Here is a 144,179-nt window from a genome sequence, read left to right on the forward strand (position 1 = left end):
GTCACTTCGGGAGGCAAGACTGTCTGCCCGACATGACGGGCACAGAAGGGTTGGGGCAGAGTCAGTGAGGCGAACAGGACTGTCTACCTCAACATGACGGGCACGGAAGGGCTGGGGCAGAGTCAGCGTGGGCTGCAGGACTGTGTGCCCCAACATGACGGGCACAGGAGTGCTGGGGCAGAGTCGGTGCGGGGAGCAGGACTGTCTGCCCGACATGACGGGCACGGAAGGGCTGGGGCGGAGTCAGTGTGGGCAGGGCTGTTTTCCCGACATAACGGAAACGGAAGGGCTGGGGCAGAGTCAGTGGGGGGACCAGGACTGTGGGCCCCAACATTATGGGCATGGGAGGGCTGGGCGTCATCCCTCACATGCCAGTGTTTGCACCTGAGAGGTGAACCGTCTGAGAGACAAACGGAGTTTGATTTTGATAGGTGAGGTGTTAGGGTTGGGGCAGGGTCGGTCACATGTCTCTGAGAAGTGTAGTGGCAAGGGAAAGAGTACATATGTCTTTCCCTCTGAAAGGTAATAGGTCTGGGATGGAGTCAGTCACATGTTATTCTTTGCACCTGAGAAGGGGGTAATTACGGGGCAGAGCTGCCAGGTATCCCAGGTCCACGTGTGACTAGTTGGTCCAGCCCTAATTTTTCTTAGAATTCTGGGACATGTAGTCCTGGTTTTATACTGTGTCAAATAAAACCACAAGTCCCACAATTCTAAGAAAAAAAAAACCTGGCCTTGACTAAGTAGTCACATATGGACCTGTGAAACTTGGCAGCTATGTGCCAGTCTCTGCTTCTGAGAGGTGAAAGGGCTGGGGAAGAGCCATATACTTTCCCTTAGAAAGGTAACAGGCCAAATTGTAGAGTTGATCACCTCCGTGTTTGTACCCTAGAGATGATAGTGCTGGGGCAGAGTCAATCATGTTAGTCTTTGGACCTTACTGGTGACAGGAGTCAGTCAAATTGTATTGTGATTGCATTTATATAGCGCTTACTACCCGATATGAGGCGTCACAGCACTTTTTTGGCGAGTAGCACGCTACACCGGGAACCATAAAGGATTAGTGTTGAATTAGTATAGTGAAACATGAAAGTAATTTTACGTGGTGGATAGGTTAGTCAGTCATTTGGATTCGGAAGGAAAGCAGGAGGATAGAAGAAGAAACAAGCATTTGCAATGCAATAGGTCTAGCAGTTACGCGAGTTTAAGCTATTGGCATTGTAAATAACAATGCCTTTTATTTATGTTTTTAAAAAGTAAACAAAAATAAAAGTCATTGTTATTTGCAATGTCAATAGCTCAAACTCACTTAAATGCGAGACCTATTGCATTGCAAATGCTTGTTCATGGTGTAGTCCAGTGTACACCACTCCAGTCTATGCCCCTCTACTGACACACAGTATAGGAAAAGCCACAGTAGAAGACAACACTCTATTACACTGACTCTATTAAGCAACATTGTAATAACCCTATTGCACTTCTTACCAGTAAACATAAACATACTCTGCTCAACAACACTTCACTCAATAACAAACTACTGAACAACAGTCGACTGAACAACAATTCACTGTACAACAATCTACTGTACTCTACGCCATACCAGTCAACTGAACACTACATGTTTAACTTACCTTACACTTACCTTTTATTATTATTGCAAACAGCATATTATTTTTCGGTGACCTGTAAAAAATATCGCTAATATTAATTATCAAGATCTGTTGGCTGCCAGCAACATAGGAGAACTGTTGCTGGCAGCCATTACAGAACTCTGAGACATAGATAAAAACAATTATTATAAAGGGGCTGGGTAGGGATACCCTGCCCCTCTGGGCCTCAAGTGGGGACCCAGGGGGACCCTCCCAGGGGGCCAAATTTGAAATAAACCTGGCCATTTTTGCTGCAATCCCGCCCGATCCCCACAGGATCAACAAGATAATTGCGGCCCGGGCTGCATTTATTAATTATGGGTAGGGGGAGTTCGTGGCCTTCCTCCTTGGGCCATTTGTGGTCCCAGAGACCCCATCCCTTGGGCCCAATTTATTTAATAATAAATGTAGCCATTTTCAGCCCCGGGGACCACTTCCCCTTGGCCCAAATCATGTATTAAGTGGGGGGCTTGTACCCACCCCAAGCCGCATTCTCCCCAGGGACCGCATCCCCTGGGTCCAAAGCATTTAGTAAGGGGATGGGGCAGTGTTGCTCCCTCCCTGAGCCTTTATCAACCCTAGGGACCCCATCCCCCAGGGCTGGCTCTGTTGTTGTGTCTCAGGAAGCCCACCCCCGGAGTCAGCTGTTCCCCTGCCTGCATGGTCAGGGAAACGTGTGTTTGCTCCTGCCTGGCAAGAGCATTTTTAAAACTCCACCCAAACGGGAGAAAATACAAAGTCCGCTCCAAGCGAGTGGGAGCTTTAAAAATGCTCCCGCTGTCTAGGAGTAGACTTTGGACTGTTTCTCTACCATCACTGATGCAGGCAGGGAAACAGATCAACAGATTGCTCCCACCCAGAGGGAGCAGTAGACAATAGCTGCTCCCTGTGGGTGGGAGCAATGCTGGCTCTTGTGGCTTGAAGGGAGCCAGAAGGGGGACCTGGGGTTCCCCATGGAGCCCCAACATGTTGGGAACACCCCTTTATATTAGTGGGGCACAAGGTTGGCTTCATGCAGAGGGGGTAGGCTGCCTCCAGATGTATTGGCCACTGTTGCCAACCCCCTGGTGTGCATGGCCAAAGGCCTTGTGCAGAGTGGGGTTGGCTGCCTGTTGGGGTTTGCTGCAGGGCCTGTCTTGCAGCCAGTCTGTTTTTGTTTAAAAAATCCTTAGAAATACACTGACAAATCCAAAGGTTAAAGTGATGTTATAGTTAGGTGAATATGTCAGTGACAACATAAAAATGTTGTACTATATATATATATATATATATCAATGGCATTCCTGCACCTTCTTCTCAAAAAGCAGGCACCGGCAACATGGAATGCTGAAAAATATGTTTATTTCATGGCAGAAGCTGACACAGGACAACGCATTTCGGTGGTATCCACCATCTTGTTCACATAGTGCGGTCATCATTTTCATTGTCCTTATATACCTCTTGGGTCATCTTAACTCAGTATAGTCACTGAAAAAATACTATTTCTAAATGGTGCATTTCATCCAATAAATTAGTAACAAATGAAAAATGCTTGATAAAATGAAATGTAAATAAAATAAAGTGCAGAGTGCGACATTGAAATCCATCACATTTCTAAAAATATATATCTGTCTTTGTTGCATGCCTCATCAGGCAGTGTAATATGTACTTTTCATGTTATATCACACATCAAAGAGTGATACACTACCAACAACTAATGAGCGAGACATACTACCTTGCATTCGAATCATCCAAGGTACCACAACCACTCTGTCTCTGTCTAATTTCAAGAGAGCTGTAAATTGGGCAAACCAGGTAAGGTTTCGCACATTTTTCAAATCCACCTCATAGCTTTATGCCATCAATTATTACAAAGTCAATAGTCTACTTGGGCCCCTTTTGTGTATACACATAAATGCATAGTTTTCTATACAACATAGGCAAACGCACATCAGCTAATTTGAGGGAGACTCATTGGAACTACTGGGAATTGTATTCTAGAAAAGTGTCCAGGTCATTCAATCATAATGGAATAACATATTTTGCGGAATAATATAAACCCCCAATTCATATATATATATTACCTACTGTTGGTCGCCAGTAGGTAGTTATAGTTAGGACCAAGTTTCCATAGGAAAAGCATTCTTTGTTTTGCTTATAACTTTGGCGTCGTTTGATGAATCTTCATGAAATTTTCCAAACTAATTCTTTGTTCATATCAGCGCCTATGTTGAAAGTTTGGGGTTGATTCGTCAAGGGGGGGCTGTGAAAAAAGGGGGGTCCCAAAACGTGTTTTCTCCATGTTAATTTCCATAGGAAACTTTAGACTAGGCTACAGGTCGAACGGGTGAACGGAATTACCCCAAATTTGGCAGGGAGAAGGGGCTTGGTCTAGAAAGCACACTTTTGTTTATTTGGTGTAAATCCATTCAGTAGCTTTGGACAAATATAAATATTTACAGATATCGATGTTTGGGAATTCTGCCATCTGATTGGCTGAGGCGTTATGAGCATGAGCTTGCTGCTTATTGGCTGCAAGCGGTGCGAGCGGTTGCAACTAGGAAGTGTTGGCAGCCATTTTGTGATTCTGTTGAAGCGAGAAAGGGGAAAAAGGGCAAAAAAAGGAGGAAAGAGGAGGGTAGGAGCACTGTAACCTCTGTGGGGTGTTTAGGGTGTTCTATACAGGGGTGCGGAGCGACCTACTCATCCCTACCGGCCTGAAAGTGCTGGGCTACGGAAATCAAGTGAGGTATTGCCTAGAGTCTGATGCTTCTAAGGTGAGCTGCTGTAGGACTTGGGGTTTAAAGCGTGAGCCCAAACTGTGTGTCTTATATTGTGAAGTCAGGTGCCCTCTCCGTTGCACCACACCTGTGGAAGTAGTGTCAGCATGTGTTTATACCTACTAGGATGAACTACTGACCCCTACTGGTCTAAAAGTCCTGGGGTACCGAAAATATGTGAGGTATTGTCTAGAGTCTCATGCTGCTAAGCTGAGCTGCTGCCGGACTCGGGATGAAAGCGTGAGCCTAAACTGTGTGTCCTTTGCTGTGAAGTCATGTGCTCTGGGCGCTGTGCCACACCTGTACAAGTAGTGTCTGTAATATTTTATACGTAGTAGGAGGAAGTTATGTTTGGAACACGGTAATTTGTATATGGTGCTTAGGTGGTGTTATACAGGAAGTGCAAAGGTAAATCAATATGGTATTTGTAAAGTGCAAACTACTCAACGCTATGGGTCTGAAGGCCCTGGAGGCCGGCGTGGAAATTATGTGAGTTATTAAGTGAGCTATTGCCCAGAGTCACATGGTGCTGAGCTGAGCTGCTGTCGGCACAGGGGATTAAACCGTGAGCCCTGTGTTCTGAACTCATGTTTTCTGGCCACTGCGTCACACCTGTCTAAGTAGTGTCAGCATGTGTGCATACGTACTAGGAGAAAGTTTTGTTTTAAACAGTGTGACGTCTGTAGGGTGATTGGGTAGTGCTACAGAGTGAGTGTGAAGTTCAATTCTGCCGTTTCCAATCAATCCGGTATTTGTAAAGTGCAAACTACTCACTCGTACGTGTCTGCAGGCGCTGGGGGCCGGCGTGGAAATTAAGTATTGCTATCCTGAGCTGTCGCTAGAGTCAGTGATCAAAGCGAGAGCTCTGTGCTCCAAAGTCAGATGGTCTGGCCGCTGCGCCACAGCTGTGTGGAGAATACATTTTGGCGAGGGTGCCGGAGTTGCCATTACCTGGTCCTAAAATAGCAGGCCTAAGTTGTCAGTTATAAGGCGGCTCTAAAAAGAGCCCTTGTGTTTATTAGTTGGAGCTACATATAAGTGCGGATGCACAGCTTCAGGTTATTCAGAAAAACTTGATTTTCCTGATCTGTGAAGTGTACTCCATCACTTCTGTAGATATCAGCCATATCAAAACGTATGTTGTTGCTGTATATCAACCCCATTCTATGGTCTCTGAGGTATGCAGACACAGCTTTGTTCACATTCTTCCTAGATTTTTCAATCTGAGGACAAAATTGGTTTGACCATTTCCACTTCTGTCTTTGGCATATACTGAAATATACAAAGACAGTTTGAGGCAAAATCAACATCAATTGTCGAAAGGTGTCCTTTATTAGCATTTCCAAACCTACCCCAGTCAATGTGCCTAGGTCGTTCCCACCACAATACACAATCATGAGGTGAGGGTGTTGAAGATGCAAACATGTTTTAACCAAAGGCAACAATTGGTGCACTTCAATCCTCTGTGCAAACCATTTAATGTCCACATTTTGTAAACCTAGGTCTAAGTCAATACGTCTCTGTTCTGCATACCTCTTGCACCAGAAAACATAGCTATGTCCTACGATCCACACTAGCATTTTGAAGGTATGGCTAGGAGGTATGGAAAGAGGTCTGTAGCTCATGCAGTTCCTTCGTAGAGTAAGAGATATGTTTAAAGATGGGGAAAAATCTTTCTTTTTTTGCACAGAAAACGAGAATTGATTGGAAGATAAGAAGCATTGGGTTCCAAAAACTAGGGTGCATATTAGTTGCGTGAAAAAGCATGTTTGTCATTGGTTAATAAAGAGCAGTCTAAACATGGAGTCCATACGATAGGATGAAATGTGCTCAGCTCAACCAGACGTGTTACTTGCATTTGGAAGGTACATTTGGAACTTAAAAGAATGGTGAACTTTTAACTCGCAGGTGCTGTTAAATGTTCGAGAATATGCTGAAAAAAAAAACTGTTACGTTAAAAAAAACATGAACTTTTAACCTGCAGGTGTCGTAGAATGTTCCAGAAAAGTGTGGTGATAAAATAGGTTGAACTTCTGACCTGTGTGTTGTGCGGAATATTAAGTAGCTTTCCATATGGAAAATTCAAAAATAACCAATGGAGATAGGTTTTGGAATGTCGATGAAGGAATGAAGTATTCTGATTTGTTCTTTACATGTATTTATATGTGGAGCCACAGAGAAATTGTGCCATTACTGGTTCCATTCTTGATGAAAGCAGTGCATTACATGTACTGTGTGACAAAGAAAGAATTGCATGTGTGTGTGACATTTGAAATCTGCATACCAACTACAAAGGTGAGGTAGAAATGAACAAGGTGTGTTATGTGTTCTGTAGTAGTGATTAAGTATTTGAGGTGATATCTTTAAGTTTGAAAGTATTTTTTATTTCAAAATAATATACTGTTAGTAAAGTGTGGTGTTTTATATTGGTTATAAAATATGCATAAAGTTTGAACTGTTGTTAAATAAGTACTTTATATATGTTTAGGAATTTTTCGCAAAGAAGAAGTGTAGTTTGTCATCTTTAGAGAACTGTATAGTTTAGAAAATGAAGTACAGGGTTAACTTGGGTTTGCTAATGTATTCAGGCAAGATAAACAAAATGTCGCACATTTGCAAATTAAACTTTTTGTGGAAATAGTGGGGAAGGGGGGTAGGAGATTTATGTGTTATTAAGTTAAAAGCGATAAAACCAAACCCAGAAATGTTATGTGGACAGGTTGTGGTCTCATTTTTGACACTGAGAGGTAGATTTGAATATAAGTTTAGGTAGGTTGTTGTACTGTGAGGTCATCTACAGTGTTTGGAGATTACATGGAGAGGAGATGGAGATAGTAAAAGTGATACGTTCCTTTTATATGTACGCATAGTTTGAATCATTTGATCATAGGTTGAGATATAATATGAACATGGTTTTTGGTTTGCATTTGGGTATAGTTAATAGTTTTAGTACTTTCTGACTAGTGAATAATAAAAAGGTAGATATACTAAAATATATGGTAGTAAATGTATTAATGATTGCCTGTTCTTATGAAATAGAAGTGGTTGGGGAGTGTTTCTTTAGAAGAGATGTTTTATAAATGTGTGAGAGATAAAAAAGAAATTAAAATGTTTGGTATATTTTCTGTATGACTTTCTTGACATTAGTAAACTACATGTGATTATAAGTGATACTAATTGTCAGGCTGTGTCCCTGTGCTGAATATACGTAGGTGTTTAAGTGGTATAGGTTTTACCTGTGCTCAGCTTCACTATCCCTTTTGAGAAACTCGTCAATTTTTTCATTCCATTTAAGGTCCTTAATATACATACAGTAAAGGGACTGTATATCAAAAGTTTGGGAATTAGAACTTTAATTACTCTCCTCATCCTCTGCTTTACACTCTACAGAGTGTTTAAACAACGTTATTAACATACAGATGTCTAGCTAGTAAAGGTGGTGTAGTGCCACTGGGCCCATTTATAAAATGTGCTATAGGATGGTTTATGTTTTACCCCCCAATTTGCATGTTTGAATACTTTTGGTGATAAGCGTTCCGGCAGACTCCTGTTCAAATGAACCCCGTGTATGGGTATAGTGGCGCTACTAGGAATGGTGGGGGTTTCTGTTTGATTTTGTACGGTTAAGCAAGGGTGGGGGTGGGGGTGGCGGAGGTGGGTATGTTGGTGATTAAAACACAGACTTTAGTAACGTGCAGATGTCTAGCTACTAAAGGTGATGTAGTACCACTGGGACCATTTATAAAGCGCCGTATGGGATGGTATATGTTTTACCCGCAGATTTGCATGTTTTAATACGTTTTTGCTGATGAGCGTTTCGGGAGACATCTGTTGAAATTAAGCCTCTGTTTGGCTATAGGGGAGCTTCCAGGTTTGCTGGGGTGCTTTGTTTTATTGCGTAAAGTTAAGCAAGGGCGGGTGTGGAGGTGCTGTAGTGGTACTGGGACTATTTATAAACCGCCTTATGGTATGGTGTATGTTTTAGTTGCAAAATTGCAGGTTTCAATACCTTTTGCTGATGAGCGTTCCGGCAGACATCTGTTGAAATTAAGAGTAAGTATGGCTATAGTGGCGCTAACGGGAGTGCTGGGGCTCGTTGGTTGATTTCGTAAGGTGAAGCAAGGGCAGGGGTGGGGGTGGGAGAGGTGGGTATGTTGCTGATTATAACACGGACATTTGTAACGTGCACATGTGTAGCTAGTAAAGGTGATGTAGTGTCACTGGGTCCATTTGTAAAGCGCTCTATGGCATGGTATATGTTTTATTCGGAAATTTGCATGTTTTAATACCTTTTGTTGCTGAGTGTTCCGCCAGACACTTGTTGAAATTAAGTCCCTGTATTGTTATAGTGGCTCTACCAGGTTTGCTGGGGCTCTTTCTTTGATTTCGTAAGGTTAAGCAAGGATGGGGATGAGGGTGGTGTAGTGGCACTGGCCCCATTTATGAACCGCTTAATGGTATGGTATATGTTTTACTTGCAAATTTGCACGATTTAATACCTTTTGGTGATGAGTGTTCCAGCAGACAGCTACGCAAATCACACAACATTTCTGTGGATAACAAATCTTCGTGCTAATAGACACTCTTACACTGTGGTAGAAGGCTGCTAGCGTTGATGGCAAATTATGAAACTTGTTGGCATTGTAGATTTAAATGGAAGCTTGGACCATTTCCGTGTTACTATGGTGCAGTCAGGGCTTTAAGTGGGCAAAAAATTGGGGGTGCTCTAAAAGGGCGGGGCAAACCTCGTAAAAGGGGTGTGGGCTATGCAAGTAGGGGTGTGGTCTAAATCACGATAACTAGCATTATGTGCTTAAGAAAATCCCCTCCAATTATCGACGTTCTGAAAACACACTCTTTAAAGGATTTCCCTTCCTCCTACAACGTGGCTCACCTAGCATGATGTCTCCAGTTCTCAGTAGTGAGCAAAATGAGCATGCGCACATCGATGTGCATGCTCTCACTGCAGTCCAATAAAAAAAAAAAGAAAACTGACTACCTTTGCGAGGGCCGAAAATAGAGCCCGATAGAGACCCGTTTCGAGGCCTCCTGAAAATAATTGCCGGTGCTCAGACTCGGTCCACTTGAAGCCCTGCATCCATCCATCCTAAGCACTACGCCATCCAACCATCTTTCAATTCATCCATACATTCCTACTTACATACATACATACATCTGTCCCTACACTTATCCTAAGCATCTATCAGCCCACTCGCCTATGGTAAGCACTGTGCCATCCATCCAGTCATACGCCCATATATTCATATATACATCTGTCCCAGAACCAATCCTAAGCATCTATCAGCCCACCCGTCTATCCTAAGTACTGGTCCATGCATCTATCCATCTAGCTATACATTCATCCATCTGGCCATCCATCCACTCGCACTTTATTCAAGTATCCGTCCTTTTTTCCGGTCTCCCTCCGCCCCGATCCTAAATACTGCGTATTATACACATCCACCCAGCCTCTTAAGTGGCCGGAAAGGCTGGCGATAAGCATTGACAGGCAGATGTTTCTGATAAAGAACAAGAAAGCTTTGAGTTGCTGTTTGTGGACCATAGTTCACCACCCTTCTCTGGTGGTGTTTTCAACAAAGGTTGATCTAGCGAAAGAAATGTAAAGCAGCTTTTTAGTGTAAGACGTTAATTTAGAAACATAGGTGCCGATTCCGATCCGTTAAAAAATATTTCCGTACGACTCGAATCCGTATTTTTTTCCGTACGAATCGTACAAGTCACGTCCGACCCGTGAATTACGATTCGTACGGGAAAAAGTACATACGGATCGGCACGCTCCGTACGAATCGTAGCGGGAAAAGTTGTACGAGATGTACCCGGACACTTTTCCATACGATTCGTAAAATGACAGTCCGAGTGTACAAGTACGATCCGGACCGGCCATCCGATTTACGATTCGTACGGAAAACGGCCCGTACACGGGGAATGACTCTACCCGTTACGAAGCGAAGTTTGTACGACTTGTAGCCCGGGAAAAGTTGTTCCCGGGGTACGAGTCATACAGGCCCCCACCACCACCACCGTATGTACTCACCGTACCCCCCGTATGTATGCACCCTACCCCCACCCCACCCACTGTATGTACATACCGTACCCTCACCACCCCCCATATGTACGCACCGTACCCCCACCCCCGTATGTACGCACCGTAACCCCACCCCCTTATGTACGCACCGTACCCCCACCACCCCCGTATGTACGCACCGTACCCCCAGCGCATATGCGATGGGGGTACGGTGCGTACATATGGGGGTGGGGGTACGGTGCGTACATATGGGGGGTGGTGGGGGTCCTGTATGACTCGTACCACTGGGGAATCAGCTTTTACGGCTGTTTTTGGCTCCCGTAAAAAAAGAGCCGTACGGAGTGCCATGGGAACAGATCGTACTTGCTGGGCCGTAAAACGCTGCTTACATACATACGGACGGTGCGTACAGGCTGTTCCGGATCTGATTCGTACGTTTTTTTTACCCATGCGGTCTTTTGTACGATTCGTACGGAAATAGGCTTTCTGTACGAATCGTACTTCCTAGATTGTACAGACAGTTTCCCGGGTACGAGTCTTACGGAGAAAACGCTCCGTACGACGATTCGTAGGGCCTTTTTACCGGATCGGAATCGGCACCATAACGTTTTGACCATTTCTATATAGGAACACTGATTTAAAATGGCCGTGACTGACAGATAATGAATACCTGTAGTTGTTACATTTGAAAGAGTATGCCAGACAGCTAATTTGGGGTGGTTAGAACCTGCACTTCTATATTTCTATGTGAAGCACAGTATAGGAATATAAAGGTAATTCTAAAGCTTCTATCAGAATCAGAATCAGAAAATGCTTTATTCGATTTTAAATACATAATAAAATCATAAAAGCAGAAGGTACAATAAAAACAATTCATTTAAGATAAGCATTAAAAGTGCCATAGTATATACAACTGATCTAGTAATACATAATTTTACGGTATGAAAAACTAACAGGTTATACTTCTCCTTTTCCTCAGTATGCTTTTCAGGAGTCCAGACATAATTTCAATACAGTACACATTATCCAATAATTTTAAAAAAAGGAAAGCCGGGCGACATTGCTTCCATGCTCCTTGCTTTAAAAGAGGCACAATCCATCTGGTTCGTTCCTTAGCATAAAATTTACAAAAGAGGACAGCATGCATTGTTGTCAATGGCAAAGATTCCTGAACCAGTCATTTATAGCAGGGAATGATACCAAACGATGAAAGCAATCAAATCTGAACCTAGTTAATATATATCTATCATAGTCCCCTATGCACCACACTAGGTAAGGTTGAATAAAGTTACTGGCCAAACTCAATTGGTGCTGGATCCCAGTGTTTTTATTTATTTCCACTGCCAGTCTGAGAGTCTCGAAATGATTTAAACATAGCGTTTTAAGCTCTTTTCTAGATAAAGTGCTCATAGTGTCTGGTTTAAAATAAAAATCTGGTCTACACACATCATTCGATAGTTTTCTTATATAGTTTAGCCAGGGGATTTTTTTGGCCTGATCTAATCCCATTGAGTCTTTAATAATCTCACGATTCAACCCTAGGCTAGGAGAAATCCAGATTCTATGCCAGAGTAAAATTGGTTGCATTTTGATCAGATCGGAGATTTGGGGAATCCCCAGTTCACTGTGGCAATTAAAAACAGATGAGCTCTGAGGAACAGCTTGTATAAACCTTAAAAAAGCATTTTCAACCACTTGAATTGACGAAACATCATAAAAACCCCAAATCCCCGCCCCATATGTAGCAATACTTGTGCATTTAGCTTGGTATATTTTTAATAATATTCCCGGGGGCCTTTTTCCCATTTTTTTAAAAAAAAGTCATCACAGCCGCGGTCGATCTTTTAAACAAAAGCGTCCTTCTCTTGACCGCGGGTCCCCAAGAACCCGAATCCTCCAGTAAAATGCCAAGGTAGGAGAACATTTTGGTTGGTTCGATTTTGCCATTCCCAGTAGCTAGACTTCTACATATATTCTTCCCCTTCCCACATGATATCACAAATGTTTTCGTTACATTAATTTTCAGTCCCCTATTGTCCATAAAATCAGAGTAAGTTGTAAGGGCCCTCTGAAGACCAAGCTGGGTTCTGGCCATTAATACCGCGTCATCCGCGTAAAGAAGGGAGACAATCTGCTGGTTATTGATTTTCGGTGAATCTCTCGCCCTGGCCACCAATTCCTCTTCCAAAGCATTGGTATACAGTAAGAAGAGGAATGGGGCCAGTACGCAGCCTTGCCTTACACCCCTCTCCACGCGGAATGACTTAGTGCACTTGCCCTTTAGTCCATACCTCACCTTGGCTGTGGCTCCCATATATAATTGTCTCAGAAATTGCACAAGTGGGGGCTCGACCTTTAGGTCCTCTAAAATGTTCCATAGCCTGTTGTGATCAACACAATCGAAGGCAGCGGTAAGATCTACAAATACCACAAATAATTTCCCTGCCTTCGCTTGGGTATACTTCCCCTGTATCAGGGAGAAGTTTAGAACCTGCTTGATTGTACCCATCCCCTCCCTAAAACCGTATTGGACCTGGCTCAGAATGTGGTTGTCCTCGGCCCACTGTTGAAGTTTATTCAAAGCGACCCTACCTGCGATTTTCATTAGTGAATCTAAAAGAGAAATGGGTTGGTAACAAGGAGGATTTTCCCGGTCCCCTTTTTTAAAGATGGGTATTATCACGAGCTCCGACCAGGATTTAATAAAACCCATAGCACAACAAGCTTCTAGAACTTGAGTTAACAACGGGGACCAAAGCTCTATCATGCTTTTGTACAGGTCAATCGGAATCCCGTCGGGGACTGGGGCCTTGCCTCCTTTACTCTCATTTATAGCTGCCACCACTTCACCATGTGTAAAATAGATTTCAATTGGCGAGAAGTCAATAAGGTCGCCAAGTGAATTTGATTCCAGGGGAATAATAATGTCCTCATTGCTCTTATTTTCATACACCTTGGAGAAAAAGTCGACCCATGATTTCTCGTTAATTGCTAACTCAACCCTTGCTCCCTCGTTTTTAGCAAAAAACGGTGCCTTTACTGCCTGCCAGAAATAGGAACAATCCCTATGTAAGGAAGCCTCGTAAAAGTTATTCCAAGCTTGATTTTTAATTTCTTTTGTGCGTTTATTCCTGGCAAGGTTATAGGCCTTCCTACACGCTGTGATGTCCTCGTAATCTCTCTCTGATCTGTGAAGGGCAGCCTTTAACAGGGAATAAGTCTTAGTACACATATTGTCAAACCAGCCGTTTACTTTATTAGATGGCATCTTACGGGGGCAACACAGCGAATTCTGTATAACTGACGAAATTACAGAGAACGCATTCAGTATGTCTTTATGAGATGTCCCTTCTTGCAGGCACTCGGTAATGGGGGTTAAAGCCTTAGATATAATCTTTCTTCCTGCCCCAACTCAGGGAGTAGCCATTTTGGCAGGCCAACACAATATCTTGGGTCCTGGCCAAACTTTCCACAATGGAAAATATGCTCTTAAAGGGAAGTAAGATGTTAATACTTAATGGTAAGTGATCGCTCAGGCCATTTGGCTGAATACGAAATTGATCAAACCAGTTAGCATAGCGATTTGGGATAACAATGAAGTCTATCAAAGAGTTAAAGCCACGACCAATAAACGTGGGACCAAACTCAACTGGGGGAGAACACAGTGTATTGGCAAAACCAAGATCATAAGTTGCCATCGCTTCATTAAATCTTTCACCCCTATCTGAATGAACAAAGTGGGCTGCATGGGCATTGTTTTCTGTTTCGATGTACCCAAACCCACATCCAGCTTGTCGACAGATACTAGTATTAAAGTCCCCACCCCAAATCGTAAGCACATCCCTACCTTTAGATGTAACCAAATTACTTAGGTCATCGATAAGGTTTTTTAATACGCTGGCAAAATTGTCCTTATCTATGTTATTATAAAAATTAATAACCACAACCTCGAATTGCGAGAATAAATAAAGAGTGACAATTTGGTAATAGGGGGTTAACTTTAGCATTTTTATCTTCTGTACCTTCATCATATTTGAGATATAGATACAAATACCCCCTTTATGTCTTCCGTGTGCTGACCTCAAAGCTGGTGTGTGGAATGTCTTGAAGCCATCAATATGTAGTTCATCCAACAGCCACGTCTCCTGAAGACATAGGATGTCAAAGTTTTTTTTTTTTTTTTTTTGAAACCGTTTATTACAAAGTTCAAAGAATATACAAAGATGGGCCTACAACCTTCAGGCTGGCCGCTAGCAAACAAGAGGAGCATAAGATACACACAGTAGAACACAGGCTGCGGCAAAGGGAAACGTACAGGAGTTAGCCGCGTTGATGGCCACACCATCCGGACCCCACATGACGGTTTCTTTTAAACATAAATAACAACAAACAAGATCAAACCACAAGGCAACCCACGATCGAAAACAGCAGCATGTGCTCCCCTAGAAGGGGGACCCTACCAATCCATAGGAGTATCAAGGGGGGGGGAAGGTCAGAACAGGGACTGGGTGGACTCAGTGCCCGGTACCGGAGAGCTAAACCGGCTAAGGGGACGGGGCAGGCGATGGATCGGGCAATAACGGCGGGGCACAGATTCCCCCACGGTAGGCGTTCCAGGGGCCCCATACTTTCACCCATGTCCCAGGCTTACCTCTCGCTACATACACCACCTTTTCCCGAAACATGCACCAGTCCATATTGTCCTTCCAGGCCGAAACAGTCGGGGGCCTCTGGGAACCCCACAGCTGAGCAATATCGCGCTTAGCCACCATATATCCCAGAGTCACCCACCACGTCTGTGGCGCCGAATAGTCGGTTGGTTCCCACACGTTCAACAGGCATCTCCTCGCTTCGGGCAGCAGCGGCACACGCGTAACCACCCGCAGGACCTCATGCACACCACGCCAGAATCGCTCCACCTCTGGGCATTCCCACAAAATATGAAGAAAGGTCCCCAAAGAACCACACCCACGCTTACACAACCCGTCCACAGCATAGCCCATACGCAATAGCCTTGGCCCCGTTATGTAGACCCTATGGAGTATCTTGAGCTGGACGAAGCGAAGGCGGGCCGGTATGGCCACCTCTTTCGGGGAGGCCACCGCAGAGACCCAGTCCTCGTCGTCCAGCTCCAATCCATCGGCAACCCAAGCCTCGCGAAGATCAAGCAGCAATCCCGCGCGGTCATTGATCAGTTTTTTATAGATTAACGAGATCGTGCTTTCCAGTACATGTCCATCCAGCACTCTATCTTCCAGAGGGGAGTACTCCGGGATGGAGGCGACGTCCGGGAAGACGGAGCATAGTGCATGACGGATCTGCATATACCAAAAGTACTCCCTGTCTTGCAACTGGAATTCCGTCTGCAGCATCTCGAACGTTTTGAATCCCCCCCTCGTCCAGAGATCCCCCACCCTGCTGATGCCTATCATGTCCCACTTCTCGAAGCCCTTCGAGGTCCACAGGGAGCCCAACTGCTCAGATGCGTACAGTGGTGACGCCCGGGTCAAACGATCCTTCCACCCCCGCGTGCCACACACGTACCATGACACGCGTGGGGCCCGTCAGACGTGCGTCGAGCGAGCTGGAGTAGAGCGCTCGATTATAGTCACCACCGGCAGTAGCATCTTATCCATTTCAAAGGCCGGGTTTAGGGCGGGCCCGTATAGGCCGTGATTAATCGCAGCCAGCTGGGAGGCCCAATAATACCGTTTAATATCCGGGAGGGCTATCCCCCCGTCATACCACGGGAGCGTCAGCTTCGCCAGGGCGATACGCGGTCTTCTGTCCCAGAACAGGCGGCGTTGCAAACTCTCCACCTCGCGGAAGTAGCGCGCCGGGACGAGGTCCATTGTATTCTGCAAAGCGTACAGGAAACGCGGCAGCGACATCATCTTAAACAATGCCGCCCGGCCGAGCGGCGAGAGCGGCAAACGCCGCCAACGCGCGACATCCTCCTTCAGGCGCTGGAGGGGGGGCAGCAGGTTTCGATCATACCGGGCCTCCGCGTCTAGGGTGATGAAGATACCCAGGTACCTAAATCCCTGCGGGGCGATCTGGATAGGACAGCCCCGCGGAAGGATAGGAGCCTCCCCAGAGAGAACATACACGCACGATTTAGCCCAGTTGATGACAAGGCCGGAGTTACGACCAAATGATTGCAATACATCAACCAGTACTATCAGTGATTTACGTGGGGAAGCCAGGTACAGGAGAATATCGTCAGCATATAGAGACACGCGGTCCTCATACTCGGGGGTCCAGCGGAGACCACGAATAGAAGGTTCCCACCGCAGCCACTCCGCCAGGGGCTCCAAGGCAAGCGCAAAAAGGAGCGGCGATAACGGGCAGCCCTGCCGCGTGCCCCTGCCCAACTCAAACGGCGCCGACACTCTACCGTTCACAACCACCTGCGCCAGTGGGCCAGAGTACAACAATTTAACCCAGCTGATGAACCCTGGGCCAAACCCAAATTTCGCGAGCGTCGCCCAAATATATGGCCATTCAAGTGTGTCAAACGCCATAGTGGCGTCCAAGGATGCCAAGATGGCCGGCTCCCGTATGAACGGGACACGTGCGAGCACCCCATGCAACCACCGCAGGTTAAGCGCTGTGTTACGATGGGGAATAAAGCCGGGCTGGTCCTGGTGGACCAAGTCACACACCACGCCGACCAGCCGATTGGCCAAAACCTTGGCGAGAATTTTGGGCTCCGCATTCAATAACGAAATGGGTCGATAGGATGTGACCCGGTCCCGTGGCCTCCCCTCCTTGTGGATAACCACGATGGTAGCCAGACGCTGGTCTAGCGGGAGGGAACCCACCGAGTGGGCCGCAAGGAACATAGCACGGAGATGCGGTGCCAGCGTATCCGGTCGCAGCTTATACAACTCGATGGGAAGACCATTAGGACCCATGGCCTTGCCGGAAGCGACCGAGCGTATGGCGAGGGCAATTTCTTCGGAGGTTGGAGCGTCGTCCAACAACACCCTGTCCTCCTCCGAAAGGGAAGGCAGCGCGATATCTCTGAGCAGGGCATGGGAATCCTCTTCAGAGCGGGAAGACACTGGGGAATACACCCCACGGAAATAGTCCGCGAAGCAGGAGACAATTTCCTCCGGTTCAGTGACACACACACCATTCGTTTTCTCAATCAACGGGACAACTCGACTCGCTCTCTCTTTTTTATCCAGCCACGCAATCAATTTACCAGCCTTATCACCCACATCATACAGTCTCCCCTGTTGCTCTCTACTGAGGCCCCTGGCCGCCTCCGTGACGAGGGCCTTATAGGCCGCTTGCTTGAGTTGGAGAACATGTAATTTATCATCCGTCACCCCACATTCTAGATCACCCTCCAACTCGGTTATCTCAGCTTCAACACGGGTCACCTCCTCCCGCTCGCGCCTCCGGGAGTGGGAAATAAGGGACAGGGCCTCTCCTCGGAGTACTGTCTTGAACGCCTCCCACAGTGAGACCGCCGATGACACAGACCCCACATTCTCATCAAAATAGCGCTTAAGGGATTTAATCAGCTCTGCGCGAATGGTGGGGTCACGCAGGTACCAGGGATTGATCGGGGCCACTCTACCCTCTCCCCTCGACAAAATATCAAAGTGCAACAAGAGCGGGGAGTGGTCCGAAATACCCCGTGCCAAATGGCGCACTTCTCCCACCCTCCCCACATAAGCCGCTGGGACCAGGACATAATCTAGCCGTGAGACACTACCATGAGCCCCTGAATGGAAGGTGTACTGTAGCTGCGTGGGATGTTTTAAACACCAACAATCCACCAGCTCCAGGGTATCCAAGAGGCCAGATAACCACGCTTGGGCCCGGGGGAGATCCCTAGGGGGGTGACGATCCACAGCTCCGGAAACTACAGCATTAAAATCCCCCCCCCACCACTAGAATCCCCTCCGGAAGGCCAAGGAGGAGGCGCCCCAGGTCCGCAAAGGTGGTCGTCTGCAGCCCCGGTGGGACATATACTGACACAAAAACGACCACTCTGCCCTCCAGTCTACCCACCAAAACCGTGTAACGTCCCCTATCGTCATGGCGCACCTCATCAATCTCCAACGGGAGCGAGTTTTTAACCATAATGCCCACACCCCTTGAACCAGACGTGAAGCCCGAATGGGCCACAAGGCGGTAGCCCCGTCGATTCATGGCGCAAAAGGAGTTGCCAATGAGGTGCGTCTCCTGCAGAAAAACTATATCGGGCGAGGTTCGCTTCAAGAACTGCAGGACCACACCTCGTTTTATCCTGTCCCCCAGTCCATTGACATTCCAGGACAACAAACTCAGTCCCCTACCCCCCATCATAAACAGAAGTCATCACTCGTCCCCCAGAGAGCACTGTAGAGATAACACAATAATACGTTTGCCTTGTGGTGTAAACGAACAACACCCCACCCCAACCCACCCACTCCAACAAAACTCCCCCCTCCCTGCACCCCTGCATGAGCCCGGACAGCCCCCCCAACTTGCAGTGTGCCTGTCGCCCCTATAGAAAGAAACTAGCTAGACCCCCTAGAGGAGGAAAGAGTACCCCTTCTAGACCCCACACAGCCTCCATGGGAGGGGAATGTACAAAGACAGACGCTTGATCGAAAGTAGCATCGTATTCATCCAGAGTGAGGCCCAATATTGACCCCTCAGTCCCGATCCAGTGGGCCGTCTCCTCCCGCCGCCCCCCCGCCCGCCATCTCGATCGCGATCCCCAGACAGAGTGTCCAGCCAGTCCCCGGCTGCTTCGGGACGATCAAAAAAGTGCGTGCGACCATCCACCTCCACTCGCAGCTTGGCCGGGAAGAGTATGGCGTACTTTAAGTTCAGGTCCCGGAGTCGGCGCTTAACGCCCAGGAAACTCAGTCTTTGCTTCTGGACCGCTTGGGTGAAATCAGGGTAAAAGTTCACTTCCATATTTTCCAGCTTAACCGGCCCATGTAGTCTGGAAGCTTGCAGGATAGCGTCTCTGTCCCGAAAGTTAAAAATCCGGGCAATGAGAGGTCGCGGAGGGGCTCCGACCTTCGGCCTTCCCCCGGGAACCCTGTGGGCCCTCTCCACAGCAAAAAATTTACTCAGTCCCCGAGGCTGGAGATGGGTAGCGATCAGGTCCTCCACAAATAGATCCGCCGCCGCCTCCTCCCGTCCCTCGGGTATTCCGATGATGCGGATGTTATTCCTCCGGGCCCGACTCTCGGAATCCTCGAGGCGCCGATCCATAAGTGCGCTCGCCTGACTTAGCCGGCGTACCTCCAGTTGTAGTGCCGCCACCTCAGTTGTAAGGCCCGATGCGGTGTGGGCCAAAGAATCAACTCGATCGTTGGTCTTGGAAAGATCGGCCCTCACCAGGCCAACGTCCACAAGGACCGCGCCGATCTTCTGTGCCAGGGTGTCGAACCGCTGGCCCACCGAGGCCTTCATCTCGGAAATGGCGCCCATGACGTCGTGGAGAGTCAGATCCGTGGGCAAGTCCGGGGCATCAGATGGGCCCTCAGGGGACTTGTGCGGTCCGCCGGGAGATCCCCTCTGGAGGGTATAGCGGTCCATGCTGTTGGCCGGATGGACGGTGCCACGTCGGGTCGACTTGGTCTTTGACCGATCCCCATCTTGTTTCGTGGCCATCGCCGCTGGTCCCACAATCGCACCAGCAACGCCGTAGAGGGCAGGCAATCAGGGCCACGAGCTCCGGGGGGGCCACCCCAGATCGGCAGGGTGGGCTACAGCAGGCAGGCAGGCAGGGTCCCCCAGCGAGGCCACACCAACACAAAAGGCTCCGCGATCTCACTTGCAAAGACGGCGAGAAAGCGAAAGCGAAAGTGCGGGGTACGCGACTCGCCAGGCCCGGCCCGCCGTTGTTGTTCACTTTGCCACTGGGCCACCCCCCAACGCAAATCCGGGGTTCGGCGAGAAGAAGGCCGCAAACTTCAATCGGTGCTCACTCCGGCACCCGAGGTCCGATTCGAGAACGGAAAACGGGTTCCACCTCAGCTCAGGCTCACCAACACAGTCCCCTCAATCGAGGCAGGATGAATTCAGGATAAATGTAGGAGGTTGCGGAGGTCCTCGGGAGCCTCGCACCTACGCGGCCATCTTGGTTGCGCGCTAGGCTCCTCCTCGATGTCAAAGTTGTTAATGAAATCTATCCACATTGGATTATCCACCTTAGACTGTAGGCCAGAAATATTCCAAAATACTACTCTAACATTTCCTTGAGCAGAGTCAGGTTGAGAGGTGGAATCCTGATCGTTTTTACCCTGACTCTGACTACTCTCTATCAGTGGATCGGCAGCCAGACTACAAGCTAAATCTACAGTAGGTGTTACATCAATGATATCTCCACCGCTTAATAAATCATTTAAAACAGGTTTTAGAATTCCTACTAGGGGTGAATCACCCAAAATTTTCCGTCCCATAGAAATATTATGACTAATGTGATCGTGAGATGTGGGGGGCAAGGTGATTGCTGTACCACCCCCGCACAAATCGTCATTTACACTTACAAGCAATTCCGCAGAGGATACTAGGGGACTTGGCCTGATTAGAGCTTTAGGTGCCCAGTCAGCTGGTGGATAATGATGGTCATTTATGGCCAAAAGTCAATCCACCTCTTCCAGAGATTATAAGGGCCCATACCTGTTTGTTACCTCTAAATTGTATCTTGGGTTACTATTAGGTAAGGTGGTTATATATGAGGTGGTATATTTGTCAGTTGTTCTTGGGCGATAGAAATAGCCCAAGGGGAGAACATGACTCCCCTCAGCCATAAGTTTGTTTACACCAATTCTAGTTAGAATTTCATGGACTAAAAAAGGGGAACCAAAAAATAAAACAACACAATCCCCTTTAAATATTTTCCTACTGGTACCCACCCACGAAACTCGTCTCACCATTTTAAATGCAGTGAACATCTCCTGTGTCAGTCCTATTTTAGCACCCAAACAGTGTATGGCTTTGTTCCTCAACGTGACCCAGGATTCTTTATCGCCCTCAGGTATTGGAGGAACATTTGCCAAGATCACGTTATAGGGGACCGCAGCTGGGGGAAGGTTTAAACTAATAAAATGTGTTAGGAGTTCTTGATTATATAGAACGCGCATACCTTGACTGAGGCAAGTATTAGATTGAGTTAATTCGCCCCTTCTTTCATTATTATGGGTGCTCCCTCCCCCGCTCACCTTGGCAGCCTTATACAATAGACCACTGGGGGCGGACTTCTTCATAATTGTAGAGCTTGCGGGTCCACTAATATCCTCTATCACATTGCTCTGATTACAATATTCAGGGGAGCTAACTGCTAGAACCTTGCTTTTACCTTTACCTTCACCAGATCCATTTCCCTCACCATACTTTGGTGGTGTAATTATCCCATCATTAAGGCACCCTGTTATAGATACCAAGCCTGCCTCAATTCTGTCCAGTCTCTGCGCCATGGAATCAATAGATACTTTAATAGATGTAGATAAGTCTGTTAAAAGGCTCATAATTCCTGACACATTATTACTGGTTTGGCCTTTACCTTTGCTTTTATTTCTGGGACAAGTTGCACGTTCTTTCACTTTAGTAGTAGTTGGTGTACCCATTCCCTGTAAGGACCTTGTTTTGGGTTTTGGGGTATTTGAAGGGGTGCGGGATGGAACCTTATGTGTCAGAGGCAATAAAATATTGGAGGCATCTTTTTCCTTAGAAGTACAGACTCTTTTGGACGGCGGTAATGGTGCTACATCTGAGTCAATTAGGAAAATCTCATCATTTCCAGTCTGGACACATCCATTTTAGGTTCCACGGTTGTTACGTGGGCATTTGTCACCCCCTCAGATGGTGTATGATTGGTGGAGGCATGCGACTCCTTAATCAAGGCTTCTTCTACATTGCAAATTTGTTTTTCAAGAGCGCCCACAGCCCCCGTCAAATATTTCATTAAGGACGTGCTAGAATCTTTAACCTTAATAAGTTTTTGGTTTGGAGGTACGTTCTGCAATTTTCTTTTTCCCATGATGTAGACTGCAAGCCGACCCCAGCAAAACAAAGAAGTTAGCAGAGAAAGGTGAAGATGAACTAAACTCCAGGCGCAATAAATCACATACAGTAGACCTCTTCAATACAATCAATCCCCCATTTCACTAAATAAGTAGTCCTGAATCAAAGGAAATGGATAACATTACCACAATCTCAAACGCTGGTACATTAATCCAGGAATCCAAGAGTCGTGGCCCAGCCCAGCCTCTTTTGGCCACTGACAGCCAAGGAAGGGCCCGCCCTTGGCCCGGGCTTTGCCCGGGCGAGCCCGTCGATGATTTATGCGCTGGATGGCACGCAGGTAGTGCGTGGTGATTCCCGCCGCGATGGCTATGCCCCCTGGGAAGTGTAGTTATTGTGGGGCAGTCAGCTGTGGCAGGAGATCTAATTAGCAGCTCCCCGGGGTTGAAGTTGGCGTAATGGCAGAGCAAGACAAAGTGGCCGCAGTAAGACAAGGCGTCCCACGCCGCGGGAAGCCTGTCGATGATTTAAGCGCCGGATGGCGCACAGGTAGTGCGTGGTGATTCCCGCCGCAATAGGTATGCCCCCTGGGAAGAGTAGTTATTGTGGGGTAGTCAGCTGTGGCAGGAGATCTAATTAGCTGCTCCCCGGAGTTGAAGTCGGCGTAATGGCAGAGCAAGACAAAGTGGCGGCAGTAAGACCAGGCGTCCCGCGCCGCAGGATGCCTGTCGATGATTTAAGCGCCGGATGGCGCGCAGGTAGTGCGTGGTGATTCCCGCCGCGATGGCTATGCCCCCTGGGAAGTGTAGTTATTGTGGGGCAGTCAGCTGTGGCAGGAGATCTAATTAGCAGCTCCCCGGGGTTGAAGTTGGCGTAATGGCAGAGCAAGACAAAGTGGCCGCAGTAAGACCAGGCGTCCCACGCCGCGGGAAGCCTGTCGATGATTTAAGCGCCGGATGGCGCACAGGTAGTGCGTGGTGATTCCCGCCGCAATAGGTATGCCCCCTGGGAAGAGTAGTTATTGTGGGGTAGTCAGCTGTGGCAGGAGATCTAATTAGCTGCTCCCCGGAGTTGAAGTCGGCGTAATGGCAGAGCAAGACAAACTGGCGGCAGTAAGACCAGGCATCCCGCGCCGCAGGAAGCCTGTCAAGGATTTAAGCACCGGATGGCACGCAGGTAGTGCGTGGTTATTCCCGCCGCGATGGCTATGCCCCCTGGGAAGTGTAGTTATTGTGGGGCAGTCAGCTGTGGCAGGAGATCTAATTAGCAGCTCCCCGGGGTTGAAGTCGGCGTAATGGCAGAGCAAGACAAAGTGGCGGCAGTAAGACCAGGCATCCCGCGCCGCGGAAAGCCTGTCGATGATGTAAGCGCCGGATGCCGCGCAGGTAGTGCGTGGTGATTCCCGCCGTGATGGCTATGCCCCCTGAGAAGTGTAGTTATTGTGGGGCAGTCAGCTGTGGCAGGAGATCTAATTAGCAGCTCCCCGGGGTTGATGTTGGCGTAATGGCAGAGCAAGACAAAGCTACTATCATCGTATCTAAGAGGGGGTGTGAGAACAAAGGAGCATATTATCAAGACCGGTGTTAAAATTATCACCGCTTTAGCAGCAGGAAACTGCCGCTAAAGTGGTGATAATGGGCTTGATAATATGCCCTTGTGAATTCCCATAGCAGCCCAGGTTCTGGTGTGAATCTGGGCTTCTATGGGAATTCACAAGGGCATATTATCAAGCTCATTATCTCCGCTTTAGTGGCAGTTTCCTGCCGCTGAAGGGGCGATAATTTTAACGCCGGTTTTTTTTTTTTTTTTACATTTATTTTTTATTAAAGAAAAAAAGAAACAGCAGCAGCGAAGAGAGTACATAAGCAGTTCAGTTGTTAGTACATACATTCAAGTACAAATAAGGTGTGCAGTATCATATAAGTGCATCAACAGTAGCATCGAACAGTATAATGGTCTGGATAGAGGGTTACGCCTGTGTCCACAAGCCTAAGAGTCACCACATTCTACACATGTTTTGCTGACACAAGGAATTATGTCGTCACGTCTGTAGCCGCTCCCTCCAGAATTGCATTTCTCGCACGTCTAAGTTCCACCGTGGGGGAGATACAATTGTCCCCCCTGTCTTTATTCCAACGCCCCCACTTTTGGTCCCATTTTCGAGGGCAGCCTCTACCTTTATATACAGTTTTCTCCGCCACCATAGCATGGTCCATGTCCTTAGCCCAATACCGCAACCGTGGTATAGTATCCACACCCCACTTCTGGGCAATATTTCTTTTCGCTATGCTCCACCCCATGGTGGCCCATGATTGTTCGGTGTGGGTGAGGTCAGTTGCCTCCCAGATGTTAAGGAGGCATAGGCGGGGGGTTGGGTGTATGGGTTTAACACAAGATCTAGCCATTTGTCTGGTAACATCTACCCAGTATCGCTGTATGTGGGGGCATTCCCATATGATGTGTATGTATGTACCTAATTGGTTGCAGTGTTGCAGACAGCTTGTGTCCTGTCTCCTCCCCAGTCTAAATAGTAATTTAGCATCAAAATATACCTGGTGTAAGATCTTAAGCTGGACAAGCCGGAGTCGCATTGGGATGGCCACTTCGCGGTTGGAAGCCAGTGCTTCACGCCAGTCCTCATCAGTGATATCACCCAGATCCCCCTCCCAGTTAACACGCAATTGCAGCATTGAATCGGAATGGTTGTTGATGAGTTTCTTGTATGTTAGGGAGACAGCCTTGCTGTCCATTTGCTCCAGCAACAACCTGTCCTCCAGAGGAGAGGATTCTGTGAGGGAGGTGTCTGTAGGAAGGGCGCAATCTATGGCATAGCTAATTTGAAGATACTGGAAGTTTTCTGATGATGACAACTGATATTTAAGTTGGAGTTCTGCAAATGAGTCCTTCTTGCCCTTAATCCAGATGTCCCCCACCTTGGAGATGCCAATCATGTCCCACGTATCGAATCCTGCACAAGCACTGAGGCGTCCCAGGATGTCTGGCTCCCACAGGGGGGTCGCTTTTGTCAGGCGCCCCCGCCATCCCATGCACCGTTGGACACCATGCCACACTTCTACTGTACGGGCCGTAGGGCCGGTCAAATCTGGTTTCTTGGGGTTTGAATATAGCGGTCTAATATAGCCACCCTTCCCCATTAACCACAGATCAGTGCGGAAGCTTGGGTCAGAATGGGGTCCAAACGCCCATCGGTTAATGGCAACTAATTGAGACACCTGATAATACAGACGCATGTCCGGTAACCCGATACCGCCGTCGTACCAATCCATAGAGAGCTTGTGTGTGGCTATCCGAGGCGGTCCATTATCCCATAATAAATTCCTGACTGTTGAGTTGATCTGCGAAAAGTAGGAATCAGGGACCAGGGTAGGGACTGTTTTGCAGGGAATAAAGGAAGCGTGGTAGGGCAAGCATCTTGAATAGAGATGCTCTGCCTAGAAGGGTGAAGGGTAGTGTCTTCCAGTGGGTGGCATCCGATTTAAACCTTTGCAACGGCCCCAGCAGATTCCGTTCATAGAACGCTGTCACGTCAGTTGTTATAAAGATACCAAGATAACGAAAGTCCTGGGACGCCACAGGAATGGTATATCCTCGAGGGCTCTGCGGTGGATCACCCCAAACGGCATACATCTGGGATTTGGACCAGTTTATCTGGTAGCCGGAGTGGGCCCCGAATATATGGAAAATGTGAAGGACGCAGCGAAGAGAGCCCACAGGCAAAGGGAGATAGAGTAAAATATTGTCCGCGTATAGTAATATGCGGTCTTCGTGTTCGTCCGTCCATTTAAACCCGCGGATATCAGGGTCCCCCCTGATCCACAGCGCTAAAGGCTCGAGGGCCAGGGCAGAGAGGAGTGGCGACAAAGGACAGCCCTGTCCCGTGCCCCGACACAATGGGAAGGAGCCCGACCGATGGTTGTTCACTGAGACGTGGGCAATGGGAAGGTTGTACAATAATCTGATCCACCCCATCAACTTTGGCCCTAGACCAATGCGAGCCAAGACCGCAAATAGATAGTCCCATGCCACAGTGTTGAATGCCATTTTTGCGTCAAGTGCGAGCAAGATTGCTTCCTCCCCTATAGTCGCCACACGACCCAGCGCGCCGTGTACGTGCCATAAGTTACGTGCAGTGTTACGTCCTGGCATAAACCCCGACTGGTCCGGGTGAATTAATCCAGTGAGGTATGGAAGCAGTCGATTAGCCAACAATTTGGGCAGGATTTTGGCCTCTACCGTTATCAGTGAGATAGGCCGATAGGATGTGCACTCGTCCTCCGGTTTGCCGGGTTTGCGGATAACCACAATAATGGCCTGACGGATGTCGGCCGGGAGGAGGCCAGTTTCATAGCATTCATTGTAAAAATTCAATAAGTGTGGAGTGAGCTTCTTTGCCATGGGTTTCATGAGTTCAATCGAAATCCCATTGGGGCCCATCGCCTCGCCGGCCCGGATATCCTGAATTGCTTTCTGAATCTCTTCAACGGAGAGATCAACCTTCAAGGCATCCCTATCCTCCTGAGAGACAGTTGGTACCTCAATAGTGGCCAGGAGCACCGTCGCCCATGGTGCCTGCGAGTCTTGTGGCATTTTGTAAGTTTGTTCATAGTATTTGGCGAACGTCTCTGCGATGCCCTGAGGGTCAGAGATCAAGACGTTATCTGGCCCCTTGATTGCACGCACCCATCGGGCCTGTTCTTTGCGTTCTAGCCATTCCAAAAGCTTTCCCGTTCGCTCTCCTTGTTCATATATTCTATCACGGGAGGCAAGAGTGTGCCTATTGGTGTCTTCTAACAGCAGTTGGTTATATAATCTTGTCTCTTGACATGGAGGTTATGTAGGAGATCTTGATCGGGGTTCTGTGAATTGGTGTGTTCAAGAGTCAGGATCTCTTTTTCCAGTTCAGTCACACGCCGATTGCGCTCCGCCCTGTGACCTACCATCAAGGACAGTGCTCTCCCATTGATAACTGCCCCAAAGGCACCCCAGAGTGTTATTGCCGACTGGACTGATCCTATGTTCTCCTCAAAATAGAAGTCAGTGTCTTTCCGCAAGCTATCCCTAACATGTGGGATTATTAGCGCCCAGGGCTGAATCCTGATGGGGCCTGGTTGCACTGTACAATGCTCGCCGAACACTGCAGTGACCGGGGAGTGATCAGATACACCTCTTGCCAGGCAGGCTAAATTGGTGAAGTACTGTATGTGTTGTGCTTAGGTAAACAAGTAATCAAGTCGTGATTGGCTGCCATGCACCCCTGAGTGAAACGTGTAGAATGTGTCTTGGGGTTGAGACCATCTCCAGATGTCCACCATCCCGAGGGCATTAGTGAAGTTGTGTATTTGCGAATCATGTGCTGAGTCACGTTTATGAGGGGACCGGTCTGTTTGGCCATTCATCACTAGGTTAAAGTCTCCTCCCATCACCAAGATGCCCATGGATAAGTTCAATAGCAACACACCCACTTCTGTAAGTGTTTTGCGTTGGAGGCCCGGCAGGGCATACACTGAGATAACATTAAGAATTTTGCCCTCCCAGATGCCAGTACAAGCTGCATATCTACCCTGTGGATCGGTCCACGTGTCTTGTATCATGTAGGGACAACCCTTACGAAGAAGGATCCCCACCCCCCTGGACCCCGACGTAAAACCCGTGTGTGTGACCATATGATAACCCTTCCTATCCAGGGCCTTGCTGGAATTGCCTATTAGATGGGTTTCCTGAAACAAGACCATATCTAGCCCCTGACGATGAATATATTGTTGCACTATTCCACGCTTAATCTTGTCTCCTAGCCCATTGACATTCCATGTCATGAGTCTAAGTCCTTGACCTCTCGCCATGAGATTCTGGCATTGGATTAATGGAGTGCACAGAGTGTACCAGGTGAGTGAGACCCATAGCGACGATCCCCCGTGCTGCTACAATTGTGTTAAGGTGCCCCTTAACGTCATGGAGCGAGAAATCAATGAGATGGGCGTGAGTATTGACCAGAGTGCACAGATATAAGATACAATTTTGTACCAAGCTGTAGATGTGTAAGTGGATACTGCGTCCTGCTGCAAAGTGACTTCTAATAGCTGCTTCCAAACAACGTAAACTCAAAAATACCCTAAGAACAACCAACTCTCCCCCCTCCCTGCCTCCCTGCTCAGCTGGACTAAAACCACCCACCACCCCCAACATGCAGAGTGCCTGTCGCCTTCCCATGAACAATGTCAGGGAACGCGGGTGACCCCACTCCCGGTTTACATTACTTTATATGACATTTCGTTGCTCCCCGGCCCTACCCCACCCTTTAAAACAGTGAGTTACACACACATAGGCCCATATCAATCCCCGCGAAGTGCCCCGCAGCACCCACCCCACCAATAACAGTGCAATAACAGTTTTTGATTGGTCCCGAACTGCCCAAGGCACCAAAAGAACATATACCATAACAGCGTAGGCCATATATGCAAACACCAGGGCAAGCCCCCTAGGCCAGGTAACCGCACCTGCCCGGGCATCAGGCATCTGCCCTCGTATCCCCCCACTTGCTGTTATTTGTACTGAGTCACTTTCGGGAGGCTGCGGTGCAATAACCATGAGTCCGCCAGAGAACCTTGCCAATTTTACACCATCTTACCAGTCCCAGTGTCAGCGCCCGCCTGTGTGGCCCTGCAGGTCCGAATTTGAATGCGGAGGTGATCGCCTCTGCTGGCGCCAATCAGTATTGTCATCCGCTGCTGAGACAGGCTTTTTTCCCTTCTTTTCGACTGTGCGCCAACCATCAAGCCATTCCCAAGCATCCTCAGGGCGGGTGAAAAACCAGGCTTTACCATTTGCTTCCACAAGGAGCTTGGCGGGAAACATCACTGCTTACTTGACTTCCTGGTCACGCCGGACCCGTTTCACCTCCAGGAAACTCCGTCGTTGTTTCTGAACTCTCATCCTGAAGTCTGGGAAGAACATGATTTTGCTGTTCTCCAGGATGAGTGGCGGGGCCGCCCTTGCAGTCTGCAAAATGACATCACGATCTTGAAAGTTGAAGACCCTCGCCAGTAGAGGTCTTGGTGGGGCTCCAGGCTTCGGGCAGCCTCCGGGCACTCGGTGAGCTCTTTCGATCATGAAGCACTTAGAAAGTCCTCTGGGTTGGAGATGTTTGATGTCCAGTTTCTCCACAAAGAGGTCCGCTGCCTGCCCTTCCGCGCGCTCCGGCACGCCAATGATGCGAACATTGTTCCGCCGCATGCGACCCTCGTAGTCATCCAGTTGCAGGACCATTGCCTCATGGGAGGAGCGAAGGTCTTTGATTTCATTCTTGAGCAGAGCGGTATCAGCAGCCAATTCCTTGGTGGTATTCTCTACAGTGCCGACCCTGTCTGTTATTTTCTTCATGTTCTCTCGAATCAGTGCCACATCCGTGGCCACTGTGTCAATCCGCACCTCAAGGGAGGTCCTTATCGCTGATATTGCTTCCAGTAGGTCCTTATTTGATGGTTCTGCCGCCTCTCCCGGTGCCACCGCCTCCGTTCGGTCCTCTGCTTGTTGTTTCTGCCAGGCGAACTTCTCTAGCTTGGTCTGAGTCATCCCCCGGTTCGATCTGCCTGTCGCCATTTTATTTTGCTGCGGGGACACCACCGCCAATCAGGGCGCCGCCGCTGCTCTCCGCCGCCTGCGGTGAAATACTTCACCCGGCCTGTCGGGCCCCCAGGCACGGGACCACGGAGAGACTTCCCACAATGGAGATAACGGGCCTCCGTCAGTTTGTGACTCCCAGACCAGCCCCGTCCACCGTCACAAAGGCGAAGTCGGCCACTCCATGCGCCTCTTCAGTCGGATGGGGGGCCCAAGTGTCTATAGTCCAGTACCCCATGGGTCGCCTCCATGAAAGGGCCTCATTGCAGGTCACAAAGATGGCTCAGGGGGCCCCAGTGCGCACCCCCCGTAGGGGCTTCTGCCCTCACTGTATAAATACGGCTGTCATTGTTGACACCGGCCAGAGCTCACACTTATGCGGCAGCCTTATTGTACCCTACCGTGCTCCACGGGGGCCCACGCCCCATCCAAGGGGCCCGTCACTCACCAGCTTTCAGGGACGGTCCACACAGCCTCCGCCGGAGCTCCGGTGTTAAAGTCCCGGCTGTGGGCATCGCTCAGGCACACTCAAGAGGCCCCATCCGTTCAGCCCGCAGCCGCGGCCTCACGTAGCGCCGGGGCGGCACGGCTTCACTCCTCCGGCGGCAGGGATAGCTGCAGGGTCTCGGGCCCCGGAGCACTCACGCGGCAGTATAACCAATCGTCGCCAAAGTTGAGCCAGCGACCACCGGACACTACATGAACATTTCCCCGGTGTTAGGGCGGGGATCGGGCCGGCTGGAATGATTTAATTCCGGATTGTTTGGGAGTGGCGCTCCGGAGAAAAACTAAGGAGCGGCCATTCCCGTTGGCGGTAAGCCATGCCCTCCCTTTAACGCCATTCTTGATAAAATGTCCCTAAGTGAGCCAGGCAAAGCGTGTGTTTTCGTAGCACTAAAACAAGACACTGTGAAAGGTGACAGCAGGGTCGTGCTGGAGTTGGCTGCGTGTGGTCGTCTCCAAAGGCGAAACCAGAGCGAAATTTCAGGGGAGGGTAATTGTTTCAGCAATAGGCAGAACAGGGATGTAGGGGCTCTAAAAAGGGGTGAAAAAGAACAGAGCCTCATTTACAAACAAATGGTCTTTTGAAGACCTGTGAAGTACTCGGGTGCGGCTCTGTGTGTGCGCCTGGGAAGCTGTCTCAGGGAGTCCGGGGCAATGGGCGTTGCGTGCCTGGTGGTCTCTCTGCTAATCACGCCACGATGATGTTGCTCCTGCGCTGCAAAAAGAGAAGGGAAATCTTGAGAGAAAATGGCTCTCCTTAAAGGATTTCTTTTCTCCAACAACGCGACTCACCTGGCATGATGTCCCCACTTCTCAGTAGTGAGCAATGTGCATGCTCTCACTGTCTCACTGCAGTCCAATTTAAAACACCATGCCACAGTTCTACTGTACGGGCCGTAGGGCCGGTCAAATCTAGTTTCTTGGGGTTTGAATATAGCGGTCTATTATAGCCACCCTTCCCCATTAACCACAGATCAGTGCGGAAGCTTGGGTCAGAATGGGGTCCAAACGCCCATCGGTTAATGGCAACTAATTGAGACACCTGATAATACAGACGCATGTCCGGTAACCCGATACCGCCATCGTACCAATCCATAGAGAGCTTGTGTGTGGCTATCCGAGGCGGTCCATTATCCCATAATAAATTCCTGACTGTTGAGTTGATCTGCGAAAAGTAGGAATCAGGGACCGGGTAGGGAGTGTTTTGCAGGGAATAAAGGAAGCGTGGTAGGGCAAGCATCTTGAATAGAGATGCTCTGCCTAGAAGGGTGAAGGGTAGTGTCTTCCAGTGGGTGGCATCCGATTTAAACCTTTGCAACGGCCCCAGCAGATTCCGTTCATAGAACGCTGTCACGTCAGTTGTTATAAAGATACCAAGGTAACGAAAGTCCTGGGACGCCACAGGAATGGTATATCCTCGAGGGCTCTGCGGTGGATCACCCCAAACGGCATACATCTGGGATTTGGACCAGTTTATCTGGTAGCCGGAGTGGGCCCCGAATATATGGAAAATGTGAAGGACGTAGCGAAGAGAGCCCACAGGCAAAGGGAGATAGAGTAAAATATTGTCCGCGTATAGTAATATGCGGTCTTCGTGTTCGTCCGTCCATTTAAACCCGCGGATATCAGGGTCCCCCCTGATCCACAGCGCTAAAGGCTCGAGGGCCAGGGCAGAGAGGAGTGGCGACAAAGGACAGCCCTGTCCCGTGCCCCGACACAATGGGAAGGAGCCCGACCGATGGTTGTTCACTGAGACGTGGGCAATGGGAAGGTTGTACAATAATCTGATCCACCCCATCAACTTTGGCCCTAGACCAATGCGAGCCAAGACCGCAAATAGATAGTCCCATGCCACAGTGTTGAATGCCATTTTTGCGTCAAGTGCGAGCAAGATTGCTTCCTCCCCTATAGTCGCCACACGACCCAGCGCGCCGTGTACGTGCCATAAGTTACGTGCAGTGTTACGTCCTGGCATAAACCCCGACTGGTCCGGGTGAATTAATCCAGTGAGGTATGGAAGCAGTCGATTAGCCAACAATTTGGCCAGGATTTTGGCCTCTACCGTTATCAGTGAGATAGGCCGATAGGATGTGCACTCGTCCTCCGGTTTTCCGGGTTTGCGGATAACCACAATAATGGTCTCACGGATGTCGGCCGGGAGGAGGCCAGTTTCATAGCATTCATTGTAAAAATTCAATAAGTGTGGAGTGAGCTTCTTTGCCATGGGTTTCATGAGTTCAATCAAAATCCCATTGGGGCCCATCGCCTCGCCGGCCCGGATATCCTGAATTGCTTTCTGAATCTCTTCAACGGAGAGATCAACCTTCAAGGCATCCCTATCCTCCTGAGAGACAGTTGGTACCTCAATAGTGGCCAGGAGCACCGTCACCCATGGTGCCTGCGAGTCTTGTGGCATTTTGTAAGTTTGTTCATAGTATTTGGCGAACGTCTCTGCGATGCCCTGAGGGTCAGAGATCAAGACGTTATCTGGCCCCTTGATTGCACGCACCCATCGGGCCTGTTCTTTGCGTTCTAGCCATTCCAAAAGCTTTCCCGTTCGCTCTCCTTGTTCATATATTCTATCACGGGATGCAAGAGTGTGCCTATTGGTGTCTTCTAACAGCAGTTGTTTATATAATCTTGTCTCTTGACATGGAGGTTATGTAGGAGATCTTGATCGGGGTTCTGTGAATTGGTGTGTTCAAGAGTCAGGATCTCTTTTTCCAGTTCAGTCACACGCCGATTGCACTCCGCCCTGTGACCTACCATCAAGGACAGTGCTCTCCCATTGATAACTGCCCCAAAGGCACCCCAGAGTGTTATTGCCGACTGGAATGATCCTATGTTCTCCTCAAAATAGAAGTCAGTGTCTTTCCGCAAGCTATCCCTAACATGTGGGATTGTTTGCGCTCAGGGCTGAATCCTGATGGGGCCTGGTTGCACTGTACAATGCTCGCCGAACACTGCAGTGACCGGGGAGTGATCAGATACACCTCTTGCCAGGCAGGCTAAATTGGTGAAGTACTGTATGTGTTGTGCTTGGGTAAACAAGTAATCAAGTCGTGATTGGCTGCCATGCACCCCTGAGTGAAACGTGTAGAATATGTCTTGGGGTTGAGACCATCTCCAGATATCCACCATCCCGAGGGCATTAGTGAAGTCGTGTATTTGCGAATCATGTGCTGAGTCACGTTTATGAGGGGACCGGTCTGTTTGGCCATTCATCACTAGGTTAAAGTCTCCTCCCATCACCAAGATGCTCATGGATAAGTTCAATAGCAACACACCCACTTCTGTAAGTGTTTTGCGTTGGAGGCCCGGCAGGGCATACACTGAGATAACATTAAGAATTTTGCCCTCCCTGATGCCAGTACAAGCTGCATATCTACCCTGTGGATCGGTCCACGTGTCTTGTATCATGTAGGGACAACCCTTACGAAGAAGGATCCCCACCCCACTGGACCCCGACGTAAAACCCGTGTGTGTGACCATATGATAACCCTTCCTATCCAGGGCCTTGCAGGAATTGCCTATTAGATGGGTTTCCTGAAACAAGACCATATCTAGCCCCTAACGATGAATATATTGTTGCACTATTCCACGCTTAATCTTGTCTCCTAGCCCATTGACATTCCATGTCATGAGTCTAAGTCCTTGACCTCTCGCCATGAGATTCTGGCATTGGATTAATGGAGTGCACAGAGTGTACCAGGTGAGTGAGACCCATAGCGACGATCCCCCGTGCTGCTACAATTGTGTTAAGGTGCCCCTTAACGTCATGGAGCGAGAAATCAATGAGATGGGCGTGAGTATTGACCAGAGTGCACAGATATAAGATACAATTTTGTACCAAGCTGTAGATGTGTAAGTGGATACTGCGTCCTGCTGCAAAGTGACTTCTAATAGCTGCTTCCAAACAACGTAAACTCAAAAATACCCTAAGAACAACCAACTCTCCCCCCTCCCTGCCTCCCTGCTCAGCTGGACTAAAACCACCCACCACCCCCAACATGCAGAGTGCCTGTCGCCTTCCCATGAACAATTTCAGGGAACGCGGGTGACCCCACTCCCGGTTTACATTACTTTATATGACATTTCGTTGCTCCCCGGCCCTACCCCACCCTTTAAAACAGTGAGTTACACACACATAGGCCCATATCAATCCCCGCGAAGTGCCCCGCAGCACCCAACCCACCAATAACAGTGCAATAACAGTTTTTGATTTGTCCCGAACTGCCCAAGGCACCAAAAGAACATATACCATAACAGCGTAGGCCATATATGCAAACACCAGGGCAAGCCCCCTAGGCCAGGTAACCACACCTGCCCGGGCATCAGGCATCTGCCCTCGTATCCCCCCACTTGCTGTTATTTGTACTGAGTCACTTTCGGGAGGCTGCGGTGCAATAACCATGAGTCCGCCAGAGAACCTTGCCAATTTTACACCATCTTACCAGTCCCAGTGTCAGCGCCCGCCTGTGTGGCCCTGCAGGTCCGAATTTGAATGCGGAGGTGATCGCCTCTGCTGGCGCCAATCAGTATTGTCATCCGCTGCTGAGACAGGCTTTTTTCCCTTCTTTTCGACTGTGCGCCAACCATCAAGCCATTCCCAAGCATCCTCAGGGCGGGTGAAAAACCAGGCTTTACCATTTGCTTCCACAAGGAGCTTGGCGGGAAACATCACTGCTTACTTGACTTCCTGGTCACGCCGGACCCGTTTCACCTCCAGGAAACTCCGTCGTTGTTTCTGAACTCTCATCCTGAAGTCTGGGAAGAACATGATTTTGCTGTTCTCCAGGATGAGTGGCGGGGCCGCCCTTGCAGTCTGCAAAATGACATCACGATCTTGAAAGTTGAAGACCCTCGCCAGTAGAGGTCTTGGTGGGGCTCCAGGCTTCGGGCAGCCTCCGGGCACTCGGTGAGCTCTTTCGATCATGAAGCACTTAGAAAGTCCTCTGGGTTGGAGATGTTTGATGTCCAGTTTCTCCACAAAGAGGTCCGCTGCCTGCCCTTCCGCGCGCTCCGGCACGCCAATGATGCGAACATTGTTCCGCCGCATGCGACCCTCGTAGTCATCCAGTTGCAGGACCATTGCCTCGTGGGAGGAGCGAAGGTCTTTGATTTCATTCTTGAGCAGAGCGGTATCAGCAGCCAATTCCTTGGTGGTATTCTCTACAGTGCCGACCCTGTCTGTTATTTTCTTCATGTTCTCTCGAATCAGTGCCACATCCGTGGCCACTGTGTCAATCCGCACCTCAAGGGAGGTCCTTATCGCTGATATTGCTTCCAGTAGGTCCTTATTTGATGGTTCTGCCGCCTCTCCCGGTGCCACCGCCTCCGTTCGGTCCTCTGCTTGTTGTTTCTGCCAGGCGAACTTCTCTAGCTTGGTCTGAGTCATCCCCCGGTTCGATCTGCCTGTCGCCATTTTATTTTGCTGCGGGGACACCACCGCCAATCAGGGCGCCGCCGCTGCTCTCCGCCGCCTGCGGTGAAATACTTCACCCGGCCTGTCGGGCCCCCAGGCACGGGACCACGGAGAGACTTCCCACAATGGAGATAACGGGCCTCCGTCAGTTTGTGACTCCCAGACCAGCCCCGTCCACCGTCACAAAGGCGAAGTCGGCCACTCCATGCGCCTCTTCAGTCGGATGGGGGGCCCAAGTGTCTATAGTCCAGTACCCCATGGGTCGCCTCCATGAAAGGGCCTCATTGCAGGTCATAAAGATGGCTCAGGGGGCCCCAGTGCGCACCCCCCGTAGGGGCTTCTGCCCTCACTGTATAAATACGGCTGTCATTGTTGACACCGGCCAGAGCTCACACTTATGCGGCAGCCTTATTGTACCCTACCGTGCTCCACGGGGGCCCACGCCCCATCCAAGGGGCCCGTCACTCACCAGCTTTCAGGGACGGTCCACACAGCCTCCGCCGGAGCTCCGGTGTTAAAGTCCCGGCTGTGGGCATCGCTCAGGCACACTCAAGAGGCCCCATCCGTTCAGCCCGCAGCCGCGGCCTCACGTAGCGCCGGGGCGGCACGGCTTCACTCCTCCGGCGGCAGGGATAGCTGCAGGGTCTCGGGCCCCGGAGCACTCACGCGGCAGTATAACCAATCGTCGCCAAAGTTGAGCCAGCGACCACCGGACACTACATGAACATTTCCCCGGTGTTAGGGCGGGGATCGGGCCGGCTGGAATGATTTAATTCCGGATTGTTTGGGAGTGGCGCTCCGGAGAAAAACTAAGGAGCGGCCATTCCCGTTGGCGGTAAGCCATGCCCTCCCTTTAACGCCATTCTTGATAAAATGTCCCTAAGTGAGCCAGGCAAAGCGTGTGTTTTCGTAGCACTAAAACAAGACACTGTGAAAGGTGAGAGCAGGGTCGTGCTGGAGTTGGCTGCGTGTGGTCGTCTCCAAAGGCGAAACCAGAGCGAAATTTCAGGGGAGGGTAATTGTTTCAGCAATAGGCAGAACAGGGATGTAGGGGCTCTAAAAAGGGGTGAAAAAGAACAGCGCCTCATTTACAAACAAATGGTCTTTTGAAGACCTGTGAAGTACTCGGGTGCGGCTCTGTGTGTGCGCCTGGGAAGCTGTCTCAGGGAGTCCGGGGCAATGGGCGTTGCGTGCCTGGTGGTCTCTCTGCTAATCACGCCACGATGATGTTGCTCCTGCGCTGCAAAAAGAGAAGGGAAATCTTGAGAGAAAATGGCTCTCCTTAAAGGATTTCTTTTCTCCAACAACGCGACTCACCTGGCATGATGTCCCCACTTCTCAGTAGTGAGCAATGTGCATGCTCTCACTGTCTCACTGCAGTCCAATTTAAAACACCATGCCACAGTTCTACTGTACGGGCCGTAGGGCCGGTCAAATCTAGTTTCTTGGGGTTTGAATATAGCGGTCTATTATAGCCACCCTTCCCCATTAACCACAGATCAGTGCGGAAGCTTGGGTCAGAATGGGGTCCAAACGCCCATCGGTTAATGGCAACTAATTGAGACACCTGATAATACAGACGCATGTCCGGTAACCCGATACCGCCATCGTACCAATCCATAGAGAGCTTGTGTGTGGCTATCCGAGGCGGTCCATTATCCCATAATAAATTCCTGACTGTTGAGTTGATCTGCGAAAAGTAGGAATCAGGGACCGGGTAGGGAGTGTTTTGCAGGGAATAAAGGAAGCGTGGTAGGGCAAGCATCTTGAATAGAGATGCTCTGCCTAGAAGGGTGAAGGGTAGTGTCTTCCAGTGGGTGGCATCCGATTTAAACCTTTGCAACGGCCCCAGCAGATTCCGTTCATAGAACGCTGTCACGTCAGTTGTTATAAAGATACCAAGGTAACGAAAGTCCTGGGACGCCACAGGAATGGTATATCCTCGAGGGCTCTGCGGTGGATCACCCCAAACGGCATACATCTGGGATTTGGACCAGTTTATCTGGTAGCCGGAGTGGGCCCCGAATATATGGAAAATGTGAAGGACGTAGCGAAGAGAGCCCACAGGCAAAGGGAGATAGAGTAAAATATTGTCCGCGTATAGTAATATGCGGTCTTCGTGTTCGTCCGTCCATTTAAACCCGCGGATATCAGGGTCCCCCCTGATCCACAGCGCTAAAGGCTCAAGGGCCAGGGCAGAGAGGAGTGGCGACAAAGGACAGCCCTGTCCCGTGCCCCGACACAATGGGAAGGAGCCCGACCGATGGTTGTTCACTGAGACGTGGGCAATGGGAAGGTTGTACAATAATCTGATCCACCCCATCAACTTTGGCCCTAGACCAATGCGAGCCAAGACCGCAAATAGATAGTCCCATGCCACAGTGTTGAATGCCATTTTTGCGTCAAGTGCGAGCAAGATTGCTTCCTCCCCTATAGTCGCCACACGACCCAGCGCGCCGTGTACGTGCCATAAGTTACGTGCAGTGTTACGTCCTGGCATAAACCCCGACTGGTCCGGGTGAATTAATCCAGTGAGGTATGGAAGCAGTCGATTAGCCAACAATTTGGCCAGGATTTTGGCCTCTACCGTTATCAGTGAGATAGGCCGATAGGATGTGCACTCGTCCTCCGGTTTTCCGGGTTTGCGGATAACCACAATAATGGTCTCACGGATGTCGGCCGGGAGGAGGCCAGTTTCATAGCATTCATTGTAAAAATTCAATAAGTGTGGAGTGAGCTTCTTTGCCATGGGTTTCATGAGTTCAATCAAAATCCCATTGGGGCCCATCGCCTCGCCGGCCCAGATATCCTGAATTGCTTTCTGAATCTCTTCAACGGAGAGATCAACCTTCAAGGCATCCCTATCCTCCTGAGAGACAGTTGGTACCTCAATAGTGGCCAGGAGCACCGTCACCCATGGTGCCTGCGAGTCTTGTGGCATTTTGTAAGTTTGTTCATAGTATTTGGCGAACGTCTCTGCGATGCCCTGAGGGTCAGAGATCAAGACGTTATCTGGCCCCTTGATTGCACGCACCCATCGGGCCTGTTCTTTGCGTTCTAGCCATTCCAAAAGCTTTCCCGTTCGCTCTCCTTGTTCATATATTCTATCACGGGATGCAAGAGTGTGCCTATTGGTGTCTTCTAACAGCAGTTGTTTATATAATCTTGTCTCTTGACATGGAGGTTATGTAGGAGATCTTGATCGGGGTTCTGTGAATTGGTGTGTTCAAGAGTCAGGATCTCTTTTTCCAGTTCAGTCACACGCCGATTGCACTCCGCCCTGTGACCTACCATCAAGGACAGTGCTCTCCCATTGATAACTGCCCCAAAGGCACCCCAGAGTGTTATTGCCGACTGGAATGATCCTATGTTCTCCTCAAAATAGAAGTCAGTGTCTTTCCGCAAGCTATCCCTAACATGTGGGATTGTTTGCGCTCAGGGCTGAATCCTGATGGGGCCTGGTTGCACTGTACAATGCTCGCCGAACACTGCAGTGACCGGGGAGTGATCAGATACACCTCTTGCCAGGCAGGCTAAATTGGTGAAGTACTGTATGTGTTGTGCTTGGGTAAACAAGTAATCAAGTCGTGATTGGCTGCCATGCACCCCTGAGTGAAACGTGTAGAATATGTCTTGGGGTTGAGACCATCTCCAGATATCCACCATCCCGAGGGCATTAGTGAAGTCGTGTATTTGCGAATCATGTGCTGAGTCACGTTTATGAGGGGACCGGTCTGTTTGGCCATTCATCACTAGGTTAAAGTCTCCTCCCATCACCAAGATGCCCATGGATAAGTTCAATAGCAACACACCCACTTCTGTAAGTGTTTTGCGTTGGAGGCCCGGCAGGGCATACACTGAGATAACATTAAGAATTTTGCCCTCCCTGATGCCAGTACAAGCTGCATATCTACCCTGTGGATCGGTCCACGTGTCTTGTATCATGTAGGGACAACCCTTACGAAGAAGGATCCCCACCCCACTGGACCCCGACGTAAAACCCGTGTGTGTGACCATATGATAACCCTTCCTATCCAGGGCCTTGCAGGAATTGCCTATTAGATGGGTTTCCTGAAACAAGACCATATCTAGCCCCTAACGATGAATATGTTGTTGCACTATTCCACGCTTAATCTTGTCTCCTAGCCCATTGACATTCCATGTCATGAGTCTAAGTCCTTGACCTCTCGCCATGAGATTCTGGCATTGGATTAATGGAGTGCACAGAGTGTACCAGGTGAGTGAGACCCATAGCGACGATCCCCCGTGCTGCTACAATTGTGTTAAGGTGCCCCTTAACGTCATGGAGCGAGAAATCAATGAGATGGGCGTGAGTATTGACCAGAGTGCACAGATATAAGATACAATTTTGTACCAAGCTGTAGATGTGTAAGTGGATACTGCGTCCTGCTGCAAAGTGACTTCTAATAGCTGCTTCCAAACAACGTAAACTCAAAAATACCCTAAGAACAACCAACTCTCCCCCCTCCCTGCCTCCCTGCTCAGCTGGACTAAAACCACCCACCACCCCCAACATGCAGAGTGCCTGTCGCCTTCCCATGAACAATTTCAGGGAACGCGGGTGACCCCACTCCCGGTTTACATTACTTTATATGACATTTCGTTGCTCCCCGGCCCTACCCCACCCTTTAAAACAGTGAGTTACACACACATAGGCCCATATCAATCCCCGCGAAGTGCCCCGCAGCACCCAACCCACCAATAACAGTGCAATAACAGTTTTTGATTTGTCCCGAACTGCCCAAGGCACCAAAAGAACATATACCATAACAGCGTAGGCCATATATGCAAACACCAGGGCAAGCCCCCTAGGCCAGGTAACCACACCTGCCCGGGCATCAGGCATCTGCCCTCGTATCCCCCCACTTGCTGTTATTTGTACTGAGTCACTTTCGGGAGGCTGCGGTGCAATAACCATGAGTCCGCCAGAGAACCTTGCCAATTTTACACCATCTTACCAGTCCCAGTGTCAGCGCCCGCCTGTGTGGCCCTGCAGGTCCGAATTTGAATGCGGAGGTGATCGCCTCTGCTGGCGCCAATCAGTATTGTCATCCGCTGCTGAGACAGGCTTTTTTCCCTTCTTTTCGACTGTGTGCCAACCATCAAGCCATTCCCAAGCATCCTCAGGGCGGGTGAAAAACCAGGCTTTACCATTTGCTTCCACAAGGAGCTTGGCGGGAAACATCACTGCTTACTTGACTTCCTGGTCACGCCGGACCCGTTTCACCTCCAGGAAACTCCGTCGTTGTTTCTGAACTCTCATCCTGAAGTCTGGGAAGAACATGATTTTGCTGTTCTCCAGGATGAGTGGCGGGGCCGCCCTTGCAGTCTGCAAAATGACATCACGATCTTGAAAGTTGAAGACCCTCGCCAGTAGAGGTCTTGGCGGGGCTCCAGGCTTCGGGCAGCCTCCGGGCACTCGGTGAGCTCTTTCGATCATGAAGCACTTAGAAAGTCCTCTGGGTTGGAGACGTTTGATGATCAGTTCCTCCACAAAGAGGTCCGCTGCCTGCCCTTCCGCGCGCTCCGGCACGCCAATGATGCGAACATTGTTCCGCCGCATGCGGCCCTCGTAGTCATCCAGTTGCAGGACCATTGCCTTGTGGGAGGAGCGAAGGTCTTTGATTTCATTCTTGAGCAGAGCAGTATCAGCAGCCAATTCCTTGGTGGTATTCTCTACAGTGCCGACCCTGTCTGTTATTTTCTTCATGTTCTCTCGAATCAGTGCCACATCCCGTGGCCACTGTGTCAATCCGCACCTCAAGGGAGGTCCTTATCGCTGTTATTGCTTCCAGTAGGTCCTTATTTGATGGTTCTGCCACCTCTCCCGGTGCCACCGCCTCCGTTCGGTCCTCTGCTTGTTGTTTCTGCCAGGCGAACTTCTCTAGCTTGGTCTGAGTCATCCCCCGGTTCGACCTGCCTGTCGCCATTTTATTTTGCTGCGGGGACACCACCGCCAATCAGGGCGCCGCCGCTGCTCTCCGCCGCCTGCGGTGAAATACTTCACCCGGCCTGTCGGGCCCCCAGGCACGGGACCACAGAGAGACTTCCCACAATGGAGATAACGGGCCTCCGTCAGTTTGTGACTCCCAGACCAGCCCCATCCACCGTCACAAAGGCGAAGTCGGCCACTCCATGCGCCTCTTCAGTCGGATGGGGGGCCCAAGTGTCTATAGTCCAGTACCCCATGGGTCGCCTCCATGAAAGGGCCTCATTGCAGGTCACAAAGTTGGCTCAGGGGGCCCCAGTGCGCACCCCCCGTAGGGGCTTCCGCCCTCACTGTATAAATACGGCTGTCATTGCTGACACCGGCCAGAGCTCACACTTATGCGGCAGCCTTATTGTACCCTACCGTGCTCCACGGGGGCCCACGCCCCATCCAAGGGGCCCCGTCACTCACCATCTTTCAGGGACGGTCCACACAGCCTCCGCCGGAGCTCCGGTGTTAAAGTCCCGGCTGTGGGCATCGCTCAGGCACACTCAAGAGGTCCCATCCGTTCAGCCCGCAGCCGCGGCCTCACGTAGCGCCGGGCGGCACGGCTTCACTCCTCTGGCGGCAGGGATAGCTGCAGGGTCTCGGGCCCCGGAGCACTCACGCGGCAGTATAACCAATCATCGCCAAAGTTGAGCCAGCGACCACCGGACACTACATGAACATTTCCCCGGTGTTAGGGCGGGGATCGGGCCGGCTGGAGTGATTTAATTCCGGATTGTTTGGGAGTGGCGCTCCGGAGAAAAACTAAGGAGCGGCCATTCCCGTTGGCGGTAAGCCATGCCCTCCCTTTAACGCCATTCTTGATAAAATGTCCCTAAGTGAGCCAGGCAAAGCGTGTGTTTTCGTAGCACTAAAACAAGACACTGTGAAAGGTGAGAGCAGGGTCGTGCTGTAGTTGGCTGCGTGTGGTCGTCTCCAAAGGCGAAACCAGAGCGAAATTTCGGGAGAGGGTAATTGTTTCAGCAATAGGCAGAACAGGGATGTAGGGGCTCTAAAAAGGGGTGAAAAAGAACAGAGCCTCATTTACAAACAAATGGTCTTTTGAAGACCTGTGAAGTACTCGGGTGCGGCTCTGTGTGTGCGCCTGGTGGTCTCAGGGAGTCCGGGGCAATGGGCGTTGCGCGCCTGGTGGTCTCTCTGCTAATCACGCCACGATGATGTTGCTCCTGCGCTGCAAAAAGAGAAGGGAAATCCTGAGAGAAAATGGCTCTCCTTAAAGGATTTCTTTTCTCCAACAACGCGACTCACCTGGCATGATGTCCCCACTTCTCAGTAGTGAGCAATGTGCATGCTCTCACTGTCTCACTGCAGTCCAATTTAAAAAAAAACAATAGGCTACCTTTGCGAGGTGCGAAAATAGAGCCCCATAGAGATACGTTTCGAGGCCCCCAAAAATAAACTGCCCGTTGCTCAGACCCCCACAGACCGTCCCCCACTTAAAGCTTTGGGTGCAGTGTTATGTTTTCGGAGTTGTAGATAAAATTGTTAGGCTAATAATGGTAATTTTTCTGTGTGCCGTTTGGTTGATAATATCATCCTAAGTACATAGATTACAATTTTTAAAAATACTATCTATAAAGTTGTCTGCGGTGGGTTGCAGAGGGAATGCTGTGGGGTGGTGGGGTGTGGCGGAGAGGTGTAAAGTAGGAGGTAGTGCAGCTCACCTCCTCGCAAGCATGGCGGGCGCCGGCGCCTGACCCACCAGATGCGGTGTGTCCTGGCGGTGGTCTTCCCTGACCTGGATAGGCGGATACAGGAGTTACAGCAGCAGGAAGGGGGTAGGTACATGTGTGTTTGTTGTGTGTCGCCAGCTTTTGGAGCTGCTCAGTCGCCTGGATACACTGCCAGGCTATATATGTGCAGTGCATATCCTGTTCCCCAAAGTCAACCTGTGCTGTTCTTCCTCCCTTCCCCTCCTTGACATGTGTTACCTGGTCTGTGTGTTATCACTATTGCACATGGTCATCTAGGCTGCCAGTTTATCAAGGTGCACACTGCTTTCAGCATCATGTGTGGGGGTGGTCTGCCTGTGCCCTGTCCTGTTCAGTCATTTGGGGGTGCATAATTGTTGGCACTGATGCTGAGTCCCAACATAGGAGTGTGAGGGTTCAAATGAACAGACTTGCTGCATGCATTACCAATGTTGTGGCCTCAGACAAGATGTGCATGAGTGGGATATATGCATAGTGCCGGAACGGTTGCTCCTGTAACAGAAAGCTCATTCCAGGACCATGGAGCAGTGTGCACACTACAGTCCCCTGACACAGCCTGCCCTCCTACTCATGTGTGTCATCCAACACTGTGTACATTCACTGTGGGTTCATCATGGCTCTGCCTCTGTGGCATTGTTCCCTGGCCTAGGTAGTAGTTTTCACATGTGTGATACATTTGCCCACTGGACAGGGATACACCAGTTTGCTTGTGCATACTCACACTGGGCCGTGCTTGTGTGGCTATTCACAACAATCTGTTGATGTTTGTTTGTGACCAAAATGTTTTGGCAGCCCTACAAGGTGATGTTGTGTTAATGAAGCTAGTTTTCAAGCACAGTTATTGTAACCCTGAATAAGAGGTTTCACTTCTTGATCGGTATCAGTCACATTGACTCAGGTATGGGTGGGTGTGTGCGGGAGGGGCGTACATGTTGAACCCTGATGTTTCATTGCCAGTTCTGACTTGTGTGTGATGATTCGCAGTACAGAAAGTGATCGTGCAATGCCCCCGTGATGTTGGCCAGTGCTTAATGTTCGTGCTTCATTGCCTGTGTCAGTTTTTGACAATCATGTATCCTGCTTGTACATTTTTGGCACCTGTGTGTGGTTCAGATGCTACACAGTTGTGACTTTGTGTGCTGACATCTGTGGGTACATTCTGGCTTGCCATGAGGGGGAACCCACAGTCCAGCTAGGCTTTTTTGCTAAACAATTGCAGGCCCATTAGCTTATGCATTGTCCTGGGTGTGGACATGTGTGCCACTCCAGATGACAGTCAGTAGGTCAAATGTGTAGCCAACTGTGTGATCAGGTGACGGATAGCCATGTGACAAATGACATTATTCAAGTTGTTACTCAGAGAAACTGTCCATTGGCACTCACTACACCTGTCTTCATGTCTCAATGTTTCATATGCTTGACCTTGTTGTTTGGTTGTGAAGGACAATGATGTGCCTGCATGACAGATGTCTCCCAAGGAAGTGCACAAGACACCACCTTTACACTTTCCAGGGACACGCTGGCACATTTTAAAGTAAGGCACAGTTTGAACAAAACTTGTTTGGAGTTCATACATATACATGTTCCCACAGTGTGCTAGCATTTGGGTTAGTCCTTGGTTGTTGTTGATACCAACTTACGAGTGTCAAGTCATCCAGACCACCCTGGTGCCATGTATATGTACTTACTGATACGCCATTTCTGCCTAACAGTGGCTGATTTGAATGAGTCTTGCAGCTCAGACAATGACTGTGTACATGTAGTTTGGTGTGCACCTCCTTGTGTGACTTCTGCTATACAGACACATGTGTGTTGTGTTCACAGAGTGCCACATTCACACATGCTAGACATGTCCATTGTGTAAAGGGTTGTGATTCTCCAGGAGTCACAATGTATTTGTTTGGGGTGTCAAACGTACTCACAGGTCTCTGAGTGTGGGGACACCTTCTGCATTGGCATGTGGTATTGGGCCTTGGGTGCGACAATACTGTTTGGTTCACAGTGAACAAGAGGTGGCATGCCTTCATAGTCTTGCTGTGCTCAACTGATCCCAGACACTAGCTTCTCATGATCTTGTGATTTCAAGTTATTTGCTGTTGTGTCCTAATTTTCATTGTTTCCAAGTGGCATGGTGGGTCAACCAACTGGGGAGTGCAGGGCTTACATATGTGGGGAGTATCCTAGATGTTACTCATGATGCCTTTCCTGATATGCACTGTTGCCTGTTTTGTTTGGACTCATGTGTCAGATGTATACAGGTGACAGATTTTTTCCTGTCTCTTCACCTTGCCCACAGCATCATCGGAGGACACCGAGGGAGACACCGGCACGGACATGGAGGAGGGATCGAGCAGTGGTGCCACCACTGCTGAGGAGTCGGTGGAATCTAGTGGCACGGAGGGCGAGGGGAGTGAGGCGGAGGACCTGCCCAGTACCAACACTGACTACGAGGCAGATGGGTCTGAGGCTGAGCTCCCAGAGGGGGCGGAGGCTACTCCCACAGCTGAAAGCAGCAGTACATCTCTCGCCGCCCCCTCCATTCCCATCACCGCCCTCCCACTTGCTCGGGTCCCTTCTGTCCGTGCTAGGCCACACCGTGTCTCCTTCGTGCCAGGCACCGCACCCCCTGCCCCTGTCCCCCCTGCTGCCCTCACTGCCGAGTCTGTGGACATTCAGCGGCAGTTGCAAGTTGGGCAGACATCGATCCTGACTGTCCTCCATGGCCACACCAGACTGCTGGCCCAGATGGTGTCGTACATGGAGGGCATGTCATCAGCGATGTCTGACCAACGGATGTTGCTGAGGTCCCTGGACTCGTCACTGACGGCAGTAGCGAGTCACCTGCTGCGCTGCCTCCCCCCTACCCCTGCCCCATCCACAAGTCCCACACCCATGCCTGTCCCAAGCACACCAAGACATCCACACACACGCACCCCACCAGACAGAAGCAGCACACCACCACGTAAGGGCAAGCGCACACCTCCTGACACGCACACTCAGGGGGAAGCAGGCACACCCACTGGGTCTGGGGCACACAGGCAGGCACGCAGCCACAGTCCTCGTTCACATGACTCACTCCCCAATTCCTCCGATGTCACTCCCCTTGGCTCCCCTGCCCCAGATTCGGAGAAGGAGGCCTACTTAACTGGGCTGGGACTCAGCCCCACTAGTTCACCTGGACGCAAACGGTCATGGCACTCCACGGGTAGGGGAGTTAAGTCCCCCAGCCCGTCCACCACCTCCCCCAGTAGCGCTGCAACCCATCCCTCCGACCCCCCCTCCTTGGGGCCTGTTGTTTCTCCGGTTGCAGGGGAGACGCTTGAAGAACTGGCAGAAGTGTGCAGCGCCGAGCTCGCCTCCACCTTTGGCGCTGCCCTACCCCCTGTGGTGGAGTCATCCATCCCTGCACCCAGCACACCTACCCTTCCCCCTCCTGTCCCTGCGCTGCCTGGTCCTTCCCCACATGATGCCCCCCCAGTCGACGACACAGTCTTGTGATGTGCAGGCAAGCTAGGCGAGACGCATGGCCATGTGTCACCCCCCAAGGACTGATGATATGGACTGGCCATTGGCCTTTTTATGAATAGTCTTGTTTACACATTATTATTTTGCTGCTGAATAAAGCCTTTTCTTTTTCGTTTGGAAAGTCTTGCATTTCAGGTATTGATGTTGATGCTGATGCTGCAGGAGTTGAGGTTGTGGGCATGTGTTATGTTTAAGGGAAATGTTGTAGTCTGCTGCTCATGGGGTGGAACCTGGTATCTGCGTGCCATCACAAGGTCTCTGCAAAGATTCTTAGTCGTGTATGCTCTTTGTGTTTGGAGACATTGTCCCAAGGAGTGTTCCTTCCTCTGTGGCACCTGACATCTCCCCTGCAGAGAGTTGCACAATTGTTGTGTTCCCCTGTGTCTACATGTCCTTTGTTGGTGATGGATCCCTTCAACTCTGGCCATGCCTGCTCAGCAATGTGTCCGGCTGCATCGTCTGTGCCATCCTTGGTACTCACTGTACTTGTGTATAGAGTATTTTGCCATGCCTTCATGGATAAATTGTCCCTTTTCCGCACAATGCATGTGTGTAATCCCAGCCTAGTACACATATGGTACTTGTTCTGCTGGGTATTTGAACACCTGACTCACAATTGTGGCCATTGTATCTGTGTGAACTCCACCCTATTCCTTCCATGACAGACAGCATCTTGGTGGCTAGCCCAGCACCTGAACATTCCTATCAGTCCTGGGATGTGCGTGACAGTGTGTGTTCTCTTTGGCTGTCTTAGTTTATTAGGCAGTGACATGACTATACAGTCTTGTGGCATGATCTCAGTGTGTGCATTGTGCTGCATCTGCCAGGGGTGGGTATGCGTGTGTTATTTGTCCTCACACCCACATGTGGTGTGTCATGCAGTGGGGGAAAGACATCCATCCTCCTGGGAGTGGGACACTGCTGTCAGTGATGTGTTGTTATGGCACTATCATCATTGTCCTAAGTTAGGGATACATACATTCACCCATGGAGCTGTGGTCATCTGATAATGATGTACACCCCCCCATGTCTCTGTCCACTGCTGGGAGTCCTCTGAACCCACCCCCATGTCCCTGTCCACTGGTGGTATTCCTCTGCACCCACCCCCATGTCTCTGTCCGCTGCTGGGAGTCCTCTGCACCCACCCCCATGTCTCTGTCCACTGCTGGGAGTCCTCTGCACCCACCCCCATGTCTCTGTCCACTGCTGGGAGTGATGGACACCCACCCCTCACATGTCCCTGTCCACTGCTGGGAGTCCTCTGCACCCACCCCCATGTCCCTGTCCACTGGTGGTATTCCTCTGCACCCACCCCCATGTCTCTGTCCGCTGCAGGGAGTCCTCTAAACCGACCCTCATGTCTCTGTCCACTGCTGGGAGTCCTCTGCACCCACCCCCATGTCTCTGTCCACTGCTGGGAGTGATAGGCACCCACCCCTCATATGTCCGGGCACTGCTGGGAGTGATAGGCACCCACCCCTCATATGTCTGGGCACTGCTCGGAGTCCTCTGCACCCACCCCTCATATGTCTGGGCACTGCTGGGAGTGATAGGCACCCACCCCTCATATGTCTGGGCACTGCTGGGAGTCCTCTGCACCCACCCCTCATATGTCTGGGCACTGCTGGGAGTGATGGGCACCCACCCCTAATATGTCTGGGCACTGCTGGGAGTGATAGGCACCCACCCCTCATATGTCTGGGCACTGCTGGGAGTCCTCTGCACCCACCCCTCATATGTCTGGGCACTGCTGGGAGTGATAGGCACCCACACCTCATATGTCTGGGCACTGCTGGGAGTCCTCTGCACCCACTGCTCATATGTCTGGGCACTGCTGGGAGTGATGGTCACCCACCCCTCATATGTCTGGGCACTGCTGGGAGTGATAGGCACCCACCCCTCATATGTCTGGGCACTGCTGGGAGTCCTCTGCACCCACCCCTCATATGTCTTGGCACTGCTGGGAGTGATAGGCACCCACCCCTTATATGTCTGGGCACTGCTGGGAGTGATAGGTACCCACCCCTCATATGTCTGGGCACTGCTGGGAGTCCTTTGCACCCACCCACCCACCCACTTACGCCCTTGCTGTGGTACACTGCTGTCCTGGGCATACACCACCCCCAATTTACAGCTGATGTGCTGCACCAAGCCGTACACCTACATCCGTGGCGTGTGTACGCCTTGTATCCATCGTGTAATGGGGCTGTACGGGTACGCGTGGTACGGCCCATACCCACGCTCTGGGGGGCGTGGGTACGGTCCGTACCACCATTGTAGTGGTGATGTAGGGGCACGTGTGTACGGACCGTACCCACGCTCTGGGAGCGTGGGTACGATCCGTGCACGCGTACCCCTACATCACCACTACAATGGTGGTACGGTCTCTACCCATGCTCTGGGGGGCGTGGGTACGGTCCGTACCACCATTGTAGTGGTGATGTATGGGTACGCGTGTACGGACCGTACCCACGCTCTGGGGGCGTGGGTACAGTCCGTACACGCGTACCCCTACATCACCACTACAATGGTGGTACGGCCCGTACCCACGCTCTGGGTGGCGTGGGTACAGTCCGTACCACCATTGTAGTGGTGATGTAGGGGTACGCGTGTACGGACCGTACCCACGCTCTGGGGGCATGGGTACGGTCCGTACACGCGTACCCCTACATCACCACTACAATGGTGGTACGGCCCGTACCCACACTCTGGGGGGCGTGGGTATGGTCCGTACCACCATTGTAGTGGTGATGTAGGGGTACGCGTGTACGGACCGTACCCATGCTCTGGGGGTGTGGGTACGGTCCATACAAGCGTACCCCTACATCACCACTACAATGGTGTTACGGACCGTACCCACGCTCTGAGGGGCGTGGGTACGTCCCGTACCACCATTGTGGTGGTGACGGGTATGCGTCCACGTCCACTTCCGTTGTGGCAGGACGTGGGATTGGTGGACACGCCCCCCAAAGTGACCAGACCATGGAGGTAATTAATGTGCAGGATGTATTAGTATTTTGTGGGGTGCGGGTTATGTTTCCTGCCCCTTGCACACCCCCCCCCCTTTGCCCCTGGGGGTTGTTCTGACCTTCTGCGGCGTCTGCGTCGGTTTCTGAACACAAGGTCGTAGGCTATGAGGGCCAGGATGACGCTTAGGTTGGGGTCCATCACTGTCCGTCGCGTACCGGTGCTCCTTGTTCGCGTCGTCCTCAATTTCCCGGCAGTTTTTGGCTCCTGTAAAAAATGCTACGTGCGGAGTGACGTCGGCACAAATCGTACTTGCTGGTCCGTAAAACGCTGCCTTACTCCGTCCGGACGTCCAGAATCAGATTTGTATGTATTTTTTTGCCGGTCGGTGTTTTTTACGACTCGTACGGAAATGGTATTTGTGTGCGAATCGTACTTGCGAGTTTGTAAGGTGTTTTTCCCGGGTACGAGTCAGACGGAGAAAACGCTCCGTACGACCATTTGTACCCGGGTTTTACCGGATTGGAATCGGCACCCAAATGTCAGTTTGGTTTTCCACGTCCAGTCATTTGTAAAGGAAGAGTAAATTCTTTTTTTTCCTCTGTAAGGCACACAATAACTTTGAAATCTCCAAAGAATACATAGAACTTAAAAAGAGCAGAAGTGTCAAAGTATATCAATGACTACAATCCTGTCATTTTAAAAATGTGGAATGCGAACATGGACATCCAGTATGTTGCAGATAACTCAATTGCTGTTGCACGTTATGTTACATCGTACATAACAAAATCAGAAAAAACAGAGATGAAACAAATGTGGGAAGAAATTGCACAAGAGAAAAGCCTTAGCAAAAAATTGCACAGCTTTACTTTGAAAATGCTTTCCCACCGAGAAATTGGATCCTATGAATGTTCAGACAGCTTGTGCTCTTCAAGTTTATATTCAAAGTCACGAGGAATCATTTGGGTAAGTTTAGGTCTTGCCTGCTCACGGAATAGAGTGTTGAAATCATTAGAAGAAATTGAATACTTAGCAGCAAATGAACCAGACAAAACAGACATTCTTAAAACTAATATGTTGGACACATACTATCCGAAAAGGAGTCAACATCTGGAACAGCTATGTCTGTATGAAGTACTTCAACATTACAGCTTCAAAAGAAAAACAGATTTTAAAAGAAGGAAAATATGCAGTAGTTGGTTGTCATGGTTGTTTAGTAAAACATGCAAAGAGTAATCTTATAAACCACAAGAAACTCAGTTGTGAAACTCCAGATAAGCGAGAATTTTACTATTTAGCACTTCTCCAACTCTTTAAACCATGGCGTAGTGAAAGTGAATTACTTGGAGACTTTGACTGCTACGAAGATTCTTTTAATGCATGTAAAGATAGCATTGCATGTACAATTTTCCCTATATATTTAAAAATGTTGAATGATGAAGTTAAACAGGAAAAGACTATTACAGCTTAAATAGCTAATGAAAGTTCTCAAGATAGTCAAAGTAGTGGTCAATGTAGTCAAGATCCTCTTGGACAACCAATACTGGAAAATGAAGCAGCGATTGCTATTCATGAAGTCAAAATTGCAATGCAACAAGCACACGAGGAGAATATTACATTGGAAAAGTAAGAAGAACAACTAAATGTTGAACAGAAAGAAATATATGTACAAGTGAGAGAACAGATAGAACATGGTTTGTTGCATGAAAAAAAGAATGTGTGTCTTCATCTTTTAAACCTCTTCTGATGTACATCAGTGGTCAAGCTTGGACAGGTAAATGTTTTTTAATTAAAGTTTTGACCAGTTATCTTAAAAAAACTACTGGTTCACATTTATGTTCTGTGGCAACAGCTCCAACTGGATTAGCTGCACACAATGTTAAAGGAGTTACTTTGCATAGATTACTGATGTTACCAGTTGAGCATGATAATAAATTACAATATCAGAAGTTGTCTGGAGAAGCTTCTCATGAAGTGTCAAGAGTGCTGAAGAAAATGAAACTATTAATTATTGATGAGGTGAGCATGGTCTCAAACTTAATGCTTGCTTTTGTACACTTAAGATTGCAATAGGTATTAAAAACAGATTACGACGTTCTCTTTGGAGGAAAACATTTAATTGTATTTGGAGATCTGCTACAACTAACCCCTGTAAAAGGAGAACCAGTGTTTAAACTCTTCTACATGAAGACACAAAGAAATCTTTGGGAAGTATTGGAAATGTGAATCTGTGGTTACATTTTGAATATAAAGAACTCACTCAGAATATGCGACAAGCAAGAGATGAAGATTATGCAAATATTCAAAAAGATGTAAGAATTGGTGTTCTAAGCAAACATGGTAAACAAGCTTTTCAAAGTTGTCTACTAAAGAACTTGTTTACAAATGAAAACACACCAGCAGAAGTAATGTACAAGAAAATGAAAGAAAAAAGTCTTAGTTTGCTTAATACCTACAGCGGAAGAGTGTGATACATTTAATAGCGAGCGTATGAAATTAGAAAATCAAGAAATAGTTCACATTGAAGCTATTGATAAAATCGAGCATCAAGCAATAACAATTCTTCTTTCAGAAAAACTACAGACTAAATTGGATTCTCTGGAAAAGTCTGTATCAAAAACTGCTGGGTTAGAAAAAAATGTATATGTATGTTTAAACTGTCGGCTAATTTTGAGGCGTAGTCTGAATGTAGACGAAGGTTTAGTGAATGGAGCAATGGGGAAAGTTGTTGATTTTGTGAAATATCAAAATAGAAATGGAATTGAATTCTTGAAAGTTAAATTTGATCAGATTACAGAGGTAAAACAGATTGCGCGTTGTGCTGTACGTTGTTTGCTTGTAAAAGACTTGTATGTTCATAGAAAACAGTTTCCCTTCTGTTTAGCATATGCAATAACTATTCATAAATCTCAAGGTTTAAGTGTAGCTAATGCTTTTGTAAATGTAGGAGGAACTGTGTTTAAAGAGGGAATGGTATATGTTGCATTATCTCGAGTTAGAACGTTGTCTGGTTTGTATTTAATTGATTTTGATGAGAACAAGGTTAGTGCTGATGTTAATTGTGTAAGAGAATATAATCGTTTGAGAAGGCTTTATGCTCCAAGTTTAGGTGAATATCCTATTTATGAGAAAAGTGTTGTGTGCTCAAAACACAAACATGTAGAAGAATCAACTATGGTTGGAAAGCAGAAACAAAATCAAAAGATGTAAAGAAACAGAAAATACAAACAAGTGATGATGTTGTCGGAAACCAATTAGAAAATGCTTCTGGTGTCAACTGCTATAGTAATGTTATTTTAAACATTACATTTTATCTTGAAGATGTTTATGGTGAAATTATGGAAAGTCAGGAAAAAAGATTATGTTCGGCACTTTATACTTTATTTCAAGAATTGAGAACTGATAGAGGTAAGATTCATTCTGCTTCTGGTATTCGCCAACTGTTGGATACATGTACTGGATCTTTAATGTTCAGTGTTAATATACAACAAGATGCACAAGAATGTCTGATGGTTATGCTTGGAGTACTAGAAGATGAAAGAATTCAGACTGAGAGTTTATTTGGACTCAGTTACAAATGGGAACATAAATCTGAACAGTGTTCATTAACTTCAAGAACTATAGTTGACAGAGAACGATTTCTATATTCAACAATACCTGACTGCAAATCTGTACCATTTTCCAAATTAGTAAAAGAAGCTGATCACGAGATGATCTGTTCTCGTTGTAAATCAACAATGCTATCTACATTATGCCTACAAAGATATGGAAAATATTTGATTATAATGCTGCAACGCTGTTTACCAAATGGGAGTAAAGTGGAAACCAAAATTAAAAATGTTGTTGCTAGTCACGTATCTATTTCTGGAAGAACTTTTTCAACAGTTGCTATTGTTTCCCATGGTGGAAGTACTACCACAAGTGGACATTATACAGTTTATTTAAAGTGTAATAATGGTTGGAGTCACTTCTACAATACACACTTGGAAATGAAACCGAGATTGCCTTATGAATTACCCAACTCATACTTGATATTTCTGAAACAAAGATTTTAGATACATCATTCTGCCTAGTGGGAAGGTGTAAAGATACTTTAAGGAATTCATACTGGATGATTTCAAAGCGAAATTTTTGATACATTATTTGGCGTATTGGAAAATGTGAACAGAAACTACAAAGTAAAGGTAAGATTTGAAGATTAGAAATAGTATTGGATGTGTTCTTTGTGTTGATTTTGTATAATATTTGTGAGATTTAGGGATTTGTTTTTTTTAACAACCTAGTTGATTGTTTTTTTTCCCTGCTGTTTATGATGAAACTACACTGACATCACTGTGAATAGTGAAGTTAAGTAGAAGCTGATGACAGCAAAAAAAAGGAGAAAAATTGTTTTGTGAATGTTAATTATTTTGTATTATTTAAAAACTCACTGTAATTTGTGAAATATATTACATTACATAGCAGTTTTGCAGTTTATTTTATGTAGTTGAAAAGTTAGAAAAAACAGTACTAATGACGAACAGCACAATAGTAGTTCGATATTTAAAAAACCTTTGATATTCACTGAAAAAACATAGGTTTTACAGACGTTATAGTTAGGAATTAGCATTTAAAAAACCTTAGAAATTCACTGAAAAAACCATAGGTTTCAGAGACGTTATAGTTAGTTGGACATTTGTCTCATATAAAGCCAGAGAAATTCACCCGTTATAGTTAGTTGAACTAACTATAACTCGCGTGCCCGCAATGCACTGGTGATGACATCACATATTACATCACTCATGACATGGTAAGTGACATCACTCATGACATCACTGATGACATCTCAAATGACATCACTGATGACATCACTGATACATATATATATATGTATATATATATTCACTGAAAAAACCATAGGTTTCACACATGTTATAGTTAGCGGAAATTTTAATCATAAAAAACCATTGAAATTCCCCCGTTATAGTTAGTGCAGGCAACTAAAACTCACGCAACCGTAATCCTCTGCTGATGACATATGTGTCTTTATGAAAAAAAAATATTTGCAATATATGTATAGCTAAAATTTAATGGAAGAAGACATGGGCAAATAAGTGTCTAAATACAGTATTAGCATCAGCAGAGGATTGCGGTTGCGTGCGTTATAGTTGCCTGCACTAACTATAACGGGGGAATTTCAATGGTTTTTTATGATTAAAATTTCCGCTAACTATAACATGTGTGAAACCTATGGTTTTTTCAGTGAATTTGCAAGGTTTTTTAAATGCTAATTCCTAACTATAACGTGTGTGAAACCTATGGTTTTTTCAGTGAATTTGTACGGTTTTTTAAATGCTAAGTTACTTTACGCCATTCGTGGCGTGCGCGCCCACTTAACGCAGTTCGTTCCGTGCGCGCACGGTGCGCTTCGCGCACCGTGCGCGCACAGTGAGCACGCGGTGCGCTTCGTGCACCGCGCGCCCACTTTACGCAGTTAGTGGCGTGCACGCACGGTGGGCACGCGGTGTGCTACGCGCACCGCGTGCCCACGTTACGCTGGATGGGCCATGTACGCACGATGCGCTTCGCGCACCGTGCGCACATGGAGGACATATGATGCGCTTCGTTGTATTATTGTAAATATTAAGGTATCAAATATGCCATGCACAAATGCTGCCCTTCGGGCAATATTTGCACACGGGGTGGGGAGAGTATGGAGAATTTTTTTTTTTTTAGTAATTTTTACCGTACGCGTAATCGGCGAAATTTTTGAAAAAATTAAAATTCCCTTTTTGGCCTTGGGGGATCTTTGGGGACTCCCTCAACATGGCTAGGTGCTTAGGAGCTGTCTAAACAGCCCCTTTACATGTTTTTGGGCTTTGTTTTTCAACCCCCTCTCAGAGTGCGAGAGAGAAAATGGCGGCCGCAACTTCCTGGTTTCGACCGATTCGAATGTTTACTAAGATCTAACAGCCAATCCGATTCGCGCTCGCGCACGGCACCGTACGCGTACGGTAAGCTTACGGTAAGCTTACCGTAAGCACACCGTAAGCACACCGTAAGCTGCCACAGATATATATATTGATTTAAATGCTATTTTCTCAGGAACTACTGAACAGATTTACACCAGACCTACAAAAGGCACTTCCTTGACCTGAGGACTAACTCTCTGCCAAATTTCAAGTAACTCTGTTCAGCCGTTCGGGCTGTAGCTGTGTCTAAAGGTCCATGGAAAAATGCATGGGAAAAACGTGTTTTGGGACCCCCCTTTTTTCTCAGCCCCCGCTTGACGAATCCCCCCGAGACTTTCAGGGTAGGAGCGGAGCGTAGCGCCCCACCTATTTTGAAAATTTCGCGAGGATTCGTCAACCGGCGCCAAAGTTATTCCAAATAGAATGTTGCGGTTTTCCTATGGAAACAGGGTCCTATCTATAACTACCTACTGGCGACCGCCAGTAGGTAATATATACATACATACATATATATACTATTAGGTAGTTATAGTTAAGAACTAGTTTCCATAGAAAAAGCGATTTTTGTTTTGCTAATAACTCAAACTTTTCTAAACTAGTTTGCCACTCACTTCCGCTGCTTTCTGGAAAGTGTCTGGGTGATCCTTTAAGCTGTGGCTGAGAAAAAAGGGGGTCCCAAAATTAGTTTACCCCATGCCATTTCCCATAGGGATTTTAGACACGTCTATAGCCCGAAACTCTCTTTTTGTAATTTGATGTAAATCCATTCAGTAGTAATTTTAACTAAAACATTTTTTGAATATCTAGAGATGCGCAGGGTTCGTGGATACAACAGATGTCACCCGAGATCTGATTGGCCGCCAACACTTTGACAAGTAATTGTTGGCAGCCAGTTTGGGACTCGGGACTTTGCCCGAGTCCCAAGAAAAATGTTTTAAAAAATGCAAAGGGGTAGGGTAGTAATACTTTGACCACCTAGGCTTGGTGGTGGGGTCACACAGGGACTGCACTGGGGGCACAAAATATTTTAAAAATAAAAATTGCAGCAAATTCTTGTAGGATCCACAGCAAATTTAAAAAAACGACAAGCGCAGTATCCTGCGCTTGTTTTTGGACCCCGGGTGGGCCAGGTCCCGGAGGGAATTAGTAGCAATAATATGGGGAGGGGTGCAGCAGACCCCCCTCCCCATGCGGATTTCAGCCCTGGGGATCCCATCCCCGGGGCTGGGTGATATTGAGAAGGGGAAGAGCATACAAGCCCCCCTTCCCAGGCCGATTTCAGCCCTGGGGACCCCACCCGTTAGGCCCAGTCTTATTAGAAATAAGAGGGGGCACATAGCCCCGTCTCAGGGCAATTTTGGCCCTAGGGACCCCATCCCCCAGGGCTCAGGCAAACTTAAAAAGGGGGAGTGGGGCACACAGCCTCCCTCCCCAGGCAGATTTTGGCCTTGGTGACTCCGTCCCCTGGGGTCCTCTGTATTAGTAATAGGTAAGGGGACATTTTCAGTCCCAGGGAGACCATCCTCTGGCCATTAATGTTCTTGCAAAATAATCAGTGGGGAGGGAAGGAGAAGCTGTGGTCCATTCGGCTTCCATTCATAGATGCAAAGAATCAATAGAGAGTGGACCACTTGTCCTGTGTCGCCAGGGTCTATTTGCTCTTGGTTCCGTCATAAAAGAACCCTCACAACTGTACACAGGCGCGAAGGCGGTATTTACTGGGTCACCGCTAATGTGTACTAGTACAGCATCATCATAGGGTCTTTTTTAGTATGTATGCTGTCCTCCGCCAGGAGGGAGACCAACTGGTAAAACAGTAGCGTCCAGACATGAATATGAGGGAGGGAAGGTGTGAGAAGTGCTCTTGATAAAGTGAGGTAAAATTCTCTTAATCACTTTTTCTAATGGGACTTTATTGAGAGAATGTTGAAAAAGAGAAAAATAAAAAAGTTGAAGTAAGGATATAGACCGAGTTACTGGTCTGCCGTACTTTCAGGTGTCAAGGATCAGGGTCAACATGTTTCAGCCTTCTGTAAAAGTCTAAAGGCTTTCGTCAGGACCAATCAGAAGGAAAGCGCGTTGTGGCTCCTTAAGTAGTGAATATTATTCACTGATTACAAGTGAAAGGGTCAGATCCATGGTATCTGTACCTCATACGGGTGCAAATTGCACTTCTTGGTGGTACCCGAGAGGCATTCACGGAACTATCTTCGATTCCGTGAAGTCATGGACTTGTTCTGCCTCTGTTCGCGTACCGCGAACAGAGGCAGAACAAGTCCATGACTTCACGGAATCGAAGATAGTTCCGTGAATGCCTCTCGGGTACCACCAAGAAGTGCAATTTGCACCCGTATGAGGTACAGATACCATGGATCTGACCCTTTCACTTGTAATCAGTGAATAATATTCACTACTTAAGGAGCCACAACGCGCTTTCCTTCTGATTGGTCCTGACGAAAGCCTTTAGACTTTTACAGAAGGCTGAAACATGTTGACCCTGATCCTTGACACCTGAAAGTACGGCAGACCAGTAACTCGGTCTATATCCTTACTTCAACTTTTTTATTTTTCTCTTTTTCAACATTCTCTCAATAAAGTCCCATTAGAAAAAGTGATTAAGAGAATTTTACCTCACTTTATCAAGAGCACTTCTCACACCTTCCCTCCCTCATATTCATGTCTGGACGCTACTGTTTTACCAGTTGGTCTTCCTCCTGGCGGAGGACAGCATACATACTAAAAAAGACCCTATGATGATGCTGTACTAGTACACATTAGCGGTGACCCAGTAAATACCGCCTTCGCGCCTGTGTACAGTTGTGAGGGTTCTTTTATGACGGAACCAAGAGCAAATAGACCCTGGCGACACAGGACAAGTGGTCCACTCTCTATTGATTCTTTGCATTAATGTTCTTGGACACCCCATCCCCCAGGGTCGGCTCCTGCTATGTCCCAGGATGCCCACCCCTGTTATATAGCAGTTTCCCTGCCTGCACTGGTGCGGGCAGGGAAACCTGTGTTTGCTCTTGTTGGGCAGGAGCAATTTTAAAGCTCCCACCAAGAGCAAACACAAAGTCCACTCTCAGCTGATGAGAGATTTAAAAATGGTCCAGCCAGCTGGGACACAGCTTTAGATCTGTTTCCCTGCATGCAGCTGGTAGGGAAACATATATAAATATTGCTCCTGCCTGCAGGGATCAGCATTTTTAGCTGCTCCTTGTGGGTGGGAGCAATGACAGCTGCCGCTGGATATGGGAGCAAGCTGGGACCTTGGGGACTTTTGGATCCCCAGCTGCCCCAAACCAAGATATGGTGGATGACCTGGGTGGGCCCCACGGTACCCACCCTTTGCTGGGTGGGCCGATGGGGTTTCCGGGGCTAAAATCACCCCAGGGAGTGGGGCAGCATGGCCCCCTTTTGTCTTTGACCCGGACCCAGGGGATGAGGTCCTCGAGCCAATATCGGCCCAGGGAGGGGGGCTGCGTGCCCCCTCCCTATTTAAAAAGATGCTGGGCCCCGGCGATGGGGCCTCCAGGTCCAAAATTAGTTTGGGGAGGGGGGCCACATTACTCCCCTCCCCCTTTATTATTTTGGCCAAGCACCAGGGGATGGGTCTGGGAGGCAGGCTGAGTGCCAGGACCTCGGTGCCAAAATCAGTTCAGGGAGGGGGTCTGTGTCCCCCTCCCGGGTTGGCTGCCTTTGGGGTTTGGCCACAGGGACTGGCCACAGGCCAAGCCTTGTTGTCAACTCCCACCTGTTCATAACCAAAGGCTGTGCACAGTGTAGGGTTGGCTGCTTGCGGGATGTTGGGCACAGGGCCTGCCCTGTGGCTCACCGCCCACTATGCATGGCCGAAGGTCCTACACAGTAGCAGTTGGATTAACATATGGCAATTAATTCTTTATGTTAAAAAAACTAGAAATTTACTGAAAAAAACAAAGGTTACAGAGATTTTAAAGTTAGGAAATTGCATTAAAAAACATAGAAGTTCACTAAAAACCAACGGTTACAGGTATAGATAGGTTCAGATTTTACCCACCCAAAAACATATGAATTCAGCAGTCATAGTTAGTGTTCTCTAAAGTACCTATAACTCATGCCCTAAGATAATTATGACTACATCCTCACCTTGCACTACTAATTACCCACATATTACATCACTCATTACATTTTCTATGACATAATTGATAATATCACTGCAACATTTGCTGTAATATTATTGATTAGAAAACTGTGACTGCTGAAGTTCTATGATTTTGTGTGTGTCAAATCTGAGCCTAACTATATTGTTCCTGTAACCTTTGGCTTTTTAGTGAATATATATATTAACTAGAGTTCACCCATACAAAACCAGTGAAATTTAGCAACTATGGTAACCTGAGTTAACTATGACTTCTGCTCCCGCAATGCACTGCTTATAACCTCACATATTACATCACTCATTACATGGTCAGTGACATTACTGATGACATCATTGATGACATCATTGATGACATCATTGATAACATTATCCAGTGAGTTGGAGTGAGTGTAAGGGTTTCGTAAAGGTTTCTGAGAGTTAAAGATATATACTAAGCTACTGCATAAGTGTAATTACTATTCTTTTTGTACTAATGAGTGATGCTTCTTTTAATATATGTCACCTAAAAAGCACTGTCACTGTCTGTATCAGTGTGGGTGTATGAGTGGCTGTATGGGTGTGTGAGTGGCTGTATGGATGAACAAGTTGGTGTGTGAGCAGCTATATGGGTGAGTGAAAGACTGTGTGGTTGGCTGTATGGGTGGGTGAGTGTGTGTGTGAGTGGCTGTATCAGTGACTGTTGTGGCTCTGTGAGTGGCTCTATGACTCAATGAGTGTGTATGTAAGTAGCCATACAGGTGACTGAGTGGCTGTGTAAATGGCTCTATGGATGAGTGACTGAATATGTAAGTGTATGTATGGGTAAGTGAGCGGCTGCTTGACTGGGTAAATGAGTGTGCAAGCGGCTGTTTTGCACACTAAGGTGCCGATCACGATCCGGTAAAAAATGTCCCCGTGCGACTCGTATCGGGTCTTTTTACCGTACGAATCGTACAAGTGCCGTACGAACTGGCAATCACGATTCGCATGGTAAAAAGTCCATACGAACCGCACTGGGAATCATTCCCCACACGTCCTCGGGTCGGAAAATGTGTCCGACACGTCCTCGGACGATTTACCTTACAAACGTGAAAAGCCAAGTCCGACCGAGGAATCACGATCCATCCCGTGCGTCCGAGCGTACAACCGTATGGAAAAAACACCGTCCGCACCGAACTCCTATAGCAACCATGGAGACATGTGCCCGCATACGCGCACAACACTCCCCCCAGCCCCCATACGTCCGACACGTACCCCCCGTGTATGTATACCCCCACCCGTCTAGGTACACCCCAGTACGTTCAAGTCGTACCCCCACCCCAGTACGTGTCGTACCACCGTCTATGTACACCCCAGTACGTTCGAGCTCCACCCCCACCCCAGTACGTGTCATACCCCCCGTGTACCTACACCCCAGTACGTTCCAGTCCTACCCCCACCCCAGTACGTGTCAAACCACTGTCCATGTACACCCCAGTACGTTCCAGTCGTACCCCCACCCCAGTACGTGTCGTACCACCGTGAACCTACACCCCAGTACGTTCCAGTCGTACCCCCACCCCAGTACGTGTCGTACCACCGTGAACCTACACCCCAGTACGTTCGAGCCCCACCCCCACCCCAGTACGTGTCATACCCCCGTGTACCTACACCCCAGTACGTTCCAGTCGTACCCCCACCCCAGTACGTGTCATACTTCCCGTGTACCTACACCCCAGTACGTTCCAGTCGTACCTCCACCCCAGTACGTGTCGTACCACCGTGAACCTACACCCCAGTACGTTCCAGTCGTACCCCCACCCCAGTACGTGTCGTACCACCGTGAACCTACACCCCAGTACGTTCGAGCCCCACCCCCACCCCAGTATGTGTCATACCCCCCGTGTACCTACACCCCAGTACGTTCCAGTCGTACCCCCACCCCAGTACGTGTCATACCCCCCGTGTACCTACACCCCAGTACGTTCCAGTCGTACCCCCACCCCAGTACGTGTCATACCCCCCGTGTACCTACACCCCAGTACGTTCCAGTCGTACCTCCACCCCAGTACGTGTCGTACCACCGTGAACCTACACCCCAGTACGTTCCAGTCGTACCCCCACCCCAGTACGTGTCGTACCACCGTGAACCTACACCCCAGTACGTTCGAGCTCCACCCCCACCCCAGTACGTGTCATACCCCCCGTGTACCTACACCCCAGTACGTTCCAGTCGTACCCCCACCCCAGTACGTGTCAAACCACCGTCCATGTACACCCCAGTACGTTCCAGTCGTACCCCCACCCCAGTACGTGTCGTACCACCGTGAACCTACACCCCAGTACGTTCCAGTCGTACCCCCACCCCAGTACGTGTCATACCCCCCGTGTACCTACACCCCAGTACGTTCGAGACCCACCCCCACCCCAGTACGTGTCATACCCCCGTGTACCTACACCCCAGTACGTTCCAGTCGTACCCCCACCCCAGTACGTGTCATACCCCCCGTGTACCTACACCCCAGTACGTTCGAGACCCACCCCCACCCCAGTACGTGTCATACCCCCGTGTACCTACACCCCAGTACGTTCCAGTCGTACCCCCACCCCAGTACGTGTCGTACCACCGTGAACCTACACCCCAGTACGTTCGAGCTCCACCCCCACCCCAGTACGTGTCGTACCACCGTGAACCCACACCCCAGTACGTTCGAGTCCTACCCCCACCCCTGTACGTGTCGAACCACCGTGTATGTACATCCCAGTACGTTCGAGTCCTACCCCCAACACAACCTCCTAACTACGGAGCGCACCCCAGGCCCCAACATCACAACCGCATGTACGAGTCGTACCAAGCCACACACAAGGACAGCACCGTACAACCAAATGGCCCATGTACACACCGTACACACGCTAAAAACGCACGGACACAACCAGGACAAAACAAAACAACACAACAATACACCATTCGAATGGCACAAAGCCACTAAACATGGCCAAAAAACAACAAAACAACACCTTCACTGACCTGCAACTGCCAAAAACAAACAGAGGCCCAATACACCACCACTCCTTATAACCAACCCACCCACAATTCAAACACAGCCACACCCACCAATGGACCAATAAAAAGGGCCCACACACACAAACCATGAGCCTTTGCAACAGACCCACTGCTGCCAGACCCCACAGACAACCCACAGCACCAGACCTCAACCTTTACTACACCTTACACTTGCACACCTTCACACAACCACCTTCACAAACACACCCTCATCACATTCACACACACACGCACCTGCACAACCACACCCACACACCCACAACCATCCACACACCACCCCCACCATCCACACCCCCCCCACCATCCACACCCCTCATCATGCCCACTACCAAGAATCCAAAGTTCAGTAACCGAGAGTTGGAGGTTCTTGTTGATCAAATCCTCAGAGTCGAGCCACAGATCTTTGGAACATTGGTCAGAAACACCAGCCAGGCAGCAAAAACAGCCATGTGGCAGACCATCGTCGATGCTGTGAATGCTGTTGCGGACACCAGACGGACCAGGCAGGAATGCCAGAACAGGTGGTACGATCTGCGGAGGAGGGTCCGAGCCAAGAGGCAGGATGAACACGACCAGGCCAACGCCACCGGAGGAGGGCCCTCCCGCAGACCCGTACACTACCATCCCTGGGAGGAGAGGGTGATGGCCATACTGCCGGTGGAGGCAGTCGAAGGATTAGAAGGACTCCGAGACCCGGGTGAGTACACAAACAACGCACCTCACATGGGGGGAACGGCATCCACAACCAACATCACTAACAGGCACGCAACCACCACAAGCCATCGCATGACTCAACCACACTCCATGAGCACGCACATGCCACTGCTGCCACCATGCCCCATGCACCCAGCTGGACAATGTCAAGTCACAGGCCACAGAAGACAACAACACATGACACGGTAACCCGGATGGCGGGAGGCTGGGCCCAAAAAAGCACATAGTGCAACTCAGAAGCAGACAACAATTCACTCTACCCATATGGCCTAGGTCACAGCCAGACAAACACTGTGTCCCAACACAGGAATGACTTGCCAGCAAATGGCGGACGCCTTGCATCAACACATGGGGGTGAAGGCACTGTTTTGCACATTACAGCAGCTAATGAACAGCCAACATTGTGAAAGAGTGGCAGCACACACCACCACAGCAGCAGCGCACAGACACACATCACACCCAATGGGTGCCTGGAGATCAGAAACAAACTCACATCAACAAGCCAAGGGCCACTCAAAGATCTGCTAACAGTGTGTGCCCAGGAAGCAGGGCCGAGGTGACAGAGGGTGACACACGGAGGGAGGGAGAGGGGGACAGAGAGGGAGGGAGAGGGGGACAGAGAGGGAGGGAGAGGGGGACAGAGATGGAGGGAGAGGGGGACAGAGAGGGAGGGAGAGGGGGACAGAGAGGGAGGGAGAGGGGGACAGAGAGGGAGGTAGAGGGGGACAGAGATGGAGGGAGAGGGGGACAGAGAGGGAGGGAGACGGACAGAGGGAGGAGGCTGACACACGGAGGGAGGGAGAGGGGGACACAGAGGGAGCAAGACACAGGGAGAGCTAATCAGCCGTGTTGCGTGTGTGAATGTCTGCTCGTCAGCAGGTAGACTGCGTGCATGTAGACAAGGGTGGCCAGTGCCAGAACCCCCCCTCTTCACCATGGCAAAACACAGGGCCATGTCACAACCTGTACACGGGAACAAGGACAGCTACCTGGATCATATAAGTGTGTGGATCCCCTCCATGTGCGCATGTACAGTGCTACACGGAAGGCGCCAATGCATGGCTCGCCACACCTGCCCACTCCACTGCTGACTGCAGTCACACTTGACGCAGCAAGTAAGACTGTGCCACACATAGTTAAAGGGGCCAAAGTGGTGCCCAAGGGACACACCCATGCACAAGTGCACTGTGAGTGGAATGCAAGACAGATCCTAATTCCAAGAGGAAATGTGCCAACTTTGGAAATGATGAAACATGGATGTTGCATGGACCAAAATTAACATTGTCTCTCTCACACTCAGGTCAACGTCGTGGTGCACCCCCCAACACTGGGGGGGAACACTCACAGGACCCGGATCTGCAGGAGCCCGATCCCACCGGCAGCGACCACTCTCACCACTCTGCGGACGACCCCGACCGACCTGGCCCCTCTGGTGTCCAACCACCTGCAGCACCTGCGTCAGGTACAACTGTGCCAACCACCACCCCCACTCCTGCCACATCCCAGGAGACAACCAGGATCCCTGCCCCAACACCACAATGCAGCCAGGCTCGCCAGGAGGGACACGGTGTCCCGGGCACCCAGGAGGAGGCAGGCGACAACGCCAATGCCACCCCTCAGGGGTCCCGGAGACCCCATGTGCCCACAAGTGCAGGCCAGGCGCAAGTGGGCAGGGGTGGTGGGAGTGGAGGAGGGCGGAGGCGCGAGCCTGACCAGTTGGCTGGGGATCCGGTATTTTCCCATGTCCGTAACATCCTGGACTCATACCGGCAGGACACCACGGGCATGGCCCAGGTTGTGTCCGTCCTCGAGGGGATCAAGGCCCAGCAGGCCCAGCAACATGCGGAGCTAATTGCCTGTCTACTGGTACACCAACGGAGGATGGAGGACAGACAGGCTGAGCAAGTGACGGCATTCCAGGGGATTCACGCTACACTCCGTCGGATGGCCGACACCATGGCCGACCCTCCCTGTGCCAGAAGGCGGAGAACATCACCACCCACAGGGAGGGATCAGGAGGAGGAGGAGGAAACATCCGACGGAGCATCCCAGACGTCGTCACGGCCTGCTGGTGAGGTTCCCCGCAGGAGGCCGGGTCGTCCACGGAAAGGACCGTGAGGGTGGCTGCTACATCACCATCTCCCAGGACACCTGGCCTGGCACCTGGCCCACTGGAGCAACAGCATCACAGCATCAAGAGACATTCTCTGCCACATGGCCCTGCTGGTCACTGGCTGACCAATGTTGACAAAGACTGTGGCATGGACTCTGAGGATTTCCAATGGCAAGGACACCAACTCCCCTACTGAACTTTGGATTCCCTAATCCCGGAAAGCCCCTCACTTTGCCCCCCCCCCCAATAATAAATCACACTATGAAGAGTAGATGCCTGCTGGTAGCATTATTACCTAACATGTGTCTTGTAAAGTCTAAACATGCCTGAGTCATCTTTTCTCTTCAACCATCCACACCCTGGGGCCTGAGTCTGGCACAGGACACATGGGTCACAGTTTATTAGGCAAGACAGACATGGAGCACCATACACACCCGTGATGGGCACAACCAGCTGAGGGGGTGGCCGAACAACCGTGTTGACACACACATTGAGTACACCAACAGTCATGCGCAGAGGTCAGGGATCCAGTCCAGTGTCCTGGGTGGCACCCAGGTATGTGTAGACAGGTGGCATAACCATGTCCTGCAAGCTTGAGTCCGGTGGATGCAGAGAATGGGGGCCTGGCCAACGTTGGATGCATGGGGATGGCCTTCTCCACTCAGGAGGCATGTTCCACATCACAGCCTGTCACACCTGTGCCCCACACATGTAGTAATGCACAGACGATGCCTTGATGTCCATTACTGGACAAGTATGTCCATCCATGGACAAGTATGTCCATCCATGGACAAGTATGTCCATCCATGGACAAGTATGTCCGCCCTATTCCTACCTGTGTGTCGCCTATCACCACTGTGATGTGTAAAAACCGCCGTACTGCTGCTAAGAGGGCCTGTGTATGTTTCCAAATCACTGTGGGAGTGCTGCCGTATGTGTACCCATCGTGATGGCGAGCGTACAGGCATTTGTACGGTCCGTACCACTACGAGTACGCATACGCGTGCAGACCCATAGTGATAGTGAGCGTAGATGCGTGTGTACGGTCCGTACCACTACGGGTACGCATACGCGTGCAGACCCATAGTGATAGGGCCGTACACACGCATCTACTCTCACTATCACTATGGGTCAGCACGCGTATGCGTACTCGTAGTGGTACGGACCGTACACACGCATCTACGCTCACTATCACTATGGGTCTGCACGCGTATGCGTACCCGTAGTGGTACGGACCGTACACACGCATCTACGCTCACTATCACTATGGGTCAGCACGCGTATGCGTACCCGTAGTGGTACGGACCGTACACACGCATCTACGCTCACTATCACTATGGGTCTGCACACGTATGCGTACCCGTAGTGGTACGGACCGTACACACGCATCTACGCTCACTATCACTATGGGTCTGCACGCGTATGCGTACCCGTAGTGGTACGGACCGTACACACACATCTACGCTCACTATCACTATGGGTCTGCACGCGTATGCGTACTCGTAGTGATAGTGAGCGTACATGCGAGTGTACGGCCCGTACCACTACTTGTACGCATACGCGTGCAGACCCATAGTGATAGTGAACGTAGGCATGCATGTACGGGCCGTTGCCATGCATTTGGGGTGCCCTAGGGCCCCGAAACGCACCGTACCTGTGTGTGATGCTCCAAATTACATAGGGGACAAGTATTAAGGCCTACATGCATGCTGGTTGTCATGGAGACCAAGTTCAAATTTCGAAATTGTTCTGGAAGGTGCACAGCAGAAGTCAGTTGGAATTATTCTACTTTGTTGCAATGTGTTTGTGGGGCTGACATCATGCAGGAGAATGAAACCGATAGAGAACCCACAGACTGCTAGGTTTGAAGGGATTGGTGGAAACATAGGATGCAAATGTGAGTGACCAATCACTCTGTACTCCTGTGCATGAGACTGGGCAGAAGGGCACATATAAGGCAGACAGGTCCCATGAGGGAGTACTTGCCTGCACATCTTTGCATTCGTCGACCCAGCTGCTGCTACTGATTCCCTGGAACCATGTCAAGGGCTGTGGAGAGGACACAGCCATTCACCCTGGAGGAGAACATGGCTCTGCTGGATGTGATCCTCCCACAGTACTCCATGCTGTATGGGCGACCAGGGTATCAGGTGAGTGCATAGGCCACTGCCACAGACTGTCCCTATGTTGTGACTATGACTTCTGCCATTGTGTCCAGGTGTAACACACATGCCATGTACTGTCGGGGGGGTCCCAGGGGGGGGTGCCTGATGTCTCCCAGCAGTGCCCTGAGACAGGAGGGGTGGGGGCCTAGCACTCACAGCAGTGCCCTGAGCCAGGAGGGGTGGGGGCCTATCACTCACAGCAGTGCCCTGAGACAGGAGGGGTGGGGGCCTAGCACTCACAGCAGTGCCCTGAGCCAGGAGGGGTGTGTGCAGAGTCCTCCCAGCAGTGCCCTGAGACAGGAGGGGTGGGGGCCTATCACTCACAGCAGTGCCCTGAGACAGGAGGGGTGGGGGCCTATCACTCACAGCAGTGCCCTGAGACAGGAGGGGTGGGGGCCTATCACTCACAGCAGTGTCCTGAGACAGGAGGGGTGGGTGTGATGCACAGTGTGAGCCTTGATCATTGATTGTGACATTGCCATCATTCCACCTGTGTACCCACTGTGGCACGTACTGCTTTTTCCCTCACCAGGGGATGATGTCCCTATGACAAAGGTGCAATGCGTTGGCTGCATGACATGCCTTGTTGTAACCAGCTAATTTGTACCCATATGTCTCTCTGTGACATGTGGCTGGTGTATTGATGTGGTGTCACTTGTTCCTCCTCACAGGTAGGCGCCACTGCCAAGGAGCAGATCTGGCTGACCGCCGTCAGTGCAGTGAGGGGTGTGGATGGTCGGAGGCGGAGCCTGCCCCAGGTGAGGAAACGCTGGCAGGATATCCGGTGCTGGACGCGGAGGATCGCACGGCTCCTGCTGGGGGACTCACCTGAGAGCCACAAGAACCGCGGCCGCCGCCGTCTGAGCCACCTCCACAGGCGTGTGCTGCCGGTGGTCTTTCCAGACCTGGAGAGGCGCTTACAGGCGATGCAGCAGCCGGAAGGGGGTAGGTACATGTGTGTTTGTTGTGTGTCACCAGCATTTGTAAGGGCACAGTAGCATGAATTCACTGGCAGGGTTTAAAGGTGCTGTGCAGATCCTGTTTGCCCCAGTATAGCGCTGCGCCCCTGCCACCCTTCCCCTCCTTACAATGTGTTCCCTGGTCTGTGTGTAGTCACTCCTTCACAAGGTAATGTAGGCTGGCGCTTTGTCCACGAGAACAATGACTGTAGCATCATGTGTGGGGGTGGTGTGTAACAGGTTGTGGGACCTTGCCTGTGCACTGTCAAGTTCACTGCATGTGGGTTCCATGTCAGTTGGCACTGATGCTGACTCCAGACATGGGAGTTGGTCTCTCATGTGTCATGCCTTACAGCGCGCATGTCCTATGTAGTGGCCTGTGACATGATGTGCATGAGTGTGCGATACACATAGTGCAGGGATGGTGACGTGTGTTGCAGTCATTACCATTCAGTAGCATGTAGTTGCGTGCCCACTACTGTCCCCTGGGGCACCTTTTCCTCAGTGGTGTATGTGTCATCATAAACGTGGACAATCTCAGTGTCTACAGCGTAGGTTGTGCTCTGTGCCATTGTCCCCTGTCACCATGTATATAGACGTGCTATTTTGTACAGGTGTCCACTGTGCAGCCTGACCTGATTGTCCTTCTTCATACTCACAGTTGCCAGTGCCTGTGTGTCTTGTTATACTCATCTGAGGATGGGCACTGGTACCTCATTATTTGTACAGGCGCACCTTGGCTGTTTGGCGTCCAATCTTGCTTTTTGCCTGCCCCTGTGTGTATCACCCAGACTATGAGATGTTGGTGCCACCTGTGTCTCAACCATTTGCCTCGTGTAGGGTTTTGTTGGGGCGGGCAATGCCTATGTGTCAAATCCTGATTTCTACTTGCTGGGTCTGGGCAGTGTGTGATGTTTCTGGACACACACGCAATGTGCAGTGACCGAGTCATGTTGGGCATGTTTTCAGCATTACCTATGCAGCATGTGTCTCAAGTTCATGGATATGGTCCCTGGTCATCGGTATTTTCGCCAACGCTGTGTGGTGCAGATGCAGTGCTGGATTGTCCCCAGGGCCTGGGTGCTATGTCAGACTCCGTTTCCTGTGTTTAGCTATTGTCTCATGCTCTCCATGGTATTTCAGTGGCATGGTGGCTCAACCAACTGTGTGTTTCATGCCCTACATCGGTACCTTGTTTAGTAGATGTTAGGGATCTTCCTTTTCAGGCTATGCAGTGTTACCTATGTCGATTGGACTCATGTGACTGATGTGTACAGCTGTCTGATTAATTTCTGTCTCTCCACCCTGCCCACAGCATCGTCGGGGGACACAGAGGGAGACATGGACACAGGCAAGGCGGAGGGACCGAGCACCAGTGCCAGCCGTGACATCGGGGCTGGCACATCGAGTGGGACAGAGGTGGAGGATAGTGCGGCCGAGGACCTGTCGACTGGCACGTCAGAATACGAAGCTGACAGGTCCGAGGAGGATGTCTCCGAGTGGGCGGTGGCTGCACCAGCAGCTGACAGCGGAATAACACCTCGCACCGCCCCCTCAGTTCCCACCAGCCGCCTCCCACTTGCTCGTGTCCCTTCCCAGCGTGCCCGGTCACAGCATGTCTCCTTCCTGCCAGGCACCGCACCCCCTGCCCCTGTCTCCACTGCTGCCGCCAATGCAGAGTCTGTGGACATCCAGCGGCAACTGCAGGTTGGTCAGGCTGCGATCCTTAATGTCCTCCATGCCCACGGCAAAACCCTCACCAACATCGAGGCTTTCTTGGAGGGCATTCATTCATCGCAGGCTGACCAACGCAACTTGCTGAGGTCCATAGACTCCACACTGACTGCAGCAGTGGGTCTCCTGCAGCGCGACCTCCCCCCACCTACCCCTGCCCCATCCACACTTCCCACTCCCATGCCTGTCCCACGTACACCCAGACGTCGGCATGCACCCACATCAACGGACACGGGCACCACACCAGCAGGGAAGGTCCACCGCACTCCTCCTGACACGCACACACAGGGTGAGGTAGGCACACCCACTGGGTCGGGGGGCAAACGTGTAACACGCAGCCATAGTGGGAGTCCGCATTCCACCCAGTCCACTCCCTCCAAATCCCCTCCCCTCAGCTCTCCTGGCCACATCTCCCCCAAGGACTCCTTCATGGCCGCTCTGTCCCTGAGCCCCACAGTTACACCACCACGCAAGCGGTCAAGGAGGTCCCCGGTCAGGGTGGTTGAGTCTCCCCCCCTGTCTCCACCCTCCCCCGGTGGCGCTGCGACCCATCCCTCTGACCCCCCCCCCTCCTTGGGGCCTGAGGTCCCTTCGGGTGCAGGGGACTCCCTGGAGGACCTTGCAAAGGTGTGTAGTGCCATCCTGGCCTCCGCCTTTGGCACTGACCCACCCCCTGTGGTGGAGTCCTCCATCCCTGCACCCACAACGCCGCCCCTTTGCCCTGATGTCCCTGCAGTGCCTGTTGCTTCCCCCCCCCCGATGCCCTCACCAGTGTGGAAGACGATGCCATTTGACTGTGCAGGCAAGGTAGGGGACACGCATCCCACTGTGTCCCCCATCCAGCTGAGAATCATTGACTGCCCTATGGGCTTTGTGAAGATTGAACTGCCTGCGATCCACGGACATTGTGCTCATGCTGAATAAAGCTTAATTTTGTTTTCATTATCACACTACTGCTATGCTGGTATTGGTGTTGGTGGGGCTGCTACATGGTTTTGGGTGGTGTGTAAGGGTTTGGGTGTGTGGGATATGTAGTAGTGTACTGCTCATTGGTGGGACCCTGGGATCTGTGTGCCATCACAAGGTGTTGGCTAACTTTCTTTGTTCATGTAAGCAGTTACTGCATGGTGCACTTGTCCCAGGGTGTATTCCTTCCTCTGTGTACCCAGCTTTCTTCCCTGCAGGGTGTTCCCAATGTTTAGCGCAGAGCTGTGTCTACATGAGCTGTGTGTGTGACGGAGCCCTTCTACTTTGGCCATGCATGCAGGGCCATGTCTCCACCTGCAACAATCGTGGCATCCTTGGTGATCACTGTACTTGTGTGTGGAGTCTGTTGACATGAGTTCATGGGGACATGTTCCCTTGTAGCCAGTATGCATGTGGATAATTCTGGCCTCACACACATGTGTTACACCCCTCCTGTCTCAGGGCACTGCTGGGAGTGATAGGCACCCACCCCTCCTGTCTCAGGGCACTGCTGGGAGGACTCCACACCCACCCCTCCTGTCTCAGGGCACTGCTGGGAGTGATAGGCACCCACCCCTCCTGTCTCAGGGCACTGCTGGGAGTGATAGGCACCCACCCCTCCTGTCTCAGGGCACTGCTGGGAGGACTCCACACCCACCCCTCCTGTCTCAGGGCACTGCTGGGAGGACTCCACACCCACCCCTCCTGTCTCAGGGCACTGCTGGGAGGACTCTGCACACACCCCTCCTGGCTCAGGGCACTGCTGTTAGTGATAGGCACCCACCCCTCCTGTCTCAGGGCACTGCTGGGAGGACTCTGCACACACCCCTCCTGGCTCAGGGCACTGCTGTTAGTGATAGGCACCCACCCCTCCTGTCTCAGGGCACTGCTGGGAGTGATGGGCACCCACCCCTCCTGTCTCAGGGCACTGCTGGGAGGACTCCACACCCACCCCTCCTGTCTCAGGGCACTGCTGGGAGTGATAGGCACCCACCCCTCCTGTCTTAGGGCACTGCTGTTAGTGATAGGCACCCACCCCTCCTGTCTCAGGGCACTGCTGGGAGGACTCTGCACACACCCCTCCTGGCTCAGGGCACTGCTGTTAGTGATAGGCACCCACCCCTCCTGTCTCAGGGCACTGCTGGGAGTGATAGGCACCCACCCCTCCTGTCTCAGGGCACTGCTGGGAGGACTCCACACCCACCCCTCCTGTCTCAGGGCACTGCTGGGAGTGATAGGCACCCACCCCTCCTGTCTCAGGGCACTGCTGGGAGGACTCTGCACACACCCCTCCTGGCTCAGGGCACTGCTGTTAGTGATAGGCACCCACCCCTCCTGTCTCAGGGCACTGCTGGGAGGACTCTGCACACACCCCTCCTGTCTCAGGGCACTGCTGGGAGGACTCCACACCCACCCCTCCTGTCTCAGGGCACTGCTGGGTGGACTCTGCACACACACCTCCGATTTCAGGATATGTACGCTTGGAACATACACGGTGGGGGTACGCTCAATGCATTCGAGGTGAGGGTACGAGTCTACTTACACTGGTGTGGTGGGGGTACGCTCCATGCATACGCGGGTGAGGGTACGGGTCGTACTTACACTGTTGGGGTGTGGGGTACGCTCCTTGCATACGCGGGTGGGGGTACGGGTCGTACTTACACTGTTGGGGTGGGGGTACGGTCCGTGAGTCCGCGGGTGGGGGTAGGAGTCGTACTTACACTGGTGGGGGTGGGGGTACGGTCCGTACGTCCGCGGGTGAGGGTTCGAGTCGTACTTACACTGTTGGCATGGAGGGTACGCTCCATGCATACGCGGGTGAGGGTTCGAGTCGTACTTACACTGTTGGCATGGGGGGTACGCTCCATGCATACGCGGGTGGGTGTACGGGTCGTACTTACACTGTTGGGCTGGGGGGTACGCTCCATGCATACGCGGGTGGGGGTACGGGTCGTACTTACACTGTTGGGCTGGGGGGTACGCTCCATGCATACGCGGGTGGGGGTACGGGTCGTACTTACACTGTTGGGCTGGGGGGTACGCTCCATGCATACTCGGGTGGGGGTACGGGTCGTACTTACACTGTTGGGCTGGGGGGTACGCTCCTTGCATACGCGGGTGAGGGTACGGGTCGTACTTACACTGTTGGGCTGGGGGGTACGCTCCTTGCATACGCGGGTGGGGGTACGGGTCGTACTTACACTGTTGGGGTGGGGGTACGGTCCGTGAGTCCGCGGGTGGGGGTAGGAGTCGTACTTACACTGGTGGGGGTCGGGGTACGGTCCGTACGTCCGCGGGTGAGGGTTCGAGTCGTACTTACACTGTTGGCATGGAGGGTACGCTCCATGCATACGCGGGTGAGGGTTCGAGTCGTACTTACACTGTTGGCATGGGGGGTATGCTCCATGCATACGCGGGTGGGGGTACGGGTCGTACTTACACTGTTGGGCTGGGGGGTACGCTCCATGCATACGCGGGTGGGGGTACGGGTCGTACTTACAATGTTGGGCTGGGGGGTACGCTCCATGCATACGCGGGTGGGGGTACGGGTCGTACTTACACTGTTGGGCTGGGGGGTACGCTCCATGCATACGCGGGTGGGGGTACGGGTCGTACTTACACTGTTGGGCTGGGGGGTACGCTCCTTGCATACGCGGGTGAGGGTACGGGTCGTACTTACACTGTTGGGCTGGGGGGTACGCTCCTTGCATACGCGGGTGGGGGTACGGGTCGTACTTACACTGTTGGGGTGGGGGTACGGTCCGTGAGTCCGCGGGTGGGGGTAGGGGTTGTACTTACACTGGTGGGGGTGGGGGTACGGTCCGTACGTCCGTGGGTGAGGGTTCGAGTCGTACTTACACTGTTGGCATGGAGGGTACGCTCCATGCATACGCGGGTGAGGGTTCGAGTCGTACTTACACTGTTGGCATGGGGGGTACGCTCCATGCATACGCGGGTGGGGGTACGGGTCGTACTTACACTGTTGGGGTGGGGGGTACGCTCCTTGCATACGCGGGTGAGGGTACGGGTCGTACTTACACTGTTGGGCTGGGGGGTACGCTCCATGCATACGCGGGTGGGGGTACGGGTCGTACTTACACTGTTGGGGTGGGGGTACGGTCCGTGAGTCCGCGGGTGGGGGTAGGAGTCGTACTTACACTGGTGGGGGTGGGGGTACGGTCCGTACGTCCGCGGGTGAGGGTTCGAGTCGTACTTACACTGTTGGCATGGAGGGTACGCTCCATGCATACGCGGGTGAGGGTTCGAGTCGTACTTACACTGTTGGCATGGGGGGTACGCTCCATGCATACGCGGGTGGGGGTACGGGTCGTACTTACACTGTTGGGGTGGGGGGTACGCTCCTTGCATTCGCGGGTGAGGGTACGGGTCGTACTTACACTGTTGGGGTGGGGGGTACGCTCCATGCATACGCGGGTGAGGGTACGGGTCGTACTTTCACTGTTGGGGTGGGGGGTGCGCTCCTTGCATACGGGGTGGGGGTAGGGTCCGTACATATACGTCCCCACGCTATGTGATGCTTGTGCGGCCCATACCCAGGCCTTTGCCACGTGGGTGCGATCCGTCCCGCCATTGTTGGGGTGTTATGTGTGGGCGTGGTCCGACTCGTACCCACGCTCTTCAGGCGTGGGTACGGGACGTACCTGTCTGGTTGTGTTACCGGTTCGCGTGGTGACGGACTTCCGTTGTGGCGGTCGCTGGCTTATCAGGACACGCCCCCACCCCCTCGTGGTGACCAGGGCATGGGAGTCAGGTATGTCCAGGCCATGTGTGGTGTGTGACTTATGTGGTTGTTTTGTGGCCTGCCCTGGTCCTGCCACCCCCACCCCACCCCACTTTCCCCCCTCCCTTAGTTATTCTGACCTTCTGCGGCGTCTGCGTCGTAACCTGTAGAGGAGGTGGACTGCTATGAGGGCAGGGATGACTCGTAGGTTCGGGTCCATGTCTGTCCGTCGCGTACTGGTACTCCTTGATCGCGTCGTCCTGTCGCGTACGGGTCCTCCTTGATCGTGTCGTCCTGTCGCGTACGGGTCCTCCTTGGTCGCGTGGTCCTGTGTGTCCGTCGCGTACTGGTCCTCCTTGTTCGCGTCGTCGTCTGTCCGTCGCGTACTGGTGGTCCTTGTTCGCGTCGTCCTGATTTCCCGGCAGTTTTTGGCTGCCGCAAAATATTCGCCGTGCGGGGTGACGTCGGTGCGAATCGTGATTCCTGGGTCGTGAATGGCTGGCTGCGAGCGTCCCGACGTCAGGTCGGCGCTTTTCCGGATCGCATTGGTAGGTTTTTTTTGGTCGGTCGGGCTTTTTTACGATTCGTACGGTACTGGTGTACCCGTGCGAATCGTAATTCCTTGTTTGTAAAAATTGACGACCGGGTACGCGTCGGACGGAGATTATGCTCCGTCCGACGGTTCGTACCCGGTTTTTGCCGGATCGTGATCGGCACCTGTGTATTTGTGTGAATAGCTGTTTAGATGAGTGAGTGGGCATGTGAGTGATTGTATTAATGTGTGAATGGGTATGTAAGTGGTTTTGTTCATGAGTGAATAGATGTGTGAGTGCCTGTATGCATGAGTAACTATCTCTATTAGTAGCTCTATGGGTGAGTAAGTGGCTGTGTGAGTGGCTTTATAGATGAGTGAGTGATTGTGTCAGTGGTTGTGTGAATGGGTATAGGTATGTGAGTGATTGGATGGTTGTATGAGTGAGTGTGTGAGTGGCTGTATGGGTCTGTGAGTAGCTGTGTGAGTGGCAGTATGGGTGACTCTCCTGTTACCTCTTCTGTTACCTGCAGTAAGTCCCACACAGTGGGATTGCTGAGAGGTTATTGGAGGCCAGCCCCCTTTCTCCACCACTTTGCAAACACACCTCCTGGAGCACCTGGTTGGGGAATGATGTTCCCTTGGCTGCTGAGCGTCATTGGGGGCCAGGAACTCTCATTGTTACCATCAGTAAGTCCTATACAGCGGGATTGCTGAGACCTTTTTGGAGGCCTCAACCCCTTGCTCCACCACTCTGCAAACACATCTTGTGGCATTACTGGTTGGGGAATAAAGTACACTTGGACCTTACAGAGCAGAGTTTACTACCCACCCTTAAAATAAAGATGAGAAACAAGCAGCAAGAGGCAAAATAAAGGTGAGAAATGGCAGTAAAGAGGCAAAATAAAGATGAAAAACAAGCAGAAGGAGGCAAAGTAGATGTCAGAAACCAACAGCAAGAGGCAAAATAAAGGTGAAAAATATGCAGAAAGAGGCAAAATAATGGGCAGAATGAGTGGAAAGAGGCAACATAGAGATCAGAAACAAGCAGCAAGAGGCAGAATAAAATCAGGAGATAGCAGAAAGAGGCAAAATAATGGCACAAAGCAGCAAAATAGAGGGCAGGAACAACAAGAGAAGAGGCAGAAAAACAAGTTGAAAACAAGCAGAGGAGGCAAAAAACTGAAGGCAGCAGAGGTAGTGGACTGCAGGCAAGCTGGGCAGGAGGACTGTCACGGGGGAGCTGCAATGAGGACCTGCTCCTGGGTGCCCCACTATTTGTTACCAAGCATGCACTGACAGACACACTCAGTCATTCACACACACACTCACTCACCCACTCAGAGACTCATCCATCCACTCAAAGACTTTCAAAGACACTCATGCACCCACTCATAGAGGCAGTCAGAGATTCACATACCAACTCACAGACATACTCAGCATCCATGCAACTACTCACAAACACTCATGCATCTAGTCACAGATTTATTAAGACACTCATGCACTATCTCACAGACCCAGTCAGGCATTCACGCTCCAACTCACAGATCCACACAGGCACTCCTACAGCCACTTACACAGCCATGTGCACACTCATACAGTCACTCATACACCCACCTATACAGCCACTCACACACCCACTCTCAAAGGTTACAGGTTATGGTTAGGAAATAAAAATAAAAAAAAACGCTCAAATTGACTAAAAACAAATGTTAAAAAGACATTATAGTTAGTAAATGAAATTAAAAAAACATAGAAATTCACTGAAAAAACCAAAGGTTACAGAGATGTTACAATTAGGAAATAGAATTTGAAAACCTTAAAAATTCACTGAAAAAAACAAATACTACAGGGATGTTATAGTTAGATCCAGATTTCCCTTGTATAAAGCCAGTGAAATACAGCTATTATAGTTACCTGAACCATAACTATAATTTACGCCCTGCAATGCACTGCTTATGACCTCATATATTCCTTCACTCATTACATTGTCAGTGACAACACTGATGACATCATTGATGATATCTCAAATGACATCACTGATGACATCATCCATAGAATCACTCACACACTCACTCACACCACACATATCTCATATACCTACTCACACACCCACCCAACAACTCACATACCCATCACAGACCCATACAACTACTAAGACACACACATACTCACTCATACTGCCACTCAATGGTTTGGAATCATGTTAGGCCCGATTCACTAGCAAGTGATTAATTGCCCATAACCATTAAAAAATGTAAGGTCAATTCAATCAAATGATGAGTAGCAGAAACCAATCACCCAAAGAATAGGGCGACTTAAGGCTCTATAGCATATTTGTATTTTATCCACCGTTTTCTGGTTCCTCTCTCTTAAGAAACATCATTCCTTCCTTCTACTCTCCCTTTCCATGACTGTTTCAGTCTTCCTCAAGCCACAAACAGAGCAACTCATTGTGACCCTGCAACCTCTATAACCATATTGCAAATGCTGAGGTCATACAGGTGCAGTCAAGAGGGAGGCTCAGTGAGTTAAATGTATGCCGTTGATGAATGCAATGAGTCAAAACTAACTCGTACCATAAATTAGAGAAATAGTAAAATAGGTTATTTATAGCACTTAGAAATAAGTCCCAACCAAGTGGTAAGAAGTGTTCCATCATGTTCTGCTTTTATTAGCTGCAAAGAATTGCACTGATGATTCTTGCTGAGGTGCATACCTTAGTCGATAATATTGGAGCAGGAGGTGTACATCTAATATTTCTCAAGCAATTGAAAAAAAATGGTGTGAGTGGTTGAGGAGAGTGAGGTTGGGGGGAGGTAATCGAGGGGTATTGGAAGGTAGAGGATTTGAGGGTGGTAAGGTTGCCGGTGAGAGAGAAATCAATAGTCTAACATTTCTGAAGCCCTACAAAACTATCCATGCATTGAGGTGTCTGTCTGTACTGTAAAAGAGATTGAGAAATCTGACAATTCAACCCTTAGCTGAGTACTAACCATGAAGACTGTCACCTGCAGGGTTCAGTTATAGTTAGGTATGGTAATAATATCTTACTTTACGTTAAAAGACCTCAGAGATTTACTGACAAAAATACAAATATTAAAGTGATGCTATAGTTATGTAAGGTATTACGTTTTTAGTGTACAGTAAAAACCCTAGAAATTCACAATGAAAAACAAAGGTTAAAGTGAAGTGATAGTTAGGCCTTGTAAATGCATATAAACTATTGTTTTAAAATAATCAACATTGAAATTCACCAGTTATAGTTTGCTGAACTAACTATAACATGCACCCCTCCACAAACTGTTTATGACCTCACATATTACATCACTCATGATGTTAATTGACATCATTGATGACATCACTCATGACATCTCAAATTACATAATTGATAATATCCCACCAAGAAAGTTCAGGAGTTTCACTGTCAGGTACTGTGATCTGTATGTAACCTGTGGATCACGGATTACAATGCCCGTAGGTCAGTTTGGTGAGTCAAGGCACATATGTGTGTGTGTGTGTGTTCGTGCATGCTTGTTTGTGTGTCCATCTGTGTGCAAATGCAGACACTCAGTTCTCTTTGTCTTTTATGGTAACTATTTGATATAATTTGACCCTAACTCCAAACAGTAGTAAGGTGCTTTGCAGAGAACAGTTTAATGCCAGCATGATTGTCTCAGATTGGAGATGCTGTACATAGAGCTATATTTTATGTGTGGGGTACCCAGATTACAAAGATCAGAAATCGATGAGAAGGTGAAAATAGCTAATTGTTAGCGACATTTCTTGAACTGATAGATAGGAAGCAGAAGCCTGTGGGCAATTGGCATGCTATCTGAGCCACCGTTTTCCATTACATTCCTAGCAAAGATCTTGAAAATGTTCACATGCACCTTCATCAAAGAAATGTGCCTCAGCTCCATTACTGTGGAAGAGAAGCCATTGGTCTGATAATTCATCCCTATTATTAAGGAGATAATCTTAAGCGTAAATTCAAATTTAGCCTGGATTTGACACCTGGCAACAATGTTAACCTATTCAGTATGTTATATAGATTGAAGGTTGTCCATAGAACTTATCTTTGCACCAATAAAAGGTGTGGGTTGAATTCAGTTGTATGTGCAAGTGCAACAGTCAAACAGCCCTGTGCAGAGTTTGGAACAGCTGGTTTAAACATATCATATGGAAAGGACATTGTTGTCAATTCTCTTGGCTTTGGAAACAATAAAGGTTGTTTTATTTTTAGAGGTTACTAAACACCTTTAAAAATATAAGAACATTTATTGTTTCCAAAGCGTAGAGAATTGACAGCCAAGAGAATTGACAGCAATGTTTTTTCCATATGATATGTTTAACCTTCTGACTGTGCTGGACTCGGCCAACAATTTAAGCAAGCGCTTTCAAACTCTGCACAGGGGTATTTGACAGTAGGATACGTTTCACCCACAGTGAGGAGACTAGGGAACCACCAAGTCCTGAAGAAGACCTCTTAAGAAATGTACTAATTCCTGCTGAAGTCGAATAGCATTGACAATTCCTTGCACACTACCGCTAAAAGTTACACCCTTAGAGGCAGATTTATCTTCCTGTCGCATTGCATCACGCAAGGTAACACTATTGTCAGATTAGCTGAGCAACGCAAGGCGCCCTTGCGTGCTCCTGTGGTGCTTGGTAAATCTGGAGCAACACAAGGCAGCGCAAGTCACAAGGCGTCTCACTGTACTGCATTGTGTGACAGTTTGATAAGTCTGAGTATCCAGATTCCTGCTTCAGTACTTTTTGCCTATAACACAAACAGGGATTACTACCTCTTCCACCTTAGCAAGGTTTTTCACTCCATGAAGAAGTGGTGGCTTAAAATGTAATCCATGCATGGTCCCCTTTGTGATCCTCAAAGAAATGGCCACTTGTTTATGATCAATGCCTTTTAGATATGAGTCCAATACTTACAAATGGGTCGCATATTCTGTTTCACTTGGGGTGAAGGTTTCTTTTACCACTGTTGTAACACCACATGATTATTTCTTTGGTGTTTTACATAATATGCAATATTTTAGTTCATTTGGTTAAAATAAACAATTTCAGTCATTCAATAAACTCAAATTTATGATGAATACATACAGCTGATATATAGAATTTCTTTTCACCTCATTGTTTTTTAAGGAACCTTTCATTCATGGGTGTTGGGCCACTATTTCCCACTTATATATGTTTTGCGCCCCAGTCCCAGTGGTTCTTATAGGGCAAACCCTCTCTAGTTGATAAATGACAGACTTATAAGTTCCAAAGTACCAAAAACAACTGTCACCAAACATGAATGAATTTTACAGCACACCAAATGAGAGTAGTAGCAACAAGATGAAGCACAATAATACATCTTAGATGCACATACACCACTCTTGCATTAGAATACACTTGCACCAAAGACCATAATGAGAGCTGCTTTTTTTGTTTTCAATCAATGCTTGTCATAAATTGTTATCCTTCATAGGTAAGTAGAGTAATATTTTGGACTGTTTACATTGGTCGTACAGAACATTCAAACATACAACTGAATAAACTAGACAGAACATATCACATACATCCAGCCAACCGAAATTAGACAGCCACCCATTACATATTTCACAATCATATTAACCACTGAGAAGCATCACTCACAAACTAAAGGAACACACTAGACCGAATGCCGCACATAGATCCAAAAAGAACAGAAATAACAGGTGGTTGAAAATCACCATGCTTACAGCAGCATTAACCATCATGACACTTCACATATTAGCGTCCACGAGAACACATGGGATAGAATTACTAACATACATCCAGCATAGCTCAGACAGACCATTTAGAGTTTGGGGGATGGTTACTCCATCATAAACATGATGGATATCCCATCTGCCTATTGCAAGTGCATTATAATCTAATGCACTTGTAGGAAGGCCAACTAAATATCTGTCTGTTTGTGACGGAGAACCTGTCCACCGCACTCTTAATCAGACCCTTTGTCTGCTAAACTCATCAGCAACAAGTGCCACACACACACAGAAACAAACACACACAAATGCACACAATTTTCCATTGAGCAATAAGCATGTCAGTTGACTTAGAAGAGACATAAGCATTTGACTAATCTCTTTGGCTCAATGAGTAACACATAATCACATAACTGAGAATATCGCCAAAAAACAATGCATATAGCACAGAACTACAGACTGATTCAGACTCTGGTTTGCAATGATAACTCTAGAACGATGAGGGAAGACATCATTGGATAGTCAACGATATTATGAAGCTATACTGATGACTGACTACTCAAAGGGATAGTAATCTACTGTCTTCTTTTCTAATGTTTGAAAGGATTATTGTTTTTTTGTGCATTGATAAATAGAAGAGGTGGCCAGTCATTTTATATTGGTGCTTATACTTTGTGATCCATTTTATACAGTGTAGGCAATTGGGTTACTGGTTGATGGGGTTGAAACCCTACTCAAGCAGCAAGCACAATTTCTGTCATTGTGAAATCACAAGCAAACCCCAAATTAACCTGTGATTAACCCTCTGGTAGCTTGGCACAAACAGTCAGAATTTACTTAGAGGTGATGTGTAAAGTCTTTATGCAGCACTTCGAAAAGTAATAAAGTGAAAACAAAACACAAGAAAAATCCCACACCAACTTAGAAAAATAGAGTTACATCTAATAAATTATTTAATAACCAAAACGACAAAAATCCAATCACGAGAACCGGAGATATGCAATTATAAAGATTTAAGTCAAAACCATGCCAAGAAGCACAAAACACCAACTGTGTTTATCTTGTCGTGCCTTACCGGGACAAAGTTACAAGTTCAGGCCGACTGTGAAGGAGCGTGGGCCTGTTGCAGAGACCAAGTTAGGCGCACTGAACAAAGTACCTTATATCCTGGTGTGCGGTATGCGTAGTTTTCCTTTGTGAGGCTTTGCGTTGTCCGGCATGGGTTCAGTTGATGCTGTATGGCAAGGATTTGAGGGGCTTTGCGTCACTTTGTGTCAGTTCCAGTGAGCCTGTGCGGTGGACCATGGCAGGGCTTTGCATCAGTTCCAATGGAGCTGGCAGCTGTGCCATGAGGCTTTACGGGTCTTCACATAGCCTTGCGTTGATTTCAGTGAGGCTGTCAGTTGTATCATTTTGAGTAGGCCATGTAGGTTCCACAGCTGGGCTGGCAAAGCACCTTCAGGCCTACTTCCAAGGGTCCATGACTGTGCTCTACTCATAGCAGGCAGAGTCCTGGTGGTGTGTTCAAGGTGGTTGGAGCATTTTCTGTCCCTGAGGCACTCATGTGGAGGCCAGCCAACTAGTCCTTGGAGTCAATCTGGTGTTCCTAAGTTCAAGATGTACGTCTAGTCATTCCCACATAGGCTATAGGACAGCAGAGTAGCAGTCCTTCCTGCAGCAGAGCAGCACAGCCATCCTTCTGAGTCTTCCACAGGTACAGAAGAGTTGGGCCTGAGGGTCCACTATTTATCCTTGGTGCCAGCTTTGAAGTAGGAGAAGTTTCTAGAGTGTTTCCACCCCCAGCCGTGCTTGATATTTCCTGCCTCTCTGCCCTGGCCCCAGCTTGTCAGGGGGCATAAAATACTAGCATCAAATTATTTCTGATTGTACTCAGGCAGAGTCTTTGTGATGGTCAAGTGTGGTAGGTACCAGATATGCCCCCCTATCAAGTCAAATATGGCCCATCCCGCCAACAACAATTCCCCCTCTGTCTCACTCTCTGGGAGCAATACACAAAGATCAATTGCCAGCTACACCTAGTCATGTGGCCATGTATACAGGCTGCAGGCACCAAATGGTTAAGACCAGAAAATGTCAACTTTCTAAAAGTTGAATTTTCAGAATTGTTACTTAAAATTCGACTTTACCATTTTAAAGAGGGTTTTAAATTACAATTCTTTAGACATCAAACTCAACATTCTTATCTGCTCCCAATTGAAAGTACTCACTTATTAAATGTAATAAGATAGCCAAATGGGAAAAGTAGGCCTTGCATTAGTAAAAAACAAATGTAAGAGATTTTCACTACCAGGACATGTTAAAGTGAAAAGTTAATGTCCCACTTTTTAAATACACTGTGCTCTACCCTATGGGCTGTTTAGAGCATACCTTAGGGGTGACATATATGTTCCAAAGGGGAAGGTTTTGGTCTGCTGAAGTTTAAAACTGCGAATACAGGCTGCAATGGCAGGCCTGAGACATATTTAAGAGGTTACTTAAGTGGATGGCATAAAGAGGGTTTCAGGCCCACTAGTAGCATCTAATATATATTCCCTGGGTGCATGTAGCACCATTTTACTAGGGACTTACAAGTAAACTAATACTGTAAGCCAATTCTACCATGTTTAAAGAAGAGAACACAAGCATTTTAACACTGGTTAGCAGTGGTAAAGTTTACATACTCCTAAAGCCAGTAAAAATGAAGTCAGCAAAAACAGGAGGAAAGAAGGCAAAATGTTGAGGGTAACCACGAGAAAGGATGTTATGTTATATTGATTTGTATAGCGCATTAATCACCCGAGAGGGTATCCTGGGACTAGGACAGGTGTGTAGGTTTGTGGCCCTTAAAGTGCTTATATTTAGAGCCAGGTCTTCATATTCTTGTGGAGCTCAAGACATGAGGAGGAGGCTCTGATGTGTTGAGGGAGGTAATTCCATATCTTGGATGCAATGTAGGAGAATTAGCGCCCTCCAGTTTTGCTTTTGTGGATGCAGTGAATGTGTGCGTGTGAGAGTGAGGCAGATCGTAGGTGTGTGGTGAGTTGGTGAAAATGTATACAACTGTTCAAGTATTCTGGTCCTGTGTTGTGTAGGGCCTTGTATTTGTATGTGAGAAATTTAAATTGGATGCACTTGTGAATGGGGAACTTCTTGAGGTGCGATGTGGTGGAAGTCAAGTATGAGTATTGTGGTGGTGTTCTGGGTAGTCTAGACTCTGTGTAGGAGTTGTTTGGAGATTCCGGCATATAAAGTGTTGCCATAGTACTGCGTGCTGGTGATGAGTACTTGCATGACAGTCCGTCTGGTGTTCAGAGGCAACTATTTGAAAATGTTTTGCAGCATTTGTAGGATGTTGAAGCAGGAGGTGGACACTGCATTGACTTGACCCGCCATGTTGGGCCTGTCATCCAAGATGATTCCTAGATTTCTTGTGTGGTCTGTGGGTGTAGGTGTTGGTCTTAACTCTGACAACCACCGGGTGGAGTCCCATGGGGAAATCAAGTTACCAAAAGACTAGTACTTCTATCTTGTCAGAGCTGAGCAGCAGGCAGTTGGTTCACATCCAGTCTGCTACCATGGTCATGCAGTTGGTGAAGTTGGTTCTGGCGGTGATTATTTTGCCCGTCAGGTAGAGGATCAGTTGGGTGTCATTGGCATAGGAGATGACAGTGATGTCTTGTGATCGGTATCATGTATATGTCGAAAAGGGTGGAGCTGAGAGGCAATCCCTGTGAGACTCCGCATACAAATTTCCTGGTCTCTGATGTGAAGGGTAGCAGCCTGATCGTTTGGGAACTTCCCGTGTGGAAGGAACGGATCCATCTGAGAGTGGATCCTATATGGCAATCTTGTGGAGTCTTCTGACGAGGGTGTTATGTGACACTGTGTTGGAGGCCGCAGAGAGGTCGAGCGGCATGAGGGCCATTGTTTGTCCTCAGTCCAAGATGATTTGAATGTCATTGGTGTCCACAATGGGTGCTGTTTCGGTGCTGTGGTTCTTTCTGAATCTTGATTGAGTGTTGTCTAGAAGATGGTGAAGTTCAAGGTGGGTTGTGAGTTGCTTGTTGATGGCCTTCTTAAACACTTTGGCTGGATAGAGAAGCAGGGAGATGGGTTGAAAGTTCCTCAGATGATGAGTGGATGGTATGCATGATTGCTGCTGTTTCATTTCTGGAGAGGGTTATCCACTTGGTCAGGTGGCCATCTTGGTTGGTGCTGGGTAGGTTAGCAATAAGTCCTCTTGGGTAGGGTTGGTGTGCGAAGTTGCTGTAGATGTCTGCAATTTTGCTATGGAAAAAGTTGAAAAGGCTGTCGCACAGTTGTTGGGAGGCAGCGATGTTGGTGACAGTGGCTGAGGGCAAAGTGAAATCCTTGATGATCTCCTTGAGGCTGTTGAAGCTTCCTTCGATGCAGTCCACTAGTGTTTTTTTCTTGGTGTCTCTTTTTTGCTGTTGATCGTGTCTGAGTGCAGCCTTGTAGGTAGTTCTGTCAGTGGTGTCTTGGCTGGCTCTCCATTTCCATTCTAGCTGTTTACAGTGTTGTTTGGTGTCTCTGAGGTCTTCTGTGCATGCCTGGCCTGCTTGTATGATCTACTATGCTTGTTGGGTTTGATAGATGCAAGGGAGTTTGCACAGGTTTTTGAACCAGTTGTCGAAGTTGTTGATGTCCTTGTCGAGGTTGTCTGCGGGGTTAGGTTGATCCATGCTGAGGGTGTTCAGCGCGTCTGCTTCTGTGAATTTGCCTCAGCTGCAACTTGGAATGATAAATCTGTTAGGGGCGTTGACATGAGGTGTGTTGATTTGGAAGTGGATGATGGAGTGGTCGGTCCATGTGAGCGGTGTGGTAGAGTTGTATTTGATGCTGTCTCCTGTGGTGAAGATGGGGTCCAGTGTATGCCCTGCGGTGTGTGTTGGTTCGAGGATGAGGTAGGTGAGACCAATGTTGCTCGAGCTATTGAGCAGTGCTGTAGAGTAGAGGTTGTTTCGGTCTTCCAGGTCAAAGTTGAGGTAATCAAGGAGAATGTAGGCTTTGGAGTTGATGGTGAGCGGAGAAACAAAGTTGGTGATGAGGTTTGTAAAGGTGGCTCATGGTCTGGGAGGCTGGTACGTGAGGGAAGAGCTCAGAGAGAGAGCTTTCTGAGATATGCAGCTTGAAATGCAGGTGTTCCATGCATGTGGTGGCATTCTCTTTGGATGTTGTGCGTTTGTCGGATTCCTTTTAGATGATAGCGAGACCTCCTCCTGGCTTGTGAAGGCAGTCCTGTCGAGAGATCTTGCAACTCATTGAAATCTCTGTGGTGATGTTGGGAGTTGATGACAGGTTGAGCCAGGTCTCTGTGATAAAGAGGATATCGGGTGTGTCACTACTCAGCATATCCCATATTTCAATTGTGTGTTTGCTAAATGATCCCGTATTCAGAAGCATGCATGCATGTGCTGGTTTGCTGTGGAGTGTGGTGTAGGGTGTGGGAGTAATTGCTTTTGGTGCTTGTGTGGCATATGTGTTGGGAGGGGATATTGAGGGTGTTGTTAGTATTTGCGTGGGGGGTGTAGGTGTGTGGCTGCTGGAGACGGGCAGTGGGTGGAGGTGAAAATACTGTGGTGTGAGGCACTGAACGGCAGCAGTTGGGAGAACATCATCCGGGGTCTAGTTACCTAAAAAGTACTGCACAGTATTGCTGGGCAGTGATTAGACCAGGGTTCCTGGCCCTGGGCATGGTCCAGCAGCGGACAAGCATAGATGGGCTTGCCTTTGGCGCACCAGCGGCACATCCACTGCACGCGTCTGCTCCGTGTTTGTGTTTCAGCTGCCATTAAGTATATCCCAGGAGAGAGGAAGAGTGCAGGGTGCCGTGATGTCATTACCATGCTGATGTGTGATGGGAAAGGAAGCCCTTTTGTTTGGCTTCTTCTTTTAAAGACAGTTTTGGCAGAAAAGCCAGTAATGTCACTTCCTATTCAGATGGATGATGGAAAAGTCAGTAATGTCACTTCCTGTGTAGGTGAATCATGAGAGATCCAGTGATGTCACTTCCTGTGCTGATGGGTGTCAGGTCCAACATACAGGATGATTGGAAAAATTTGATTATTCTTCTGGGCATTTTCTGAATATTCATGGATGTATTCCGCTTGCCACATATTCCACCATCTGCTGGATAATTTTGCAAATGTGAACACAGAATATTGTTTCTTTCTAAAATGACCCAAAAGTTACCAAAAAAGCCCCATACGTGGCAGACCCTTTGCAAATGTTAACTGGACACTTTTCATTTCATGACTGCTGTTTTCACGTACAAAGCTGTTATTAATCAGGTGGGACGTTCGGCCAGACAGAAATAATGTGTGTTAAATGAGGAAACCTTAAATACTGGCACAGTCAGTCAGAATACTTTATTCGGTTAGTTAAAACCATAAAAGCACACAATATAAAATCAATATACACATAAAATCAGCTTAAACATCATTATATCAACATGCACAATATAATCTCCCAATAATATATCCCAGCATGCAAATGTTAAAAAACAAACATACTTCATCCATATGCCTAGATTTTAAACAGCGCATCTCTCCCAATTTCAATCGCCAGTTACTGAAAAGCGTATATATAACAGATTATGCATAGTCCACATTTTAAATAGATCTCATCCAGCGGCGTCACTAGGGAGTTGCGGGGGGTGCGGACCGCACCGGGTGACACCCTCACATGGGGTGACACCAAAGGGCCGGTGTGTGTGCAGTAGTGCAGAGCAACGCAACCGCGCAACGCAACCTAACCTGCTTTCAGGAGGAGGAGTGGCGTCGTCACTAGAGGGGTGCAGTGATGTAATTTTGAATCCGGGCTGGGAATCCCGCATGCGCATTGGGCCCTAAGTGCGCGTGACTCGGCATCACGAGGGTCGAGGAAGAGGTCTCAGCCGGTTTGACCACCCGCGGGCTGCCATAATTTAATTTTATTGTAAGGAGCCAGGCTTAAGGCTAGCCACCGACCGACGTAGCCCCCTCCCCTCTCTGCCACCATTGCCAACTCAGCAGGTGAGTGTGTTTCTCCGGCACTGCAGACCGGCGGCACCAATTGATTAAGCCATGTGGGTCAGGTGGCGGTGGGTGGTGGTCAAGCCGCGGTTATGGGGATCTCCGCTCGTGTCTGTACCTCGAAGGGTGTTATACTGTGTGTATCTGTTCTTGTAAATAACTTCAGGCCTCAGTCTCGCCTGCTAGCGCGGCAGTTCTTCTCTGAGTCTGACTCTTACTGAAAACAGTGGCTGCCTGCAAGACGGGGTTCTCACTCTTTCCTCTCCTTTCTTTTATTTGCACCCCTGTGAAATGGATCCAAAAAAGAAAATCACTTTTGCTGGAAATCAATGTCGTATTTTTCTGACATTTATTTCCAAAGGGCAGCATCGTGAATAAAAGTTTAAAAATATGAAAAATGAATAACTAAATAATGTAAGACAGAGTGGTAGCAAACTGGCCAGATTTATTGTATTCACACCCAAACACATTAGCGCCACTTTTACAGAGTTTGCCAGTGAAGCGCTATTTTTGTTGTCTTGGCTTTGTTTTCCCTGGGCTTGGAACTAGTGCACCAATCCTGGAGGTACTGCAATATGAGGATTGAAAAACAAAATTTGTACTGCTACTCTGCATCTAGGGATGTTGTCTTTTTTTACCGTACTGCTTACGTTTTGTAAGGATATAAGCAATGGCCATTGAAATAGGTCCATTCAGGGCCCTGTAGTCATGTCCTTAACTTTTCAGACAAAAGCACTGATTTCTGAACAGTGAGTGTAAAAGCGTTAAGGTAACCATGTTGTTCCTGCTTACATTTCACATGGTTTGTGAAATTTTGCATCCCCTTTGATTGTTTGCTTTTTCCAGGATGCTGTCACTTTTTTTGTTGTAAATGTAGGCCACATATTGCTCTTGCCCAGTGTGTAATTTCAATTGAGCCGCATCCAGGTCTTTATAGCTGGCAACAATTGGGTTGTAGTTGAAGGCAGTCTGAGTTTTTCTCAGTGGGGCAGAATGGTGTTCAGTGTGGGGGAGAGGATGTGGCACTATGGCCAGAGCTGCTGAATTTGGGACTGGGGAACCAGGTTCAGCCTTTATGACCAGTCCATCAGACCACTCTACTGAGAGAGCACTATCTCATGCTAGACCTTATATTAGAAGCCCCGGTGTCGTAGCACCAGCAGGGGGACCGTAGCATGACAAGTGTAGGTAAACTTTCAAGGCTTGTCCACCACCAGTCTTGAGGGCAGGCCTATGAAGCAGCACACCCTAGAACAACAGTGACCCTGTCACTGAGATCACAGGACCCTTGAGAAGGGCCAGCTCTAGGGTGGTGCAACCAATGTGACCGCACCAGGTGCTGACTTTAGGTGGAGGCATCATTTTTGCAAGTATATTATGGTTTTAAAAGCGCTTGCTGCCTCCTTCCTGGCCTCTAGTAATTTTCGGTAACAATAAAAATGTCATGATGACTCTGGTGATTAATGTTCTACGTAGAGAGAGATAGGAATTTTGTCTAATGGAAAATTTGACTCATGGAAAGGTAGCTCAGAGGGTTAATGTATCTGCTGCAAAGAACATGTACCATGCAGATCACAAAGTGCACATAATGTAAATGGGCCAGTGGGCTACTGCTTTTGTCAGAGAGATCCTTTTGTTACTTGCAGTTTATAAGTTAAAATCCTAACATAGAACAGTGAGCTATTAACTGTCATCTACTCCGCAGCAACACAAGTCACATTTTTTATTAACTTTTGATACGTTTGAGCATGCTGCAGATCTTGCATTATGAGGCAAATATGGCAGAGCCATTATTATTTAGAAAACATTTGCAAACTAGGATTTTTAGCCATTCATGTTTGAACTGCTGTTGTGGAAAAGGGAGAAGTGCTGATGACAGAAACTCCATGGCTCGGAGACACATGGCTTGTGTTTTTTATCGTATTTGGGGACATTCTGTGATTAGAAGTATATCCCACTTTGTGAATACATTTTACTGTCAATAACTCATTATAACCTTAAATAATCATGTGTATCCATTGGTTGATTAAACTGGGCAGTCAAACCAAATACAAAAAAATAGGGATGTTGGCGCATTCTGGCCACACCTCTGGCTCCGCCCACTGATCCAATCCTTGGGTTATTCCCGCCCTCTGATTCTCCACCCACAGTTCCCCTACTTTTTTTCCCCCACTTCGACCACTGATATATCATGTTGCCGGATAGTGGGAACACCACACCAGTATAAAGTACCATACCTATGATATTATAAATTCCAATAAACTGTTGACTAGCAGGTAGCCCACTGTACAACCTGATTAATGAGTCATTATCACACTGTTGTTAACAGGCATAGGGGTCTCTGTCTGCCGAAGCACGGCTGGGCGCTCACTGTCTACACAGATTTGGGTGGTAGAAGAATAAATTGGTTATATTTAAATTCATGTTTCATGCTCGACATTTCATTTTTTAGTGTTCTCTGTAGGAATGTCTGTGATTTATGACTGGATATCCTGGTGCTCTATAAGGTAATCATTTACTATGCTTTAAAAGTTAATACAATCTAATATGTAATGATCAATGTGTTGAAAAATGCTTTGTTTTGGCCTTTCTGTCTCCCAAATTTTCTTCGGGTGGAGAAGTTCAACCCCCCAAACTCCCCCTAGTAGTGGTTGGTCACTGCGCTTGCTCGCCACACACCATGTGGGGGCTGGTCTCACTTTTACTTTGTTCCCTCTGATTCACTACGTGTGTCTATTTTTGGTGCTCTCTGAAAGAATGTCTATGGGTACATATGACTGGGTGGGTAACCTGATGTTCTTTAAGGTCATCATCTACTATTTACTGTGCTTTGAAAGTTGATACACTTTGAATATGTAATGAAAAATGTGCTGTAAAATTCACTATCATGTGACCTGGCAGCCATCTGTAATTTGAAATGTGAAGACGACACAAGGGGTGAATCTGTGGCGCTATCATTTTTCAGACCGACCATTTACTTCTGTCACTCCCATAAGAGTACAGGAAGGGGGGCGGGGGCTATATTTGGCTGCCCTTTATCGGGCATTTATGTGCTATTGAACTGAGACCTTTATTTGGAATAGCTTGTAGGAGCACCTCCCCCCGATGTCCATGCCTGGGTGGGAGGCTCAACTACGGTGTCATTGTCATACGACTCCACCATGGTGGAGAGCTGCCTGGCAGAAACGCATCCACCTGTTAAATCTGGTTAAACCGCCAGGCACGCCCTGAAATGAGGGGGAAGCCGGACTCGGAGCGGAGGAGGTCCATGCGGTAAGTCGTGAGGGGGTGACACCATGAGTTACCCGCACCGGGTGACACCAACCCTAGTGACGCCACTGATCTCGTCTCTTCCTCTTCGTATCAGAAGCTACTAAAACATTTGAAACGCTAAAGCATTCCAGGGGCTAAATAGCATCTGGAGATAAATTAGAGCTGGTCTTACATGCAAAACATATTTATCTTTCAATAGTGGCATCATAAAACGTTGATGGAGAGAATGATAATACTCACAAAACATTATAAAGTGTGTTGTGTCACAAGAGCAAGGACCCAGTTCATCAACCTTGTGCTACCCTTGAGATCCTGCAAGCAGCAAGTGAAGGACATTTAACGTAAACCTTGTTAAGAGGAATCGATGGTAAGGTATTGTGATTACAGTTCGATAATGCTCTACTGACAGACATGTCTTTTGTAAAATGTAGGCCCGTATCATAGGTTTAATGAGCTCCCTTGCTTCTCTCTCCAAGTCCACGAGAGACATAAAAGGGTTTTTAGGCCAAGTCAAATCCTGGGCAGCCCATTTGGGGCCACAAACAAATCAAAGCTCCCCACTTTTTCTGCTGCGATCTTGATATATCGGAGTCAGGGAATGCTATTCACCCTCTTCAAGGTCAGACACTCTGTAGTGATCAAGTCCACGCAGGTAGGTGTGGTATAGATAAGTTCATTCAGGATAGTTACACTCGAGTTGAACAATGTATGAACAACAAATCTTAAATGTGCTGCTGCAAAAACAAAAAAACAAGTCACTGTCCCTTTTTTTTTTGTTTTTTTTTTTTCCACTGCTCCAATAACCCAGTCAAGTGTGTACTGTCAATGTAGTAGAGGGAAATATCTTCTTGTTAGTGTTGAAACAAACTGCCACTCACCACTGGTGTGCACAACAGATGTTCTGTCCGATCAAAAGGATCAAGGGATGACTGCAAAAAGATCCGAGAAACACTGAGAGGATCTTACAACACAGACCCCCACTCGTGGCAACTAATACCACTCAACCGATGAAGACATGGAACATAGTTCTCCAAGCTGAGAGTGACACCAGCACGATGGGTATCTTCGATGATGGTTTTGTCTTTGGCCCCTCAACTGTGTGTATAAATTGTTGTGAAATGTGTACACAAAGTGAAAAGAACAAAGTACCTGAGGTTTCTTAGTGCTGAGGCATAAGAAGAAATCCCACAACGTTCCCAACACAAACGTGAATAAAATTGTAACTGCCACTCAATTTGCTGCTCCTCGACTGTACATTTCATTATGAAAAATGAATAAATAAAGGAAAACCTGCAATATCCTAAAACGAAGCAGCAGAAGAGTACGAAGGACAACTTGGTTGGCAAAACGTGACAAGGATAGTTGAAGCAGATGGAAAGAACAAAGATCATTCCAACCCCAAAATGGAGGCACACACCGGTGATGCCGCGCCGGATGGTTCCCGGCGTCACCATGCTTCCAAACGTCCTTGGCAGCAGGGACCTGCATGGAGAAAGACACGTCACAGAAGGTGCTCATAGTCAGCTGTGCATCATCACTCGTGGCATGTTTTAAATTATCAAAGCAGCGGTTATACTGCTACTCTTGTAAGATATGGTGAACTACCACAATTGAAAACCTACATACATAAAATAAAGCAGAGTGTACTCACATGAAACTGGAGAGACACAACTGTACATTGCGCACACTCACAAGTCACTGTGCAATAGAAACATCTTGAGTGCACATGCCTTAAAGTCCACATCGGAGATGCCGATCACCCGATCCCTCGATGTCTCTCACCCCACTGCACAAGCCCCACAAAGCTCAGCAGAAATGGCAAAGGCACCCAATAACAGACGTTTGTCAGGTCTGAAGAGTTGTAGAAATGTTTGTTGTGACTGAAAATCGTTTGTCAGCAGGCTAAAAAAAACTTGAGTGGAGGCAAGATCCAGATAGGAGTGATACTTTGGTTGGCCCACACATACAAAGGCACACCTCTTCCCCAGGCAGTAGACGGTGGCACTGCAGACAGTAACACAGCCTTACCCTGACTGAAGGGAGAGCGTAAAACGCATAGACTCTGGAGAGTAGACGCCCAAGATTGGATGGGCAGCTCCTGAAGAGGCACTTCTCCAGACGCAGAAGAACAACTGGCAGACTGCTGAGGGCGACCGATGTAGAGGTCACTGGTGGAGTCAGGGATGCCAGTTGCTTTAGTTGAACTTGAGTTGATCTGTACCTTAATGTTGCTAGAAGTTTGATGAGGTGACAGACGCAGGTTCGTTTCAGGATCGTCGCCAAAAATTGTAGTGATCAAGTCCACGCAGGTGGGTGTGGTATAAATAAGTTTATTCAGGATAGTTACAAGTCTCAATCCGGACCCCACCAGGAGCAGCCAGCATGCTGCTCAGCCCAACCAACTGTGTCTATTAAACTCCCTACATTTCATGTTATGTCATTACAGCAAGATTCCATTGACAGTGCAAGAATAACATTAGAGTCAAGATACAACACACTCTTTGGTTATTTTCTGGTTCAATTCTAGCTCAGGATTAATCCACATCCAAATCCAGCACAAAATTGGAGCTAGTTCCACCAAATCAGAGACGTACCACATCCCCAGTTCCTCATGAGCAATGTATGAGGGCACAGATTGAGGGATTGAGAGAGCATATTTCTCTAAGATTTATTCTCCACTATTTGGAGGTCTGCTGAATCATTAGATCCGTAGATATCACACCCATAACAGGCAATGGCAATGCATTTTGCCTTGTAGACTTTCAACAGTGCTTGTACTGACTTGGCCCCCAATCTTTTAGCAATGTCAAGCACTGCAGCTGCAGCTCTTGACAAAGTTTTTCTCTTTGCTCGTCTTTTATTGACCCAGGTGCTCCTTTCATCAAACAGGACCCCCAGATAGCAAATGGTAGTTAGCCTTGTTATTTCGATACCCTCCACATACTGACTTCTCAGGTTTCTACTCCTCTGGCCCATTATTATTGTGTGCAACTTGGCAAAATTAGTGCTCAAGTCTAATGACGTCATAAAGTCTACAAAAGAATTTAGCTGGCACTGAAGCCCAATAGCCGTCCTTGCTAATAACACTGCCTCAGCTGCGCACAGAAGCGCAGGAATTAGCTGGATACCCACTCAGGGGATGTCTCTACAGGCTGTACATAAGGCTGGTCCCAAGTTGTTAATAAATAGTGTAAATAAAAGTGGGGCTAATATACATTCCCTGTCTAACACCCCTGTATACCTTTATCAATGCATAGAGACTCTCCGTCTGATTATATCTAACAGTAGCAGAAAGGTCCCTATGGAGGTCATGTAAGAAATTCACGATGTTATGATCCGGCCCCATGTTACTCAGCATTCACTCGGTCTACTGATGTTAGGTCCATAAAGGCCAAGCCCAGTGAACCTGTCTTAGCTACAGTATATTTAACAATAATCAGCTGTAAACTGAGGCACTGATCTATAGTACGTTTCCTTGACCTAAAACAATATTGTATGTTAGAGATTACATTATGTTGTTCTAACCAATAAGACAATATAATAAGAATCACTCTTCCCAGAACTTAAACGACCGAGTCAATTAAAGATATTGGTCTGTAACATCGTGGATCTGATCTGGCCCCTTTCCTGAAAACTGGGATGTTAGTGGACCTTGACCATGAAGTTGGAAGACCAGTCTTCCAGCTGCATTAGGAACATATATTAGGATTTTAGCCCACTTTGGTAGATTTAGCTTATATAAATCAACAGGGACACCATCTGGGTCAGGCGCTCTATTCTTTGACATAGATAAAATAGCCTTGGATACTTCTTTTTCAGTAAAAACCAGGGCATAACTACCAACGGTAGATGCCAGTGTAGGAAAGGAAGCTAACTCTACAGAATTGCCATAAATACCCTGAAAATGGGTTACCCAAGTGTCTGTAGGTCTGGAGCAACCGATTGTTCTATTAACGGCTCCCTAGAAGAATGGATGTTTTGCGATCTCCCAAAACATGGCACTGTTTTTCAGAACATCTGTTTGCAAATTGATCATTCCAAGCTGTCATTTCAATTTCTTTTTAACGGGCCTCTAAGGTTTGCTTTTAGGATTTCTAATAAAAAATGTTGACACCATATTGTTGCTTCAGTGTGTGTGTCTTTATTAACACCCACCGGAGGACCACACAACGGTTCCCGATTCCTTCACCGTCTTCTCTCAAGTGGCCCCTAGTGTTCTAGTGATGCACCTAACATTCTTACAGGTGCATCACACTTAAAGGGCAAGATACAACACATCTTACCTTCACAAATAATAATAATAAGAAAGAAGAGAAAGAAAAGGATAAGAAAAAGAAAAGAAAATGAAACATACAACAAGAATTAAGCATCTAGATACAATGCGGATAATCACTACTCTAGAACATAATCATACAGCAAGAATTAAGCATTTAGATACAATGTTGATAATCACTACTAGAATATAATCATTAAGATACAATGGTGATTTCCTCTTCCTCCTTTCTGCACACAACTGTTCAGATTGAACTCTATCATGTACAGTCACTTCCCTGTTGTAGTCCGCAACACCTTTATATTTAGAAAGACGTGACATGCTCCAAACATCTCCACCATTTAGCATTACTACATTTTTCATGACTTTGACAATGCGTTTGGGACCCACAAACTTAGTTTCCCCTTTTGGAGACCACTCTGCTTTCCTGATAAACACCATATCTCCCACATTCCAATCACTTTTCTTCACCCTTTTTTGTCATCATACCTTTTCTTGTACATCTCCTGATATCTCTTCACTCTAAATCTAGACTCACCATCGTGTATTTCCTTCTTCCCACATAACAACAGTGGAGTGAGTTTAGACCCAGCTAACCTATCTCTGAGTTTCTTAAAAGGTGTCACACCCGTGACACTGTTGGGTGCATTCCTGTGTGCCCACAGTATTTCACGCAAATTGCTTTTCAATGACATGTTCGTTTCAACAGCAGTTTGAGCACTAGTTCCAACAAGTCTATCATGCTCTCGACAAGCCCGTTGGCTTGTGGTGCATAAAGAGCTGTGCGATTATGAGTAATGGAGAGATCTTTAAAAAACTCTTCCAGTGAAGTGAATTGCACCCCGTTTTCAGTAACCATAACATCAGGTATGCCTTCACAAACAAATACATCTCTGAGAAATTCAAATATGTTTTTTGTGACAACAGATCCCCTGCAGCAAGCAGAGACCCACTTGGAAGTGTAATCAACCAAAACAACAACAAATCTCTCATTAGGCGCTAATATATCAAAGTGCCCCACAATATCCAAGGCTAACTTAGTCCATGGTTGTTCAGGTAACTCCACAGGGCAAAGTGGAGTTGCTGTTACTTTCTTAGATTTGTCATTATTTGCACACAGAATACAGTCTCTGACTACCTCCTCTACCTGTCGGCCCACTTCAGGCCACCAATATGACTCTCTTACTTTGGACTTGGTTAAACACCGCCCAAGATGGCCTTCATGTGCAAGATCGTTAATTTTCTCACGCAGACAGATTGAAGGAACTAATCTCTCACCCCTCTAGAGATTCTCCCCTACAGTGCATAACTCATCACGCACATTCCAAAATCCATTCACGGACTCGGGAACATCTGAAAATAAAGGCCAACCGCTGGGGAACATATGAAAATAAAGGCCAACCATTGACCATTCTGATAAATCTGAATGCTCCCAAAGGTGTGACAAAAGAGGTCAAAGCCCTTGATTCTTCGTGTATCAAAACTTGATGATGAGCTGATGATAAGTCCATCACGCTGAAAACAGAGGTACCAAACAATTTGGCCAGGGCTTTATTAATATTAGGCAGGCGTTGTCTGTCCACCCAAATGCAATTATTAAGACTCCTCAAGTCAACACACGTCCTAATCTTTCTACTAGTATCCTTGGGCACTAAAACAATCGGAGCCAACCATTCAGAGGACTCCATCTCTTCAATGACCCCCATGTCTAGCAGGCTGTTGAGCTCCTCTTGTAACTTGCCCATCATGAGATTAGGTACTTTCCTCACTTTGTGAACTACTGGTTGTGCTTTAATTATTAAGATTATCTTGTGCATTAGCAACCCAACTTTTTCACTAAAAACTGCAGGATAATTTTCAATAATTCTCAAATTCTCCTTCTGTTGCATTACTTGCTCGCAAGCGTTAGGATTCAAAATGATACTCAGACCTCTCTGGTAACGCCATCCTAGAAGATTATCACCTCTTTTGGCAATATAAACTTTACCAACAATTTCTCTTCCCTTGAATGAGATAGTTTGAACAGAATAACCAATCAAATCAATACTCTGTCCCCCATAACCTACAGGGCTGATATGAGGAGGTAACAAAGTGATATCATCCTTACCAAAAGTACAGTTCCACATTTTGTCACTTATCAATGTATAAGGAGAACCTGAGTCAGCTAGGACAGAAACAGGTTTGCTTCTAAGGGGGATGTCATACTTTGGCATTATTACCACATCAGAATCAACACTTTTCACATCCTGAATCACATCACTATGCATTTCAATTATATGGTGAATGATTTGTTGGGGTAAGTTATTTCCTCATCTATAAAATTTACCTTTGTATTTCTGCACATCTGTGCATAATGCTCTTTGTTCCCACACTTTCTACAATTTACACTTTTGGCAAAACAATTGGTATAATTGGGACCATGACTTTGACTACCATATTTGGGGCATCTCATTTTGACATCTCTACTAGCATAAGCATTCCAGTTTGGTCTCTCAGTTTTACTAGTCATTTATTCTTGTTTTCCAGTAATCTTTTGAACAATTGTTGCTTGCGAATTTGGATCAGTATTTCCACAATCACCAAGATTTACTGTTGCAACTGAGTCATTGAGCGTAATGGCACTTCGCATTTCTTTCACCCAGTTCGATGTATTCTCTACACTCTCAACAATACTAATAGCTTCTTTGAAAGTTGGACTTTTTGCAAGCAGTTTCTCTTGTATTTTAGTGTCATTCATGCAATGGACTAGTTGATCACAAATGAGTGAGTCAGTCAGTTGCTCAAACTCACAAGTGTGGGCTAAAGATTTAAGTGCTGCCACATAGTTTCCAACTCTCTCACCTTTTGCTTGTACACGCATGAAGAACTTCTCTCCATTGCAACGTTTATACGTGCGCCAAAATGTGTCTGAAGCAGTAACACAGACATTTTGTAAATATCTCCAGGTTCACCGACCCCTCTACCAATAGTCACAGGATCTAGATTATCATAAATGTTCCTCCCTTCAATTCCAAGATTGTGTTGCAAAACGGCTTATTTCCTTGCTGCTGAAATTTTTTCTTCCCCAGTAGCAATTAGGTATAAATCAAACAGAGGTTTCCACTTCTTCCAATGAAGTGTTGGTTCCCCACATTCTGACAAAAATTGTGGCGGCTGACGCATTCCACCGGAGGCCATGCTGTAAGAAAAACCAATTTAACAAGCTAACAAAATAAACTAATATAAAAGAGTAACACAATAACGGTAAAATAACAATCTAACACAAAAAGGTAAAATAACTAAATAAAATAATTACCACCTTACTGTGGATGTTCCCCACTGGAGAATGTTTGTTGAAACTGCTATCATATGGCTATCATATGGATGTACTTCAGATCGTAACAAGATTTCATTCGGTATTACAAGCTTGTTGAGTAGTTATTTATGAATATCTTGCTTCATAGATGCCGCTGTGGCTGTTTTGTTTCTCCTTCTCCTGTTCCTAAAATGAATCATGTGGTTCCTCCCTCATTACACGATTTAACGAAGGTCTAGGATATCTTCCAGACCAACGCACTCTGAACTAAAGTGCGCGTTCTAGGTTTTTTTTCTTTGATTCCGTCGGAAGTACTGTGATGTAAACGCATACTCCACTCCCACTTGGCAGACAGTCATCATGACGCCTTGACACTCTTCAGCTGAATCTGACGAACGCACTCCACATTCTAACTGGATTCAGAACACGCACAGTGTATATAGGGCCTCGAGGTGAGTTTAAATAATGCTTGCCCGATCGTTTTTAAACTGTCACGTCATTAGCTGATACTCTTAGGCTGCGAGTTACAGGTACACTGCATTGAGAGTAAATCTCTGGCATTACACCGATTTGCATTCATCAGACGCATGTTGCCCCACAACGTTTGAGGTTACTCTTGAAGTTAAAATAACTCACCTTCGCGTCGGTGACATCTTATAAACTCAAAATGGGCTCCCATCAACTTTGCACGCTGATTTCTTCGGTGGGTGTCATCTTCATAGGTCGTCACCCGGAACAAAACGAGTTGACACCATATTGTTGCTTCAGTGTGTGTGTCTTCATTAACACCCACCGGAGGATCACACAACAGTTCCCGATTCCTTCACCATCTTCTCTCAAGTGGCCAGCAGTGTTCTAGCGATGCACCTAACATTCTTACAGGTGCATTACTCTTAAAGGGCAAGATCCAACAATTTCCTTCTCTTGACTATCTTTGCCTTATTCTGAGGGATTTGCTTTAAAGCTTTTACCCATAGGTCTCTAAAGGTTATCTGCTACCTGTTGGAAAATCCTATGGATGGCATTTAATAGAATTTCACCATCTGTGATACCGTCTAAACATAGACACATGTCATCCCTACAGACTCTGAGCAGTTCACTTATAAAATATTCAGGGACAACCTTACACCATTTCAGTCTACGAGACTGATCCAATGGAACCATATCTGAATTATTTTGGGCCCACTGGGGGATCAACTACCTCCCCCATCCCATTCCACAGAGAGAAATAGTGGATTATGAACACTGAACTGATACCACTTAATCCTAAACAACAGAACAAACTGAGCCAAATAGATCAAAATTAAGATATAATCAATGGTAGAGTTTGATCCCCTACCAGTAAATGAGGGGATATCAACACCATATATTTCTTCCCTGACGTGTTGTAAATTAAAATCAGTGAAGATGTCCTCGAGCAGCCCCCTTGCTGCGAGTAGTCAAAATGGGCGCTTGAGTGATTCCATGGGTCTAGCTCATCATAGACATCGCACCCCATCTGGCAAGGATGCACGTTAAAATCACCTAAAATAATAACCGAAAGAGGGTATTCTGCTTTTCCCCAAATATTTGTAAAAAGATTTTAGACATAACAGGTGTTCATTTGGAGTAACCTCCACAAAGGAGTTGTAAACATTTACAATGAGTAGATTTGGGGCATTTTCAAAAACTAATAGGACTACCAGAATGTTACTAGAGCGTGTATCAATGTTCTGATGGGTACCTGGAATTTTAAGGGAGATGAGAGTAAGTAGGCTCCCCTTGGTGCAGAATATGCTGCATTATGCTTCATAACATGCCTTTTATTAAGGCACAATTTAGTGAAGCCTACCACATAATTTGGTCTGCTTCCACATGTAATTCCAGGGACCCTCATTTTGCGTCACTTGCCTATGGCAGTGAAAAAAATACAGAGACGTTAACAAAAAATATGATGTTATTAATAATGCTATTCTATTTAGCAAAAAGAACTATTGATGTACAGAATGCAGAACAATGTCATACATTCACCCCAGTACAGAGATCAGGGCCTAAATCCATCGTTTTTTTGCTCACCATGCCATTCCAGTTTGGACCCAGCCATATGCAAATCAGTCTTGACCCTGTGCCCAATGGGAACAGTCCAGCCCCAACTGCCAGGCCATTCTATTTAGCAGCAGTTTCTTTGCTCCTGTTTGGTAGCATGTCACCACATACAATCAAGCTGCCACAGCGAGACTGCTGGATCTCTACGTGGCCTCCTTTTTGCCTGTAACGCTTTCGAGTCATACACAAAAAAAACTGAAATCCTTTGTTTTAACTAAAGAAGCTTTGATGATGGATGTGACCCGGCCTTCTTTTCTGTAAAGGTAATCCGAGATTTGCTTCGACCGAAAAACTTTGCAGTCCACTTGCACAATTGTTTCCAGGCGCATCTATGACGTCAACCCGTGGCCTTTCCTCTCGTTTCATGTTTTCAATACTCCTCTTTTCTTCTTAGTGTAGCATTGTAGTGTGGCATTGCAATACAAAAAAGCCAGAAAAAGTATGCGAACAGATATCAACTTTTCCTCAATAGAAACTCAGAAGAGAACAAAGGTGTGGCAGGGGAAACAGATGAAAAGGGATAGAAAAGACTAACTGTTGTATTTTCAAAGCTGAAATGTTTAAAAGGAAGGAAAGAAAGAGTTACAGACAGATACTCACCTCAGAATCATGAAAGAGCAGACATTCATGGATTTAAAAGAATAACATTTGAAACATTTTGACTAGCACAAAAAGCTAAAGGTCTTGGAAAGGTTAAAGAGTCTAAAGTCAAATGTAAGATGAAATGTATTTAGCATGCTAACTTCAAGAGTAACTGTGACTCACACGATGGGCATACAAACAGAATTTTCTCTTGGTACTTCAAGCTATAGGTATAATTATCACCCACCTCATTCATTATATCAACCTCACAACAATAAAAGGCGAAGTTGAACTCTCCTGGATTCAACCTTGTCTAAGGGTTTTTGGCCGTGTGTCCGGCTAAATGAACGAGCAAGCACCAACTTTGTAACAGGCATACTTTATTAGCAGTGGCATTGCACAACATCGCTCTCCCTGGTGGAACTCGCAGTGCTTAATTTGAGCCGGTGGTTTCCAGTCCTAACACTATTACTTGCTGTCCAAGTCATTCTTATAGCTTTGGGGGCTTTAAATAGTCCGAATTGTCACAATTGTATGAGTGTCATGGTTCGTAGTCAGTGTTGTTACTATCATTGGCAGCATGTTGGGGGCAATGTGTGGTGCAAGCTGCAGTGGCCTCCTGGTGAGAGTCCTGGCACTTATTCTTTTACAAATTAAACACTGGTCCCACATAACCAGTTACAAATGGTTACTCCTGGATTCCGTTGGCAGTACAGATATATTTTAACGTGTAGCATGAAGCTGTACAATATTCATTCAGTATGCCGATTGACTACAGTAGTATTGTAATGTAGGGTCAGTGGCACATTAAGGCAATTGTAAGTAGCTGCAGGGAAGCAGCGTTTACATTGCATGCGGTACAACGCATGTGATTACAACACGGTCGTTACAACGACCATGTTGTTACAACGCTAACCATTACAACTCAAGTCATTTCTACTACTTGCTGTAGGGGGCGCTCTAAACTAAGGAATACTATAATTTACTATTCCAACACCTTCCATACTGTTGTGCAGGCTGGAGTTGGAATTGTAAATTATACTATTCCTAAGTTCAGCGCGCCCCCAAGAAGCAAGTCGATGTAACGACTTGCGTTGTAATGGTATGCGTCGTTGTAATAACCGCGTTGTAATCGCATGCGTTGTACCGCATGCCATGTAACATTGCATATTCATAGCTGCATTATGGCACCACCAAAAGTTGCCTAAAGAGTCTGTCAGACAGAAAACTTTATATATTTTCTAGGGCTCTACAAAATCTGAGCTGATCTTAGAGCCAGTATTTAGTGTCTAGCGGTGCCTTTGGTTTCCATTTTTTAACCAACACAAGTTGTTTTTGCTCCTGTGCATAGCCCAGCACCCAAAAGCCTCTATGCCCAAATGATATCTCGTCAAATCATTTGCAACTAGTAAGTTGCGATTTCCATCAGGGCAGTGCTGCATTAAGGAAGAGAACAGTGACCCTATCATAACCCTTTAATCATGCATAAAACGTCCTGTTAATTTCCTTATATCTGTTAGGGTGGAGACTGAGACAGATGTGTGTGGTCAACATCTGTTCTGAAATAATTTGGAACAGAAGACAGAGGAATGCCTAGGTTGCGTAATAGCATCATACATTGTGCACATGTGCAATAAATTAAGTGCACATGCGAGCTATGCTATAAGTGTAATATATGGAAGGAGAAAGCTTTACTCATGCCAAATTCTGGAAACTACTTCCTAGTCCTTGTTATATCCAAGATCTTTCGTGAGAAGTAAAGTGAAGTCATCATTTTAACAGGTCCAAAAACAGAATAATCGCAAGGGAATACTTTTTCATGTGTATTTCCTTTATTTTCTGGAAAGTGTTTGAATAAATATGCAACATATAGCATGCTTATTCAAAACACTTTCAAAGACTACAATGGTACATATTAAAAGCTCAAACAAAGTTAATTATAAAGTTTAAGCAACTTTAAACTAGATTCAGGGTGACAATTTGTTAAAAAGTTGATGCTGTTTCACTCTCTCTCTGAACAAGGTCAGGAAGATGAAAGGTATCCTACTCCCACAGCTGATAGAACATTCTATATTCTTGATCGGATAAAACCAAGCACTTGAAATCCGGAATTCACACAAGGAGGAGAAAAGCAATAAAAAGACAATAGAAGACAGTGGTCTTGAACACTGATGTACCCAAAAGAAACCTTGCACTGGACAAAACCCCGCGCATCCACAGAGCCAGAGCAGGCGGAAGATCCTTCTCTCACATTGCACCCAAGACCTGGAACAAGCTACCGGGAGACATCAGATGCACCCCCTCCCTGAACACCTTCAGGAAGACCCTCAAGACCTGGCTCTCCGGCTAAACAGATCTGCGGACCCCCCCCCCCCCGCGCCTTGAGACCCTCACGGGTGAGTAGCGCGCTTACAATTCCCTGATTGATTGATTGATGCACAGAGGCTTGAGACATCAGTTGCGGATGCAAGAGGGTGAACACACTTAAAGACAATAAATAACACATTATTAGAATCCAATTGTAATTGCAAACAATCTTATTGTTTTGGATTCTTAGTAGTGTCAAAAGGTACTGGAGACCCCAGAGAGTTAGGGTAGAAAAGTTCTGCAGATTGATTGAACAAAATGAGATGGCATACTTAAGAAGGATAACATACATTAAGAAAGACCACTAATCAAAGCAAAAGAGAACAAAATATTCATAGGGAGTTTCAAAGTTGGAGAAGGATGAAAAGACCACATTTTCCTGTGATTAGACAATTGAGGAAGCATTAGTATATTACTGAAGCATCTTAAAAACGAAAAAATGAAGATCAAACTATGAAGCTCGGGGGAGAAAGGAATAGTGGTAGTAGGAAGGTAAATTGAGGTGATGAAACTGAAAGAAGCTTTAAAGAAAAAGACTTCAGCTTTAGATGGTTTTCAGTGAGAAAAGTCTTTATTCATTCAACATTAGCAAAATAAAGGCGAGCTGAAAGACGTGTGAAGAGACATGCAGGCTTATTTTGAGTTTGGAAGTGGACTGGCAGCCCTACAGGTCAGTGGACAGTGGTCTCTGCTCCCCAGGTATAGGATCACCTGCTCTATCAAGAGATCCCACGACTGCCTGGCAGAGATCTCTGTGCCTAAAGTGCATCCACCGGGGTGGCAGACACAGGTTAAGCACAGTTGAATGCCACAATATTTATACGGTCCATGAGGCATTGCTTTTCTTCTTCAAAAAGAAACACCTCAAAGTAGGGGGTTCAAGGTACAGCACAAATTAGAAATGTCTCAATTCCTACAATGTTTTCACCATGCACATCAGAGATATCTTACTATTGTCCTGCCTCAGTGCAGTGCGTAGTGTGCACTGCTTCTCCTGCAGGCTCCATAATTCTGATGTATTATACTTTTCTGAAGGTGAAAGAGGTAGGACTAATTTACATTGGAAACACCACCATGAAAATGAACCCTGCTCACTATTGCCGTCGCTGGTTGTGGCGGGCTATGTGCCCTGTTGGTGGAGTTTTCCCTCTAGTAAGTCACACGTCCCTTTACCACCAGAATTTGTTAATTGGTGCCACTGTATAATCAGAAGATAAACGAGTTTCTGTCCGGCGAACTGCTATAAGAGACATCCATGTAGAGAAAACATCTTCTAACAGTAGGCATTGCAGAATGGGCCTTGGATGGAAAGTGAGAGAAAGTTTGGCTTTTTTTAAGCATAGTTGTTATTTTTGCCAGGCATTTGGAGTAGGAAAATAGACTTGAATACACACAAGCCACATCACGATGGGCCCGATTCATGAAGGTGAACTTACACTTTTGTGTACGTTTGCTACTTTTTGGTATTCACAAAGGTAAACTTAGACCAAAAGTGTAATTTTACTACTGTTGGTATTCACAAAGGTAAACTTAGACCAAAAGTCTAACTTGACTACTTTTCAGTATTCACAAAGGTAATATTAGACCAAGCATCTAATTTACAACTTTTCGGAATTCACAAAGGTGAACTTAGACCAAAAGTCTAACTTTACTAGTAGTAACTTACCTTTGTGAATACTGAAAAGTAATAAACTTAAACAAAGGTAAAAGTTTACCTGTGTTCCCCTGTATACTTAGTTTAACAGTGAAAGGATATTGGATGTTTTTAGGCATGGTTACGATATGTGTATGGCATTATGGGGATGACAGTTAGTGCAATGACATAAGGGACCCCACCCTGCAGTCCTGTGCATGCCTAGTTTTAAAAAATGTGTGCAGCTGAAACGATTTCCCTGTACACAGCCAATCCCAGGCTCAAATACCACAGTTACCCACATCCCAAAAATGATTGTAATTGAAAACAAAAATCTTGATATTTCCACAATGCATTTTGAGGTCTTTCTTGTCAAAGGTGATGCGCCCACCTTTTCAAGAGTGCTATTACTTTAATTGGATGAAGTGAGGGAATGCTTAGTGGTAGGATTTGTGTAGTTACCCACAGATTACAGAAGTTACAGGTTTGCAGAGCATCACAGGTAAGAAATATTAGTAGCATCCTATCTGTCCATGCCAATCTGGACTCTCCCTGGTTTTTAATTTTCTGAAATTTCCAGGAATGGTAAGTTTCCTTATGTGCCAGTCAACCTTGGGATTAAGTACCCTAGCTACCCACATCCAGAGAATCAATGTAAATTTAAAGCAAAATTCTTGATGTTTCCAAAATGCATTTCTGGGTCTTTGCTGTCCATAATGACAGAATTATCAACACAAGCGAAGGCACCATGTTTATCAGGACAAATGGGGGAAGAAAGGGAGGTAGGATTTTTGCTGTTTTCCAACTATGAGACTTTGTCTTGCACATAAAAATGTGGAACTTCTATTTATGTAAATTACAACATTAACAAAGGAACTCTAGGTAAGAAAAAGTAATACCCGTAATGCAAGCCACACCCCCATGGAATCCCCAAGCTGTTTAGCTTTCAGAAATGTCTAGGGTTGCTAGGTTTCCTAGGCTGATGAGAGACACCGTGCTCAAATATGAAAAGCAACTATAACCACAGAAATCTATCCAAACATAATTTCCGCTCTTCACATGATTGCATTTTTTTGCCTTTCCTTCCATATCCATATCTGTGGGTTGGTGTTTTTGTTGGTAGACATTTAGGAATCTTTTGAATTTATTTATATTTTGGCTTCCAATTGTAATTCTGTGTGCACTAAAATACACATTTTAGACACATACACTTAGATTAATCAGGCATTATGGGTAATTGAAAGCTTAGAGTAGCAATGCGGCATTCAGAGTGGCATGAAGCCTAAACTTAGATTCTCTGCTACATTTCAAAAGTACACAGCTTTTGATTCTACCCATTTTTTATTAATTATATTTTGCCTCCTGTTTTGAAGCTTGGTCGATACACAATGAAAAATCATTGTTGGCTAATGAGTTGGTGGCTACACGTTTTGCAGGGTCCTGTACAACCATCAAAAAAGTATATCTATTGTATATAGTAGCTTGTCCGCTTGTCAGTGGTCATGGGCGGTGTGAGGAATTTGACAACCGGAAATGAAAAACCAAATTATCCAAAAATGAGGTTACATTTTTCTAGAATGAAGCTGATGGGAGCGAGGGGGCCATGGCTTTCCAGGAGAAATATTCTGCCTGTTGTTTTTTGAATGCCCTGACTGATTGCTGCTAAACATTTGGAGTGACAGGAAGTGATATCATTGGTAACAGTGACCACACAAACTAAAGACCTCCTTTGGTATCCTGCTGCATTGTGTCTTTGGTGAGATGATGCATGTGTGGGACGCTGATACTGCTGATACTGCTGACCAAGGAGGAGGACTCCATTATCCATAATCCTGCAGGTGAAGGAGGTGTAGAGGCTCATTCTCAGGCACTTTTTCAGTGCACCTAGTCACCTGTAAAGCAGGATGCTGATACTGCTAATACTGCTGGTCAGGGAGGAGGGTTCGATTTTTCAACAATGCCATAGGTCAAGGAGGCGGGGACGCTTTATCAGCGGGCCTAGTCACCCACAGTGTGAGAAGTTGATATCATTGGCCAAGGAGGACTCAATTATCCACAATCCTGCCAGTGAGGGAGTCAGGGAGACTCGTTCTCGGCCGCTTTATCAGTGCGCTTAGTCATCCGCAGCACAAGATGATATTGATGATACTGCTTATACTGCTGGCCTAGGCGGAGGACTTCATTAGCCACACTCGCAGGTGAGGTAGGTGGGGAGGCTCATTCTTGTGCTCTTTATCAGGGTGCCTAGTCAGCCGCAGTGCAAACTATGCACAAGATGCACCCAGGTGGGTGCCTCGGCAAAAGCAGGGCCAAGAGGGGGCCTGTCTGCACCCGTCCATGCCTGAACGAGGCTGGGCCATCCCTCAAGGTACTTGGATTTTAAATTGTTTAGCTTGTTCCTTTAAGCATCTGCAAATTGAAGCATGTGATAGAGTTTAGGGTTCTGACTGTGGCCATTAGATTTATTTAGTCCATTTGATTGATTAAATTATCTCTTATCTGAGGCCTGTATTTTCCCTGAAGCCTTAAAGCCTGGGACTAATAGCCTGGGACCTTTTGATTGGAATGGGTTCTCTGCTTTGAAGAGAAATAAGGGGTTACTCTGGCTTGAATATGAGCAAAAAGAAAGTCACACGTCCTAAAAGATCTGGACTTGTAGCCAAACAAACCCCAGGCCTTCACAGTCAGCCATCTTGCCATTGCTGTCACACCCCCTCACAGGGAAGCAGAGTCTAAAGGAAGGAAGGATGGGAATGCTGGGAAGGGGGTGTAGCCAAGAGCATGAACGGAGTTGCAGTCACAGACATTCCCCACCCACCCACATGGCCCTTCAAGCTCACACTGAACCATGCTCGCCTCACAGGGAGTGGGAATGGACTGATAAGATGTCTGACACTGGGCTCTGTTGTGGGGAGCACAAGGCCATGCTGGGAACTGGGCAACAACAAACACCAGGACTGCACTGACTGACATCCTGAAAGTTAACCCGCACCCACTGCAATGGTGGCATGCTTCATGATGGGATTACTGGCCTGGGGAAGAAGGAGGCCCTGACTTGTAAACAAATAACACCGATGCTGGCCATACACACACCTTCTATGCTAAAACACATTGCACACGTGGTACCAGTCACTCACAAAGATGATGCCCGGGCAAGATGTCTGACATGTGGGCCTGAGAAATGATGTGGCTGAAAATCACACATATGCACTGGCCAAACAAAACACGGTCGCACACACAGCCATTGCAACCATATGTTCAAATTCATTGTCTGGGGATGCAGTGTCCAGGGGTGCCCCTTGGCCTGGCTGGGGAGGTGTGTCTTGCAGATGACAAGTGTGGAGATCCATATATGGAACATTGCACAAAACACACAGGAACTCACATATACATCATTGACAGGGGACATCTGACAGTGAATGGAATGGACACACCAATATAGCCGACAACATAGCATGGTCTCATTCACACTCGGTGCTGTTGTGAGCTGCATTCCACTCCTACATCGTGCTGCAACATATGCATCCTTCACACAACACACCACTCACTGACATAGACACTGTAGACACACGGTCTAACCTGGACTGCATTGGATGAGACATGCTACTCACAGCAGCCAAACTGCAACACACACACCACCGGCCCTCACTGTCATGAGCATTGAAAAGCCAGAGTGCTACCTTGCCAAATCCATGTCACCCTGTAGAACATTGACAAGTCAAATCACATATCCACGTACAAAACTCAGCACCAGACTCATTAACGTTGGTGACATCATCACTTGTATGAAATGAGATGGGAACTAGGAGCACTGTAAAAAAACACTTTCTCCAAAGAGATCACAGGCATACCGGACTGTGACTATGTCCTACCAATACACCAATGTGGCACACAAAGACTAGCAAAATCTGCTACCACACATGCCCCAATCTTACAACATATCCTCAGTGGAATTGCACGTATGTCCTTGTTAAAGCTCAAATGGGTACAGGGATGACACACCTGTGTCAGCAACGTGATGGCCCTTGAGTAGTAATGGTCATGTATAGACAAATCTATACATGAGCTGGGCATGCACACACTTCGACATGCACATTGAAATGTTTCAGTTTTGCATGGGCAATGTGCCACAACAATATCAATCTCTGTCCGTGACAACCTTGGACAAAGCAGTGTACAGGCTCGCATCCGGACGTACAGTAGAAAATGTCATGTATGTGAACCATTGATGCCTGTAGAAACATAACTTACATTGTGGGGCCGATTCCGATCCTGGAAAAACGCTGTACAAATCGTGGTATGGAGCGTTTTCCCCATACAACTCGTACTTGTAAGGATTCCCCTACAACTTAGGAAGTACGATCCGTACAAATAGACGCTCTCCATACAAATTGTAAAAAAGACCATACAACTCGCATATACAAGCGATTCGGATTGCCCTGTACGCAACGTTCACATGTATTCCCGGCAGCAGTTTACAACCCGTCAAGTACGATTCGTACAAACGGCACTCCGTACGGCTCTTTTTTTACAGGAGCCAAAAAGTGCCGGGAAAACATTGTACGCCCCGAAAACAGTACGAGACGGACCCCCCATGTACGTGTCGTACACCCCATGAATACAGGGGTACGGTGCGTATGTACGGTGCGTACCGATGACACGGAAAGTGGGGTACGGTGCATATATACGCGCTGAAGGGGTACTGGTCGTGTACGCACCGTACAAGCACCGTACCCCAAAATCGCTTGTGTACGCACCGTATCCCAAAAGTGCATATGTACGGTGCGGACCACAAAATCGCGTATGTACGGTGCATACATGCACGATGTTGGGGTACGCTCCATACTCACGCCTCGCATGTGGGGGGACCCCTGTATGCCTCATACCCCTATACAACCCGTACCCCTGTACGACCCGTACCCCAGTACGAGTCGTACCCCCAGAATGAGTCATGCGAGGGTACGAGGCATATAGGGGTTCGCTTCGTAGCCCGGTACGAGTCGTTACCCGTATACAGGCCATTTTCCATACAAATCAAATGCTGACAACCCGGTACGAATCGTACTTGACGGGTTGTACAGCCTTTTTACAAATTGTATGGTCTTTTTTACAAGTCCGTGTCATACAGCTTTTCCCGATCCGATTTGTAAGGATCGGGCCGATCTGTATGTATTTTTCCCATACGAATCGTACTACACGGGTTGGAAGGGACTTGTACGATTTGTATGGAAAAAAATACGGATCCGATTTGTATGTAAAATAAAAGTCCAGGATCAGAATCGGCCCCTGTGTGTCTCTTCTAAACACAGGTGGTGCTGGGGACACAGCACCAAATGAAGAGGAGTCCCTGTCCCAGAATCTGGTGAACCCTCAGCTCTCTGGTGGGGATCCGTCTCTGTCCTCTTCGGATGACGTCGAACAACCTGGCACCTCCGGTCATCATGCAGCACCAGCAGTACCAAAATCTGTACGCCCTGTACCCACGCCTCCAGCATCTGGAAACAGACAGGGCGCCCCCGCCAACACGGACAGACCAAGGCCACAGAACACCAACAGCACAGGCACACAGGACCCCCAGGAAGCTACGGACAACACCACCAGCAACAACACCTAAGGGGTCCCAGTGTCACCTGCGCGTGCCACCACAGGTCCTGCACGTGTGGATAGGGGTGCTGGGAGGGGTGGTAGGCAGAGGGCGCGCCTTGCAGAGGGGTCTGGACTCCATGATGACCCCAACTGGCACGCATCATAGATGCGTACCAGGATAGCACCGGAGGATTTGGCCAGGTAGTGGGGATCCTCAAGGACATTCAACAGGAGCAGGCTGCCCACCATGCCCGCATGGAGGCAAAGTGGGATGCACTTACTGCGGTGCATCGGGACATACTCCTATGCCTTTGCCAGATCAGCACAACCACCACCACACCTCCCTGTGTGGCCACAACATCTGTTGCCACACCATCTGCCAGTGCCACAGGGAGGGAGGATGACTCTGGCGGAGAGTCCCCTGCACCGCAGACGCCTATACCTGAGGTTCCCCCCAGAAGAAGAAGAGGGGTCGTCCAAAGAAGGACAAGTGAGACGCAGATGTCCCTGCACATCCCCAGGGCCTCTAAACCTGTTCTGGACAATGTTCTTTGTGCGCAACCCGTTCACCTTGTCGTATTTGACACAACTCGCCTACTTGACATGGAGGGTTCATGTTGGTACAATGTAGCAGATGACTGTGGACTTTACTCTGGACATTTCAGCTACTAACACTTCCAACTCTACTGTGAACTTTGGATTCAAAACCCAATGTACAGCACCCACCATCCTGTGCACTATCCTCACACATGTTTGTAAATAAACTCACCAGTACACCATACTTGCCTCTGTTGAGATTCCAACTTGTCATGTGTCATGGAGATGTTGATCTGCTAAACAACACAGTGCATGCCAAATACTACAACAATGTGACCACTGTTATGTGAGTCATGGTGATGTGACACATGTGAGGGAGACACACCACTATGGCACCACAACACATACTCACCATGTCCATGTAACTCATCTCACACAATGATGTTGACCTGAAATACATTGGTATGCACAGACACAACACCTATCCACAGTCAGTGGTAACAAGCCCACAGGTGTGGTAAGCAAATGTCAGTCAGATGTGGGAAGACAGACAACGCACCGAACAAAGCGTAGCACAGGTTCATTACACATCATCAACATGTTTATTCCACAATAGTTGCAAGGTAATTGTACGTTACAGTGGACACACGGTCACAAAGTGACGGAGAATTGAAGTCCAGGGGTGTGTGGCACATCACTTGATGGAAATTGACAACTTCCACACTGGTGTTGGATTCTGGGTGTTGGGGGGTCAGTGTTGACCAAACAACAGGCAAAGAACCCTGGGAAGGACAGACACAAGACACAGTCAAAAGCACAGCAGAACAGGAGAGAAATGCAATACACATGCACAAAACATGTCAAAATAAACCTACACAGAAATAAGTTAGCAGTTCAACACTATTGTGGAGTACAGACCACCTGAAAGGACACATCACTGCACACATCCAGGCAAGTGGCACACAGACACACTCAAACAGCAACAGAGCAGCCACAACACATTTCAGGCTAACTCCATACATTGACATAACAACCCTGTAAACTCACATTCAGGTGAAGAAGTTGTTGATGAGCTTTGTGCGGACGTCACCCTCATCATCATCATCACTGGCATCATGGCCCAGGCCTGGATCCTCCACAGGTGGCGGAGGTAGGTCATCGTCATCCTGGATGAGAGGCAACTTCTTCCGCACTGCCATGTTGTGTAGCATGCAGCATACAAGGATAATTTGGCACACCTTTGCAGGCTCATATGGGAGGGCCCCTCCGGTCTTGTCCAGTCAGCGAAAGCGGCTTTTCAGGAGACCAAATGTCCGCTCAATCACCCTCCTTCTCCGACCATGTGCCTCATTGTAGCGCATCTCGGCTGGTGTCACAGGGTTCCTGAGGGGTGTCAGCAACCACGGCATGTTGGGGTATCAGGAGTCACCTACACACAAACAATTGAACAATTAGCAGAGTTTGGAAAGAGGGTGGAACACAACATTGCCAAACACACTCAATGGTAAACAGTCAGTACACACCGACAAGCCAGGCACGCTGGTCTGGCATCTGTGACATCAGCGTTGTAATGTGACTACTCCTCATGATGTAGGCATCGTGCGCAGAACCAGGGAAACGTGCACACACATGTGTGATACACATGTCTGCAAGACATACCACCAGAGCATTGATGGAGTGGAAATGTTTCCTGTTTCCGGTATGCCTGCTCATGTGCCTGTGGTGGTATCAGAGCCACATGTGTACCATCAATAGATCCGATGACGTTTGGCCTCCTCCCCAGTGTATAAAAAGCATCCTTTATTTCAGTGAGTTGACCTGGGCTAGGAAACGTGATGTACAGGTCAAGGAAATGCAACATCCCCTCCAAGACATCGCATAGCACACGACTGAACATAGTTTGCGACATACCACCAGCAGTAGCCACAGTGTATTGGAAGTTACCAGTAGCAAAGAAGTGCAGGGCTGCCATCACCTTCACCTCTGGGGTCAGTGCTGTAGGGTATGTCCGGCGAGGTAGCAGATGTGGCGCCAACTGCTCTGCCAACTCCTCAATCAGTGGCCTGGTGAAGCAGTACCGTTGGATGCAGTCGTGTTCCTGCATGGTTTCAAGATCTGGGAACGGTCTATGGACAGCTGGAGCCCTGCAGTACAGAGATGAACAAAGGAAGATTGTCGATTCATCAACCCATGTGGCTATGACTAAGCAAAATATCACATGATACATCATGACAATACACAATGTACTGAGGTGTGTGCTGTTGGGCATGGACACATATGTCACCTACATGCCCATCACCTCACATCTCAAGTCCACATGTCCACATAAGTCCCATTTAGTGCAATGGCCAATCATTGGGCTGTGTCACACTACCTATGTACTGCTGTGACGTTACAAACACACACCACAGTGACAAGTGAGGCCTGATGTCTCCCAGGCATCACAGATCTTTGCCATGCAGATACCCAGGGTCCCTGTATTGCCACATGGACACTGGCATGACCTGGCATATCATGTGCACGCCACAAGACAACTGTGAGTCCCACAGGTAGTGGCCACTGTTGTCTCTGCAGGCCCTACATGTACGTCTCTTAGACACACACACACAACATCAATGTTGATGCACAAACCACATGGATGTGGAGACTGTCTCCCATTGGGCACATTTGATCAGCCACATCTGAGACACAACATGCACACAGACTGTGGGCGTACATCAGAATTGTGGCTATAGGTCTCACTGTGATGTACATACCATCACCCCCAGGACTCAGGGTGTATGTGACATGTCCTAAACATATCCAACCTGAAACTGTGTCCATGACTCATGGCCATAACTGTACAGTTGCAAATCACAGTGGTAATGTGCACAACACACAAAGGATTCTGTCCCCATGAACACGTGCACGGCCTGGGAGTGGCTGCACAAAAGTGCCACACAACAAACCAAATGTTGCCCCCCCCAAACACACAGGGAATGCAGCCTTACATGCCATGGGACACTGTGTGGCAAATGCTGTAGTGTGGTAGGTGTGCACCTGAGTCCCTGGCAAGTAATTGTGTGTTGAAGCCATCAAATAGTCACACCAATGAGGACCGACGCGGGTGACAATGCGTACGCATTGCACAGTTCAGGTCCGAGCCGTGCGTACGCTTAGCCATTGACTGCAATGAGGTCCGACACGGGTGACTATGCGTATGCATTGCACAGTTCAGGACCGAGCCCTGCATACGCTTAGCCATTGAATGTAATGAGGTCCGACGCGGGTGACTATGCGTACGCATTGCACAGTTCAGGACCGAGCCGTGCGTACGCTTAGCCATTGACTGCAATGAAGACCGACGCCAGTGACTATGCGTACGCATTGCACAGTTCAGGACCGAGCCGTGCGTACGCTTAGCCATTGACTGCAATGAGGTCCGACGCGGGTGACTATGTGTACGCATTGCACAGTTCAGGACCGAGCCGTGCGTACGCTTAGCCATTGCATGCAATGAAGACCGACGCCGGTGACTATGCGTACGCATTGCACAGTTCAGGACCGAGCCGTTCATACGCTTAGCCATTGACCGCAATGAGGTCCAACGCAGGTGACTATGCGTACACATTGCACAGTTCAGGACCGAGCCATGCGTACGCTTAGCCATTGACTGCAATGAGGATCAATGTGGGTGACTATCATGCATTCGCGTCAGGCAGGCATGGTCCGAGACCAGCGTACGCCTTGGCCATTGAATCGTATGGAGACGGGTGCGTGTGTATTTTCAAACTACGCGTTGTACAGTCAGTTGACCGAGCCGTGCGCACCCATTGGCTCTGGACTGTCATGGAGACGGATGCAGATTCAAAACTTGTACGAGTCGTGCACTGGAAATTCAGTTGGATGCCTACAACAATGTTGCAATTCCTAGGGTTTTATGAAGTTGAAGATTTGAACGATGCGGTAGATGTGTACGAGTCGTACATTTCCATGGATTGGCCAGATTCATAGAATTCAACCGTGTTGGATCTATCACTTGGGACACGTGGCCCAGATTCTGCCTCTGCAGCACAGATATAAGGTTGGATGGCCCCCAGGGAGGTCACTTGCCTGCACTACATGCTACTGGACCACATCCCTGCTACCACTGCTGCTGTCTCTGCATCCTCTGGCTACTGCTATGGCACGTACTCTGGAGAGGACCCCAGCCTTCACTGAGGAGGAGAACCAGGCCCTGCTGGACGGGCTCCTTCCACATTACAGCAAGCTGTATGGGGAAACCAGGGGAGCAGGTGAGTGTGCAGTCCACTGCCTTCCTAATTGTGCATGTCGTCTGACTAGCAGTACTAGCAGTGTGTACACCAGTGGCAAGCATACTCACTGAGTACTTTCACCCCCCAAAGTGTGTAGGTACATGTAATGAACAGGTGTTCTGCAGCTAAAGTGCATTTGTGCAAGCTTAAACTTCCCAGGTATTGTTAACATGTCAGACATGCAGAGCATTTGCTCTTTTCCATGGGTGCACTACCTGTGTAACTCATTTTCCTTTGTGATAACGACATGTATATCCAACTGTGTGCAGCACAAATATGGGCCATGTGTGTTAATGGACTTTTACCTTTGTCATCCTCACAGGTTGATGCCCACCAAAAGCAGGAGATATGGCTGACCATCGCCCGGGCAGTTCGATCCGTGGGGGTCTACAACCGCCGGATCCGCAACTGCCAGAAGAGGTGGCAGGACCTTCGAGGCTGGACCTGGAGGATCGCAAGGGTCAAGCTGAAGCTGTTGCCTCCTCGCAGAAGGGGCGGACACCGGACCCTGACACCCCACATGCTCAGGATCCTGGTGGTGGTCTTCCCGGACCTGGATGGGCAGCTGAAGGCCAGACAGCAGCAAGGAGTACTATGTCTGACATGCTACTTGCAGTCTTTTGGCCTGGTCACACTTCCACATTACGTAGGACTTGTAGTCCAATACTTAGGTCCCTCAATTGCGTGATGCACCCTCCTCATCTGATCCACAGGTGTGGACCCTACAGTCTGTTGCTTGTGTCACTAGGGCACTGTGTCCCTGCAGTCAGCTATGCTTCAGCTTCCCAACAGCATCTGTTACTGTGACTCTGTTGTGTGTTTCATGGGTGGATCAATTGTTTACACAATGCCTGAGATCTGACATGTGATCTGTGTGTGCCCTTAATATGTGTCACAATTGCTGGTCTGTGGCTGGGGTATTTCAAACAAACACATGCAGCAGGGGGACTCCAATGTGTGTGCCTCAGGAGTGTGTATATCAAGTGTGTCACACTTGCTTAGCCATCTGACTACTTTCCAGGGCTTATCAATGTTTCACATAGACCTGGGTAGTCATGCCTACTCAAGGGCATTTAAGAAACACTCTGTAATCCCACTCCTGTGTATCAACTTACAGGTTGTGCTTAGTGACATGTGCCTTCAGGTGTCTGCCTCTGTGTCATTGTGGTGGGGCTTCCTTTTTGGTACAACTGTGGTGTTCATGAGTTTGAGGGTCAGCAGAACATTTGAGATGTGACTCTGAGAGACAATACCTGTGTGACATATAGATGTGTGATCACTTGACAGTGCACAATGGTGTATGCAACTGTGCACTTCAGGCAGCTGTGATACATGCACAGCAGACTGTGATGTGCTAATGTACAGGGAGTTGTGTTCTCAGAGACTCATATGTCTGTTTTGTATGATGTGGGGCCTTCTGGGTCCGGGATATGTTGTCTGCAGGGGATGGGCAAGTGCACTTGTCAGCTGCAGAGTTTGCTTTACCCATGAGCTATGATTGTGACACAGTGTATACTGTTGTCTGGATGCCCTGCCCCTGTAACAGGAGACAGTGTTGACTGACTTTCCAGGCATGCCAGTGCCATGGCATTGAACTTGCTATGATTGATCATGCATTGTGTTCAAATGTGCTCCATGCACCCCATTGTGGCATTGACTATCAGGACATGAGAACATCATAGTGTGTGTTGCTGGCATGCATAACAAGCATGTGAAATGAGACTCTGCCCATCCCTTCATCTTGACACCTGTACTGAGTCAGTGGCAAGAGATGTGATGTGTGTATAGTGACATACTCCTACATGTTCACTTGCATGTCCAACAAATGTGTAGGTGGTGCATGTCAGCACATTGGGGTATTAGCATCCAACATGCAACAGACATATGGGTGCAAGTCCAGGAGGGATATGAGTAACATGGTTGATGGTGAGACTGACAATTGGCTTATTCTAAACAGTGTGAGCACTTTGAGCAGTGTTCAGTTGATGATGCCAGGGCTTGCCCTGTGATGTGATGTACTCACTGTGGTGTGTGCAGTCAGTGCAGGTGACTGATGTTGTTCTCTTTTTTCCTAATTCTATCCAGATACATCCACGGCCACAGGAGGGAACAGCTCCATGGACCAGGAGGAGCCACAGAGCCTGACTGGGACAGAAAGTGAGGAGTCGGAGGGACCCAGTGGCACGGAGGGCGAGTGGAGCCACACCGAGGAGTCCTCAGCAACATCCACCCCAGCTGAGGGCCACAGCAGCTCGGAGGATGACTCCCTTGTGGAGGCGGGTGTCAGCAGCCACCAAACCCCAGCTATTGAGGCTGTCCCCGCCACCGCCCCCACACCACCATCACCACCCTCCCATCGGCTCCCATCCCAGAGGACCGTGGAGGCTCCCGTGTTCGGGAGCATGTCTCCTTGATGCCAGGCACCACACCCCCTGCCCCTGTATCACCTGCTGCCCTGAGTGAGGAGTCTGTGGACTTTCTTCGACAGATTCATGTAGGGCAGACATCAATCCTGAGTGTCCTCCATGCACACACCAGTCTGTTGACACAACTGGTGTCGTTCATGGAGGGCATTTCATCGGGCATGTCTGCCCTACAGAGGACCAATCAGTCCGTGGCCTCCTCCCTGACGGCAGCAGTGTCCCTCCTCCAACAATCCCGCACCCCTCCTACCCCTACACCACCCATGATTCCTAGCACCCTACCTGTCCCAAGCACACACACCAGCACATTCTCACAAACCCACAGACATGGGCAGCACACAAACACCCAAACCAAGGGCTAGACGTGCACACAAGCAAGCGCAGGGGACTGATACCACACTCACAGGGGATGGTTTGCAGACACACACAGTCATGCACAACCACTCCACAGTCCTCCGATACCTCTCCCGCCCAGCCCCCTTCCCTTGCCTCACCTGCAACCCCATCTCCACAGAAGCTCTTCCTCTGTGACCTTGGCCTCTTCCCCACCGACCCAGCAGATCCAGCTTAAAAGGGGAAGAGGAAGTCCCCACACACAGAGGAGAGTGCCCCTCACACCCGGACACTGTCACCCAGGCTCAGTCAGACTGAGGCCACCACCCACAAGTCCCCCCAGAGCTAGAAGAGCAAGACCCCATCCCCGCCCGAAGCTCCACGATGAAGTCTCCGTCCTCCATCCCCCAGGCCACCACTCCACAGGTTCCCCTGCCACACCCTGCCCCAGGTTCCCCCACCCACAGATACACCATCCCCAAAATGCTGAGGCCCTCCCCCCCACCACTTGCTCTTCCCACTCCACCACCCCCGGTCAGACAGTTTGTGCCACTGATGTGGGGACCGTGTCCCCCCTCTGTCATGCCGACCTCACCTGAACCCCATTCCACTCCCAATGAGTTAGGTACTGCAGTGGATTCCACGACCATCCCGTCTGACTTTGGCACTGCAGTGGGGAGCCAGTTCACTCCATCTGACCTGCCCACTGCAGTTGTGCCAGCACCCACCCCATCTGACTTGTGCCCCACAGTTGTGACTGTATCCACTACTTCAGTCAGCTCCACTGCAGTTGCCAGTGACTCTCCTGCATCCACCACCCCTTCACTGCCTCCTTCTGCTGCACCCTGCGGTGCCTGGCCTGCCCCCATGTATACCCCTCCGAGGGGATGTCCCCTGTCCTTACCAGTGCAGGCAAGCAACGTGTGACAGAGGTCACTCAAGTTAACTTTTTGTCATTTGGATATGGACTGGCCATTGGCCTTTGTTTTGAAAGGACTTTGCATTTTAAAATTGCTGAATAAAGCATTTTTCTTTATCCTTGTGAATTTGATTTAGCTGTACATTGTGTTGATGATGTTTAGCATGACCGTGCAGTTGTAATGCTGGATTTACAATGTTAAATACTGAGGTGTTGATGTGAGGTAATCCATGTGGTCCATGAGATATGTATTCTATTCTGGTCTTTATCCATATCATCCTTTGCAGCTAACTGGGTGTGTCATGATTAACAATTTGTGAACATCTCTGTAAACATTTCATTTGCATGGTCACATCTGTGGCTTGCACACATGCACATATGATGTGCTTCCCATTGTCCAATTTGTCTATTTCCCTGACTGTTGGCGCATCTCCACTGGACATGTAAGTGTGGGCATCATTGGTGTAGGAGCAACTGGGTCCTCTGTGCAACTTGCTGGACATATGTATTGAGTATGTGGCGATGACTTAAAGGACACTCCCGTACACAGGCTGTTGTGACCAGAGCCTTCATTGAGTGGTAACTGATGGCTGACTGACCAAGTGTTCTGCTGACATGACTGAGACCTGCTGGGACTATGTTTGGCACAGCTAAGCTTCCACAGGAGTTGAGTCCCCTCAAGTAAGTGTGTTGTTCCGTGCCATTGCCTGGGCCCATGGTGTGTGTTGTGTGAGCATGTGTGTGTGTGTGTCCACATCCCTTTTCATACACAGGCAGTGTTCCCTTGATATGTTCCTGTTGTTGATGCTTGCTGAGTTGTACTGTGTTCATCCCACAACTTTGCCATGGGCTACCAGATGTGGGGGTGCATGACACACTACTGTTAATTGGTGTTTCATCATTGGGATTTGTCAGTTCTGAGTGGTGATGATGTGGTCAGACGCAGATGGGACACAGTCAGGGGTCCCGAAGGCACTTGTTTGTTCGCAATATCATGTAGTTGTCCCTAGTTTGTACCTTTCAGTGATTGAGACATGTGTATGTGTGTGTGACTGCTCCCACTTGTCCGGTTCAGGGCTGCAAAGTTGGCAGGTGTCAGCATGTGTGCCTTGTGGTTATCCTTGGCTTCTGCATTGTCCTGGGACTGTGGCAGGTATTCCGAAGGTTACGGTAGCTTTGACGTCACGGCCATGTACCACATACTGTGCAGTATGTCTGTCATTCACCAGGGTTGTAATCTGTCCTTGTGTGATGAGTCTGTGCACCTTAGTTCCTCCAAACATTACTGTGTTTGTCATGGGTGTATGTGCAATGTCACCTGTCCATGTGGGCTTCACAAATGCACATTGGTGCAGTTCAGGGTGTGTGGTGTTGAGGGTGGACTGATGTAAATGTTTGCATGGATGGGCCCCTAGCTCTCGTTTGTCCATGGATGACGGGCCATGCTGAGTGATTTGTGTTTGTGTAGGTGTGATGTACGTTTGTGGCACAGGACACATGTCTGGGTTTCACAGTTTGTACGACATCTACCTTTGTCAGCACAGTGGACGTATCATGCATGCTTGTGTCACCGCAATGTCTGGTCCCTGGGGGTAGTGCTGTTGTGTGTCAGTCTCTTGCTGTGTTAGTTGCTATTCATTCCAGCTTGTGTCACATGTGTCTGTTGTGCTCCCTCTCATCTCACAATGCCTGATTGCCTACTAAGGGGGGCCCATTGATGGTTTACTTTTGAATGGCACTGTGTCCACATCTGTCTCACTGTGGTTCAGTCACCCTCATGTGTTGTGTAGTTGCCTGGGGATACTGAGACACACACACACATGTTGTGTCAGATGTGCAGTGTGAGCTTGCCTGTTTGTGTTTGTGCATCTGCACCAGTGCATTGGGATTGCTGTTGTGGGCGATTGTCTGGATGTTGTTTTTGTGATTTACTGTGCTGTCCCTGGGAGTCATATCACATCATTCTGCACATTCATCCTGGTTGTTAGGTCCCATTGCTGGCATGGAATGGGAGTTTGTGACCTGACACCTACAGTCTACAGGAGTGATGGGCAACATAAGCCCTATGAGTGGGGGTGGCAGGAGTGCTGGGCAACATAGTCCCTATGGGTGGGGGTAGCAGGAATGATGGGCAACATAAGCCCTATGGGTGGGGGTGGCAGTAGTGCTGAGGAACAGGTCCCCTATGTGTGGGGGTGGCAGGAGTTATGGGCAACATAAGCCCTATGAATGGGGGTGGTAGTGGTGCTGGCCATGCAACCCCTATGGTGACCTGTTGCTAGAGGCCAGGATATGGATCCCCTGTGTGTGTGTGACATTTTGCAGGTACGTGTCATTTGTTTGTGTGGTGGGTGTCTGACTTACTGTCTGCGCCGTCCATGTCGGTTCCTGATCCGGTCATAGATGTAGAGTACTGGTATGACCTGCGCGATGGGATTCATGATGTGTTCGTCTCGTACATGCTTCTAGTTACTCCGTCTCGTACCCGTTGCAAGCTGGTCCGTCTCGTAGCCGTGGATTGGGTTCTGGGGCGAATCGTACCTGATATGCTTCTTTTCCGGATGCTGTAACATGCCGTACGTGGCGACCCGTCCGGCGCGTATGATTTGCGCATCGTACTTGTCCGGCCGGAAACTGCTATGGATACTGCTTCGGGGTGACTCGGTTCGGCGTTCGGACGTACGGCTCGGACGGAGAATGAAGCTTGAATCACAGCCTACGTGTCGGTTGGATTTTTGTCAGTTATGCGCATCGTACTTCATCGCCCGGACGGACCGGCTCCTGGTACGAGTCGGTCGCAAGGTAAGGCTACGAACAGCTCTCGGAGAGCTGTCTGACCCGGATCGGAATCGACCCCTTTGTGCCACTGTCAAGGTTATCCAAGATGGATACACAACACATTAATCCTGCTTATGGAGGGGCCAAGGACAGATTTAGCAGAGTGGCAATCACCGGAAGAAATAGCCCCAGAGTCCACCACCATGGACTTGATATGCTGGAAGTCTGCCGGGGATGCTGCCAAAGCATCTAATAGGTAGAAGGCAGACTCCATTTATATGTTTGATGTTATTATATTCCAAAAAACCTGGGCTTTTAATGACATTGTGTGGGAGGGTTTCCATCTGCCAGCTGTTCCCTCTCAATCTGCCCGAACAAAGGGAGGGTTGGCTTTGTGTTTGTGCTCCACTTTATTTTTCAAGGTATTCTCCATAACTTTTATACATTCTGATATTCACAGTTTTCCAAGCGGAGAAGGTAGGCAGTGTTGTCACTTGTTCAAAGTTACTGATATTCTTAACCATAGATGTTCCCTAGTACATAATTATTTTCTAATTATTTTGGAAGGGGAATTTAATTCTAAAATTGGTATGAGTATTACTTTGCACAATCCCTTTTCTTTTAGGAATGAGTTTTAGTATCACCGAAGCATGGATGCTAGAGGGGATATCTATTAAAAGATGCTACTTGATTACAAGGTTTTCAACTGTATTGAAGTTATTGGTTCAGAGGGTACTCAAATTCCCGCTTTCTTTGGTTGGGGTAGGGGCAGTTCGATTGACTACATTTTTATGTCTTTCTCCCTGCTACCAAATATTGAGTCAAGGGTATGATGGAGAACTGTGTTAGTGACCACAACCCTAATATCTTGACCTATAGGGCACCAAAACATGAAGCTACATCTAAGTATATGTTAGCGCGATGGATAAGGGGCTCAGCATTACATGGTATGCTGATGATATTCATTTTCTATTTACACAGCTGGTTAGCTCCAATTTAACCTTGTCTGTGGATAAACTGCAGATTGAATCTGGGGTGCACTGGGACTTTATGGATGCATTTATCAATTTCAGAGAAAAGATTAAAAAACTCCTGCTCATACCTTCTGTTTCGGGACTTAACCCGGAACCAAACTGGTTTAATAGTATCCATAGAGCTGTTAATAAGCACTTAAGGGCTGCTCTTAACAAAACCTCTAGGGATAGGGTGGCTATTTTCTCATTGCAGGCTGAATATATACTAGCACATACTGCAAGGAAGAAGGAAACTAAAAGGGATAACTGGAATAAATTAACTATTGCCTCCTCAATGAAGGATATCAGAGGCTTCTGGAAGATAGTTAATTATGGTGACCCACTTGTAAGACAGAAGGATGATTTAGGTATGACTATTTCTGCTGATACGTGGGGTTACATTTTAAAACCATCTATGTGTTTAATCTAGTCGATCCTATGCATGATGAAAATTGCCTTAACAGTAATCCTCTTACTATCTTGTTTTGCTTAGAAGAAGTTCATGAAGCTATTGTTCAAAGTCCTGGTAACAAGGTTCTGGGTCTAGAGACTCTAGACACTGTTCTGTTGGACCTTTACAAGGAAAAGCTGAAGTTTTTGGCTCCTTTTGTTACTAATGCCCTTAACTCTGCTGTTCGCTCTACGTTACCTAGTTCATGGCACTCTGCAATTATTGTACCTGTTTTTAAGAAGGATTATAGGCAAAATCTGGGGTCCTATTGTTCCATTTCCTTGTTGGATTCGGTAGTAAAAATAGTGGGACGTATGGAGTAGAAATCACTGACAAAATATCGACGACCACAATATCGAAGTACAAAAATATCGGGACACAAATATCGATGTCAACAATATCGACATCCTATCTACAACATGGTAAGTACAAAAATATTGAAAAAATATATAATTGTTAAAAATATTGAAGTACAAAATATCGTTTTTTTTTATATATACAAAATAATGTAAAATAAATTAAATAATACATATAACAAAAAATATTTATAAATATTAGAAAATGTTAAAAATTATAAATAATAAATGTAATGTAAAAATAATTAAACATATATATGTATAAAATATAATATATATACTTACTTAGGTGCCGATTCCGATCCGTTAAAAATAATTTGCGTACGACCCGTATCCGTATTTTTCTACATACGAGTCGTACAAGTACCGTACAAACGGCCAAGTACGATTCGTACGTGAAAAATAACTACGAATAGCATCGGGAATGTCTACGAGAGTGCGTCGGAAAGTTTTTACGTCCGAATATCGGCGGGAAAAGTGTACGAGAGTGAGCCGGACATTTTTACATGCAAATCGTAAAACACAAATCCGAGCGCGCAAGTAGGATCCCGACCGTCCGTCCGAATACACAATCACACGTAAAATGGCCCGTACGGAGCTAACGCAGTTGCACACATGTACACGGGTAAACTTATGCCCGTGTACAAGCCGTACAGCCCTCCCACCCCCAAATATGTCAGCACCGTACACCACCCTGTCCGCACTGTACCCCAGCCCCGCAACTGTACGCGCCGTACCCCCCCATGTACGCGCCTTACCCCCATGTACGTGCCTTACCCCCATGTACGCGCCGTACCTCCGCATGTACATGCCGTACCCCAGGCCCGCACGTGTACGCATCGTACCCCCACCGCATGTACGTGCCTTACCCCCATGTACGCGCCATACCTCCGCATGTACGTGCCGAACCCCAGGCCCACACCTGTACGCACCGTACCCCCACCGCATGTACGCGCCTTACCCCCATGTACGCGCCGTACCCCAGGGCCGCACGTGTACGCACCGTACCCCCACCGCATGTACGTGCCGCACTCCAACATGTACCCCAGCACCCTCACCCAGCATCGCGCATGTACGGATCGTACCTACGCGAAAAAGACTCTTACAGAACCAGGACACTGTAAAACAGCACAAGAAGGGTCAATTCGACTCGCACAACACCACAAAACACGTCTACAGGACAAAATACATCTCAATAACTGACCTGGCACATCCAAACAGGCAAACAGAGGCCCCAAATCACAACCACATCTTATAACACACCCACCAAAATTCAAACACAGCCACACCCAAAAATTGACCAATAAAAAGGGCCCACACACACAACCCATGAGCCTTTGCAACAGACCCACTGCTGCCAGACCCCACAGAGAAACAACTCCACAGTACTCATACCTTCACTACACCTTCACTCACACACCTTCACACAACCTCCTCCACAAACTTCCCCCTCTTCACATTCACACACACACCGTCACATTCACACCCACACACCCACAACCATCCACACCCACACCCACACCCCACACCATGCCCACAGACAAGAATCCAAAGTTCACAACGGCGGAGCTGGACCTCCTTGTCAACGAAGTCATCAGAGTCGAGCCACAGCTGTTTGGAACATTGGTCAGACAGACCAGCATAGCTGAAAAATCTGCCATGTGGCAGAGGATTGTCGATAAGGTGAATGCTGTTGCGCCCATCCGAAGGACCAGGCATGAATGCCAAGCCAGGTGGTACGATCTGCACAGGGCGGTCAAGAGGAAAATGAACGAAGAATATGCCCAGAGTAACATCACTGGAGGTGGGCCACCCCGCAGACCCGTACACTACCATCCCTGGGAGGAGAAGGTGATGGCCCTGTTACCGCCGGTGGGAGTACACAGAGTCGAAGGAGTCGCAGAGCCTGGTGAGTACACAAACAACTTACGTAACATGGGGGTCAAGGGGTCCACACCACATATACACCAAATGCACGCAACTTCCCCCAAGCACTCACCGCACACAACCACACTCAAAAACCACGCTCATGCCACTAACGTCTCCATGCACCCTTCACAAATCAAGGCAAGGCCATGTCCAAGGCTACAACAACCACAAACACAAGACTGGATGTCCGGGAGGCTGGAAGGGTGGGCCCCACACAACACATTGTGAAAATGAGACGCAGACAACAATGCCCTCAGCCCATATGGCATAGGTACATACCCATGCACAATGCACAGGGACTGGCAAAGTACTGACCAGGTAGCTGACACTTGGCCCTGCTGTATGCAGCACAAGGCCCTCCTGGGACCATTGTACACTCAAACACCAACTCCACAAGCACAGGTATCTAGCACAGGAACTCACACTCACTGTCATGCCAGCATGCACCATGAGGGGACAGACACATCACCTGGGAGACCCAATGACAACTCACACTACACACAACAGCTGGCCCGGTAACACCCCCCCCTAACACAAGCACACACCCCCGGGGCAGGCAACGGATTTACACACTCCCACAATGGACATGTGACACAACAAGACCAATCCATAGCCAAATAAGCATCATAGCCAACAATCTACAGGTCAAACACTCAAGAGAACATCTCAATCTGTCCCCCGCAAAATACCCATCCCCAAGTGGACATTGAGAGGAATGCTAGGCACATCCAACTACCTGGAGGAACTGTGTCAACTTGAATTTGTATGAAACATAGATGTCGCATGAAACACCATTAACATTGTCTCTCTCTCACACACAGGGCAACGTCGTCGATCTCCCCCCAACACTGGGGGGGAAGAATCACAGTCCCAGGCTCCGCGTGAAGATGATCCCACCGGCAGCGACGACTCTCACCACTCTGTGGATGACCCCGACCAACCTTGACCCTCTGGTTCCAAGCCCCTGCAGCACCTGTGTCAGGTACATCTGTGCCAACCACCGCCCCCCCCCCATTCCTGCCACATCCCAGGACACACCCAGGAGCCCTGCTCACACTGAACAACAGAGCCAGTCTGACCAGGAGGGACAAGGTTCTTCGGGCTCCCAGGAGGAGGCAGACAACCCTGCGAATGCCATCCCTCAGGGGTCCCATAGACCCGATGTGCCCACAAGGGCAGGCCAGGCTCAAGTGGGCAGGGGTGGTGGGAGTAGAGGCAGGCGGAGGCGCGAACCTGACCAGCCAGCTCAGGACACCGGTATGTCACACATACGCAACATCCTGGACTTATACCGGCTTGACACCAGAGGCATCAACCAGGTCGTGTCGAGACTCTCCGAGATGCAGGGGACCCTCGATGAGATAAAGAACCTGCAGGTCGAGCATCATGCCACGGATGGAGGCAAGACTGGCTGAGCTCCTGGCGGTGCACAGGGACATGAGCCAATCACTCCGTCAGATCGCCCAAAGCATGGGCAACCCTCCCTGTGCCACCAGGCGTAGACCAGTACCAGACACAGGGAGGGAGGAGGAGGATGAGGATTCATCTGACGGAGCGTCCCAAGCATCGTCAAGGCCTTCATCTGAGGGTCCCCGGAGGAAGGTGGGTCGTCCACGGAAAAGACCGTGAGAGTCAGCGGACCATCCACATCTCCCAGGTCACCTGGCCTGGCACCTGGCCCTCTGGCGCACCAGCAGCACCTCATCCAATGACATTCTCTGCCACATGGACTTGCTGGTCACAGTCTGACCAATGATGACCAACACTGTGCCCTGGACTCTGATGACTTCCAATGCCAAGGATACCATCTCCCCCTGTGAACTTTGGATTCTATTCCCCCGGTAGAGCACCAAATTTCATCTACCAATACACGTACCCCACCGCAAATAAATATATTACTTTGGTCATGAGACGTTCCTGTCATTTTGCATTATTCAACAACATATGTGTGTGGAAATGTCAAACTATGCCTGAGTGTTGAACTAACTCCAGCCATCCATACCCTGGGATCAGAGTCTGGTACAGGACACACATGGGTCACAAGGTATCATTCAATGTAGGCATGGAGCACAACACTCACCTGTGATGGCCTCCGGCTGCTGAGGGGGGGCTTGCTAAACTGTGCGGACAGACCTATTTGGGAGATTATCATCAAGGCGTAGAGGACATGGCTCATGTGGAGGTTCCTGGGGAGGGAGTCCCAGGTATGTGTGGCCAGGTGGGAGAACAATCTCCTGCATGCTGGAGCACGGTGGATGTGAAGAACGGTGGCCAGGGCAAGGTTGGATGCACGGAGATGGCCCAACGGGATCTAGGATGACAGACGTACAAGGTTGGTTTGGGGTCGGGGTTGTGGACTGCCTCCTGAGTGTGGGTGGGGAGTGTGGAGGTCATCCTGCAGCAGACAGTGATCCATTGCAGCTATCTATGGTGGACGGTGAGGTGGCTGGGGTGCAGGGTGTTGAAGCTGAGGTGTGCAGATGCACCCTGGATGTGGACAAGTTTCCTGGGAGTTTGGATGTACTTGCTCCGTAGAGGGCAGGTCAGTATTTGACACGGATGTTGTCATGGACCTGGGGGATGGTCTGTCTTTTCTTGGAGTGGATCTATCTGTGGATCATGTGCATAATGCAGAGTGCGTTGCAGCATGAGGTACAGATGCTGTGGACTAGCATGGCAAATGTGAGCGAGCCAAACATGATGCACACCATCTTGTGGGACACAAGCACTTGACCCAGCTGGAAGGGGACAATCCTCAGATGATCACCTCAGTCCTGTACAAGTCCAGCCTCAGGTGGCTCGTGTTCAGCCATTCATCAATGGATCTCATGCATACTTGAATGATGGAACTGCCAATGTCTGTGTCTTTGTTGAGGGTGAGGAGCACCTGGCTGTCAATGGCATACAAGCTGATGATGAGGTGCTGTGCGCATGTGATGGTGGAGAGGGGGGTCCTGGACACTCTGTAGATTGACATGCTGAGAGATGATACCTGTGCCATGTCCCAGACGATGACACCATACTACATGCTGAAGCCTTGAGTCCCACTCCCATGCCCTTGCTGGGCTACAGAGCCGGTGGGGAGTATTAGGGACGTGACCTGGTTGGTGTGACAGGGCCTGGAAGGTGGGGCAGCGCAGTGTAGGCAGTTGGAGTTGCACACTCAGCATGCAAAGGTGTCGTGTGTGTGCCCAGGGTATGTCTGACAGCAGGCGTTAGATGTGCGGATGGACATAGCTCGGAGGGTGGCTGCTACATCAGACTGTAGTGTGATGTGGGTTATGCAAGGACAGGATGGTGGTGCAATGTGCACCTTGCATGTGCTGATGGTCCAGCCTTTGGCACCAAGTGGCGGCAACAGTGGCATAGACAAGCTGAGGACAGCCAAATGAATGGGTGGAGGGAGGAAGTGAGGAGCATCTTGGAGGCGTGTGTGTAGCCAAATCTGGATACTCTGTGGGCCCTTGCTGCAGGGGCCGCAGCAGCAGGCGGCATCTCCTTGCAAAATGCCAGAATTGGCACACAAAGACTAGGATGTCAGAAGGACAACTGCAACAGGCGCGTGTGTAAAGTAAGGAGTGTCCAGTGTCACATGGCACACCCAGAGACAATGCATGCACAATCACCAAAGAAGCATGACACAGGATCAGGAAACTGAAGGCCGACCTGCGCACAGGAGACACACCCTCAGCAGCTGTTGATGGCCCATTGTGTGGACCAACATGCCCAAAAATATACACGACCATGTACTTCATGCCCAATAGGGAGCCTAATCCATGAGCAACTGCATGCATGTTGCTAAACGACACATGGACTCCTATGCATAATCTTCCACAACTATGCCAGATATGCCGCATGCAAAGTGGCAAGAGACCTGCATTGACAGAGATGAGGCACCTTGGAGTGTGATGAACACCTTTATTACTCAGCCTCACACTAAGGGAAATGCATCAATTGGAACAGACTCACAGGTCATTTGGCTGACCATGTGTGACCTACACTGGACACCCCCTTCAACACACAGATGTGGTAAATCCTACTGAGCTGGCACACAAGTGAAGGGGTTGAGCCTAACACCCCTTGCTGCACACGGAGAGTCTACAATTCACCATTGAGCCTCATATGGGGATGTCCCACACTATGTCCACCATTAGCATCCTGTATGTTCCTGAGGGACGTTATACAAACATTGATGCCTTCATCAGAATCCACAAACCATTACAGATGACTGTCAGGAAGGGTGACTATCAATTCATGGGAGCCATGCAAAACGTCATGTGGCCCATGGTGAGTCGACATGTATGCATGGTAACACAACATGCACAGGAGCAGTCCCCACATATCACAAACACGTACCACCCACAAAATGCCTTGCTGCACTCCTTACCCCAAATGACTTTTCACCATGTCTTTGCATGTAACTCTGATCCAGCACACGTTGCAATACTCATGAGGAATAGCAGGAGGGCAATGATGACATGAGCAGACGACAGCCGCAAGAACCTGGGGAGGACAGACACACAACAAGTCAGCGAAGAGCTAGTAATCCGCAGACATGTACATGTACTCTACAGGAATGATGTTGTCACCATGCCCTTAATAAATTTAGTGTCCCAGCTAAAATGTGTGGAATGACATCATCACTTGAATGACACATCAGAACACACCTCCAAGTCACTTAGCACACAATCAGCTCGACACACACATTGCAACACATGCCACACAAGGCTCAAAGCGTGCGCACTCAGACTCAGGGACTCACCATCATGAGAAGAAGTTGCGGATAAGCTGACTCCGGATGTCCTCATCCTCATCCTCATCCTCACTTGCCCCGTGCCCGAGCCCTTCATCCTCCACGGGTGGATGATACTGCTCATCCGGATCAAGGATGAGTGGCACGGCCTTCTCCACTGCCATGTTGTGCAGCATGCAGCACACAATGAAGATTTTGCAGGCCTTCACCGGGGCATATGGGAGGGCGCTGCCGGTCTTGTGGAGGCACCGTAATCTGTTCTTCAGGCGTCCAAACGTCCTCTCAATCACGCGCCTCGTCTGCCCATGGGTGTCGTTGTACCGGTGTTCTGCGGCTGTTCTGGGGTTGCGGAGAGGCGTCATCAGCCATGGCATGTTGGGATAGCCAGAGTCCCCTACATGGAAACATCATGTGAAGAAGTGGGTCAGGAGATGCCGTAAGATACAAAGATAGCGCAAAACACAGGACTAACAGAGTATACCCACCAACAAGACATGCTCGTTCCGCGTGCAGCTGCAGCATCATTTCTGGCACCCTGCTACTCCTCATGATGTATGCATCATGTGCGGACCCTGGAAAACAGGAACAGTCATAGGAAATCAGCATGTTAGCAAGAAACACCACAAGGGCATTAATGGAGGGGTAATGTTTTCTGTTTCTATAGGCTACCTCCTGTGCCTGTGGTGGTACCAAAGCCACATGTGTCCCATCAATGGCCCCAATTACATGAGGCATCCCTCCCAGGGCATAGAACTCACCCTTGACACCTGTCAACTGCTCACGAGTGGGAAAATGGATGAATTCATCCAGGTGCACCAACATGGCTTCTAAAACATCATGCAGGACACGGCTGAACATTATCTGGGACATGCCACCGACATCAGCTATGGTCAATTGAAACGTGCCGGTGGCAAAAAAATGTAGGGCTACCATCACCTTCATCTTGGGGGTCAGAGCTGTAGGATACCTGTGTTGTGGTTGGAGGTGTGGTGCAAGCCGGCGGGTCAAGTCCTCTATCAACTCTTGCGAGAAGCGGTATGTGCGTATGCAGTCATGTTCACGCATGGCATCCAGGTCTGGCATTCGTCTGGGGAGAGGCGTGCGCTGCAGAGATTTGGAAGGAATAACGAAGAGTGAGTACATTACCACACCAAAGTCACTGAGGTGAGCACATGTTCAACAGCTAATACACATCTGCTTAATACAGAGTCTGTGCTGTGCAATACATCCAGGACACGTAGGCCAGCCAGGTGATACTCCTACGAAGAGCCAGCCACAATAGTTGCATGGCAATCTTGACGTGACATGCCATTAAAATAGCTGTGGGCCAGTGTAAGTGACAAGCCAGACACATTTGAAGGATGTCATCTCATACAGACAGCTGGCGGGAGTCTAGACGCACAGGCCACATGTCATCTGAAAAAGGACAGATAACACACATTTCCATGAAGGGGTACATGTCAAAAACTGATGACACAGACATTGAGAGAACGCAGATATTGCCTCATGTCAGGAAGTCATCTTCGAGCCATCATGACACATGTAACATGTGAGTCCACATGTGGCATGGTGTGCGTATATGTGTGTCATGTACATATGCACACAGACACATGTTGGATGCTGCAACAGCAGATGGAGTTGATGGAACACCAACGGAAAGCTCATGGGAACACATGACACACACATGACATAGTCACATCGTGGCACGCTGGTAGTCACATGTCAGGTGTAATTATCCGTGTACCTGGCATCAGGGGACAGTTGCGGGTGTTGCTGACTGTGCCATACCAGTGATGCAGTGCTTGACACGTGTGTCGTACATGCACACATGTGCAAAGTGTGAAGGGGAAGTGTGCCACGTAGTGCCCCATCACACATGACATGTGTAAACAGCTCATCACACATCTATTGTGCCACAACATGAGGAGACATGTGCCACATCACTGCCTGACACACCTAGGCCCTGCACATGAAGGACTGCACTGACAATGACTTGATGTCCAGCCTTGTGCGAGTCTGACACCTCCATTCCTATCGTGTGCGCCTCCTCTCACCAGTGTAAGCTGTGAAACGCAGTACACACGCTCTGAGGGCGTGTGTACGGCCCGTACTCACGCATGAGTACCTGCCGTACACGCGTGAGTACGTGCCTATCACCATAGTTGTGTTACTGTAGGTCTGAGTGATACGGCATGTACTCACGCATGTACAGCACGTACTCACGCGTGAGTACGGGTTGTACACGCGTGAGTACATGCCGTATCACTAGGCCCTACGGTACCCCCAACTATAGTGATCGGCACGTACTCACGCATGTATGGCCCGTACACGCGTGAGTAAATGCCGATCACTATAGTTGGGGGTACTGTAGGGCCTAGTGATACGGCACGTACTCACGCGTGTACGGCCCGTACACGCGTGAGTACGTGCCTATCACTATAGTTGGGGTACCGTAGGGCCTAGTGATACGGGCCGTACTCACGCGTGTACGGCCCATACACGTGTGAGTACGTGCCGTATCACTAGGCCCTACGGTAACACAACTATAGTGATAGGCACATACTCACGCGTGTACGGCATGTACACGCGTGAGTACGTGCCGTGTAACTAGGCCCTACGGTACCCCCAACTATAGTGATAGGCACGTACTCACACGTGTATGGGCCGTACACGCGTGAGTACGTGCAGTATCACTCGGACCTATGGTACCCCCAACTATAGTGATAGGCACATACTCACGCGTGTATGGGCCATACACGCGTGAGTACGTGCCGTATCACTCGGACCTACGGTACCCCCAACTATAGTGATAGGCACGTACTCACGCGTGTACGGCCCATACACGCGTGAGTACGGCCCGTATCACTAGGCCCTACGGTACCCCCAACTATAGTGATAGGCACGTACTCATGCGTGTACGGCCCGTACACACGTGAGTACGTGCCTATCACTTTAGTTGGGGGTACCGTAGGGCCTAGTGATACGGGCCGTACTCACGCGTGTACGGCCCATACTCGCGTGAGTACGTGCTGTATCACTAGGCCCTACGGTAACACAACTATAGTGATAGGCAAGTACTCACGAGTGTCACGCGTGAGTACGGCCCGTATCACTGTAGTGATGGTGCCCTAGGGGTACGTGTGAAACGCGCCGTACCTGTGTGGGGATTTAGGAATTACAATGGGGACACATGAGAGACAAGTATTAGGGCCTAAATGCATGCTGGTTGTCATGGATACCGAGTTTCAAGTTCAAAATTTAACATCATGTGGTCTGGAAAAAGCAGTTGGCCACATTATACATTGTTGCAAAGTGGTTGTTGACTTGACATGATGCTGCAAAATCGAAAGATGCGAAGGCTGTCACTGGTGTATGTTTAAAGGGATTGGAGGAAACGTAGGAAGCAAATGAGTCTGACCAATCACTCTGTACTCCTGTAAATGAAATAGGCCAGCAAGGCAGATATAAGGCAGGCAGAACCCATGAGAGGGCACTTGCCTGCACAAAATGTCAGTCGATACCACTTCTGCTGTATTGTCTCCCTCTGGCACCATGTCAAGGACTGTGGAGAGGGCCCAGCCTTTCACCCAGGAGGAGAACGAGGCCCTGCTGGATGTGATCCTCCCACGGTACCCCATGCTGTATGGTCGACCAGGGGAGCAGGTGAGTGCTGACTCCACTACCTTTGCCTGTGTACCTTTATTGTGTCTGTCACTTCTGGCATTGTGTCCAGGTGTGACAGACATGCAATGTTGGTTGGAGTGGGTCCCAGAGGGGGGTGGATGGCTTATGTCTCTCATGCAGGGCTTGATGTAGTTCATGTGTGCACTCCTCAGTTGCATTGTGCTTACTGTGACATTCACTGCATAGTGCATGGCACATTCAGCCAGCCTAATCCTCTTGGGCATTCTTGTTCTATTGTCCTGCGGTGATTCAGTGGTCACCCCGGTGTGACAGGTGACTGCACCCACAGATGTGTGTGAGAGTTGAGTGGAGCTGTGGTGAGAGTGGTGAGAGTGTCCAAATGATGTGTACGCCCCCTGGACATTGATGTGTGTGAATGTTTCTTGTCATGTGGGTGAGTGTCTATGTGGAGTGTTGCACCACAGCTGCATGGAGGAGGCAACTGCTCAATCCATCTGATGTGTGAAGTAAGCCGTACTGTGTGTCTGACTTGCTGAGCTAGTCCCACACCTGTGACCCCCCCCCTGGCAAGTGGCACATGTGCAGAGTGAGGTTTGCATCCGCTGTTGCCAATGGCAGGTGATTGATGTGTGCCTGTGTGTGTCTGTGTACTCTGCTGAGGTTTCGTCAGTGGCCTGGGGCAAGTGACTGCTTTGCGGTGCTGTCCATAAGCCTTGTGTTGCTTGGGATGCACAGTGTGTGCCATGATCAGGGATTGTTTCGCACCCCTCATGCCACCTGTGTACTTACTATGCCATGTAGTGCATTGGTGCGTCCACAGTGGAAAAAGTCCCTATGACTCAGGTGCTATTACTTGCCAGCATACTATGCCCTGTTCAACAAATCTAAGATGTTCAAATGTGTGTCTCTGTGACATGGTGCAGGTGTAGTGATGTTGTCACACTTTGTCATCCACACAGGTATCCCCCTACCACAAGGGGAAGAGCTAGAAGGATGCCGTCAAGGCCGTGCAATCGGTGGAGGGTCGCAGTCGGCACCTGCCACAAGTGAGGAAGAGATGGCAGGACATCCGGTGCTGGACCCGGAGGATTGCCCGGGTCATGCTGAAGGACTCACCTCCTCACAAGCATGGCGGGCACCGGCGCCTGACCCACCAGATGAAGCATGTCCTGGCGGTGGTCTTCCCTGACCTGGATAGGCGGATACAGGAGTTACAGCAGCAGGAAGGGGATAGGTACATGTGTGTTTGTTGTGTGTCGCCAGCTTTTGTAGCTGCTCAGTCGCCTGGATACACTGCCAGGCTATATATGTGCAGTGCATATCCTGTTCCCCAAAGTCAACCTGTGCTGTTCTTCCTCCCTTCCCCTCCTTGACATGTGTTACCTGGTCTGTGTGTTATCACTATTGCACATGGTCATCTAGGCTGCCAGTTTATCAAGGAGCACACTGCTTTCAGCATCATGTGTGGGGGTGGTCTGCCTGTGCCCTGTCCTGTTCAGTCATTTGGGGGTGCATAATTGTTGGCACTGATGCTGAGTCTCAACATAGGAGTGTGAGAGTTCAAATGAACAGACTTGCAGCATGCATTACCAATGTTGTGGCCTCAGACATGTTGTGCATGAGTGGGATATATGCATAGTGCCGGGACGGTTGCTCCTGTAACAGTCAGCTCATTCCAGGACCATGGAGCAGTGTGCCCACTACAGTCCCCTGACACAGCCTGCCCTCCTACTCATGTGTGTCATCCAACACTGTGCACATTCACTGTGGGTTCAGCATGGCTCTGCCTCTGTGGCATTGTTCCCTGGCCTAGGTAGTATATTTTCACATGTGTGATACATTTGCCCACTGGACAGGGATACACCAGTTTGCTTGTGCATACTCACACTGGGCAGTGCCTGTGTGGCTATTCACAACAATCTGTTGATGTTTGTTTGTGACCAATATGTTTTGGCAGCCCTACAAGGTGATGTCGTGTTAATGAAGCTAGTTTTCAAGCACAGTTATTGTAACCCTGACTAAGAGGTGTCACTTCTTGATCGGTATCAGTCACATTGACTCAGGTATGGGTGGGTGTGTGAGGGAGGGGCGTATATGTTCAACCCTGATGTTTCATTGTCAGTTCTGACTTGTGTGTGATGATTCGCAGTACAGAAAGTCATCGTGCAGTGCCCCCGTGATGTTGGCCAGTGCTTAATGTTCGTGCTTCATTGCCTGTGTCAGTTTTTGACAATCACGTTTCCTGCTTGTAAATTTTTGCCACCTGTGTGTGGTTCAGATGCTACACAGTTGTGACTTTGTGTGCTGACATCTGTGGGTACATTCTGGCTTGCCATGAGGGGTAACCCACAGTACAGCTAGGCTTTTTTGCTGAACAATTGCAGGCCCATTAGCTTATGCATTGTCCTGGGTGTGGACATGTGTGCCACTCCAGATGACAGTCAGTAGGTCATATGTGTAGCCAACTGTGTGATGAGGTGACGGATAGCCATGTGACAAATGACATTATTCAAGTTGTTACTCAGAGAAAATGTCCATTGGCACTCACTACACCTGTCAACATGTCTCAATGTTTCATATGCTTGACCTTGTTGTTTTGTTGTGAAGGACAATGATGTGCCTGCATGACAGATGTCTCCCAAGGAAGTGCACAAGACACCACCTTTACACTTTCCAGGGACACGCTGGCACATTTTAAAGTTAGACACTTGTTTGGAGTTCATACATATACATGTTCCCACAGTGTGGTAGCATTTGGGTTAGTCCTTGGTTGTTGCTGATACCAACTTACGAGTGTCAAGTCATCCAGACCACCGTGGTGCCATGTATATGTACTTACTGATACGCCATTTCTGCCTAACAGTGGCTGATTGAATGAGTCTGGCAGCTCAGACAATGACTGTGTACATGTAGTTTGGTGTGCACCTCCTTGTGTGACTTATGCTATACAGACACATGTGTGTTGTGTTCACAGAGTGCCACATTCACACATGCTAGACATGTCCATTGTGTAAAGGGTTGTGATTCTCCAGGAGTCACTATGTATTTCTTTGGGGTGTCAAAAGTACTCACAGGTCTCTGAGTGTGGGGACACCTTCTGCATTGGCATGTGGTATTTGGCCTTGGGTGCGACAATACTGTTTGGTTCACAGTGAACAAGAGGTGGCATGCCTTCATAGCCTTGCTGTGCTCAACTGATCCCAGACACTAGCTTCTCATGATCTTGTGATTTCAAGTTATTTGCTGTTGTGTCCTAATTTTCATTGTTTCCAAGTGGCATGCTGGGTCAACCAACTGGGGAGTGCAGGGCTTACATATGTGGGGAGTATCCTAGATGTTACTCATGATGCCTTTCCTGATATGCACTGTTGCCTATTAAGTTTGGACTCATGTGTCAGATGTATACAGGTGACTGATTTTTTCCTGTCTCTTCACCTTGCCCACAGCATCATCGGAGGACACCGAGGGTCCAGGGAGACACCGGCACGGACGTGGAGGAGGGATCGAGCAGTGGTGCCACTACTGCTGAGGAGTCGGTGGAATCTAGTGGCATGGAGGGCGAGGGGAGTGAGGCGGAGGACCTGCCCAGTACCAACACTGACTACGAGGCAGACGGGTCCGAGGCTGAGCTCCCAGAGGGGGCGGAGGCTGCTCCCACAGCTGAAAGCAGCAGTACATCTCTCGCCGCCCCCTCCATTCCCATCACCGCCCTCCCACTTGCTCGGGTCCCTTCTGTCCGTGCTAGGCCACACCGTGTCTCCTTCGTGCCAGGCACCGCACCCCTTGCCCCTGTCCCCCCTGCTGCCCTCACTGCCGAGTCTGTGGACATTCAGCGGCAGTTGCAAGTTGGTCAGACATCGATCCTGACTGTCCTCCATGGCCACACCAGACTGCTGACCCAGATGGTGTCGTACATGGAGGGCATGTCATCAGCGATGTCTGACCAACGGATGTTGCTGAGGTCCCTGGACTCGTCACTGATGGCAGTAGTGAGTCACCTGCAGCGCTGCCTCCCCCCTACCCCTGCCCCATCCACAAGTCCCACACCCATGCCTGTCCCAAGCACACTAAGACATCCACACACACGCACCCCACCAGACAGAAGTAGCACACCACCACGTAAGGGCAAGCGCACACTTCCTGACACGCACACTCAGGGGGAAGCAGGCACACCCACTGGGCCTGGGGCACATAGGCAGGCACACAGCCACAGTCCTCGTCCACATGACTCACTCCCCAGTCCCTCCGATGTCACACCCCTTGGCTCCCCTGCCCCAGATTCGGAGAAGGAGGCCTACTTTGCTGCGCTGGGCCTCAGCCCCACTAGTTCACCTGGACGGAAACGGTCAAGGCACTCCACAGGTAGGGGAGTTAAGTCCCCCAGCCTGTCCACCACCTCCCCCAGTAGCGCTGCAACCCATCCCTCCAACCCCCCCCCCCTCCTTGGGGCCTGTTGTTTCTCCGGGTGCAGGGGAGATGCTTGAAGAACTGGCAGAAGTGTGCAGCGCCGAGCTCGCCTCCACCTTTGGCGCTGCCCCACCCCCTGTGGTGGAGTCGTCCGTCCCTGCACCCACCACACCTACCCTTCCCCCTTCTGTCCCTGCGGTGCCTGGTCATTCCCCACATGATGCCCCCCGCCCAGTCGCTGAACCAGAGGTTTAGTATGTGCAGGCAAGCTAGGGGAGACGCGTGGCCATGTGTCCCCCCCAAGGACTTCATATCTGGACTGGCCATTGGCCTTTGTACATAGTGTTCTTTACTACATCTTATTTTTTCATGTTAATAAAGCATTTTGTTTTCCGTTTTGAAAGTCTTGCATTTCATGTATTGATGTTGATGCTGAGGCTCCAGGAGTTGGGGTTGTGGGAATGTGTTATGTTTCATGGACATGTTGTAGTCTGCATCTCATGGGGTGGAACCTGGTATCTGGGTGCCCTCACAAGGTCTCTGCAAATAATCTTTGGTCTTGTCTGCTCTTTGTGTTTGGAGACATTGTCCCTAGGAGTGTTCCTTCCTCTGTGGCACCTGACATCTCCCCTTCAGAGGGTTGCACAATTGTTGTGTTGCCCTGTGTCTATATTTCCTTTGTTGGTGATGGATCCCTTCAACTCTGGCCATGCCTGCTCAGCAATGTCTCCGGCTGCATCATCTGTGCCATCCTTGGTACTCACTGTACTTGTGTATAGAGTATTTTGCCATGCCTTCATGGATAAATTGTCCCTTTTCCGCACAATGCATGTGTGTAATCCCAGCCTAGTACACATATGGTACTTGTTCTGCTGGGTATTTGAACACCTGACTCACAATTGTGGGCATTGTATCTGTGGAAACTCCACCCTATTCCTTCCATGACAGACAACATCTTGGTGGCTGGCCCAGCACCTGAACATTCCTATCAGTCCTGGGATGTGCGTGGCAGTGTGGGTTCTCTTTGGCTCTCTTAGTTTATTAGGCAGTGACATGACTATATAGTGTTGTGGCATGATCTCAGTGTGTGTATTGTGCTGCATCTGCCAGGGGTGGGTATGCATGTGTTATTTGTCCTCACACCCACATGTGGTGTGTCATGCAGTCGGGGAAAGACATCCACCCTCCTGGGAGTGGGACACTGCTGTCAGTGCTGTGTTGTTATGGCACTATCATCATTGTCCAAAGTTAGGGATACGTACATACACCCATGGAGTTGTGGTCATCTGATAATGATGGACACCCCCCCATGTCTCTGTCCACTGCTGGGAGTCCTCTGCACCCACCCCTCATATGTCTGGACACTGCTGGTAGTGATATGCACCCACCCCTCATATGTCTGTCCACTGCTGGTAGTGATATGCACCCACCCCTCTTATGTCTGGGCACTGCTGGGAGTCCTCTGCACCCACCCCTCATATGTCTGTCTACTGCTGGGAGTGATGGGCACCCACCCCTCACATGTCCCTGTCCACTGCTGGTATTCCTCTGCACCCACCCCCATGTCTCTGTCCACTGCTGGGAGTCCTCTGCACCCACGCCTCATATGTCTTTCAACTGCTGGGAGTTCTCTGCACCCACCCCTCATATGTCTGTCCACTGCTGGGAGTCCTCTGCACCCACCCCTCATATGTCTGGGCACTGCCGGGAGTCCTCTGCACCCACCCCCATATGTCTGTCCACTGCTGGTAGTGATATGCACCCACCCCTCACATGTCCCTGTCCACTGCTGGTATTCCTCTGCTCTGGGGAGCGTGGGTACGGGCCGTACTACCATTGTAGTGGTGATGTAGGGGTACGCGTGTACGGACCGTACCCACGCTCTGGGGGCGTGGGTACGGGCTGTACCCGCGTACCCCTACATCACCACTGCAATGATGGTACGGACCGTACCCACGCTCTGAGGGGCGTGGGTACGTCCCGTACCACCATTGTGGTGGTGACGGGTACGCGTCCACGTCCACTTCCGTTGTGGCGGGACGTGGGATTGGTGGACACGTCCCCCGAAGTGACCAGACCATGGAGGTAATTAATGTGCAGGATCTATTAGTTTTTTGTGGGGTGTGGGTTATGTTTCATGGCCCTTGCACCCCCCCCCCCTTTGCCCCTGGGGGTTGTTCTGACCTTCTGCGGCATCTGCATCGGTTTCTGAACACGAGGTCGTAGGCTATGAGGGCCGGGATGACGTGTAGGTTGGGGTCCATCGCTGTCTGTCGCGTACCGGTGCTCCATCTTCGCGTCGTCCTCAATTTCCCGGTAGTTTTTGGCTCCCGTATAAAATGCTACGTGCGGAGTGACGTAAGCACGAATCATACTTGCTGGTCCGTAAAACGCTGCCTGACTCCGTCCGGACGTCGTGTATGCGCCGTCCAGAATCAGATTGGTATGTATTTTTTGTCCGGTCGGTCTTTTGTACGACTCGTTTGTAAATGGTATTTCTGTGCGAATCGTACTTGCGAGTTTGTAAGGTGTTTTTCCCGGGTACGAGTCGGACGGAGAAAACGCTCCGTACGACCATTTGTACCTGGGTTTTACAGGATCGGAATCGGCACCTTAATAATATTTATAAATAATTATTTTTTTACTAACTTATAAATTGTTAAAATACATTTTTTAAATTATAAATACATATTTATACACATACACCAATAATATGAATAAAAAAACTACAATATGGTGCCGATTCCGATCCTGTAACACCCGGGTACAAATGGTCGTACGGAGTGTTTTCTCCATACGACTCGTACCCGGGAATTCCACCGTACAAACCAGCAAGTACGATTCGTACAGAAATACCTTTTCCGTACGAATCGTAAAAAACACCATGTGGCTAAAAAATACATACAATTCTGATCCTGGACAGCACGTACGCGATGTCCGCACGGAGTCAGGCAGCGTTTTACGGACCAGCAAGTACGATTCGTACCCACAGCACTCCGCACGGCTATATTTTTACGGGAGCCAAAAAGTGCCAGAAAAGCTAAGTACGCCACGATGCACGAGAAAAAGAGGGCCCGGTACGCGCCGTACCCCCACCCCCGTGTATGTACGCGCCGTACCCCCACCTCGGTGAATGTACGTGCCGTACCCCACCCCCGTGTATGTACGTGCTGTACCCCCACCCCTGTTTATGTACGTGCCGTACCCCCACCCCCGTGTACAAATGCACCGTACCCCCACCCCCTTATGTAAGCGCCGTACCCTATGCGCTGGGGGTACGGCGCGTACATACGGGGTTGGGGTATGGCACATACATACACGGGGTGGGAGTACGGCGCGTACATACACGGGGTGGGGGTACGGCGCGTACATACACGGGGTGGGGGTACGGCGCGTACATACATGGGGGTGGGGGTACGGCATGTACATACACAGGGGTGGGGGTACGGCGCGTACATACACTGGGGTGGGGGTACGGTGAATACATACACGGGGTGGGGGTACGGCACGTACATACACGGGGGTGGGGGTACGGCGCGTACATACACGGGGGTGGGGGTACAGCGCATAAATACGGGGGGATCTGGGGTACGGTCCTGGGGTATGGGGCGTACAGGTGTGGGGCTGGGAGACGGACCTGGGGTGCGGCGCATACAGGTGCGGGGCTGTGCTATGGTGTTGGGGTACGGTGCGGAGGGGGGGTACGGTGCTGACATACGGGGGTACGGTGCTGACATGTGCGGGTTGAGGGGGGGCTGTACGACTCGTATCCGGGCACAAGTGTACCCGTGTACATGTGTGCTACAGCGTTCACTCGTACGGGGCCTTTTACATGCGGTTGTGTATTCGGACGGGCGGTACGGATTGTACTTGCGGGCTCGGACTTCTGTTTTACGATTTGCACGTAAAAATGTCCGGCTCCCTATCGGACACTTTTCCCGACGCTATTCGGACGTAAAAATGTACGGCTCCCTCTCGGACCATTTTCCCGACGCAATTCGTATGTATTTTTCACGTACGAATCGTACTTCGCAGTTTGTACGGTACTTTTACGATTCGTACGTGAAAATATACGGATACGAGTCATAAGCAATTTTTTTTACCCGGATCGAAATCTGTACCTATGTGTAATCTTTTAAAATAAATTATACACTACATTAACCAAAACAGCAGAGAAAATATTATATAGCGGAAGGG

Source organism: Triturus cristatus, chromosome 12 (assembly GCF_964204655.1).
Source record: "Triturus cristatus chromosome 12, aTriCri1.1, whole genome shotgun sequence".
In the NCBI taxonomy this organism is placed as follows: Eukaryota; Metazoa; Chordata; class Amphibia; order Caudata; family Salamandridae; genus Triturus; species Triturus cristatus.